At 31.9% G+C, this 144,179-nt stretch overlaps 1 protein-coding gene across 1 annotated transcript; it reads right to left on the bottom strand.

Annotated features, from left to right (window-relative positions):
- Positions 1-26,682: 26,682 nt before the first annotated feature.
- LOC124535316 (lachesin-like) lies at positions 26,683-137,126 on the bottom strand. The gene is made up of 9 exons (XM_047111502.1): positions 136,792-137,126; positions 99,837-99,919; positions 97,886-98,007; positions 87,522-87,707; positions 86,171-86,360; positions 31,706-31,837; positions 31,365-31,484; positions 29,068-29,247; positions 26,683-28,351 (listed from the first exon to the last, which is right to left on the bottom strand). Exons 2-9 carry the CDS (start codon positions 99,898-99,900, stop codon positions 28,167-28,169), a joined length of 1,179 nt encoding a protein of 392 aa, XP_046967458.1. The 5' UTR covers positions 99,901-99,919; positions 136,792-137,126; the 3' UTR covers positions 26,683-28,166.
- Positions 137,127-144,179: the final 7,053 nt, after the last annotated feature.

The raw sequence follows: 144,179 nt of genomic DNA, 5'->3' as shown, positions 1-144,179 counted from the left end.
TAATTGAATAAGACGATTGCTATCACCAGAAAAGAATTTAATAATAACGGTATGAGTGCGACGTGTAGTATGTTTTGCATGGCTTTTAAACGTGCGAAGAGAAAATTCCGACAGCGCTTCGTTTTATAAAACAACTAATAACAGCGCTTTACTTTTTTTTTTCTTTCGATCTTGTTAAATCTAAAATATAAGACATACACTGATTTGTACTACTCTCAATTAGATAATTAAACAAATTTGGCGAGCTTGTTAGTTAAAATATTTTAAGCTATAAGAATTTCGATGCTATTATTTTTCACCGTTTTTGTATAAGGACATATTTTTTGGTAATTTTGTTTAATAAAATAAACAGTAACAGTTATATTAATTTTCCCATTGTACTTAAAATAAATATAAACTCAATTTAAATAGGCTTTTACAAGTATTTTTGTATCGTCATTTAACAAACTACATTAAGTGTACTAACTGTATAATATTAATTTATAACATACTTTTATGTAAATAAAATATTATATCTTCATTTTACATTGACATGACCTCATAATATGTTGAAATAAGCACACCAAATACACGATATATTTAAAATGTATATGTACCGGCTAATTCAACGTCTTTAAATATTTATAATAATGATACCTACCTACATATACAGAAAATTAGTTATATTTGATACGTGACCCACAATTTTCCTGTAAAGCTGTGAAAGAAAGTGGAAATACAAATAGTTTATTAAAATAAAATATTAAAATTATATATTTAGACATACAATCCAGTATAATTTTTAATATTAGTTTGTTAAAACTATGTGTAACGGGAGCCACGCTATTGACTGTATTTTATAGCTTTACACGAGCTAAAGTGCTCCATAAATTGTATATTATTACATTTTAGTAATGTATACTCAAATATTAAGTAATGTATTTATATAGGTGTATGGTTATTTGAGAGTATAAAGTAATATTGTAGTTACTATGCTACCTATATTTATTATTAAATTGACGCAAGACATGCTATACTAAATAATTTGAATGTTTTGTTATTTCGTATGGTATGCCCTTAGACTTAAATGTAAGTGAACTATTATATTTTATTAAATATTATTGAGTAGTTTAGTAGCCTTACGTATTCTGTAGTAGCTTGTACAGCTGAATATCGTGAGGTCTTGTGTTCGTATTCATTAAGTAAAGACAAGTTGTTTTAAATAGGTGGGAAATTAATTATTGTTAAATTTCATCCCTATCAAGAGGTAGTTCGGACACAAACTATTTCCAGATGTATCAGATTTTTTATCAGCACTTTTTAGGTAGAATATCATTACCCACCATGGAAAATTGTCAATGTTTACCAAAATCTTTTTCTTTTAACCTTTTTACCTTACAAATATATTGGGACAAAAAAACTGTTTAGATCGCTTGGCGCCACAAAGTCATTTGCTGGTGCCAATAAGCGGTGCACATCTCTCATTGCGGAGCGGGATAACCGCCATGATACGAGAGCTCCTCAAAGGTAGAGTCACGGGAGTGTGCGCAAGCGATCGCGTGATGCTCTTGAGGAGCCGGAGTAGGTACCGCTGGTTTTTTAGTGGGAGGCGCACAGGTGTTCCCAGCACCGGTGAGTCACCTATGCACCTAACTTTTCGTGGATGAAACATGTTAAAGAGTTTGTTCAGCTAAAAAAACACAATACAACAAATTGAATCAAAAAATTGTGACTATATTAATAACAAATTTAAGAAAATTATGTTAGCAAGAATAATAAAAAAATATATTTACAATCTATTACTAATAACACGTTTTATTTTATTTAAAATTTATAAATATAGTCTGTAGTAATGTGTTATCTATTATATGTAGATACGTGAACGATAAGTCACATTCGAGCGTTTTCAATCATGGCATGTCGGCAACGTCTATTACTGAACATTTCGCACGTTGGTTTCCATGAAAGCTTTATATTTAGAGTCTAGCAAAGCCTTCAATTTGACGGATATCTTTGGCAACGTTTTAGTTACACTTCGAAATTAGAATTTTACAAGAGAAAATTTAATATTAAAATACCATGTAGTTATATAAATGTTTTAATAGTATTTTTGTGATTATTAAATGTATTATAATAATAATATGAGACAACATCACATACATTACTCTGATCCCAATGTAGCAGCATTTAGTAGCTAAAGCACATGTGTTATGAAAAATCAGAAGTAACGACGGTATCACAAACACCCAGACCCAAAACAACATAGAAAACTAATTATAATCTACATTGACTCGGCCGGGAATCAAACCTGGGACCTCAGAGTGGCGTACCCATGAAAACCGGTCTACACACTACTCGACCACGGAGGTTGTCAAATAAATATAAACCCCCTGATAGTTATTTTTACAAAATAACTATCAGGGGGTGCTCAGGGGTCGATACTGATGGCAAAAATGCAATCAGTAAAATTTTTGTCTGTCTGTCTGTCTGTCCATATAACTGTAATAGAGACAAAAACTACTCGACGGATTTTAACGAAACTTGGTACAATTATTTTTTATACTCCTGAGCTGGTTATAGTATACTTTTCATCACGCCAAAATCCATAGGAGCAGAGCACTGAAGGTAAATGTCTGAAAAACGGGAAAGTTACCCCATATTTTGAGCTTTCGTCGCATGTTTAGCCTTAATGGTTAAAGCTACACAGAAATCATGTATTACGGAAATGTTCTCCTTAAAATTATACAAAAAATATCCCATGACAGCCTATGTCTATCTTTTATGTTTGACTCACAATAACACGTGTCACTCCCAATAGCTTAGTAGTTCGAAGCTGTCTGATTATATTTGTCTATTCCTACGTTTATAACACTCTCAATCATCCCACATTACAAAAGGTAATAGTATTAACTATTCCATAAAAAAATCATAGAAATCGGTATAGAAACACCAAAGTTATACATAAAATACGCTAATAATAAAGCTATCGCACGTGAGTACTAAATCTATACTATTATATAAATCTCTAAAGTCTGTCTGTACACTTATTTTTGTCGTAATTCGTCATGTGTTCTTTGACTGACTTAATTTTTATCATTTTTGAAATTTTTGTGTGTCTCTATCATTATAAAAATTGGCATACAGGAAAAACATGTACTTGCGCAAATCATTGGCTATAAATACATACAAAAGTATATATAGATTGCCAAAAGGATGTGTTTGCATGTGTGTCATCGATAAACTCTGAAACTATCTGATCGATCATTATGAAAATTGGTATGTTTATCTATTGTTTTATGGAGAAAATAATTATTTCATCCGTATCATTAAAAATAACCAACAGATGGCCCTTACGTGTATCACGATACATTTATATTCCGATCAATCGATAATTATAAAATATGAAATAAAAAATGAAAATCTATTCAAAAAGCATAACAACTAACTTAATTTCCGTCATATGACAATAAACATAAAATAATCACAACAATAATAATTGTAATTTTAAAATGAGACAATTATTATAAATTACATATATGAGAAGAAGTGATTAGCTGTTTTGATTATAAGAAAGTAAACAATAATCATAATCGGTAAGCATACTCATAACTCCAATAACAATGAATTTTTAGTATAAAATGTAAACGTAAGACATATAACCAAAAAAAAAACAACTTATTTATATAAATAGAAACAATATATGCGTAACGTCATCCAAAAGAGCTACGGACACAACACACCAACAAGAAATACGTTTAGAAACAAATAGAATCCGAATTTCTACTTTAAGAGCTGCCAAAACAGTTAGTCAACGAAATGATCACGTTCCAGATCTTCGAACAAGCATCTTTATCAAGAGATACTGTTAAACCTGACAAGCCCAATTACTGGATGATGAATGATTGATGATTGAAAAAAGACTAAGTCAAGAACTAGAACCAATCTCAATAAATCAGCCTTCAATTACTATATAGGTTATGATAACAAGATGAATCCCGATGTGATAATTGGTTCAATGAATATAGTATGCCCATATTGTCACACTAAATAAACTGCTGGTATATGCTACTCCACTGGTAAAATGTATTTACCACAACTGGTTGAACCACCAGAACCTCTTCTTACCTACGTTACGGGAACTATTAAGGAGTCTAAATATTTCTTTCAGTATATTAGAAATTACAATTCATGCTTTTAAATGACATATTTTGGAGTAACAAATATTGTATTGAATATTGTTTTGAAGTAACAATACAATCATTTCGCGTCTACGTTTAAAGTGTATCATATGATTGGTTCACTTCTTCCAGTATCTAAATAAAATCCCCAATTTCTGGACATTTATTTCACGGACAACGTAGAAAAAGATTGATCTTTGATGCATGTTCAGTACCACAACTAATCGAGAAATCATCGCTAAATTTAGGATTATACCTAAAACTTCTCTAGATAGTGAAACAACAAATGATTCAAAGTAATTATCAATGCAGATAGAACGCAGAGTATAGAAGGCGTATTAAAGCTTCCATAGCTCCTGAAGTCACAGCTGTAATTGTCGGTACAGAAATTACAAAACGAGGTATTGTTATCACTAAGCGACACAAAAACAATCAAGGTGTCGCTGAAAAATATCAATCGTATGACAATTATTACGATTATCCAATTATGATTATACGAGCAGAAGATGGATATCATCTCGGACTGTATCAAAATAATCTCACGAATGGCTTTGTGACATCGAAGAGTTTTATTTTGATGCGTATCGTATAATTAGAGATAATCAATCTAACCATATTCTGAAGTATCGTCAACTGTTTCGACAATTCATTGTTGAAATGTACGCTATGGTCGCGAACGAAGGATTAAGCTACATTCGATGCAACCAATGAAAACTTCGAGCCAAAGGGTATGAGTTTACGAGATTCATACAGATGACAAGGTTGTAAATGTTATATCATCGATATTTGATAGAACCGGATAATAGAGGAGCGTTTTTGGTGTGACACAAACTTTCCTAGACTATAGAAATTGAATTAAAATGTTCATCTTTATATCGAGATTACACCAACAAAAACATTCTCAAAAATCATATCTGTTTCCGGATTCAAAAAAAAGAAGATAAATAAGTTTATAGGTGTTATGACCAATCTGCAGCCTATCGAGAACATCATTGACGAATATTAAATGAAATAATTTTAAGTATTTGATTAGATCTCGCATATTTCTTGATTTTTTTTACATTGTATCGGTAATTAATTACAAAATGAAAAATGAAAAAAATATTTTTCTACGACTAATGCCCAGCGAAGCGGGCGGGTATAGCTAGTATTCAAATAAAACCGCATCGATTTCGATTTAGCTCTTAAATTGTGAAAATGTAAGCAATAAACTAAGGTATTCATTTAGATATATTATTATTCGACTAAATAATATTGTTATATAACTATTTTGATTGATAGCAGTGCGAATTTAATTCCAAGCAATTAATTAATTACGACTAATATGAGCAAATCAAGCAATATACGTAATTACGGATACGGAGCTTCGTCAAGTTACTGTCTTTAACTTAAATTATGTATTAAATTCATAATAACATTTATATACATGTAATAAGTAATTTCAGCAACAATTTGCAATGTTGTGAATAGAAAAAAAATCAATATCATATGATATTTTAGAAGAAGAAAATACTTTGGCATTATCTTTGATAATATTTCTGTGACGAAATTCGAAATTCTTTTTTATAATATAGGTTGGCGGACGAGCATATAGGCCACCTGATGGTAAGTGGTCACCATCACCCATAGATAATGAAGCTGTAAGAAATATTAAATATTCCTTACATCGTGAATTTGCCACCAACCCTGGAAACTAAGATGTTACGTCCCTTGTGCCTGTAGTTACACTGGCTCACTCGTCCTTCAAACCGGAAAACAACACTACTGAGTACTGTTATTTGGCGGTAGAATAACTGTTGAGTGGGTGGTACCAACCCAGACGGGCTTGCACAAAGCCGTATCACCAAGTAATACCAAGTATAATAGTATTATATTTATAAATAAAAATTTTAACAAAAAGAAAAACCGACTTCAAACAAAACACTATTTTAAAACAACCAAATATAGCAATAATTATAACTACATTATATAATCATAAATCGACTTTTAAGTAGTCTAATATTTTTCATTTCATTTTACTTAGGAGGACTCTAAAAAATATGTTGAATACGCAATTATTTTTATTACTTTTTAGTGCATACTCATTTGTTTTAAAATAGTGTTTTGTTTGAAGTCGGTTTTTCTTTTTGTTAAAATTTTTATTTATTTTTTGATTTTAAGTGAAGCTGATGTTGAGTAAATATTTTTTCTTAATATATATAGATTAAGCGTTCCATTTATATGAGTCAGAAAATACTTCGAGGACAATTTCAAAGGAAACTTGCATAAACTACAAGGATCCCTCGAAAGAGCTGTAATCGACCTCAGTAAAAAACTTTGAAAAAGGGCTGATATTTGTCGTACATCATATGACATAACATCACATACACAAAATTTGATTAAAGATAGTAGGAAATGCTGCCCCATATCGCAACCTAACTGTGAGCCGTGTAGGAGTTCCATCACTACATAGTATAAAACAAAGTCGGTTTCTCTGTCCCTATATCTTTAAATCTACGCAACCGATTTTGATGCGGTTTTTTTTAATAGATAGTGTGATTCCAGTGGAAGGTTTGTATAAATAATACATGAACAATATAGTAAAGAAACACTGATAAGTTTAGAAGTTTGCAATGTGATGTCGTAAATAAACAAAAACTGTAGTATATTTAGTATCAGTATTGCACCGGTGCGAAGCCGGGGTGGGTAGCTAGTTCATTATAATATTCAACTATGATAATTACATAAACATAACCACATTACGGAAGGTGACTTAAATATCCAAAAAAGCTATAAATAAAGGTTTCGACCGAGTATCGCTAACGTGTTCCTCAGAATTGTTCCGTTCCCTTCCGTTCCGTTACTTTGTCATGAATCCTATGCTCAGAACCTTACCAAACTTTCACCAAAAACTACCCTTTAAGAATATATTTCATAATAAAAAAAGAATCATCAGAATTGGTTAACGTGATTTTGAGTTATTCACCTATTTGTCGCGCATATACATAATGCAAATTTAAGACTTATGTCGTTTTCATACGGATACCATCATCGGAAAAAAATAAAATTAAAATAGGACCCCACGGGAAGCACTACCTTTCAAACAAAAAAAAAATATCAAAATCAGTCGACCCAGTGAAAAGTTATGAGGTAACAAACATAAAAAAAAAATACAGACGAATTGATAGCCTCCTCCTTTTTGAAGTCGGTTGAAAATAAAGATATACCAATTGAGAACTGTTTATAGTGTGCAATATAGATTAGCTATTAGCAAATTGCATGGAATGTGTAAATCAACGGTTTGTTTATGTTTATTGTTTCTTCGATTGATATAAACCATAGTTTTTAGAATATCTTCAAAATAAACATCTCTATAACCGTGTGTAAAGTAACTGGCCTTGTTTCCAATGATTATAAATAAAACAACTGAAATGTATTTATAAAAAAACAAAAAAGTTACGGATCGATGGGACTTGGATTTTAAAGCCGAGTCGGAATAAAAAATATTATCTAATGCGCAGTCATTATCGTAAATCAACAAATGTTATGCTGTTTTATTATTATTATGAAGAAAATTTTACTTCTGCTAAATGTTTTATACCGATTTCACGCTGAAGACGCAAAGTTAGAGCATATATGTAACAAGACGTGAGTGTTGAAAAATCAAACAGTTGTTATAATATGCGAACAAAACTGTTCACGTGTCATTTTACTTGAAATGGTCGTATTCAAAGGACGTAAAAGTAAACGTGCATGCATTTCCGTGGTTTATTGGTGGGGGCAGGTGTCGCCTCCATTATCAAATACATCGAACGATCGCCACTTATCGTTCCGCTGTCACTTTAACCGATTTATTGCTGATCCATTTGACCCGAAAGAGTATTGAACATTTTATATTGCTTTATGAAATTGCCCTCTTTGGATTAATACCGAGTTTACACGGTTAGATATTACTCCGCGAACTTCTCTTGTTTAAAATGAAATTTAAAACGAATTTGAATTAACAAAATCTGAGGATTCGATTAGAATAGACTCAGAATTCGTAACCAAGATGGCGGAAAGGGGTGGATTTATGACGCTATTAATAATAATTCACTGACATTTTACAATCGCGTCTTAAACAAAACACGTCAAGCTAAAACGCGCTAACAAAATAAGCGAGAAGCAAAATTTCTTATGTACCTACGCGAAAAAGTTATAACTGTTACTATTTTAGTCGTCTTAAATTTATTTGAAAAATTGTTCAAATGGTTGGAATTGGTTAAAAGTTATTAAAAGCATTACATTAGCTAGCTAATATTGATTATTGTGAACCTATTGCAAGATTATATATGATTTTGTTTTTTTAATGTCTAAGGCACAGATATGTCAATTTGTTAGTTAAATATCACTGTACAGGCAAAACAACTCTGTTCAATATAAAGTAATGCTTTATTTCTCATTGAGCATGATAAGAAAATACTTCAAGGAGGTCCAACGAACGAAACTTTTTTATTTAAAGCTTTTTAGTTTATTAAAATGCTTGGAAGGAATCATTTCATTCCGCAAGTATTATCTCTCGACTTTGCTCTAAGTTTATTTTTTTTTATTTCTCGAGAGAAAAGTTTGTTATACTCGAAAGAAACGGTGAGTCAAGTTTATTTTTTAACATGCAGCTTATGAAGACATACAGTAATGATTAATAGACGCACAAACACACTCACACACACACACACACACTCACACACACAGACACTCACACATACAAGCACAAACAATTTAATTTAATTTTTTGATAATAACAAAGTTTTTAATTTATATGTTCAGATAATATTGTACACTCATTTACAAAAACGGTTCTGTAGCAGTTTTAGTTTTTACATTTCTATGCAGAATAATTTGAGTACCAATTTCGTATATTATTATCTCTATATTTCAACAAGTTTCTAAATACTGATTTAAATATTGTGTGTGTATATCTGTTTTTTTATACAAGAAAGTAATATAAAAAATATTTATATAATTAAGTACAAACCGATCATATAGAAATGAAGCGATCAAAATCAACTAAGCTTTTAGAAGTCGCTGTGAAAATAATTTAGTTAGTAAAGTAAGCTACTTATAAATGTTTGGAGTAGTATTATTGTAACAAATGTATTTATCTTGTGTATTTATTCCATAACACCTACAAAACAATAGCGTAAAGAAATACAAAGTGTAAATAATATTTTTTATTCTTACTTGTCAGCTTAGCGCAAAGTCGTTGGAAAATAAAACGTACACATTCTAAGAAGTGTGAATAGCTATTTAAACTGTAGAGTTTGCTCTTGCCAACAGCAACAGTATGAAAATTTGTAATTCGAATCTTACATTTATAAACTACACGCGTCTCGGCATACCTTTGTATGCTACTTTAAACTTCACCGTTTGGTAGAAGTTCTTCAACTTGGGAGTTCGAATTCGTACAAGTTTCATCAACGTGTTATATATTATAATGTTCATGAATTAAACTGAGATTTTATATGCATGGTGTTTAATAATATTGACGTATTGGTTGTAGTTTACGTTTTGAAAATTACAACAACAGCCTGTAAATTCCCACTGCTGGGCTAAAGGCCTCCTCTCTCTTTGAGGAGAAGGTTTGGAATATATTCCACCACGCTGTTCCAATGCGGGTTGGTGGAATGCACATGTGGCAGAATTTCTATGAAATTTGTCACATGCAGGTTTCCTCACGATGTTTTCCTTCACCGCTGAGCACGAGATGAATTATAAAGACAAATTAAGCACATGAAACAGCGGTGCTTGCCTGGTTTTGAACCCGCAATCATCGGTTAAGATGCACGGGTTCTAACCGCTGGGCCATCTCGACTCGACTCGTTTTGAAAATATACTGAATTAATTACGATAGTTGCAAGTGCGGCGTGTTTTGGAAACGTTATGATCCTAATTCCTATTATATTTATATTACATTATATATAGATATTATTTATTACCGGATAATTTCCAAAAATCATACTTGAAATAAAATAGTTTATATTATCAACAACACACATTGTAATTTGAAACTCGTAACTAATAACAGTTTTTTAGAGAATGTAATTTCTGTCAGAATTATAGTAATGAGACCTTTTTTAATGTTAATTTTAATTACGTTTCTCATAACTTTTATTTTTTTCTTCACTTGACCTTTTATTTATATTTTCAAAGAGGTAGAATACATATTAATCAATATATAAATAAAACATCTAGTATATAAATAAAAACTTTTAATTCCATGACGTTTTTACGCACATATCACAATTATTGTATTAACCTAAAAGTCTGCAGAATTCGTGGCTGTTATTATAACCAAATACTTAATGAGTAATAATTTCAGACTGTTTTAAACAAGGTTATTGCTATGTGATGGAGTAAATATTAAATTTTCGTTCTAAGATTTGAGCCAAATATGAAAGAGGGTTGGATCAAACATTCACAAACCTTCGATTAAACTAAAAAACAGGGGTTACATTTACGCAATAAACCGGGAAATAATATTGGTCAATCAATCAATCAAAATATACTTTATTCAAGTGGGCTTTTTTAAGCACTTTTGAATTGTCATATAACAATTAAGTGAAGCTACCACCGGTTCGGAAAGTAGATTCTACCGAGAAGAACCGGCAAGAAACTCAGTAGTTACTCTTTTTCAACATTTAAATTTATTGGTACAAATATTGTCGTGATTTTATTCAATAGTCTTAGCTTTGTAAATTGTAATTAGCAATAATTGAAGAAAGGTACTTTTATAAATAACGAAGTTACCCGTAGTTACTGCAATGTATCTATTTGTATTTTCATTTTGTATGCAACTAAAAAAAAACAACTCAAATGAATAAACATGAATATATAAATATTTTTAATTTCAGCTCATATTATAAAGTCTAATATTAAAAAGGTCTAAGATCTTATCAAATCCTAAGAAGTAATAGAAAAGTTATGAGAAAAATATTTAGAAGAGCAATATCAAGGTGAACGCCTGACGCGCCATTTTCAGTTAGAAAGGGTCGTCATATTGCTTCTCAGCTGACATAAAACCCAAACGACATGCGTTATTGTGGTTTATTGCGGAGGCAGGTGTCGCCTACATTATCAAATACACACTGCACACTCGCTGACAATAATACATCGATAAGTCACGTTTAATATATTTTTAACGTTCGTAATATTTCATTTCAAATTGCTATTGCTCGTCCATTGGTTGAAATTTGCCTGTCATTCATTGTTAAGAAAATGTAAGGTACTATTGGAATGTTAGACAAAATGAGGCTCAGCTGAACGATGCCTTGGTCATTATTACAATAATGAAAAAAAGCAAATGTCTTAAAAAGTGCCAATGAATTTTAACTTTGTCATGACGTAAACTGTGAAGTTTTGAGTCTTTTTTTTAAATTATTATATCGTATTTATTAAGTGGTCAATACATACAATTATATGAAAAATATTATCTTTCTGTGCTCGTTGTCTGTGCTTTCCAATATGTCAAATTTCACACTACACCATCCGCGTAATTTGCTTAAGAATGGGTAAGGAGTCTTTTTTCACATATGAATTTAAAGATATCTTTATTCATTTAGAATATTTAATTCATTTTAATATGTTGTTTATAACTCATGTTATATGAACTGGGTGTTAATCTATATTTCACGAGAAAGTCCTCATTAAAATAATTTCTCATATTCTTATTGAAGATTATTTTCGCTGTATAAAGCATAATAATTGAATTCGATATTGAAGAATAATTGTGTAATTAATTTTAGGAAAAATTGATTCTGTATAATTGTTGTGTTAATCATAAAATAAATCATTTTTCAATGCCATTCAATTTTTAAATTCCTCTTTATACGAAAGTAGGTATTTTTAGTGTACTGGTTTGAAGTTACCCTGAAGATTTGTTTTTCCTTATTTCTCTTGTTTGCTTCTACCGTCGAACAACTAGACTATGTGGTACCTACACAACTACATCATACAAATCTCACCCATTCCCATAAAGCATTTTGCTTCGTTATTTCTCATGCACAAGGAGCATAATGTCCTTCCTGTTTGTGTATTTTATGAGCAATCACATCCAGATATTTTCAAAGTAAGATTGATTAAGTGCTTATTTCTGCACATTTTATACCATCAGGTGTTACTGATGGTAAATCACATGCATTTACTACTATTATTATAATGTATTTGGATGCTACTATACTCATTTCAACGTTATAATTGTTTAACTAAAATATTGTGTTAAAAACTTTAATAAATCAAACAGTATATTTCATTTTCAGAAAGGAGACATAAATTTAATGATATTTTATAAACATATCCAAGTAACTTAATATGTTATAAAGTAGCTTTATGTTTACGGTTATCTTGTAAAACAACATACAATTAATAAAAATAGTTTATATTTAACGCTACAGATATTTTAAATTAGAGATAAACTATTTTGTAGCGAATTACCATTGAAATAATAAAAAGTTTTTATATCAATTACGCTAGTATCATACAAGTAAAATGAAAACAGTATGAAGTAGGTAACGAAGAAACACAGAAAGATTGTGGTATAGGTCATAAAGGCAAAGAGGGCGTTGGTATTGTACTAACATTACTTTTTATTGTATTAAATTTGGTGAAAGCAGTCGTTTTGTTCAATTACATCTTGAACACGGCGAAATATAAGAGCGTGATGTGAAATTCGGGAAAAAGCTACGAAAGATTTATTTATCATTTTTAATAATTTATCTCACTTGGTGTTAGGGCTTTGTGCAAGCCCGTCTGGGTTGGTACCACCCACTCATCAGTTATTCTACCGCCAAATAACAGTACTCAGTATTGTTGTGTTCCGGTCTGAAGGGTGAGTGAGCCAGTGTAACTACAGGCACAAGGGACATAACATCTTAGTTTCCAAGGTTGGTGGCACATTGACGATGTAAGGAATAGTTAATATTTCTTAGAGCGTCATTGTCTATGGGTGAAGGTGACCACTTACCATCAGGTGGCCCTTCTTTCTTATTTTAGTTTTGATGGAGATTATATATATTGCGCATCATATATATTTGTATTGTCATTAATTTTTTTTTAAATTCAATTATAAAAATCATCGAATACAGCATAAGTAATTATTAAAATAACTGCATCTTACTAAATGCGTAGTATGCATACACAGTTCATAAATTAATATAATATTTTTTTCTTAATTTTTTGGTCTGTCTGTTTGTTCCGGCTAATCTCTGGAACTTTTTTGTTAAATTCAAACGTGTACGACGTGTGGTCACAGCTATGTATATATAATATATAATTACGTGGTTGACTTTGGTGGATGGATGTTACCTATAAATATGCCGTGCGGATAACTCACACCCTCTGTGCCTGCTGTAATTACGGAGAAAAGAATAATAGGTCCGTTCAACAGCAGATTTAGTAGGCGACGGAGGGAATTGGTCATTATTTGCGTATAGATTATTTAGAATAAACATTATTTATAAAAAAGGCGAAAGATCTCTTAGTAGGGTAGAAAAAAATATTTGCAAAAACGCCATAGACTCCCTTAGTATTTTGTTACATAATATTCCAATGTAAACATAAAATATCAAGTGACAATAATAGTATATCAGAGTGTGCTTCGCATTATTCATTCCATTACTTCCAATTGTTCTTAATTTTTTTTTTGGAAGTTCTAAGTAATAAAATATGATGTAGATTATTATTTATATTTAATTGGGATTTTCCGGTAGCAATTACAAAAATAAAATCAATGTAATTCCAATGGGAAAAAATATAAGATTGTTTAAATGCATTACTCACCATTTGCACAAAAAAAATCGTAGCTTTTTGTCTACTTAGCAGATATTGTTCCACCATTGTCTATGAAAAATAAGACATATGAATCAGGACAGCAGCTGTAATTGAAAAAAAAAATGTTCGTATAAATAAGCAGCTCTTATGTTTAGAGGCAAATGAAGTAACATATATCAAATTAAAAAAAACAATCGTTAAGTATACCCATACTCTGTTCATACTTGTTATTTGAAAGGTGAATTATCAACGGTTACCTCTAAATGTTTTATTTTATAATTTTCTTGCATAGATATTTAAGATATTTGCTTCGGAGAAATGATATTATGTAAGAGTTATTAATCTCAAATGCGAAGATATGTAAGTGACCTAAAAATTAAGTCTACGGTGCAGTAAATATGTCCGCGATACATACATTTATTTGCCAATAAGTTATAGGCCGTGTTCTTAAAATTACACTAGCGATCTCATTATTTAAACTCGAAGACAATTATAAAAAATATTATTGCTGACGTCCCTTAGATTTGGTTAATTTTACGAAACGTATATGTTTATATTATTAGAAGAATATTCTAGAATCGTCGTAGATAATCAAGCGGTAAATTATCTTCACTTATACATACATGATATACTCAGGGAATCTTAACCACTTAGATAAATTTCTGTCGGCTATCCTCGATATGGACCAAGATCTTATTTTTGCCTTCGTATCCTGAGATATGCTCTACTCATAGCTGTGCGTACATTAGTAAGAGGCCACCTCTCTGGGAGCTGACCTTTGTCGCTTCCGCAGAGCGGGATCGGACCGTCTAACCTTGCTCCGCTGTCTCCATCCGGACTACGACGGCCTCCCGGAAAGGCTACGGTCATTCACGCAAGTTTTGTCTCTTGTAACTTTAAAGTATCTTATAACCTCAAATTTTAGAATTATAGGGAGATTTTGAAAATACTAGCATATCGTAATTTCAGTCTGGATTTAAATAAAACAGATCACTTAAAATTAAATCACTAAAATGTAATGTATTAAAGTTATAAAGAGCTTCTCTTAACGTTGAATTAAGTGAAATTGAATAACACTGTAGAAGAGATTGAGTGATTTTCTCAATTTTCTATATAGAAACGCATGATCGGGTAAAGTAAGCTTATTTAAATCTCTTTATATCAGAAGAGGGCGATTTACTTCGTGAGATAGGATCGTATAAAACAGTCACGTATTTTTAGTGTCAGTGGCTTCGACGCTTCTCGGTTTAACAATATCATAACCAACCTGGCGAAACCGTCGCTCGCATCGGAACGAAAAGTACAATAAAAATGACAAGGGCGTGAACGTTTCGTACGTAGATTTATGTGTTGCAACCAATTTTAGCCTAGCTATAAAAGGTAGGAGTTATAAAAACTTATACATATTCATATGTCCTTTTGAAGCTGTATAGAAAATGAATTGTTATGTTCGGATGTGGTGTTCATTTTATGCTGCTTGATGAACTTCTTTTTTAAAATAGATTTGTATTGATAAGGCCAAAAAATTGTAATGTTGACTGTTGTTATAAGCTTTTAAATTAGTCGTTTAGAACTATATTATATTTTAATGGTTTATGTATCTAATAAGTACTGTTACGTCTAGGTATCGTACTAAAATTCCATTAGTAGTTCGCATACTCGTTATACCTCAGCCTAAAGTGTAAAGTACTGGGATCAAACTTGGAGGCCCGCGTAATACATCTCGCAATTTCCCTTCCTGGAATCCATTCGCTATCTTATTCGAGCTAAATAATATTAATAAGAAAGCGTAAACGTAAAGGACTAAAATTTGGATAGTAACTTTTTACTTAAAGGTGTATTTACCATCCAAGACACGTGTCGACCTTGAGCCCTGAGGGCTGCCTCGCGCTACACATGCCAATCGGCGATATATCGGCTGTCGGTTTTTGATAATGTGCAAAAATTCCTACACATGCGTGATTCGCGTATTTCGCAAATGTAGGATACGTTCATTCGCCTCGGGACTCATTCGAATCGAAATCAATCTTTCTTGTTCACATTTCCGAGTAATTTAATAAATTTATAGCGAATCTATAGTTATACTCTGAAAAATGTCACCGAAGGTATCGAAAGCGTGTTTTAGTCAAAATCTTTGTTTATACTGTATATTATATACATATATTTCGACTTAGCCAACCATCCTGGCTTCACAAGGGCAGTATACGGGTTCACGCGGGTAGACATAAAATATTTTTATCCTAATATTTCAACCAGTTAAAGCAATGCGAGCCAGTTAAAGTACCACTTAGCATGTTTATTTTATTTTAAAAAAAAGCTAATTGTTACAAAACCTCTTTTATACGACTCGTCCATTAATGAAAACCCTTTAAAAATCGTTCGTTACTTTTTAAGTTTATTACTTTCAGACGGTCAAATGAGGGTATTTCTTGCACATTCAAGTAACACTTTAATTGCAATATGATTACAATGTTTAACAATGATATGTTAAATCTAATTTGGAAACATAAAAATAAATATGAAATGGAAACATTCCAGAAATCACAGACAGAGTGTTTAGCATAAAATTATATGTAACATATTCTTTAGCTACAATTTTTTTTTAATATAACAAAACAAGACGCGGATATAATAGCAACGTGACGTAAGCAATATAAAACAATCGTGTTTAGAACGAGTGATATCGCGTCTCTCTTTAGCAATATCATAACCATCCTGCCGCCATTGGGAAAGGCGGCAATGTAGCTTATTGAATTCCTACGTGAAAAGGGTTCGGGATTCGTGAATGCCTGTTTCACTGTTTAAACAGCCAATGCAATCCAATGGGTTATTGACTCGGAGTCCGCTATCTATGTTCAACATATTCTCATTTATTAATCACTGGTTTAATAATTAATTCCAATTTTAATCTTTATTCGATTTCGATTTATTCAATATTTGAAATTGGAAGGAAAATGAAAAATATGAAATGTCTTTCTTGCTTTCGCTGGTAATAGGCATGTTGTAGTTTTCATTCGAAATGAAACATAAAATATATAATAGAAGAAACACCTCGTCTTTTGACATTCATGACGTCACTGGTGACGGGTGGGCTGGTTCATTTCTCGCAGAGTTAAAATTGAAACTCAACAGAAAAATTGATCTATCATTCATGCGATTATATTTTATATACTTTTTTATCTGTAACCGAAAAATAAGTGTTCATAAAATGAGTAAAACATCGATTCTCGCGTCGTCAAAATTAGTACTGCTTTTAAGGTTTTGACCAGGATCAGTTCTGGTTTTAATGTGGTTTTTCACTAATTAAGATAATTTCTTTAGGTTGATTTTTTGAATTGATTCATTTATTATTAGTTGTTGAAGTCATATTGATCAATTTAACGCATGTAAGTAATAGGATTATTATATTTCAAAATAAATTCCAACTATACAATAAGTACAGTTAACAAGTTTATTAGGAAAATAGTTTAGCTTATTTTAGAATAATATATGTATGTTTGTATCGCGATATTTAAAATGTTGTCATAGGTTTAAGTCCTATTTTCTCCGGGAACATCCGAGTAAGAACTGAAGTATTTAATTGTGAAAAAGGCTTTTTTCAATTGTTTCTGGGAATTTTTTATTCAACATTATTTTATCTACCATTGCATTCATCAAGATTATTTTAATTGGAATATCAATCATGAAATAAAAGAACATCAATAAGTGCTTGAAATGTAGAAGTTAAAAAAAATAAACAAAGTTTGTAAATATTATACAAACAATGATAATTTCAACTTGAAAACTAAAATGTTTGTTTTACTAGAGTATATATTTTCTAGAGCTAAAAACAATTGAATACTGGCGAGAAAATAAGAAAAAAAAATTGAATGAAACAAAATACGAATTCGGAACAACATTTTCGAGCAAGAGTGTTGAAAATTACGAGCTCAAAGATAATGAAGATAATTTTAGGAGTCATAAGTTGAAGACTTGTCTATCCTTTGTCATTCAGAAAATGTTTGGCTTTTTAATTATTCTGTCTATGTCACTTGAAGTGAATGCTTTAATTGCAAGCGTAATTAAGTAGGATGCCATGTGTTAAGGTTATATTTGTTCAAAGATAGTTTAAATAAACAGTGTGAAAAATATAATTTCAGCGTAGAAGGTTTTCACTTACTTATCACACATTTTGCCAACAGCAATAGTTTGTAGTGTAGTGTTCTGTGTATAAGGGTGAATGAACTTGTGTTATTACAAACACGAGAGATATCATGTTAGTTGCCATGGTTGGAGGCTTATTGAACATATCCTTACAGTGCTAAGGGAATACTTAGTATCAGGTTGTTCATTTGCGTCTCCGCCTTCATTTTTAAATAGCGAACACAAGTATATGATATGGATTGCTTCTATATAAAAGTTAATAAATTACGTGTATAATTAATCGCCAATTTTAAAATATAGAAATTTATTTTTTTCATTATATGCTAATATCATCCCGGAATGAGAAAGTCAGTACTCGCAGTACGTACCTAAAACCATTGTTGATATTGCGCTGGATCTGTCAGATTGCTGTCCCATCAAACTTTTAGTGTGAATATATTTTCTCAGACACATACCTATGTTTGTGAACGTACTTGTGAACTGTAATATATTTTTGTTTGTGTGTTACCAACTTTATTATAATTCGGTCAGGAAGACATAAAGTAATTATATATTTGATATTTAAATATAACATATGACATAAGACATAAAAAGTCATAGTAGTCTTAAGTAGTTTTTATATAATCGAAATAAAATGGTTTGTAAAAAAGCGTGGAACTAATATCTGTTGACTTCCACGCAGGATATATAAATTTAAATAATTGTATTTAACTAACATGCCTTTATATTTTTAAATGTTAAAAAAGAGTAACTACTGAGTTTCTTGCCGGTTCTTCTCGGTAGAATCTACTTTCCGAACCGGTGGTAGCTTCACTTGGTTGTAAAATGACGATTCAAAAGTGCTTGTAAAAGCCTACTTGAATAAAGTTTATTTTTATTTGATTTGATTTGTAATGTAACTAAGTTTGGAGGAAATAAATAACTCAAGTATTTTTGATACTTTATATATAGTACTGAAAATTATTTCTGAATTTTTGATCAAATAGTAAGATAATTTTATCATATCAATAAAAAAATATAATTTCACCTCACATCGTACATTATAGAGTGAGACCCGCAGCGATCCAATATTTTCGTTGTCCATCGATGTCAGTCGTTGTACAGGGATAGATTGATCACCGTCTGATGTCCCTAGATCCCTGTAACTCCACGATACGCTTCTATAACGTTATACTTTATTTACTAAAAGAAATAGCAATGTTTGAAAGCAATTTCCTATATATATCTGTGAAGTTATCTCTACATTTAATAGTGAGCAAAATATCACATAAATAATTTTGTTACACTTTTGTAGTAATAAAAACTTTTTACAATCGTAATGATACCGAATTATATAATTTAATTACGTAATAGTTTTAAACAATTTTAATATAAGATAAATATGATAAATATTGAATACTGTATCTTAATATCGTCTATAGCAATTAATCAATCAAAATAAACTTTATTCAAGTAGGCTTTTACAAGCACTTTTGAATCGTCATTTTACAATTAAGTGAAGCTACCACCGGTTCGGAAAGTAGATTCTACCAAGAAGAACCGGCAAGAAACTCAGTAGTTACTCTTTTTTAACACTTAAACATTACAAAGTCATGTTAATTAAATACAATTATTTAAATTAATATATCCTGCTTGGATGTCAACAGGTAGCTTTTTTTACATAAAGATTTGATTACTAGAGAAGCTTCACATTTACAATGATAGTTCAACTTGCAAATGTATGCATATTGAAAATTAGAAACAATATATGCATTAAATATATCTCTCCCAATAACAGCGTTAGTCCATTTTCGATGTCTTTATGAAATATTCCCGCTTCTGCCGCAGTAAATCCTTTCGAGCGCTGACGTACCTGATGGCGAAACTGTCAGGAACGTTTTAAAGAATTACTGCCACATGACGGAGCTGTCCGTGCAGACGAAATACCGCAAATCACAATGTTCGCTATTGTTAGGTGGCTAATATTTTTATTACGATGAAATTGTATTCTTTTAATGTGTTTTTTTTTTGGAACGAAATGCTTTCATGCGACTTGCGTTATGCAATGACTTGGCAGATATCGTCATGAAGGCAAACAGCATTATGACCTCCCTTTCCTAGTGGTCTTTCCTTCTCTCTCATTCTCTCCGGTTCTTATCTTAAATGGATAAGGCTTTTCGTGGAAATATGAAATTTTTTGAATGTGCATTCATATTTTTCAAATGTTATTAATTTATTTTATAAATAATATACAGCGTAAGCAACTTTGTTCCAAACAGGGGTTTTAAGTCATATCCATCTTTTTTATTTTACTTACAAATCAAATCAAATCAAATCAATTTTATTCAAGTAAACTTCACAATGAAGCGTTTTTGAATCGTCAATAATCAAATACTACCACCGTTTCGGAAAGCAGCTTCTAGCGAGAAGAAACGGCAAGAAACTCGCATAGTTGCTCTTTTCAAATAAACACATTTACAATGCTGTTATTGACAGTAATTAGCGTCCTATGATAGAACCCGAGCCTAACTCCAGGCGTTTCTCCCTAAAAAGTACTCTTTTAATGAATAGTATGATTTATTTATTAATTTAGTCTGAATAATATTTTTAAATTTTGAAAATTGTAAATTGATTATATTTTCCGGTATCTTATTATATATGCGTATACATTTGCCCAAAAACGTTCTATTTACCGTATGCAAACGGAAACTGGGGGTTTATTCTTATTTCTTGTATTAATAGCATGTACATCAGCATTGATAGAATAATTTTTAATATTCTTTTGTATAAAGATTATATTATCATAAATATATTGTGAAATAGCCGTTAATACACCTATTTCTTTAAATTTCTCGCGTAATGATTATACTCTACAATATTGCTAAGTGTACATCAATACAATTAAAAAATATATAATCTTATAAATTACATCCAAGAGCTGTGATTATATTTTTTTAAATTTGGGTCTTTGGTTCATTCTTCAGTCTCTGCAAGAAAAACATCGAGAGGGAAACTCAAGGCGTCGGATGGATTTCTACCAAATATTTCAATCTACAGTAAATGGAATAAGTTTCATATATGTTCTACAAATATGTACTCTTCGGAGGCATTTGCTAAGTACTGCGAAATTAATGAAATCTATTATATTTTAAAACCAAATTTTATAGATACAAAAAGTACATAAATTTGCATTTCGGAGATAAGTATTCTTGACACGCTTAAACGTTATTCAAATGAGTATTTTCCATTTAAACGAAATATATTTTTATAAAAAGATTAAAGATGCGTCAAGATTTAAAGTGTCAATTTTACTTGGATTAAGATGTCGTTGCTCTAAGCGTGGGTACGTTTGGCAATGACATTATTAAACTTCAGCGCATCTCTCTCGGAGTGACGCTAAAAAACTACGTGACCAAATTGCACAATTGACATTTCTCCTCTGAAAAATCATCCAGTCCAAAAGCCGGGCCTTCAAGTGAATAAAATAAAAATTACGGTAGCTCTCCCTCGGGACACTTACCGCGTAAGTAACCTACATAAATTATATGAATAAAAGTTTTCACTTCTGTATTAATATTGCACGCACGTCACCCGAAACTTATTCCGATTCGGAATATCCTTAAAACCGGTGCGAAAATTGAAGTTTGATTTTTATTATTATTTTATTTCGATTGTATCAAAAAAAATTTCGTTAATTTAATTATCTGAATTACTTCTACTACTACTGCTTAAAACTTTTACGCGTATCAACTGTTAAAAGTTTGAATACAATCTGATAGACAATGTTAAAAGCGGATAAATGAGTATTATATTTATGTATAAAATATATTATGTCACAGATTTTACGCGACATTTTGATGTTATAAAGTTTTAACAAATTAATTTATTAATTAATTATTCAGTAAAAGCGCACACTATTCGTTGCATTATTTAATAAATTTTAATCGACCAGTTTTAAAGTCGCTCAGCGTGGTATGGAAAGGGCTATGCTTGGCGTTTCTCTGCGGGATCGCATCAGTAATGAGGCGATCAGCCAGAAAACCAAAGTCATCGACATAGCCCACCGGATTAATAAGCTGAAGTGGCAGTGGGCTGGCCATATTTGCCGCAGAACCGATAACCGTTGGGGAAAACGTGTTCTAGAGTGGAGACCGCGTCTCGGCAAACGTAGTGTAGGACGTCATCGGGCACAGTGGAGTGACGTAAGACGGCTGGCAGGAGCTGGATGCTAGTAGCCCAAGAACGATCTCAGTGGCGTGCAATTGGAGAGGCCTATGTCCAGCAGTGGACGGAAATGGGCTGATGGAGTGGAATCAACCAGTTGATATATGGAATCAACCAGTTGATTTATGTGGTAAATAATAGTGTACGATATAAAGTCACAAATTTCTAATCGATATCGAAATCATATCATCGATAATCGAAACATTCTTCTTTACTGTCACTTTCTTGCAATACTTTTTTGTTGCAATGGAAATTAAGGGTTCGATTTTTAAAAGTCGGAATTTTTGTAAAACATTATCTGTTTGAGAGTTGCACTCTGTGATGATTAGAAAATATATTCCACGACAAAAACGTTTCCGAGAAAAACTTTATACGTTGAATATTTTTTCGTGTGTCACGCCCTAATAAGATATTATATCGACGTCAAACTTTTATCCCCCAATGCGTAATAGAATGATGAACGCATAAGTAAATTTCTATTTCATACAGTATGGACCGTACCGTTTTTGGGGTGAAACATACCGTGGGGTATCAAATTGTATGCCGACGATATGACATATTCCCTCTTTTCAGCAGTTGCATATGCATGTTATTATGATAATTTCAAAAAACAATATTACCAATAAAATTCTGTACGTGACAGACTGTTAGTAATCGAGTATGACTACTAATGTTTTTATTTAGTCCACTCTATAAATCTTTGTTGGTTTTCACGAAATAGAGTTTTATTAAACATTTTTTTTTCTTTTAGTCATTATGTTGTCTACTATGGCTTAAAATCCGTGTCATATAAAGTTGAAATATCTAGGAAATCAAGCTATATTGCTTTATAGCGAGGGCTAAACGACGACATCGCTATTCTAAAAAGAGGAACATTCTTTAGTATGAGAAAACCTAATCTGGAACCTTATTATAATATGTAATTATTTCAATTAAAATGTTTTTTTTTTAAAGAAACGGATCTATTGAAAGTTTTGAACAAATTATGCAACAGACATTATTAAATAAATTTCATTTAACCAATTTAAATATATCATAACTAATTGTCATAATTACACACAAGTATTTTTTTTGTACTTATTATGGACTTTTATGGAGTCATTTTTAATTAACTGTTGTTATTATTTACTGTTAAATAACTTGAATAAGGATTTTATAGGTTACAATATGTAGTATCATTATCGTCGTTACCATAATTAGAGTGTAAATGAGAAGATAGAATGAGAAATTGATCCATAAAAAGTTTGTTTATTCACCCAAGTTGTATAGAAGCGCGGATTAATAATGAGACATCAATCGAAAACTTCACTGATTTGGTCTCATGATCCAGATTACGGATTCACCGAGCTGTTTTTATTTGAGCTTCTTTGTTATATTGAAATTCAGCTCAAATATTTTTTTAATAATGTAATGTGTACATTATTTGTATAATTCACTCGCAGTGTAAATGAAAAATAATAGGGAATGTACGTTTGTATCTAATGTATATTTTTATTGAATCGGTAAGCTGATATGCTAATGGGTGTACTGAAGACCTTAGTCTGTAACAGACGATAGGTCTGTAAACATTGGCTCTATCAAAAATATTAAGCCTATAGATCGTCAATGTGCACCAATCTTGGGAGATAATGTGTTGTTTTTAGTGCCTGTGGATATGGCTTACCAGCTCACCAAACCGGAATACGACAATAGGATAGTGATACCAGACAGACGGCATCGGACAAAGTCCCAACACCAACTTGCTGAATAGCTGGATGTTTTTATTATATAGAGGGCATGGAACCTTACTACTTTAAATACTAATTAGGAAATTAAATAAATACCAAAGCGCTTTTTTAAACTTATTATTTTCATAAGGTACGTTACGAAGTCAAAACTTCTTATGGCTCGGTTTCAAAAATGTACAAAAACAAGTCTCCCTTTTCTTTTATAAAGCTCGATTAATTCTTTAAAGAGGACGACTGGAATAAAGCGTTGACGCATTAATTCAAGTGCAACACGAAAAATGCATTAGTGGACGACGGCTATTCGTCATTGTCCTGCCTTTCTTTGGGACAACGCTAACCTACGGAATATTGGCGTGTACATTAAAAATCCATTGTGGTTAACATTTGTTACTGTTAGTTAAACTGTCAAACGTATTTACGTTCAGTTTAATGATTTTGATTCATTGATTCTTCTTTATATTGAACAATGTAACAAATCGCTTACATATTTCCATATAATAAATGTATACAATATAAACTAAACATGAACTAAATATATAATTAGAGGAACGTATATAAGTACTGTTCAGTTGTTATTAATGTGTGCGTGTGTTATGTTTGTGTTTGTTTCAGTTTGTGTGTATCCTTTAGTGTTTGTGAATTCGAATGTGTTGAGTTTAAATGTTTGTTTGGAATTATTAAACATACTCAATTGATTTAAGGTTTCAACATAAAACATATTTGTAAGTGTAGGAGCTATAGTAGATTTTCTTTTCCGTTATTTCAAGGCACCATTGGCAGGAAAACTTAGCCTTGATATACTGTAGGAGTTTTAATTTGAAGACCTCTTTCAAGAAATCGATACTTTATAGGATAAATTTTCTCTAAATCAAATATCATCTATACGATTTCGATCGGTAATATTTTATTATGTTGTTATTGTCAAATGGTTATTTTTAATAAAACTATTTTTCACACATTAAAATTGATAATCAAAATTAAAATAATTTATCAGAAAAGTAAAACATTCTTAGATAACTATATCTTTGCGGAAATAAACGTGAAGAAGACTCGGGGGAAGACTTCGGCATCGATAGGAGGTGTTTTGTATTGGAATACCCCAGTAGGAATTAGAGTCTTCAAAATGGTCAATCATCAGGACGTAACAATAGTTTACTTGGTGGTAGGGCTTTGTGCAAGCCCGTCTAGGTAGGTACCACCCACTCACCAGTTATTCTACCGCCAAATAACAGTACTCAGTATTGTTGTGTTCCGGTTTGAAGGGTGAGTGAGCCAGTGTAACTACAGGCACAAGGGACATAACATCTTAGTTCCCAAGGTTTGTGGCACATCGACGATGTAAGGAGTAGTTAATATTTCTTACATCTTCATTGTCTATGGGTGATGGTGACTTACCATCAGGTGACCCATATGGTCGTCCGCTAACCTATACCATAAAATAAAAATAAAAAAAAAGTATGCGCAAGCAACCTCGTGATGCCACTGAAGGCGGATTCGGTACCACTATATTTTTACTACGAATAATTAATAAACTTTGATAATACGAACAAAAAAAGTTAAAATTTTTTGATGTCGTTAAATATTCACTGCCAGTATTTACACTTTCGTGCCTTGAAAACCAAGGCTTAGCGCTCCCTTTAAGCTCTCTCCAGACCTGTCTGATGCTGTGTCCTTTTCCGTCGGATTATGAGAGTGCACCTGATTTTGCACTCAAACTTGTTCAACGAAAAATTTCCTAATAGTCTTCATTGAGAACGGCCAGCGGGGTCAAAATTTAGTGGATTGGTATAGTTTTTACTCCATTTTATTCGTAAGTATAATATTTTTGGTAAAAATATTGTTTTTTTACAAAGACTGACTTAATGCTTGACGATGATGTTTTTTAAACAAGTTACAGATTATATTAAAAATATTAAGATGCAATAATAAGTACCAAGATAGATTAAATTATAAAAAAATAAGGGTAAGAAATAAGCACTCAAATGGTTTTCCACATTTTATTTCAACTTTACACCAGTTTTTAAATTACACATTTATTGTCAAAGTCAACGTAACATACATACTTATTAGCACAAGAGTTCAAAGTTTGAAACAACCAGTAATATTATGAGGGTAAGATGTACAGTTTACGCAGCAGCCTTTTTTAATTATATATCGTGTATATGAAGTGAGCGTTACTTGAAATAACGACATTCTTTGCATATTTTATTCACACAAATTCTATAAATTTAATGTATTACCAGGACTAATAATATTTACATCTCTTTCTTATGTTTTGGGGTAAAAAGGATAGCAACATTATTACTCATGGTAAGCGATTAGAGTTACAAGTTTGTTTATGGAACACATATTATGTATATGAATTAAATACGTATTAAATATTACATATGACCACAAATGCATTAATCTTGTCCACATACAAAGTAGTTTAATACAAAATATTGTTTACAATGTAATCACCATCATTGTCAATTTCGAACGTCATATTATATTATTGAAGTTTATACTGTTATTCTACACACACAAATAAAAACATCATACAATGTGTACTTGTGTGTGTGTCTAATGTTTTATACAATAATTAAATAATTTATTAATTAATAATTATAAACCGATCAAATATTATTGAAAGATTATCACAAAAAATATTGGACATTCAAATGATTAAAACTTGTAGATTGTTGAACTCGCTTTATGATTTTAAGTTACGTTTAAAATATCTTGTTTTACTATACTATGATGCATATTTTCAAAAATATTTCAATCAGAAGAACAATTCGCGGTTTGAATAATAATTTTATATGTATCCATATTAAATTTTGTAGAGTGTCTCTCATTACGTAATTTGTAGGAAAACGAAGTTAATAAACTAATAATATACATTATGTGTATAACGTAACTTCATGTTGTGTCATTCCAAGTGAAATGCATTTTATATGTAGATATTATTTATACGATAATTTTATTACGCGGTGTGTTTCCACCTTAATTTTTTTTATTTATTATCTATATATTATTAAACAGTAGGCAAATTTTATGTTTTAATTTTATAATATCGATATTTTATAATATGAAGGTACGTCACTATGAATATTTTAATATTTGGATGGAAAATCTAAGTTATCTCTAAATTTATGATATACATCAATATTTACATAAAAGCTATATAATATATAACGTAATAATAAATAAAAGGAAGCACATAACTAATATTTTAAAATTGTATATAACTGTAAACAAATGTACTTATATTGTACGATAAAGGAATAATTTCTGTACAAGGAAATAGATTCTTAGTATAAAGGATGACTTATATTTAGTTTTATACTGGAATAAGTATCTTATTAATAGTCTAGTTTTAGTTATATTAGGACTAGACTCATAAGAATATTATAAATGTTACTCGTAATTGATAGAACAATGTATCAATAAATCAGAACTTTATTCTGACATTACATCCTTATATTGTTTCAAAAAAATATAATTCATTTAAAATATAATATATTCAAAATATCATCATTAAAACAAAATACCTATATGTACGTGTTCCAAAATATAATAAAGAAAGCTGCAACACTTTTCATATTACATTTTCTCGCTTTTAATGTTATGATAATTAAAAGTTAATAAAAGATGAACAGATCTGTGCGACTGAGTGAGGTGCAGACGATGCTGAGTCTGATTAACCTGTAAAACTATTGGTATAGCAGAACTGTGCTATAAACAGGTTATGGTGATGTTGTATTACCTAATTATAAGAATATAGCCTTACAGATAATCCCATTTTTAGTGAAATGTTTTCTGAAATTATGAGAAAAGTCAGATTAAATAATCTAATTAAATTCTGAACGCTCACTGAAACGCTAATTGCAAAATACTCTGCCACGGACGAATTACAATTAAATAAAAGTTAAATTATTTTATTTGACATAGATTAGAAACCTAAGTCAGAAGCACAGTTCTGGTACATCTTGATATTTTTTAATAAATTATACTAATAATTCGGTTACAATAGAATGACTGCAAACATTGAAATGTTATCTAAAGCCGAGTACACAATAATATTGATATCACTCGAGAAATCGTTAACATTCTTTATACTTGACTCATACATTTATTTTCACAAATTCCAATTGAATGATATGATTCAAAATTAAAAAGTATGTATATAACGAATAGTCGTCAAGAGGAGAGCGTACAGTTGCGGGGGGAGGTGTTTGAGGTATTGGTGCGCGTGAGATGCTGCAGGGCGCATGGCGGGCAGGTTCCGCGCTCGCTGCCACGCCGCGCCCGACACCATTGGCTCATCCGCGTATCCGTTCATGCTGAGCTGCAGTTCTGATAAAATAAATAGTAGACCCTCTGGTTGAATATCTTATTGATTGTTTTTACCCGTAAATTATAGGTAGAATATTTGTATTTTGTACGCAGTTGTAGATTTACATTAAATTTATTTTGCCTAATCACGATTCAAGAATCTTTCCAAAATTACTCGAATATAAATTGTGCGATTTTAATATATTGTTATTCTTTTAATACCACATCATTATTTAATAATTATTATTGACTTTATTTTATTCCCTGAACAAACATTTATTGTACGTAAAATGAAGATTTTTAATTGGAAAAAAATGTATATTATTCCAGGTTTAATATCCAAAAATAAGACAAACATGATATGTATGATTGTGAATGAATGCACTGTCCTCATTCTCGCTGTGAGCAGAAAAAGCAATAAATCGCCACCACACGGGCGATCGTCTGTCGTGTAGTGTATTTCCTGAGGATGCTCCGGTTTCGGAGCGAAATCTATGTCGAGTGCGTTGTATGTGATTTGTTCAACGATGAATTTTATTTCTAGCAATGATGACTTGTATACGAGGTAAAATAAATCTCAAAAGAAAGGATTTCAAGTGTCTCAACAAAATTCTGTTTCGAAATATTTTCTAAGAATATATATACAACGTTAAAACACGACAGAATTTTGATGAAGACATATTCGGTACCTTGCAAATGCATATAAATTCATGCGGTTCATAAAATATTCTACTCACTGTGTAGGCTAACTTGGCTCTCCATCTTTCCGAGCGCGTTGACAGAGGCGCACACATAAGTACCGAAATCGCCTGGCGCCAAAGACTTGATCGTTAGGTTCATCCATAAAGAATACTCGTTCACCGCTGCCTCCATGATGCGAAATTTCGGATTTTCTAGTAATTTGTCACTCACCAAAGCTGTAAACATTTAAATTTTTAAGGGCGTAATTTCATTTTATTTTAAAATATACACACGTTTACCTCATCTTGTTTGAAGATATTAATAAGAAATATAATAAAAAAATAAAAAGATTTTTTAATTCATTTTAAAAAGTACAAAAATTGTGCAATTAAATATATAAAAAAATGCATACTAATTAATTATTATATATTACTTAATTTGATTAAGTAGAAAATAACAAGTATGCTTGAATAAGCTAGATATACTAATAAAGGTTGGAAAAACCTTCCGCCGTATGGGGTTATACCACGTATGTATGTATATATGTTGCAATCGTGAATATAAAATTTCGTTAAATTAGATAATTTAATAACTTAGTCAGTTTAAACTATTTCCCATTTCATTAAAATATTTTAGTGGTTTGTCTTATCAGTTTTATAAATTGTATTAGTATTATATTTCCTACAATTGGGGAAAAATTATATTTTTAATACGAATAGTATTGTCATAGCAGAAGTTATTTGCCTTAGGTATAAAATAAATAATTTCTGAAAATTTGAACTTAATTTTACCAAAAAGGTTTTTTTGCATTTATTTAAAATTTTAATTTTACCAAAAACACTGGGTTTTTTAACAGCGAAAAAAAAATTCCTTTAATAAGTTTATACGTTTTTAATTTAGAATACGCTATCGTTGTTGGTATAATATTTATTGAAAAAGGAATATTATGTCTTTATTTATTAAATAAATAATTTGTTATGGTTTACCATCGTAAAAATTTTAAGGAATTATTTTTACATATAAAGTTCTTATTATACTTACATATTGTCGTTGCTCCTGCAGAAGTCGCTATGTGTTATTTCATATTTTTCGATTGCTGTGCCGTTTTAATCGTTATTTCAATATATGGAAATTCGATGTACGAATATCGCATAGTTAAATTTGTAAACTTTTAAACTATAGAAGTAATGACACAACTGTTTTTACAGTTCGTGGGCATTGGAATAACGATGTAACAATCGAAAAATATAAAAAAAAAAAAACTCATAGCGACTTTTGCAGGAGCAACGACAATATGTAAGTATAGTAAGAACTTTATATGTAAAAATAATTCCTTAACAATATGTACATTTTTTTTAAGCTGTGTAGTATTAATATTATAATTTAATTAGATCTCTCACTCCCATCTAATGTATCGACGATACAGGTAAGACGTCTTAAATGTGAATGTAGATATAAAAACAGTCATAGAACTGACCCTTTTAAATAGTACATCTATAATTATTAATTTGTTTATTTTAAACTTTTCTCTAAAAATGATCTTTGATTGAAATCTTACTTAATTAGAAATATTTGAATACAGTACATATATTTATTGATAAGTGTTTTTATGAAAAAAATATTTTACGTGTATCAATAACATTTTAAACATCAAATATAAACACGACTAGGTGTTCAAGTTTTCAATAGATTTAACGTTAATCTTACTTTAGTAATCTGTCTGCCTATTGTCTGGCGGTACTCCAAATTCACTATGGACGAATATTTAATAAAGCTATTACGTACTCCATGTGTTGCCCGAAGAAGAGAATATCATTAATTACATAGATTTTGCTTTGTTACGTGATTAATCGCCCTGTTCTTATGTAATCTTATGCCCTCGCTTTAAGTGAAAGCCATCTATTCTTGTTTATCTGATTTCTTCTCATTAATAAATCTCTGAATTGATACTAAATTTGTCATATATCCAGAAATATAGAATTGTACGAAATCAAAGTCAGCGTCAACAATTGCAACATAATTATTTTATTTTAAATAAAAGTTTTTTTTTTTTTTAGTTAAAGGCGTCATAGTAGCTAACACCAACATTGGTGACGTCTGGTAATTTCCAAATTTTTACGTCAAAAAGTCTTAGCCTGACACTGAGGCAGTTAAATGATTTTAGTTTATTAGATTCACTTTTGTTTTTATGACACATTTGACCATCTTCTCTTTGAGAAAACTCTAAAAACCGCGTCTAAAAAATTATAAAATGAACTGAAGTACCTGTTGATAATAAAGAGAAAACATAGAAAAACAAGTTTATTTTATATGTCGTAACGCAAATATCTAACCTCATCGATTGAATACTTACAGTCCTCACGGTACCAGGAGTTCATAGCTTTAGGAGAGGCTTCAATGTAACACTGAAGTTCCACATCACTTCCAAGAGGCGCACCGACTAATTGGTTTGTAACCTTTACCTGTGGAATAACTGTTGACAAAAAAATAAACTGTATTTATGTCCAAACAAACTTCTGTAGCAATTGAAATTTCTGCTAATAACATACAAATGTTATAATATAAACAGTACTATTTTAGTAGCGTTATATTGTATAGTATGTAATTAGCCTTATTAATAGTCTACGATGTTGCTTGCACGAATTTCGTAAATATATCGAAGCGGTGTAAAGTCTGCCATAATGGATGACTTACAATGCACTTGCACGTGATATCGGCGACTGACGGTGGGCGGCACCCCGTTGCTCGCAATGCAGTAATACGCGCCCATGTCTGTTCTTTGCACGTGAGACAGCTCAAGACTCTCTCCTTTGTGACTATCTTCCACTGTTGAAATAAATTAAAAAATATGAGATTTTTTTTTATTTGTCACTTTTATGTTATAGTACAACACAACTTAGATGTAGCATCGGCAAATTCAATAAAACCGACTCCTGCCGATTTATACAACCAATAGAAATAGCTCCCTATCGCGCAATTCGACGCCGTTCGTCTCTATAGATTCTCGCGTCAGTGACGTGTCAAATTAATGAATATATTAGGTCATATGATATTATAAGTTATTACGTTTGTGCAAAGATCATATTCACATAAGAAATAAATATTGATAATTTGGGATAGCGTAATTAATTCGGATGTGGTAGGTTTTACGAATTTTGCCGATGCTATATCTAAGTTGTGTCGTACTAAACATATTAGTCTTCAGCTAAAGTTAATTTATTGTAATGATCAATTTCGTTAGTCATGGTCACATTCCTTGAACCAGATAATCCTTTTTTAGCAATACATTTTCAAGGCCCTGTTTTAGCGCGTTACCGAAATAAAACTCTTTAGAATATTTTATATGGTTAATGGGACTTTCATTATTCAGAGTCATTTATCGATACATGAGAATACTCTCATGCTGTTTTTATTTTTATTGTTTAAATTCGTACTCCCGGGCTGACCCAATTAAGAGAAAATATTACTGAATACTGAGTAGGCACTTACTCTTCAATTGATGTAGGAAAACAAATTTCTGGTTGAAATTACTGTACGTTTATTTCTTATTTCTAATTACTGCGGGTATTTCAGAAAATAAATTCACTGGAAAATTAAAACGCTGTTTCTAAATGACGAAAGTAACGTATAAACTTTTGGGGAGATAGCTCTGTGCTCGTTTAAACCCGACAGTATTTAAGTAATCGACATTTTGTTTGTGTGGTGTTTTCACCGCTTCAATGCCGAAATACCGAGTCGCTGAGGCGTGAAAAAATATTCGGACTCAGGGATAGAGACGAAGCCACGACGTCTACTGTGGCTTTTTCCATTCAACAGAAATATAGTCCCTTTTGAAATCGCTTTCAGTATAATTCTTTTATTATGCTAACACGGTTCATTTAATACGGCATCGAGTGAATTTGTAGAACGCCGTGTTTTAAAAAAATGAACAAGAAGAACTGTTCAGAGACCAAGAAAGAACAAGACATTACAGACGATTGGTTTAGTATTACAATTATATTCCGTTATGAGCGCCCTAAAAGCCGATATTACAGTCTGTACGTAAGTAGTGATATTTTGATTTCGTGAATAAATGATTACATAAATTGTATTTCAATATTTGACGAGTATGACTCGTGAAATAGAGTGCGTATTTTGCTTGAAATTTAAATTAAAGTAGCGATCGATGCTAAAATTTGATCCGCAGTGGTAAACCGCTAACAAATAGTGTAGTACAGATAAACCAAATTTTAATGTAAATAACGTTGCAACATATGAACTGAAAGCGCTAGAAATGAATTACGCACTCCTGTTTTTAGATTCAAAATTAATCCATTAAAAGTTGAAATATTTTAAATGATATTATTGAGATGAATCGGCTTAGGTTTATACAATGAGTATGTTTTTATTTAAACTCAAATGAGTTGACTTAAACGAATAAATATTCGTCGTTATTTTTCGCAGTAATTACAGCACATTAAACATCACGTTAAATGCTATAATTACAACGAAACGATATATATTTCGAGGTATGAATAACGTGTATTAGGAGTTTACAAATTGGTATATTTCCGTAGCCGTTCCTGTAATTAAGATATTATAAAGGCGAAAGCGGACATTAACGAACTATATGTTTAACGAGATGGCAATCAGACATTATAAATTACTTGCAGTTAAAGCGTGGAACAGGACGTTTGTAGTCGAGTCGCTAACTAATGAACTCGACTGGACATACTGAAACAGACGATTGAGGGCTGGTCAAATAACGCTCTAATAATATTCCGTAGTGTTTAAACCATAGTCCTAACGCATAGTATTTCAGCATTACCTAATTCATTGTACTTTATGTAAAAACATATTTTAGTGAGCCGAGATGGTCCAGTAGTTAGAATGCGTATGATGGCGAATTAAAAGGCAGCAAGGCAATTTTCATGGGCTTTGTTTCTAATTTATCTTGAGCTCGGCGGGAAAGAAACTTCAGATTCAAATTAGCGTGGTGGAATATGCTCCTAACCTTCTCCTTAAAGGGAGAGAAGGAGGGAGAGCCTTAGCCCTTAGCTTAGAAAATTACAGTCTGTTATTATTACTTATTTTATACGTTGAATACGATACGTTACCCGAAAATTGCAGATTCAAATGTGGGTATTGGTGCTAATGAAAAACACCGTAATTGAAATCACGTGTTAAAATTTTGTCCTTGATCATTCGGCTATCATGGGATTCATTCTACTCTATATGATCTCATGCGTGGCGGTATGGAACACATCGTGTGAAAACCTGCATCTTTCCAGTGGAACCTGTCACATATTTATCAACGAACACAAGCAACGTTATAAGCTCCAAAGTTTATCCCTATAGAGAAAAGTATTCTTTTTTTCACTTTATATTTTACACAAAAATAGTAAAGTGCTAACTGATACTCGAAACATTTTAAACTACAATTGCGTTTTGCAAATAGAACGAGTCAAACAATAGTATTTAATTTAGTATATTTCAGGCTCACTCCACGAATTCGCTTTTGATTTACCAAATAATAAACTATTTATTGATTACCTATTGTTCACAAAAACGAACGGTTTCCCCGATTTCAGTAAGAATATTTAAATTTTGTCTGTTTTGCTGGCTGGTGGGGTTGTGCGCAAACCGGTCATTACCACCCACCCATTACACAAGCTACCGCCAAAAACAGCAGTACCACGTTGTTCCGATTTAAATGGTGGCAGGCACACAGGAAAAAAATAGTTACCAAGGAGGCGCATTGATCATATGAGATGTGATTAAAATTTGCTACTTTACCAATGTTTATTGTCAGTGGTGCCTTCTTACTATCATGTAAACCATTAGCAAATCTGTTTGTCATAAAAACAAAAATTGTTATTGTTAAAAGGCCGAGATTAGCCGATTACTTCGTGTTAAGCTATATTTACTGATAGAAATTCGCACTGGAAAAAGATATAAGCTTATTCTTGACGGTTATGTTAAATCAAAGGATATTACATCCTCTTCAGTAATTACACTAACTCACTCAAACTAGAATACATTCCTAGGAAGGGTTAACGTATATCCTCTAAACCGATTTCGAACACGGCCATTCTAAACTCAGAATAGCCTATTGCGCAGGGAATATTATAGTACATACTCCATTTTCTTACTGTCATAATCCCGTAGGACAGCAATCAAACACGACCAGAGATAGAACTAACTGCTTTTTTTTCAAAGCGCAGGACTGTTAACACGGATTATTTCCAAACTTCGGTCGGTTACTGAGAAAAAAATCCAATAACTATTTATTGGCTGAATCCGGAGATAGTAACGAGACGAAGACTGGAATAATTGATAAGTAGGTTGTACATATATTCTGCACACATATTTTTACCCGGACCCTTCTAAAAAGCGTCTCAATTGATGAAATTTGGCCCCATAAAGTAGTTTGAAATGGTCATAAATGACCAATACAGAGAGTCAGAGTTCTAGGGTCATTGGATAAAAAAATTGGTGACTCTAATGAATTCTAGAGATTGGATCGAAAATCCTTCAAAATGGTCACGAAATTTTGATCTTTATGTCGAAATATTCCTACTATGTATGTATGTTTGTTACTTTTTCAGGAAAAAATACTGAACGGATTTGAATGAAATTTTACAGTAACATGGTTATAAGTCAGAATAACACATAGGTTATACTTTATAATGATTTAATATAATTTGGTCAAAATATAACGATACATTTCAAGGATCCACGCGAAGCCAGGGCAGATCGTTTGTATACAATCAATAATGACTTTTCTGGTTAGCATTTCAAAATAATAATTTTCCAATATCAAGTCCAGTGGTATGTTACAGTTAAAGTGGGAATGCGGTGGTTTATAGAATATTCCATTTGAGATGTCTAAATTTAATTTACATTTACGGCATGTTCTCTCATAAGATCCAATTTCTTTGTTAGAATTCATCTGCTACTGACATTTTAATCCAAAAAAGGGGCCATTCCAGCCGACTATAAAGTCGTACGTGACTAAAATAAGACCATGCCGTTAGTCTGATTCGTGCATTTGGTGAATTTGATAAAATCCTGAATATGGACGCCACATAAAAATATAATTTAGAGTAAAGAAAACAACTTCATTATACTTTTTAACTATTTCTATTACAAAGCAGAGTTTCAATTTGCTCTTTTACGAGTCTTTTAAAAGTTAAAGCTTAAACGAAAAAAGTAATTAAGGTCGTTTCCTGCCGTGACATTAAATGAATCAAATCGTTAGAAGAAAATCCTTTATAAACTGCAATGTTCATTGTAAGATTACTTTAGAATACTTTAGAACTGAAAAGGACGTACGTATTCAATGTATTCATGTTTGTGACACTTATTCTATATTAATAATAATAAATATTTAATATCATTGAAGAGATTATTATTTGTGTAAATGATCCATTTGACAACAAAAGCCATTCCTGATGTACAACATATCATTTGTGTATATTCGTGTATATTAAATATAAGGTTGTGCATGATTGCTTAGATTTTATAATGGCATATACGAAATATTATTACAAAAAATAATTTCAACTATTGATAGTACATATGTATTTATTTTTGTGTTCCGGTTTGAAGGGTGAGTGAGCCAGTGTAACTACAAGCACAAGGGACATAACATCTTAGTTCCCAAGGTTAATGGCACATTAACGATGTAAGAATAGTTAATATTTCTTACAGCGTCATTGTCTATGGATGATGCTGACCACTTACCATCAGGTGACCCATATGCTCGTCCGACAACCTATACTATATACATAAAAAAAATTATATTCAATTGTTTTTTTTTTAATTCTCTCTGTTGATATGATACATACATACAATAACATTCCATCGACACAAGCGATCTATCCAGGCGTACTACATACACATCTTACCGCACCCCAACGTCACACTTTCATGAGATTATTCAAATATTTACAGTCTACGAGTACGAGTACAGCTACCTACATATCTACATTTAAAACTGTAAGTCAAATTAAATTGCAAAAAGTAAGGGCAAAAAATAAATTCATATCATTTTTATAATGGTTTCAATAAATAAATGAAAATATGATATGAAAATATGATAATAATGAAAAATAAAAAAATGTTATATCTTTAATAAATTAAATAAACTTATTTATTAAAGATAGACTTTTTTGGTATTCTGCAAAAAAAAAAAATTCTTCTATAGTAGTTGTAGCAGCAAAATTGTCCAAATAACAAATGAGTTAAAGAAATATTGTACTCTCAGAATTCAAATCAATCAATTATCTTTATTAACCGATTTCAAAAAGGAGGAGGTTATCAATTCGTCTGTATTTTTTTTCTCTCTATATAAATAATCTCGTGCTCTGCCTTAAAGATTACATCGTAAGGAAACCTACATATTCGATGAAAATCTGCCACATATCTGTTTATCAACTCGTATTGGAGCAGCTTAAATACTTAACGCTCATTGGACGCATTCTACGTCATACCGTCAACGGCCAATGACGTTTCAGGTTTAAATCGTTCTGAATTTGTTCCGCGTTTCAGAAATGAAATATAAATCAGTAAACTAACAATATTAAAATGATAATTATAACAAATATGGACTAATACGATTAGTTCTTTGTATGAAACTATTAATTTCCACAAGTGTTAAATACGTAATCAAACATGATATATTTTAATACTATGATCAGATAATATCAACAATATTATTATTATGATATGCTATTTGCTTGTTATAACCTAAAAACAGTTTATTCAATCGATATAGTTTGACGTGCTGTGAAATTATAATAAATGGATGTAATATCCCTCTGTTACAAAAAATATCACATTAACCAATAGTAATATTTTTATTACTAAACATTGGCTGAATTCCAAATATGAAAGTAAAATAAAGTAAATTTTTAATTTCGCAACCTGAACGTTTAACAACGCATAATATAGAGGCTTAGATAAGGTAAAGGTATTCGGTATGGTGGCTAGGAATGGTGGAGGTCGTTTTATTTTTAATAATATTATTTCAGGATTAGACCACAGCGTGTAATGGAAATAGTAGTTTATACATAATTGAAACTTTTTTATTGTTATTGGTGGGCGGTGCAAATGGAGCATCTGATGGTAAGTGGTACAGATATCGACATCGTTCGAAATTTTCGTCAATTGTTCAAAGCCAAAGTACGTTTAATCTTGGGAACTGAGATGTCCCTTGACCTTGTAGTTATTGGCTCACTACCCTTTCAAACCGTAAAACAACAATGTTAAATGTTGGCAGAAGAATATACGATGACTCAGTGACCTCACATGCTTGCACAAAGTCGTACCACCGAGTATGTCGAATTACTGCAAAGATTAGATTCAAGCCGAGTTACAAAGCTACAACATTGTTGGTAATGAAAAGAAAGATTTGTACGTGGTATATAGATAGATCTATAATAAACTACAGCGTTTTTTGCTGTTTTGTGTTGCCCGTCCACCCGTCCATCATTCTGTCATCGAGGCAAAACTTTCACACATTTGATGCACAGCGGAAAAACAAATACAAAGTTCCGCGGCTCGCAACGATACCGGCAAACGATGTTTTAATTATACCAAGCAAAAAATAGCTTTATGGCCTTTTTTTGAGGCGGGAAATAGTGTATATTTCTCTTTTAGTTATTCGTGGTTGCCAGAAAATTCCTTTCGATGTCAACGATTTTTTTAACCATTCAAATTTATAATGTTTAGGTAATAACGTTACTAGTGTAGAGTCTTGGGAGTGTAACGATGAATAGGTTATCACTAAACACAACACACAAAACTATATTTCATGGTTAGATAATACATACACTTAGAACAAATTATATGGTAAGCGTAAATATAGCCCACTGCTGAGATAACGGCCTTTTCCACCTTGATTCAATTCACCTTGGTAGACACATTAGTATCCCAAAGAATATATGCAAGTATGTTTATAATATCTGTTTATGAAACATCATCGTTGAGCGTTGAGCGCATTGTAGACACACATAAGGTACTTAAAAAATTGTTGCGAATTTAAACCCGCAGTCTTCAAATTTAATTCCTATCCAGATGGGCTTGCACAAAGCCCTACTACCACGTGGCAAATTAGATAATTAAAAAAACGTAATAACATATAATATACTTAAATAACATAATTTTCAATGCACAGAACATGCAGAGATCTTATTTACACTAATAGTAATAATTCATAAAATAGAATTCCACTTATCAAGTTTTTCGTCGAAGTAATAAACGGAGTAGCAAACGAATCTATTAAAGATAGTCCTATGATAAAAAATAGCCTTATCTATAAGGGTACTATTCAGTATTCCTATGAATATTACATTAAAAGACGAAGAAGGCCTCACGCATAAAATAAATTATAGCAGAAATTCAAGCGACAGGCGACCCAAGTGTTCGCGATCTTATCACGCCGGCATCGCGGTTATGACATTATTAAACTAGACCGAACGTATCCACTGACGCTAAAAAATACGTGATCATTTTACTCGATTTTTCCCCGTTGAAAAACAGCCCTCACAAATTTAAGACCCGCACTGACAGCCACGAATAAATTATGCTAATGAACGGTTTGAAAGTGCATCCGTTGATTCGGACGGTGGCGTGGCGCTTTTTCCGCAATTTACATACCCAATTACCGACATTCTATGACTGTGGTTGCATTGTTATTTTAAAGCGAGCAGTAACTTCTAAGGAATGATATAAACTATGCGTTTATTTTAATTTTACAGTTCAGCTACAGCGTATTGCAGTACGGAAGGGGTTGTTTGTAATTCAAGACATTATTAACTGTTTCGCTCAGTTCTTTGAGTCTTTTTGAATGGGTTAATTATAATTTTGGCATGTAAATTAGTAGTTAATTTAAGCTATACTATTTTGAAACTAATTATATATAATTTTATAATCTCATGTCGTCATTATTCAATGCATATATTGCATAAAAATTTGCGAAAATAGCAAGTCAAGTAAAGATACCTAAAAATTATGCTGTAAAAAAAACTTGCTATTATATTAGTTATCCTGAAACCTGTAATTACATAAGATTGTTTTGCTTAAACGTTTAAAAGGCGCTTATTATCATTTGAATCCAAAAAGAGCAATTTAAAGCAAAGATAATTATTCCCTTGTACAATTAGTTGCTATTAGATTGCTTATACTGAAACGTAATTATATAATACTAGTTGTCGCTCGTGGCTTCGCTCGCGTTTAAGAGATTTGGAGATTTAAAGTTCAAATTTGCTTCGTACTAAATTTCATGAAATCTGGTTAAGTAGTGAGAGAGCGGAACAAAAATTCCTACGTTCTTCCTCTGAGTTCAAGCTTGCTTCATACGAAATTTATTCAAAATGGGATAAGACGTTTGGTGACAACGGACAGACAAAGTTACCTTTACATTTATAATATTAGTGTAGATAGGTCTGTTTCATAATTATTTGCTTTTAGCGAACTGACTGTGAGACTTGAAATTTTATTATTTCTTGTTTTTAAATTCTCTTAACTTCGAAACCAGTTATTATTTACAAGCAAAACCATCTACACACAATTATATAATACAATAACAACTTCTCCCAAACGATAGTTTTATGTATATTTTTTAGTTTTTTCTTTCAGTTAAGAAACATAAAATACGATGGTATTATCATTCCATCATTAATATAGATTTACGTTCGCAATAATATTAGTGTAAAGCAGTAGTCGTATAGCCTTGCTAATCCTGAATTTTGATTACATAGAAACGAGATATATAGAGTTTCCTTGCAACGTGCCGTAACCTAAATGCATTTTACATGCTAAATCCATTAGGATTATGTTCATAAGTGTATACTCATGTCTGCGTCGGACCATGGAACTACATCATTTTTTGTTGGGAAAATATTCTACTCTGGAAAGTGATATACATTGATGATCCAGACGCTGTGCTGTGACTTTATATCTTGAATGAAGATAAATTATCTATTATGTGAGCCGCGATGACCCAGTGGTTCGAACACGTGAATGTACCTAGAGACTTCAGGTTCAAATCCTTTTAGAACCAAATGGTTTTCAAATTGATTTCCACATATTATAAGAAAATATGTTTCGACATAATTTGCTGTTTCAGGTGTTTCCACTACACCACGATTGAGTAGCGTGGTGGAATAAACCAAATGAAATTAAAATCAAAATATACTTTACTCAAATAGGTTTTTACAAGCAATTTTAAATAGTAAATGACTATTATCTATACTTATAATAAATCTGTAGAGAGGCCATTTCTGTACATGAAATTTATTTAAAAAAAAACTATCAAGGGATGATAAGGGATCGCTACTGGTGCCAAAAATGCAATCAGTAAAATTTTTGTCTGTCTGTCTGTCTGTCTGTCTGTCTGTATATTCGTTATAGAAACAAAAACTACTCGACGGATTTTAACGAAATTTGGCACAATTATTCTTTCTACTCCTGGGCAGGTTATAGTATACTTTTCATTACGCTACGATCAATAGGAGTAGAGCAGTGAAGGGAAATATTGGGAAAACGGGAGAAGTTACTCCATTTTTTAAGCTTCCGTCGCGTGTGCAGCCTTAATGGTTAAAGCTACATAGAAATCATGTACGACACAAATGTTCTTAAATTATTATATAAAAATAAATTCCTCGACAGCATATGTCTATCTTTCATAGTTGACTCACAATAACACGTGAAACTTCCGGAAGCTTAGCAATTCGGCGCTTTCTGACTATATTTGTCTACTCTTACGTTTACAATACTCTCACTCATCCCTAATTACAAAAGTTCACATTATTACCTATTCAATAAAAAAAAGAATCATGTAAATCGGTGTAGAAACACCAAAGTTATACATGAAATACGCTATAAGTCATCGCGCGTGAATACAGAATCATGCCATAAGGATTATTTTTGTGTATCGGTTGCCGCGTTCGACGCGCTACGCCGCGGGAGGTATAAAAAGGCGGCGGGTCCGCGCGCGAGCTTCATACAATATTTGGCTGTTGATGCGAATAGACGTTTAGAGTGTTCGACCTTATTGACAGACAATAATTGTTATTTACCAACCGTGCTTTTCAGTGCGACTTTTAGTCTAAGCATATTATTAGTTAAAATTTTATTTCTTTATAAGTGAAGTAGTAGTAGGTACGCATTTTAGTTATTGTGGTAGTGTTTAATTATATTAATAGTTTATTTTCGTAATTATCATATAATAATAATTATTACTATATAAGTATATCATATAATTATTACTATATATGTAAGTAGTGTTTAATTATATACCATATTTAGTTATTATATAATATTAATAGGTTTCGTAAGTGTAAGGTAGCTTTGGTTACTGTTGATTGAAAATACACAATGCCACCTAAAAAAAGACCATCTTTATCTCGAAATTCGAGAGATGCTAAGAGGATGAGAAATGCGCGTTCTCAAGAATCGGCAGAGGAAAGAGCACATCGGTTAAACTCTATGAGAGTTAGTGCCTCAACTTCTCGAGCCAATGAAAGCTCTTCAGAGAGAGAGATGCGATTAGCAGCTGACAGAGAGAGACGAACTACATCACGGGCGTCTCAAAGCTTTTCTCAACGAGAGCTGAGGCTTACCATTGACCGAGAACAACATGTGTTATCCCGAGCAGCTGAAACTGCTTCACAGCGAGAATTGCGTCTCACAGCTGACCGCGAACGACAAACTTTATCTCGCGAGTCTGAAACATTTACTGAAAGGGAATTACGTCTCACAGCTGACCGCGAACGGCATGCATTATCTCGCGAGTCAGAAACCTTCACTGAGAGGGAATTGCGTCTCACAGCTGACCGCGAACGTCATATATTGTCTCGCGAGTCAGAAACCTTCACTGAGAGGGAATTGCGTCTCACAGCTGACCGCGAACGTCATATATTGTCTCGCGAGTCAGAAACCTCCACTGAGAGGGAATTGCGTCTCACAGCTGACCGCGAACGTCATATTTTATCTCGAGAATCTGAAACTTTTACTCAATATGAAGACCGTTTGACAAATGATAGGGTGCACCACAATATTATTAGATCTCTCGAAGATGAACATGAGCATGAACAACGACTAGAGTCGGTACGCGAACATTACAATTCTTTGAGACAAGAACGATTAATAAGTTTGTCTAATGAAAGATTAAGAATCGAAAATATTCGGTCTCTTGAAACGGACGAACAGCGAGAGGCCCGTCTTACTGCAGACAGATTTCGACATAGTCTTAATAACTTAGATGTATACATAGAAGACCAACAACTAGAAATACGGTGGCATGGTCCGACAAATATAAAAGTGGGTTTGCTTATAACCTCACAATTGATTACAAATCATCTTCTGTAATAGGCGATATGAACGTGGTATGTTCTTTTTGTAATGCTTCAAAGTGGAGTAAGGAGTCGGCTGGTTTCTGTTGTTCTGGAGGCAAAATAAATTTGCCTTCATTCGAAGACCCACCGGAACCTTTGAAATCACTACTTTTGGGGGAACATGTGCAATCTAAACAGTTTTTAGACAACATTCGCACTTATAATAGTGCATTTCAGATGACATCCTTTGGTGCGCAACAAATCTCCGAAGGTCCTTTCATGCCTACTTTTAAGATACAAGGTCAAGTTTACCATTTGATAGGATCTCTTTTGCCTGAAGACCAACCTAAGTTTCTTCAAATATATTTTGTATCCGACTACGACGAACAGTCGAATATAAGAAATCAATATTTCCCGAATTTAAATGCTGAACTCATTTCACAACTTCAGAACATGTTGCATCAGGTTAATTCGTATGTATGCAGTTTTAAATCGGCATTAGAAGCTCTTCCTGGAGATCATGATAACAATTATAAAATTGTTATAAATGCCGATAGGCGTCCAACGCAGGAGAACCCTGGGCGTTACAATGCTCCATCCACGAATGAAGTTGCTGTGGTATTGGTCGACCAGGAATGTGATAGGCGTGTTATCGTTATCCGTTCTAGAGACAATCGTTTGCAACGTATTTACGAAACCCACAGAGCTTACGATAGTTTGCAATATCCTTTGATATATTGTCGAGGGGAAGATGGTTATAATTTTGCTTTATACCAAACTGATCCGCGTACAGGCGCACCTATTTATAATAAAAAGATTTCATGCCTTCAATTTTACTGTTACCACTTGCAAGTAAGACGGAATAGGTTTGTATACCTGCAACGTTTTCGTGGCTTATTCAATCAGTTTATTGTAGACATGTACGCAAAAATTGAAACCGAAAGATTAGTTTACATACGATCTAATCAAAGGCAGCTGCGCGCTGAAGAATACGTGCACCTTCGCGACGCCATGCAGCAAGATAATGATACGGTGAATATGGGCCGTTTAGTTATTTTGCCCTCTTCTTTTACTGGTGGTCCACGCTACATGCACGAACGTACTCAAGATGCTTTTTGTTACGTGAGAAAATATGGACGTCCCGACTTATTTATTACTGTAACTACCAATCCTAAGTGGGATGAAATCACTCGGGAGCTTCTTGAGGGTCAAGCACCGCATGACCGTCATGATATCATCGCAAGAGTTTTTCATTTAAAATTAAAATCAATGATAGATCTACTTACCAAAGATAACATTTTTGGAGAAGTATTATGTTACATGTATAGTGTTGAATGGCAAAAACGCGGCTTACCCCACGCACATATCCTGGTTTGGTTAAAAGATAAGGTTCGACCTAATGATGTAGACAGTTTAATCAGTGCTGAAATTCCAAGTCCGATTGCAGATCCTGAGTTATACGACATTGTTAAATCTCATATGATACATGGTCCATGTGGTGTATTTAACGGAAATTCTCCTTGCATGCAAGACGGTCGTTGCACTAAAAGATATCCAAAAGCCTTAGTGGATGAAACTGTAACAGGACATGATGGATACCCATTATATCGTCGCCGTTCAAGAGATACTGGTGGTTTCACTGTTGAAAAGCGAGTATCTGGACAACAGGTTATTTTAGACAATAGGTGGGTCGTTCCGTATTCTCCTGTGTTGTCCAGAGCATTTCAAGCTCACATAAATGTTGAAATGTGTAATAGTGTAGAGTCAATAAAATATATTTGTAAGTACATTAATAAGGGCAGTGACCAAGCTACATTTGCTTTGAGAAATGAACATGATGAAGTTACAAGATATCAGTCAGGCAGATATATAAGTTCTTCAGAATCTGTGTGGCGGATCTTAAGTTTCAACATTCATGAAAGATTTCCACCTGTGACTCATCTGGATGTTCATCTTGAAGGTGGTCAACGTATATATTTCAACGCCGAAAATGTCACAGAACGGTTAGAGAACCCTAGACAAACAACTTTATTAGCATTCTTTCGACTTTGCCAAACTGATGATTTTGCAAAATCTCTTTTATATTAGGAAGTACCATCGTATTATACCTACGATAAGCAACGAGGTGTCTTTAATCGAAGACGCCGTGGCAGGCCTGTAGATGGTGAGTCAGGTATTTTCAAAGAACATGTTCTTGGCAGAGTATACGCCGTTTATCCTAACAACGCTGAGTGTTTCTATTTGCGATTATTATTACATACTGTGCGAGGACCAACCTCATTTATAGATTTGAGAAAAGTAGACGATGTTGTTTTTCCCACTTATCATGCAGCTTGCCAAGCGGGTCATTTGCTAGAAAATGATCAGCATTGGGATGACGCTTTAGCAGAATCCTGTGTTAGTGATAATCCAAGACGGTTACGTAATTTATTTGTAACATTACTCACATTTTGTAATTTGTCAGATGCTGTACAATTATGGGAAAAATATAAAAACAAATTTTCAGAAGACTTTCTTAGAAATATATCTAACAACGATGAAGGCACAACTAATGATAATTTCCGTGATCTTGCCATAAATCAGTGCTTATTAGCTCTTCAGGATGAGTTAACAGCAGTTGGCGGTAAATCAGTATGTGAATAGGGTTTGCCAACACCAACCTCAGTCGGAGAAGTAACTAATAGGGAATATTCCGCAGAGATTAGCTACAACTTAATGGAACTGCTGACAACATTAGAAAACGGTATCCCAATAATGACTGCAGAACAACGTTCAGTTTATGATCGCGTGTGCAGAAGTGTCCAAAATAATTTGGGAACAATATGGTTTTTAGATGCACCTGGAGGAACTGGAAAGACCTTTTTGACTAAATTAATATTGGCTTATGTTCGAAATCAACGTAAAATAGCTCTTGCCGTAGCTTCATCCGGGATAGCTGCAACATTGCTACCAGGAGGTAAAACGGCTCACACAATGTTCAAAATACCAATTGATTTAGATTGCACGGAAAGTCCAACCTGTAGTATTTCAAGAAATAGTGACAAAGCTAAGGTATTACGCGAGTGTAATTTAATCATATGGGATGAATGTACGATGGCCCATCGAAAAGCAGTAGAAGCAGTAGATAGAACTTTAAGGGATATAAGACAAAATGATCGACCAATGGGCGGTATCACGGTTTTATTTTGTGGTGATTTCCGACAAACCTTACCGGTAATACCACGGGGAACCCGAGCTGATGAGGTTAGGGCTTGCCTGAAAAGCTTTTATTTGTGGCGTGATATACAGTCGGTGCATTTGACTATAAACATGCGAGTGAGAACTGGAGATAACCCGGATGATAGTCAATTTTCTGATACATTATTAAAGATTGGTGAAGGTACCTATCCACAACTACACCAAGGAAAACTTATTCTGACGCCTGAATTATGTTGTATAGTGCAATCTCAATCACATCTTATATCGTCAGTTTACGGTGACGTAACAAATATATTGAATAGGGACAATTCTTGGCTATGCGAAAGATCTATTTTAACTCCTCGCAATGATCAGGCAACTGAGATTAATAACAAAATACTGTCGAACATACAGGGGGAAAGCAAAGTTTATAGATCAATAAATAGAATGGTCGATGAACAAGAAACTATTAATTACCCGATAGAATTTTTAAATTCTTTAAATATGCCCGGACTTCCTTCTCACGAAATTTGTTTAAAAATTGGCATTCCGATTATTCTACTCCGAAATTTAAGACCACCAAAACTTTGCAATGGAACTCGACTAAAAGTAACCCAGTTGCAACAAAATATAATCGAGGATCAAATTTTAACAGGTTGCGGTGCAGGAGAAACCGTCTTTATTCCCAGAATACCCTTAATACCAAATAATTTTCCATTCCAATTTAAAAGGACGCAATTCCCAGTTTCGGTGTGTTATGCAATGACAATTAATAAGGCTCAAGGGCAGACTTTTCATGTTGCCGGAGTAGATCTCGGTGTCAGTTGTTTCTCTCATGGTCAGTTATACGTTGCTCTTTCCCGTGTTAGCAGTTCTAGAAATCTTTATGTTCACGTGCCGGACGGGTCAACTTTCAATATAGTTTACCCGGAAGCTTTGCGCTAAAGTATTTTGGTTCTATAGGTACTTAAGCCCCATGTGAACGTGATGAAAATAATATTACCAATACATTTTAATTTAATAACACACAAGGAGTTACACGTTGACGAAGTCACAGGCACAGCTATCTATACTTTTCTGCCGGAAGTCACTATTCCACGCGGACGAAGTCGCGGGCAAAAGCTAGTATAAAATGAAGTAGTAAGTGTAGACAGCATCGGTTTGGAAGAGAGAGAGAGAGAGAGAGAGAGAGAAGAACCGGCAGGAAACTCAGTAATTTCAACATTGAACAATACCAGATTTACTATTTCAGCGGCGGGATAATTGAATACTATTATGATATTTGTGTGCCATATATATCGCTTGTAGCGTAAAGTTAAAACTAAAATACAATTACACATTAAAATAAATTAACCAATTTAGATATATAAACCGAACATTTAATAGCATCTCGTATTAAAATTACATAATATACTATAAATAAATATTTGCGCTAACGTCATAGACAATTATAATGAAAATCAAACCCCAATTATTGAAATGTGAAATGAGTGCGTGAAATAAGGCTTTATCTACACATTTTACATGCAAAATGGTCATTGTATCATATTTTGAGTACAATTTTATGTATTCACATGATACCTGTAACAGCATACATGAAATTAGGTATATGTATGTATATTCAAAGTAAAATAAAGTACTACTTTTTCGCTTTACTATTAAAACTTGTTAGTTACCTTAATATTCAATTATTCCAAATTTAAACATATCTTATATTAAGTAACAGTCTATATAAGTCCCACTCGTGGGCTTAGGAGCTGCATTTTAGGAGCAAGTTATATAATTTCATTGCTCCAATGCAGGTTGGCAGAATCACATTTAAGACACACACAAGTTTCCTTACGATGTTTTCTTTCGCCGCCGATCATAAATTCACGAAATTTTTATGAACACAAATTAAGTGATGATGTGAAAAATAAGATGATTGCCCAGGTTGGATCCTGCTAACATCGATAAAGATAACTTTACAATTAAACTTATACTAATTTATTTAAAAAAATTACAATATAGATCCAGCCTAAATAAAAGAGGCGTACAAGTTTGGCGACCTTATCGCATCAGCGATCAAAGCGATCTCTTCCAGGCAACCCACGGTGTAGGTTAGGTTAGCTCATAAAATATGAGGTAGGTAGTGCTGTGACAATCAATAAAATAACATGAACCAAAACTACTATGAAATATCAATACATATAAAATACAAGTGAAGATTTGTATGTACCACTGAACCATAAAGGTCTCTCTCGTAATATTGACGTATTCAAGTTATGGAACACAACACAGAAAAACAAATATTTAGTCTAAACTCGAACTCACAAGATATATTTCTTTAAACCCATACGTCATAACCGGAAAGCCGTTATTTGTGTATATTTTCATCTCAATTTAATAATGCATATTTGAAACAGATGAGGCCCAGAAGAAAATATAGTAGCATGAACAAAAAATAAGCTGTATGTAACAAAAATGAATGGTATAACATCCTAAGTAGTATTTTACTTCCTGAAGTGAACATTTTCGTTTTTTAAGATTTCAAACCTTGGTAAAAAAGCATTAATTATTATAGGGTTTTGTTTGCATGTTTTGAAGACGACATAGGTTACTTAACACTTCACACAAAAACTCGGGCGAAGAGGTTGGTCGGGGACTAGTGTGCTCTGTAAAGTACAGTCTGAGTAAAAAAATTCAAAGAAAAATCAAAATCAAAATAATCTTTATTCAAGTGGGCTTTTACAAGCACTTTTGAATCGTCAATTAACAATTAAGTGAAGCTACCACCGGTTCGGAAAGTAGATTCTACTGAGAAGAACCGGCAAGAAACTCAGTAGTTACTCTTTTTCAACATTTAAAAAATACAAAGTCATGTTAGTTAATACAATTATTTAAATTAATATATGATGCGTGGAAGTCAACAGGTATTAATTCCACGCTTTTTTATCATCTACAAAATCTTGTATCGAGTAATACGCCTTTTAATTAATTCCTTTATCAAGTTGTAAGCTCTTAGTACCTTTTGAAACAGAAACACTAAACATACAACTGCATGTTTTACTAAACTTACACAGTGCATTTGGCTCGACGTGACTTATTCGCTGGGTGCGAAGTATAAGGTAGGGGAACCACGAAACGATCGCAGCGCGCATCATGGCCAAAAAAGGAACTTTCTGTGGCAGACGCTGTCACTTTTTACTAGCGAGATTTACGTTTTTAGTAAATAAACATGAGTCACATTTGGCGCTCGTAATATGACGGCTAGAATCAATCTGTAAAAAAATAATTATTTCTTTACCACCTACTAGTGGTGTAATATATTACGTACTACATCAAAAATTGCAAAAACAGTAAACAACTGCTTTCATTCAAGGATGTTTTATATGGCGTTGATGTCACTGAAGTTTGTCGAATAACATGTGCTTCAATGGTGTGGATCATAGCATCTTTAATTTCTTTCACATCTTGCACACGTTGAACTAAAACTAATTGTTTTCCTTTCAATGTTGTTTGTGGTTGGAAAATGATGTCGTGTGTGATTGGTCGGAATCCAGATTTATGATTAGTTTGGCCATGTTTAACTAAAAATACATAAAATGATGGATTCTTGAGAGCACAAGCACTCATAAATAATCGTCTGCTATTTACATGAAACACGTTATTCGATGAAATTTGCTTATTTCTTTACTTAATTCTCATGACGACAGCCATGAAAAATCCGTAATGTACTAAGAGAAATCTATTGATTGTGCCATTTTAGACGAAAAATAAAAACGACTTACCTTATATAGATTTAGAATTTTAGAAATAAATGTAAATTAGAATATTGAATTAAAATTGTTCGTTTGTAAATAACTCGTCGTAATGACAGCCGGGCATTTGACATTTCGGAGGCCACCGTATTTGCAACCGCTAGTCGGCGCTGTCATCGCGCACCCAGCGAATAACGACATTATGACGCAATTTGTCATTCTCAATCGGTAAAGCAGATTATTGCCCATACTGAGCACACGAAAACAGATCTTAAGGTGACGAACCTTTTCTTACCCTTACTGTACATTCGATACGATTCGACTTCGAAAGGATTTTGCGGATTCTCAATTTTAAGTATGCACCTATCTCTTTTTCTGTTGACTCTTAGAAAGATATATTAAAGGTAAGCCGGAAATATAGGTGATTTTGATTTTTTTTTATTTCGCATACAATTTTTATACGACTGTAGATGTATATGAATCGAATAACAAATCTTCAGCAAGGGAAAAATGTATAAAACGTACAATGTATTCAATTTATGTTAAGCATGTAACTTTTGTATGCAATCATAAAATGACATTAAAATAACGACGAACATAACGAATAAAATCAATAGCGTTTCATAAAATAATTAATTGTGTTAATGTTTTTATTGAAACAAGTGCTTATTATAATGACCTTAATTATTCACGTAAAGAAAGATGTTGGTGATTAAATTATTTATTACTTATAGCATTAGTTTCATTTTTTGTTATATATTTAGTAAATTATATTAAAATAAAACTAAATAAAAATATTATTTTAATGTTCATAAACCTTGATGCTGATAGTACCTTCAATATATTTGGAAATATTACTACTTGTATCACAAAACATGTATTTCTAATTAAGTAGGCGTATAGAAATAAATTGCTAATCTTTCATGTGTATAGCTAAATCCAGTTCAAATATAAAAATAAAATATTATATGTTCTTGAAAATATAACGAAAACTATATTTAGGGTCTGTTTTTGATCGTAAACATAAATGAATAAAATGTTCTCGATGGAAAATAACCATGATAAAAAGCCTTTGTCCTTGGAAACCACATCTGTTGCATGTAAATCATAAATTGAACATATAATGGTGTCTTATCTTAATTCAGTAGCAGTGGTGTCATTGATATGAGATAATATTACGACAGCGTTTTTTATTAATTGTCATATTGTAGTTAATACAAAATCACATTCTGCAGAACAACTTAAATAGTATTGGTAGTCTAAAAATAATAGAATATTAATAATCGCTGATAGACAGAAAAAAGATCGCGTACCGAAAGGGCCTTGTAAATTTGTAATTTTGCAGGCTTATCAGCGCTTATTTAAGCCTTAATTATTTATTTAGATATGTAGTAAATGTGATTACAATTTTAATAAGCTCATCATTGGCCTTTTCATCTATTACAGATGATTTAAGACAGTGTGTGATTATAATGGACACTTTCGTTGGTGGCTATGCAAACCGATTCTGGAACGGCAAGACCGGCCGCATCTGGAACAGGCGTATAACGCGACGGATGCGCCTGCTGGCATGTTATCACTGTTTGGCTCTTTTGGTGGCGAGTTTTTCGAACCACGCTGTGTCGTGTAGCTGGACCCCTTGTGCAATCCGAAGCTTCCATCGATCCCTGTCTTCCGCGAGTTTCTCCCATTCCCTATGCTCGATACCAAAGGAAGTGAGATCTCGCTTGACACAATCTTTAAAGCGTAGCAACGGACGTCCTACATTTCTCTTGGCATTCGCTACAGCGCCCAGCAAGACCTTTCTAGGTAGTCTAGAAGCATCCATACGGTGCACATGTCCCACCCAGCGCAAACGACGTTGTTTGAGGAGGGCGCTGAGACTAGGAAGTTGTGCTTTCGTTAGGATTGCTTCATTTGTGATCCTGTCCTTCCACGTAACTCCCAAGATATTGCGCACACAACGCATGTGAAAAGCATTAAGCCTGTACTCTTGTTTTGCATACGATGTCCAGGTCTCTGCTCCGTACAAGAGTATGCTCAAGATACACGCTTGGTACATGAGAATTTTAGTTCGGACAGTAAGGTGGTTGTTGTCCCATACTCTTGTTCTAAGCTTCCCAAACATGGTCGCCGCTTTACCGATGCGTATATCGATCTCCGCACTAAGCGACAGATTGCTCGTTACGGTCGAACCGAGGTAGCAAAACTTACTCACTACGTCCAAGGGAACGCCATGCAGCAGTATGACTGGTTTTTCAGCAAATCCTTGGGCGAAAATAAGAGTCTTCTTCGCATTGATGGACATTGAAAATAGATTGCACGCATGAGAGAATTTATCCATCATGGTTTGAAGTTCATAAGAAGACGTGGCAATGAAGGCGGCATCATCGGCAAAAAGAACTATCCGCGAACATATTTACCCGATTGCGCTTTGACTTTAAGAGAGCAATATTGAAGAGTTTCCCATCAATCCGTGTGTGCAGATGCACACCCTGCTGTTTGTCACCAAAGGCTACTTTTAAAAGCAATGAAAAGAAAATGCCAAACAGAGTAGGTGCCAGTACGCAACCCTGTCGCACGCCTCTGCGCATATCAAATGGTTCCGACATTTTTCCGTCAAAAACGGCAGATCCTTTCGTTTCTTCGTGGAATCATCTAATGAGTTTGAGCAGCTTTGGAGGACACCCAACTATTTCGAGTAACTCAAACAGTCCCTCTCTGCTCACGGTATCGAAAGCCTTATTTAAGTCTACAAAGGCTATGATGAGCGGCGTCTGCTGCTCCCTGCACTTCTCCTGGATCTGACGTAATGTAAAAATCATATCGGTGGTTGATCGCCCGGCCCGGAACCCACATTGAGCCTCAGGATAAACGCGATTGGCAAGACATTGTAGTTTACTAAGAATCACTCGACCTATCAGTTTACCAACGACGCTCAGAAGGGATATGCCGCGATATGAGTTGCAATCACCGCGGTCACCTTTCCCTTTGTAAAGGGTGATGATATTAGCGTCACGCATATCCTGAGGTACCGTCCCCTCAGCCCAGCACTTTATTAAGAGAGTATGCATAAGCGGAGCAATAAAATCTAATTTAAGCAGCTCAGGGTAGATGTAATCTCGTCCAGGACTTTTGCCACATTTTAGTTGTTTCATGGCGGTTTGAAACTGCTCTACTGTAGGGTCATCATCTAGCTTGTACCAGGTGGGTAGTTTTGGAATTAAAATTTTAATTTGTGGCTCAATACTAATTGGCTGCGAGTAGAGTCCAGTGTAATGTTCGACCCATCTTTGCATTTGTCGATTACTGTCACTGATGACAGTACCATCAAGTTCTTTTAGTAGAGCAATCTTTTTAGGAACAGGACCGAGTGCTGTTTTTTAATTCCACCGTAAACACCGCTGAAATCACCTGAGTCTGCACATCGCTGAATAAATGAAGAGAGATCACGCCAGTATCTGTTCGCATAGAAGCGTGAGCTGCGCTGTAGTACTGACTTGGCCTCCGTAAGTACTTTAAGAGCAAGTCGTTTTGAGTCGAGCAATGGTTCTATGTGCTCAATATTTTGTGAAAACCAGTCCTCAGTATTCGTTCTTCGTTACCCGAAAGCTTTGCCTGCAGACTCCGTAAGAATTTCTTTGACACGATCCTATTCCTCCTGCAGTGGTGCGTTCTGGTCCTAAGACAAGGTCTTTGAGCATACTCCAACATAACTCCTTAAAGGATTCAACTTTTTTGCCAATCCTGATCTGAGTTAAATCAATTTTCTTGTTTCCAGGAGTTCTAGACGAAAAGATTCTTTTGCGAACCATTGCTGTTTTTGACACTACAAGAGAGTGGTCTGTGTCACAGTCAGCGCTCTGATATGTACGTGTATGAAGAACAAAGCGAATGTCTTTCCTTCGCGTTAGGATCAGATCCAGTTGATGCCAGTGACCCGAACGTGGATGCTTCCATGAAACTTTATGCATAAATTTGCCTTTGAAGTATGTGTTGGTAACACATATTTTGTGATTTGAACAAAACTCCAGCAATCGCTGTCCATTCTCGTTCATTTTACCGACACCATGGTTACCAAGGCAATCTGGCCAAGCGACGTTATCTTGACCGACTCTGGCATTAAAGTCTCCCAGGATGTAAAGGTGATCACTAGCAGGCACCGCAACAATGGTTTGTGTGAGTTGATCATAAAACCGATCTTTGACTTCCGATGTTGTGCTTAAAGTTGGTGCATATGCGCAGATCAAGGTAACGAAGCCACAGTTACTCAAGAGGCGAAGAACCATTATGCGCTCTGATATTCCTTGTGGTGTTTGTATCGATGAGAGTAAGTTGTTGCGCAAAGCAAAACCCACGCCATGCTCGCGGTGTTCTTGCTGATCCTTGCCTACCCAGAAAAAAGTATAATTATTTTCTTTTATAAATCCGTTGTCAGAAAGCCTCGTTTCTTGCAGGGCCGAAATTGAGATGTTGAGTCTCGCCAATTCAGCATCAATTACAGAAGTTTTGCGCAGATCTTGTGCACAGCCTGTGCCTCCGCAGGTATCCGGAAGGCCTGTCCTCATTGTGCGGACATTCCATGTTGCTAAGCGCATGGAGAAGTGTGTTTGTTTTTTATGGGTTTTATCTTTCTTCTGTTTTTGTGCAGGTGAATAATTTACAGCAAAGACTATCTAGGTTTTAGCTAGTATTTCCTACACCCATTGGAAATAGGTCAATGCTGAGACGGACCAATACCTTATTGGCTGGGGGCTGCCCAGCTAAAGCGGGCGGTAATTGGTCAATGGACCTACGATGGGCCCTCCCACTGTCAAGAATGACCCCTAGCGCCCACGCTTACGCATATTAACGTAGACTTATAACTAGTAACTGCCATTCTTCGCGTTAGTTTCACCGCTGTTGGACTGCGATGGCGGAGTGTCCTCTCCACAGATGTTCACTGTCAAGCCTGGGATACTATTTAGGAAATGTAGGTTTTCCCACCTTCCTGCATTTCCCTCTCGACCTCGCCAGCTAAGCCCACAGGAGTGAGAAGTCACTACGTGTGGAGCTGGTTTGGTTGCAGGAACTAGCTCGTGCCTAACGGAGATTCCAATCCGGGTTTATTTCGAGTTTTCCTTCTCTGACGACGGCTTTTGCACGTTCCTTTTTAAAAAAAAAAACTGCAAAATACGGCCAACATCCAGTACCGCAGTCGCCTCTTTCGACACCTGGTACTTGAGGGTGGCACTATTCTCCTCCGCCGATGCCACACGGCAAAATAATAAGCTATAAAATATGAATTTATAATAGAAAATAATTCAAAAAGTCAAGGATGACAACGATTGTATATTTTAATTAGTGACGAACAAGAATATATCGTAGCATCCCATCGAGAACCACCTGAAACTTGCAATGGAGTTACGTATCTGATTCAACCATAAAGAATTATTCTAAAGACAAGAATAAATGAATTTAGCCAAATAATCCGTTATCGCTAGGCCCAATTAAATTGTATTTAATAATAATGAAGACCATTATTCATTAACCGTCGTTGTTAAGAAGGTTCTATTGTGTAATCTGATTATAACACAAATGAACCATCGCTAAAGTGATGTGTTATCTTGACAGACATCACATTCTCAGTTTATAATATTAAATTTGATCGTATAACATAAGGTAACATTATACATTATACAATATTACATTCCTGTCACGTCGAACGTATACAGGCTTATCAAAATGTATACCTTAATGTCATATGATACGTCAAATTTACCCCTGTCAGCTATTTGAAATATTTAGTCAAACAGTACATGTTTATAAAGCATCGCTTTATTTTTAGACATATACGATATTAATAGTATTATTCTTATAAATTAGTATAAAAAATATATTTTAAGTAGAATATAATGGAGTCTGAATGAATTCGATTTTTTAATAAGTTTTGTTTAACGTTATTTTCTTGGAACATCGCTCTTAATAAATTTATACTATTTCTGATTGCCTATTACAACTGTAACGATAAATGTTTTGTTGATTAATATAATTAATCTATTTGTTTAAGTAAATAAGGTTGAACGTAATTTTTTTTAAAGTCAATGGTAATATAAGAATATTTTTACTGAAATTAAATATTTTATTCTTATCAGAGACTATTCGATTCTTATCATTTGCTAAGTGTTAACCATTAGCTTTAGATTAAGGGGTGCAAATAAAATTCGATAAAACTGAAATGTAAAAAAAGATATTTTTGGATGATTTTATATATTTGGTAGGACTTGTGCAAGCAGGAATGGGTATTTGGTAACTATCACAATTTTTACCATCAAACATATATTTAGTTTAGGTGTTTTGAACAGTGAGTGTAACTAGAGGCACAAGGGACATAACGGTATGATTTATAATGATAGAAGTGTATTGGCGATGTAAGGAATGTTCTTAGATTATTTATGAATCTAGATAGAGTGTCGCACTACAAAACAACTTCACTATCTTATTTACAGCTTGACACTCGTCATACGTCATACTGTGGCCTCTTGTCAGTGTCTGACATTATGACAAAACTGGTGAATATTCAAAGGAATTGTTAATATTTCTGCGGTGAGCTGATGTAAATATATATAACTAAAATATATTTTTAGTGTCACGTTTTAAAACAGGCTATTGCGTATAAATCTGTTATTTATAGATAAGTGTTAGTGTCCTTAAATCTATACTTCTATACTAATGTTATAAATGTAAAAATACCTTAGTCTGTTTGTCGCTCTTTAACTATTAAATCACTGAACTCTATTCGATGATAACCAAATCCCGAAAACGCGAGCAAAGCTGAGCGAAAACTATTACTTGATAAACTACAGTAAATAAAAAAAAACTAGTTACGAAATCGTAAAGAAAATATTTTTGCAACAACTTCGGGTCCAGATTTGCATTAAATGACGAATAACTTATTGCCGGCTTCGAAGCGGATATTTTAGTTAATTCGTAAACTTCATACTATTCCCTTCGCTGGCAACGAGTTAAGACGTTAATTAAAACACTTTGCTAACTTTAAGTACTGAATTTCTAAAAGTACGGCAATCAGCTTAATGGCTCAATCAAAGATCAAAACAGCCCCATCGCGTTAAATGTATATTATACAAGATTTACTCTCACTCTTTACTACCACTCGTATTTGTTTTGAGAAATTTGAAAATTATTTTCTTCTTAGTTATTCTAGATCCACAAGTCTATATCAAGCTGCTAAATATAAACTGACATGCGTAGAGCGTTGTCCAAAATGGCCTAGTGGTAAGGTTACTCACCAATGGCGTCTTAACATTATGCGGTTTCAAACTATTAAATTATGAAGATTATTCGCTCAATATATCATTATAATTCATTTCCTGCTATGTATAGTGTGGAAACATACTTGAGTTGAATTAATTTTTACAACATGTGCCTACCAACCCATGATAAGGCAGTTTAGTAGAATCAACTTCAATGCAACCACGGGACATTCCAATGTTTAATACAAAATATTTTTGCTAGTATCGACAAGAGAAAATCTAGTGAGTAAACTGGTCTGAAATAAATGCGGAAAATAAAATAAATCCGCTCCAGCGGGAATTGAAGCTGCAACCAATGGCTTTAAAAGCAAATGATTATAATAGCTTTTGCAGATGATCACCGACGAAAACAATTTACTGTGTAAAATAAAATACTTCATTAATGACTAAATGAAATTGTAACGATAGCTTAATTTGTATGTAATCTGATAATATTTCATAAAAGCAATTAATTTTAAATAACTTATTATTTTTTTAATTCTTAGTAAGTTTTTTTTACGTTTATTCTGCCTTTTTAAGAGGGTCATTCGTGTGTAGGGCAGACCATTTTAATAAGAATTTAACGCTCTATGAGCAGTCTGTACGCCATTATTACTGAAACCACTATTCTCTATTTGTAGTAGGTGAAGCTTACAGCGCGGGTCAAACGTAGTGAAGTGCTGTGAAACTTATCGATAATTAATTAAGTGTTTAAGAGTTCGCTCAAAAGTTACGCTTCTTAATTCTTGATAAATTTTAAGAGCTCACTTAATTTGTTGCCATGTTAAATTTAATATTAATTAACTTATAATTATACTAAATATTTTTAACATAAATCTATATAGGCGAAAAAATTAGAGAAACATCCACTACATCTACTGTAAAATTTTATTGAAGGATGACAATGTACTAAAAAACCAAATTATTTAAAATAAGTCCCTTTTATGCCATCGACTCTGTCTTATAATTATTTTTAAATTGGCCTTTTAAGAAAAAATTAAACTTCTATCAAAAAACCATTAATAAATTAATATTAAAGATAGAAAAGCGTGGTCTTTTTATTGATTTCTAAGCAGAATATTTATGTAGGTATATGTATATAAAAATAATTGTTCTTCATTGACACACTCTGTAAAAAGACTGTGGGGTCGTGCTTTTCGAACAGTTAGCTTTAAATTTAATTTAATATTGTAACATGACGATTCAAAAGTGATTGTATGTTACTTTAATGAACAAAATTTTTATTTGATTGTATCTTGTAGAGCACATTCGATATGTTCCATAATATACAACAGCATATAGGATACGTATCACTTTTATACCGACCAACCGAAAACCACAATTAATCATTAAAAAAACCATTTAAACATTATAAAAAATGTTCAATATAAAAAAGCACTAGGTAATGTTAACTAGGATTAAAAAAGGAAATTAACCCAAGAAATATTATTTATTAATTTTTCACCAATCAAACTTCCAGCGACAATATTAAATATGTATATTTAATATTGTGTATGACGCTTTGTTTCAAGTTTGTTATAAAAAATAATCATCCTAAAAATCAAACTTACCCACGGCTGTTCATGCTCTTGTGAATAACTATAACTAAAACAAAATAAAACCTCACACGTTCCCCTCACTATCATTCTACGCTTCAGCTCCTTTTAATAAATAGCAATATTTCTCTTTTGAGCGTTATATAAGCCGGTGTCGACTAGCTTCTACATTACCTCCACAATTATTGCAATTACTTTGTCCAGACCTTTGATATTGCTTGAAGACGTGTATTACATACAAAACATTTTATGTGCTATTTTTATGACACGGTAACTGCATTGTACTTTTATTTTTTGTATTATTTTGACATCAAGTACTGGAAATACATGAATTTTAACATTACGATCGAAATTGAGGAATATTCTTAATTGTTTAAAGAAAATTAACAAGCATCAAGCATTTCGAAGAATTTCAAATGGAAATAAATATTGAAACGGTACAAATTTGTAAAATAATTTTGTAGTGGCAATTAGCATTGTTCTAGAATATATTGTTATGTGGAAATATGAAAATGAAATTGTATGTACAAAATATCTTAAGTTAAAAATCTTGTAAAATTTATTATATATTTAACCTAACCTATAAACGAATCTTAGTTCAATGACCTTTATTTTAATAGTTTAATTATTGTTCGCATCACAACATTATTTTGTGATGAAAGAAAACGTTGAGAAGAAACTTGCATACTAGTTTCTATCAACCGCAATTTTCCTGAACAAAAAAGAAAAAGTTGAACTCAACAATGGAACTACAAACTTTATTTGATAGAAATAATTTGTACACCTTTTAGCCGTTAAGTTTATTGTGAATTATAAATACTTCTATTTGATTCAAAAAATTAAATGTATATTATTCATAAATAATAATATTAGTCGCTAATTGGTGTAATCTATTCATTTGCATGAGTTAATAAAATAATCGTCTCAACAAACAATTGACAGACGACACATGCCGTAAGCATATTACTCGCTCGTTTGTGATGCGATTGTGAATATTTTCTTGTGGTATATACATATAATACGCATATAAGTCGAGTATATGTAACCGTAAGATTGCAAAATTCGTAAGATTTTTTTATTTTTTATTTAAAATACAACATCCACAGGCTTGGGAAACGTGGCCCACACTGATATTTTTTTTTTTTAAATAATATACGTAATCTATAATAAATAATATATAATAAAAATAATATATAAACTATAATAAATAATATATAAATAAAAATATATAGCAATGTATGTGTAATTCGAATTGCTACAATCCAGCGGGTCCTGGTCCGCGTTTGATCAGAGCAATTCACTTCAGAGAGAGCACGGCGTCGGCGACTCTGATGTCGCGTTTATGTATAGATGTCTTGAGGCTGTGCTCTAGGATGGTCCTTTCTGAAGCACCCGCCGCTCGGCCGATGAATCTGCCGATAGCGTCATCACCATCGTCCGTGTAGTAGACACAGGTGTTAGTGTGTCTAGTAATTGCCACAACTGCGTGAGGAACACTTTCGTGAATACGGAGCCTCACATTTTTCGACTGGACTATAATAACGTCGCCGTAGGTCTGTCCCTGAGATTCGTGGATGGTCATGACGCCTGATCCTTCTCCTTTTCCATATCCCTGGTCCATCAGGAGTTTCTTTTCCTCCTGCGTATGGACCAGATATAGGGTTTCGGTTTGGTCGGATGGTATGTTGGCGTCAGTGAATCTTTTCATTTTGAGGGAGTGGATTATAGAGCTTGCAGAGTAGATGGTACGGTAGACCTCACAAATGGCGTATGCGACGTCCAGGGGGTTTCGGTGCGTACAGGATAACTCGCGGGTGATGTTTGTTGTCAGGCTTGGCCGGCAGTACCTCATTTCGAACAGATTTTCTCTGTCGATATAAGGCAACTGGTTGATGTCTCCGATAAGGACCACCTCACTAGCTCCAGTCAGCTGTGCCAAAATTACTATGGCTCCGAAGTGGTTCATGAGGGAAAAAATTCGTTAGATTACAATCTGTCTCGTCAGATTGTAAACTGTCGAAATATTGTGAACTGTGAAATATGATTACAATTTAACGTATTATTTTAGGATAATTATTCGAACATAGTTATTACACCACTCCATACTCTAGCATCATGGTGGAATAATTATGTTCCTAACCTTCTCATAAAAAGGAGAAGAGACCTGTAACCAACAGTGTGAAATTTACAGGCTGTTATTATTATTATTATTATTTATACTATATCGGTCGTATTTTTTAAATTCTTTGTTGACCCGATTACGCTATGCCAGACTTCGACTGAGTAACTTTTCTTCTATGCCCATTATGAAACGATTTGGACAGTTCATTTTGTATGATATTATATCATAGTTTCAATTTTAAATGACATCTTAAAAGTATATCAATACTTATACTTATACTTTTAAGATGTCATTTAAAATTGAATATAAAATCTTGAACCTTAAAGAAAATTTGTTTTTATTTACTTGAGTTTAAATTACTTGATCTATTTAATTAGGAACGGATTATATTTGTGGCCCATTTTAAAAGATGTACGCAACATAATATAATACAAAATCAACATAATGTAATAATGATTTGCCACTTTAATAAAAATACTTTAAATATACTACATATTTAATGGATTTACTATTTAAAAAAAAAAGATTAGATCGTTATCGTCTAAGTTGATGTTATTGAAATAAAGACTAGATAACTCTGTGAACATGCAAAATTTTAAGTATTCTTATATAATACATTAATGATATATTATTTTTAACGGTGTTTAATCAAATGTCAAGGTAATTGCATCAATAATTTAATGGTTTTATTAAATTTTGTCTATACTTAATTCAATATGAAGCTAGAGATTTCAACAACACTTAAAATTTATTTAAAAAAAACGTACATAACGTATTACTTATTTCAAATATCGAATAACCGTATAAAGGAACTGTGAAATTAAATTTTGCGATGGAAGATAATATAAAACGGTACTGATTTTGATACTATCGTTTTAAAGTACACTTATTATTGAATAGAATAATGTCGTGTTATATTATAGTACAGCAGTGCTATTCTCTAAGAACTCACTTCGTATCTCACCCCTGATATATTAAATCTTACGATTGATTGTTACTTTCATGCGTCAATCACGTACCTAATTGTTAAGTTTTAGTGATTATCCGTCAAAGTCATATTTAACTTTCAGACGTGTTATGATTTTTGGGGTCTGTTTTGTGTTTATATTAGAAGAATAAATGTGTGAATTATGATATGAGGAACAAAAGACTCAAAGAGGAAATATTACAAAGATGAATGATTAAAAAAACGCTGCGTCTGTGGCTCCAAAAAAATGGGTTATGGACAAGAAAATGATAACAATGACGATGATAATGATAATTGACGTTTTTGATAAAAAAAAAGAATCTTTATTTTATTTATCCAAATCCCGTGGTAGTCTTATACTTTGACGTGTAACGTATCGTATTTCAGAAACGACATCGCTTGTTCTGTTAACGCTGATTGGTTTTATACTGTGTTTTATTGTTCGTATACATATATGCATTTAATTATATATACTTTTTGTACCTTGTGTACACAAATTAACAAACATTTATATATAGACCATGATGTACGAATATCTCCTATCTAACTTAGATGTAATTTTAAAGGAGGCGAAAAAAATATTTTATTAATCAATTGGTTTTTAATCAATTGTTGTCTGTGTGTTTGTATTTATTTAATCAATTTGTAGTTTTATTTTAATACCAATCACTTCTATGTTTTGCCAGTGCACGCGAAGTGTCCATATTATGTTAGTAAGCAAAACTATAAAAGTTAAATATTTGACTAATACTACTATTAGTAATTTATATGCATTTGCTTTTCATAAGTTAAGATTGTAATCTCAAAATAGCTATAAGGATTCGCGTAAGTAAAACGTCTAGATACATACACTTAACATATTAAAAGCTAGTTGTTTTAAGGTTAATGAGCTCAGACAATTCCTAAGAGTGTTTCTATTAATTAAATCGGACGATCTAGTGAAAATTCGTGTTTTACGCCGACAAAGTAATGTGTAAAGTTTCATTGCTGGCTTTTATCTAATTTATTTTTATGGTTTTATGAGGCGGTTTATGAGGTATACTAACCCTTTGCAATGGATTAAAATCACGCGTAGAGAATTTGACTTTATTGTAACATTGTATTTATATGGAAATATATTAAAATTGTTATTATTTACAATATTAAAAAATATTCATAACAATTTATAAAACATTATATACAAATCTTCACAGACATGTCACCCGTGCCTTTGGTGTAAGTTTATATTAATTTTATTTTGATGTGCCCTTATATTTTTTATTTACAAGTAGCATTATATTCGACATAAGGAGTATGGATTTGAATATACCGTTGAATTACTTAATTACATAATCGTCATATTTTATTCATGTCTATCTTCTGGGTTCAATTTGAAAGACAGTTATAAATAAGATTTACAAGCAAAGGCTAAAAACGCTTAGCGAAATATTTTAAATATATTAAAAATAATATAATTTCAACAATTCACTCAAAACAAACCGAATTTCCTCTTCAAAGGTATGACCGACCTAATTTCTGAAGGAATAATTCGAACCGTAAACCGTTCTACGATCTTCTTCGTTAGCAATTGTTAAGAGCAATTTAATTTTAAAAATTGAAAATACCAAGGCATTGTACTACCATTCCTAGTCTCGAGAAAACTATATTGCGTTTTTTTATTAAAAATACGGAGTGTTCCAACGAGGGGTAAACGAGCACTAAAACGTTATGGTTACTGCGGTGACGTTCGCACCGTTACCTAACTTATAAAATTGGTTATATCCCACAATGACCATTCTTGGCTATTATATATATATTATCTTAAATAACGATTCCGTAGTTTGATTTATTTAAAATAAAACACCTTTAGAGCGTTCTAAATTTGAAACTCTAGCTGAAGTAAGAGACCGTAATTAATATCTGAGGAATTTGAGTTACTTCCATCATGATAATCAAAGAGTTTGTGTAAATCACCCGAAATGTATAAGTTGTTGCTCGTTTTCCTATAATGCAAATTCATTTTTTTAACAATTCATTTAAGGCGAACAGTTGTAACTATATCGCTCATCTGTATGACAATAAAAAAAAAACAATTTTATATAAGTTGAATAAGATTAAATGAAAAATTGGAAATCCTTATAAGTACATTTTATACAGCGAAATATTAAAAAGGCATGTATTTACTATATACATATATACGAATAATATCGCTACACAAAAAAAGGACGAATTGATAATCTCCTCCTTTTTGAAGTCGGTTGAAAACATTACCCTACGTAGTACCTTATATAACTTATCTTATGATAAGTTGATTGAAAAAGAATCGTTATTAAAAGATAAGAAACGGCCTAAACAAGAGAAAAACTTCAATATTATCTTCTCAGTCAAAGAAAAGCTAGAACGTGCATTTTAGATGCCGCAATGGCTCAGCAATAAAAACAATGGAAAAGTTTATTCGCTTGTGTTTAATTAAAGGTACAAATTTAATCCGAGTTCAAATAAAAGCGCGGTATTCAAACGCAAAACAAACAAGCAATTTACAATTTACGTATACATCGCGAAACACCGCATTTACATTAAGGCAACCAATGATATCCGTTGCTTCTGTTACGTGAAATTTCCATTTGGTATGTGGCAGTTTGCAGAGCGAAATTATTAGGCAATTGTTTGTTTAGCGGTTCGGCTATAGCCTAAACAACATCGTTATATGTGCATCGGCGTGATAATGAGTTCTATGTGCATACTGTATGGGAATGTTGATGGGAATGCTAATATGGCACCTGCGGGAGGAATGAGGGCATAAATAGCTGCAAACTTAAACTTGATTTTACTCTATCGAAATGTCAAAAAGAACAATACTTTTGGTTATTCTAGGCAACATTAAACATTTTTGAAAATATATCTCAGCTAATGTAAAAGTACCAAAAAAGAGCTTCGGGCTCACTTGGGCTTTTGATTTACAAGTCCATTTGAGTCATCACCCACTTCGAATGCATTCTACCAGAAGCAACAACACTTAGTGCTCCGATTTGAAGGGTGCGTAAACGTGCACAACTATAGGACAAAGGACTTAGTATTTTAGTTTTCAAGATTAATTAACAATTAACAATTTTAGTTGGCTTTCTAAGGGTTATTTATATAATATATAATGAGCTGAGATGGCCCGGTAGCTAGAACACGTGCATCTTAACCGATGATTGCGTATTCAAACCCAGGCAAGCACCACTGTATATATGTGCTTAATTTATGTTTATAATTCATCTCGTGCTCAGCGGTGAAGGAAAACATCGTGAGGAAACCTGCATGTGTCTAATTTCATCGAAATTCTGCCACATATGCATTCCACCAACCCGCATTGGAATAGCGTGGTGGAATATGTTCCAAACCTCTCCTTAATGAAAGAGGAAGCCTTATTCCAGCAGCGGAAAATTTACAGACTGTTACTTTACTTTTTTTTATATAATATTGATTTTTTAGTTTAGGCTAGCTGATGGTAAAAGGTAACCACAATTTATAGATTTTGGCGCCGTAAGAAATTATCGCCATTCCTTACATCGCGAATGCTCCACTAAATATTACATTGTTAAGTCTATTGTTACAGTGACTCACTGACCCTTTAAACCGGAATACGACAAAAGGTACTTAGTAGTGCTGTCTGGGGGTGTAGGAGGGATTGTCTGATAAGTATCTTCCCCGGCGGACCCGCACAACAAAAACGAAGTAAAAAGTGTTCCGTATCAAATTTAAATAAATCATTGTGTAAGTATGAATTATTTTATTTTCAATATTAAATTTTAATTTTCATACTCCTTACAGGAATTAACTCTAAACATCTAAGGTAAAAACTTTACAAACTTTCGAATATTTTAAAATGAAGAACATTTTTAAATTTTTCGGCAGAGTTGGTTTTGGAAAATCCAATTTTATACCATTGTGTTTGTAGTACAACGATCGTCAAACCCTCTCAATTTAAAAAAGTTAAAAATTTTCCTCGAAGATGATGAAAAGATAAAATTGGTATTAAGTCGATATTTTTATTTTCCTCGTACACGAAAAACAATAACCGAGGGGATAAAAAGGGGATGATACAGAGACATGTTAATGATCTCGCGTTTTTCAATACGACAGATTTCAATATTATATTATAGACATCTGTTCTCCATGGATATTTAGTATACTATATTCTAAAAATACCCATGCTTAAATTTTATATGTATTCACTTTAAATACACAATATCTTTAATACGAAAGAGGTTTTAATTTTGAAATTCTTTTGCCATTATATATATTAAAAAAAAATTGTCATTTAATTTTTACGTCTCGTATCGTCTTCGCACGACGTAAAGTGATATTCAATCTGATCTGTAACTAGTAAAAAAGTTACAGATAACAGATAAACTTTAAAAATTATAAAAATATTTTTCTATTTTTTTTAATAACCTAAAATAGCCACAGGCAGTCTTTACTTTAACACAAAAATTGTCTGAGTTACTCGTAAAATGAAATATCATTAGCAACTTTTCGTAAACCGCATTGCCCTTACAATATCAACGGAGACTTCGCCATTACTCGCGCTGCCCGTGCTGCCGTAACTTTAGGTTCAATCTTAAAGAAACAAACAAAAATTCATAAAAATTCAGTGGAGAGAGCGCAGTTGTCCTTTTGGTCCCCCCCTGAACGGCCCGACGTAAAAGAGTCTGACAGAAACTTGTTCGTGGAAGTCGATTTAAGTTACGAAGAGTGATAAATTACATTTCATGAAATAATGTTTAGAAAATAAGAGATATATTTTTATTACCGTCCTAGTTGAGAAATTATATTACCTCTCCTTATATGCTTTATATTGGATTTGAAAAACAACGAGATGAAATTTGTAGTTATCAAAAAGAATAGCTCTTTTGTTATCAGGATAATTTTATGTACTTGCAATTTTTTATTTTACTTTTTAATATTATGAAGAAAACTTTATATGCACAATATATATATTATACATATATACAGCGTGTACCTAATTAGTTTAGTTTTTTTTTGAAGAGGAAAATTTCAATGATCAATGATTTTAAAACATTTGCAGGAAACTACTTCAAGTTGAATACTTATTTATAATTCGAGCATATCGAAATATTAGCAGAAGTCTTAGTAATTTTTAACAGCATTTTATTCATACAATTTTGACACAAAATAATAATAAAAATATTTTTCTAATAAATGACTGCAGTTAAGTTTCAAGTTTGTTATAAAATTGCATTTAATCGACAGCTTTGATAATATAATCTAAGTATAAAAATTTTTAGTTAATAATATGTAATACTGTAAACAAACATCATACGCACGATGTAACCGGTACTATTATGATTGCAAAATATTCTTAAACAAATATTTAAATAGGATCTGAGAGTGTACAATCGAATCGCGGTGATCATTATTTACAAATTTAACAAAGTATTACGCAAATAAAACCCAACGATGACTACAAAGTCCGCAAATTATTCGAATCATTTCAAAGGAATCCTACTAAAAGGAACGAAGAGTAACTCAAAGCTTTTATATCTCGTTTAGAGCCGCCTTATTGTCTTCAACGATATATGTATTAAAGCTTGCTTTCTCTTGCGTAAATAAAATCCATTGGAGAGAAAAGTGCTTAGGACCAAGTGCAAGGGAGGCAGGCGATGGGCTAGGTGTAATGCCTCATGCGAGTGTCGGGGACAATGCAAAGTAGATTGAATTGAAAAAAGACATTCACGCTTTCGGGAAAAGGGAAACTCGAAATAAAGGGTTAACAATACAAACACTCCATTGGATATCCTCGTAATCATAAATAAGGTTTTAGGTTTTATAAGGCCTGTCTGATACAAATGACTATTTTGTAAAATGCTTTGATTAAAAAAAAAATTAAAATTGTTATAAAATCAATTAATCAATATTATTAACATATCATAAATCCGTTAACTGATGTGTAACATATTTTCTCAACTTTATGGATAAAGATAATACAATAATTACATATTGAGAATTTATCATTGGTAAAAATAAGTTTTATTCCATTCTTAAATAATATACTTAACATTTGAAGATGTACGATACAAAAGTAGTACCAACGTACGCCCGCAGATGCTCACTTCGTACTGTGTTCTCACTATTCGTCCCGTAAGTGCCATAAATATTTATGTAAAAGTACTCAAACAACAGTGATGAAAGCGTACCACGAAAAACAGTCACTAACTTCCTTTATTATTTACCGTTATATGTTCGTGTGACACTTCGTATATTCTTAATGTGATTTGACACATACCTTAACCTTAACTTACCTTTTCCAAATAATTTTGAAGTGTTTTTTGAATAACTTATATGAATAATGATCGATATATTTAAAAATACTAAAGTAACATCGTAAATGCCTCTACGGCTAAGTATTGCAATCAAGGGTTTGTTAGTTTAAATTTCAGGTTTTCTAATTACAGTATATTCAAATTGAATATACGTTTATGAAAGAATAGTGAGCTAATAATAGGTAAAGGTGATGAAATAGAGAGCGAACAATTATTTTTGTGCACAGAGTCCTAGATATCCCGCGCATTGGAATATCAAGGTGATTTCAGAGTAAATATATCTCATACTATATAAGGTTATCAGGAAGTTAAATTTTTAGAGGTGAAATCAAATATTTCATTGAATTATAGATATTGTTATAGTTGTCCGAATATTCAGCATATTTCGTTCAATAGCATTGAAATTTTCTAAAGGTATTTAAAACTGAGCACTCATTTATATTATATTCGCTTATTTTTTTCTGCTTCAAAGAGCTCGATTGGTTGATGTTTATGGCTACTGTTCCGGTACTAATAATAGCAGCGACTAGTTATACAGTCCGTGATCTCCCTCAATTAAGATACTAGAATGGTAGACTTGAAGGTATTAAAATATACCTGGGATATTTAGATGCTCTATTAAGCATAGACATTTATATTATTTCTGTTATCGGCAATATCATATAGTCATACTACAGATAATAATATATTTACATTAAAAATATATATAATAACAACTAGCGCGCACTGGTAACTTTTGTCACGGTGACTGTTTCGTCACCCTTGTCGAGTCCATGAATATGTATGGAGGTGCGCGCATGTTGCGACGTGACATTTGTGTCTGCATCTGTACATATTCACGGACTTGACAAGAGTGACGAAAAAGTCACCGTGACAAAAGTTACCAGTGCGCGCTAGTTCTAAGTGTTCTGTTGCGTATGAGATTACAATTCCAGATTAACATCGTGTATTATATAAGGAACCGTTACAGGTTGAAAGATTGTATTAAAAAAACACTATAATTTTTCTTTATCAGTTATCTGTACTCACATCAATAAATGAAAAAATAGTACAGTGTGTGTATGTCCTGTGTTTGTGTTGCTCTTTCAAGGCCTAAACAGCGAACGAAAAACGGATTTGATTTATACGAAACAAGCTTGAGATACATGGAAGGATTTCATCAATTTTTTTATGCTCCTTTTTTGTCTGATACGTTCAAAACCGCAGACGATAGTAAATTATTAATAAAGAAAATAAAAAAAGTAAAGTAAAGTAACAGCCTGTAAATTTCCCACTGCTGGGATAAGGACTCTTCTTCCATTAAGGAGAGGGTTTGGAACATATTCCACAACGCTGTTCCAATGCAGGTTGGTAGAATGTACGTGTAGCAGAATTTCGATGAAATTAGACACACAGGTTTCCTCACAATGGTTTCCTTCACCGCCGAGAACGAGATGAATGATAAATTAAGCACATATATGTATATAGTGGTGCTTGCCTGGGTTTGAGCCCGCAATCATCGGTTAAGATGTACGCGCTCTAACCACTGGGCCATCTCAGCTGTTATTAATAAAAATATTGTTTATACATAAATAGGGAGATTGTTACCTTTCCGGTGGTGTGGGTATAAAGAAATACTATTAGGTTATAAAATTTTTAATGCATAGTAACATAGTATTATAAACAACCAATTACTTAATTTACTAGTTACTTATGTTACTTCTTATAATGACTATTATATAAAATTATGCCAGCTAGACTCAGCGTGGGTCACTTGGGATAAAAGGCAAGCTTGAAAATTCAATGTAATTCAATGCAATTCAATATAAGGTTGAAAATTAGGCGCCACTGACGATTAAATTAGTTGTTGGTTTGAAAGAATACACCGTTCGCCAGACCGGTGTAAACGAAATTTATAATATAATTGAAAGGGGGTACATCACCAAAGTTTCCAGCTACACGTGGATACCGACAACGGCTCAGGGAACAGGCCTGCCGTCCTTGGAGTTGCACCAGCCGCTATCTGGGCACACTCAACCAGGAACCTGGAGCTGTTCACTCTTAATATTTCCATTCAAGAAGTCCACGTGGTGGGTAAATCCGATTAAAAAAAAAAACCTCCTGTAATACGAAATATACAGGTTCAATAAGTTAAGCAAATAAGCAAATGATAAATACCTTTAACGAGAGATGTAAGCACGAATTTACCTTCTGGAGGTTCAAAGTCCTGCTTACACAAATTGACGATCTCAACTCCGGAGAACCATTTCAAAGGGTCACTGGAAACCACAATTTACACATGACTACGACTTTTCGAATTGCAAACCAATGCATTTAATCAAAAACAAGAATTAAAGACTTACAATTTCTTACGAGTCGGTAAACATGATATAAAGTTCTGTCAAACTTCAAAACTTCATTGTTAATATAAATTCTGAAAAGATAACTGCTATTAAAGCACTGAATACTAAACAACCACAAATTAAGAAACTCAATTATTAAGACAACTCACCGATATATTCAGTATATCGAATTAGAATTTGGATTCGGTGTTAAGCCGATAGTTCCAAAATTCAAAAAGAACGAAATCGAAAGTTCACGAACTTTTGAAAGGTTAGCGAGTGTGACCAGTATCACTACCAAAATACCCTTAATGAAAAAGGAATTATATCCATAATTAAATCAAGGAAATAATTATGGAATAATTATTAAAATTAAGAAAAGCCAAATATGAGGCAAAGTAAATTTATCATAACTAGGCTCCGACGCCTACATCGAAGAACTAACCTTTAAACTGGAAGACAGCTAATAAATTAATCTGAAACGATGTGAAATGGCCTCTAATAAAATTCAACAAACGAATTCGATGATTAAAATCTTATTTTAATAATTGTTTTAATGCACCTTTAAAATAAATGTAATTTATTTTATTAATTAAAATTTTAGAAAATGCCAAGTTGAAGCGGTATACTAGCAACACCGACATAAATTAAGTGGGAAATGGGTCAATGGCACGGAATTTAGCGAATTGACACTTTTTTGACGTTTTATATAATTATAAAAAAAAGTTAAAATTATGAAAATAATTTTTAATGTAACAGTACCTCCCCTCCCGGAAGAATTTTGCGAGGGTAAAAGAGAAAAATTCGAGCTGGCCCTCCAGCTCAGAACCTCAAACAACACAAATAATTAATTTAAATCACATTTCAAATGTGAAATATAAAATGACAAAAAAAGTGGAAAATCCAACTTAAGAAAAGTGAGTGTGTAGTAGACTCACCACAACTCATTTATTCGGCTACAACCAAATAAAACAAACCGAGCTCCCACGATATGTGCAGGATAAACTCCACCAGAGCTTAAACTCAACAAAAGCTTCGCTGCATGCATAACCAGACGCATGAACAAAACTAATATCTGCTCTAACACAGATAAGATAAAAATAATGCTTCTCATAAGCAATCTTAAAAAAAATTACTAGTAGTCTATGCCACTAAATAGAGAATATAATTAACCTCTATAAAATAGTATCACGACACCAAAATTCGCGAAAATAATATGACTAATTAACTATTCGAACCCACGAGAAGTTAACAGTCTTAACCTTAACACACTATACAAAAAAATATACCAACCAACAGACATAACAAACCTTAATAAAACCAACCGTCAGGACTGATGGTACTCACACATAAGACTCTCCACTGACCAGACGAACAACAACACTTGTTAGGTAATATGGGATGGGAAAGGAATATTAGGAAACCAAACAGATACCACGCCAACACATAAGTGGACACTGGAAGGTGACAAAATGTCAAGGAATAGTATTAAGGCTTATTTTTACAGAGTCACAAACCGCTCTGAGTCGTAAGGCTTATTTTTACAGAGTTACAATCCGCTCTGAGTATTAAGGCTTATTTAAGGAGTTACCAACCGCTCCATAAGGATTTTAGGGCGAGGAAAAGGAATAAAAGGATGCCAAACAGATACAACATCACCACAAAGTTGATACTGGACGGTCACCAAACGTGAAGGAATAGTTTTAAGGCTTATTTTTACAGAGTTACAATCCGCTCTGAGTCGTAAGGCTTATTTTTACAGAGTTACAATCCGCTCTGAGTCGTAAGGCTTATTTAAGGAGTTACCAACCGCTCCATAAGGATTTAAGGGTGAGGAAAAGGAATAAAAGGATGCCAAACAGATACAACACTATCACAAAGTTGATACTGGACGGTCACCAAACGTGAAGGAATAGTTTTAAGGCTTATTTTTACAGAGTCACAAACCGCTCTGAGTCGTAAGGCTTATTTTTACAGAGTTACAATCCGCTCTGAGTATTAGGGCTTATTTAAGGAGTTACCAACCGCTCCATAAGGATAATAGGATGAGGAAAAGGGATAAAAGGATGCCTAACGAACACAAACGAAACCTAAAGACACTGCTAATAATAAACCAACTGTCAGGACTGATGTTTCATACCAATTAACTCAGCTGTCCAGACGTTCACACTTTGCAATACCTAACGACACTATCATACCTTAATAAACCAACTGTCAGGACTGATGTTACACCCCTCTCCTCTCTGCTGTCCGGACGTACACACATTGCAATACCTAACGACACTAGCATACCTTAATAAACCAACTATCAGGACTGATGTTACATACCAATAAACTCAGCTGTCCGGACGTTCACACTTTGCTATACCTAACGACACTATCATACCATAATAAACCAACTGTCAGGACTGATGTTTCATACCTCTCTCCTCTCTGCTGTCCGGACGTTCAAGAGACAAGCAATATTAACGTTGCTTAATGGGTGCCGTAGCACCCGAATCGATCGAATGTGTTATAACATCCGTCCGACCTAAGCCCTTCCTTTCGAAGGAAACCCCTCAAACTTACCAAACACCTCCTTCGCAATTACGCTTTGCGAAGAAGATAAATCCTCAAGGGGATGTAAGGGGATGTAAGAACTTCACTCCCGAAACTACATTCGTTTCGGATGAATCAAAGCTTACATCAAAAAAAATAAGTTTGGTGCTAAACCAAACCTACGCCAAAAATTAACCCCAAAAATTAAGGGTGTTGTCACACTAGGGACAACATAAAATTTGATTACTTTAGTCTTAGACTTCAGCGTAATCGGTAAAAATAAATAACCTGACACACGGGATCGTGCATCATTAGCCGTAGCTATATAAAAAATATCAGATGTGTCATACATCTGAACACCCTGACCGACAAAATATTGACCCAAATTAGACCCTAAGATAGATATAGATGAACCGGAATCTAATAAACCACAAAACTGTTCATCAAAAATAGAAACCGACAAATAAGGACGAATGTCATCCGGAGGACGCTGCATAGCCGCTACACTATGAGTAAAGAAAAGTGAGATTCGTTTTAAATACTTCCGCCAATCGTCAGGATCAAAGTTAGCGGAACGACTTGACGGAAGGCTTATCCGTTTTAAGGATCAGCTGATTTACAATTAAGACAGGACTTAACGGTGATGCCCTTAGTACCACAACGAAAACAGACTATATCCTTAGACTTACAAGTACCCAAATCATGTCCCTTAACCCTACAACGAAAACAAAACAAACCAGGTTTACTCTTGCCGCGTATCATCTCGACTTTAAAAGATTTACTATATTTGAAACCTAAATCGGGAGCTAAAGTATCAGCATCAATCTTTGGTGGATCCCTAAAATCTTTTACTTGTTTAAAAGTAAATTCTAAAATTTTACACTTATCCCGAAGTTGCTGCAAGTTATCAATATTCTCCAGCGCTAGCGCTTGCGTAAAACACGGACGTAGGTTTTTACGTATAATCTTTAATTTATCCCTTTCTGGCAGTGAATATGAAAGTCTCGAAAAATAATTAATCATGACCGCAATAAAAATTAAACAAGATTCTGACTGACCCTGCGTTCGACGACGAATCTCAGATAACAGCTGCTCATCATAGTCCAAAGGTGAAAAATCTTCAATCAACCTCTTCTTTAAAGTCTGCCAGTCTGCGACTTCCGAACGAACACTGCGGTACCATGTTAAAACTTCATCCGAAAAAAGTTCAACAGCTGACTGAAATAAAATGTCATCAGAAATACCTCGAGCTAGACAAAGTTCTTCAAGCCTAAGAATAAAGAAACGGACACATGATTTGCCGTTAAATTTTAAATTTAAACGAGCAATAGACTTATCAGACGAACAAGAAATATTAGAAATAGGCAAAGGATTAACCAAAGCAGGTGAATGATCAGTAGATTGATCGTTAGCAGCTTCTTCAAAAGTTTTCCTAAAAGATTGAAACAAACTATCCACTTTCGAAAGACAATCCTTAAGTTTCACATTCAATTCTTCCTTTATATAAAATAAATTAACATCCACTTCAATCCTACTAAATCGATGGAAAAGGTGATGTGCTATAGCTCTTAACCGGTTAAAACTTTTAAATTGAGGCTTAGATGACAAGGTGAGTAAGACTTCATCCAGTTTAGAATCAATAATTTCAAACTCGCTGGCTGGATCCAAAGATGTTTCTAAAATCTCATCAGCAGGAATCGAATTCACTAAGTCCCGAATCTGAATCCTCAACTCTTCAACTGAACCTTTAGGTTTAGCATCCCTTATCTCAACTTCATAAATAAGTTCATCCTTCCTAAGTAAGTGATAAGCTATAGGCCTTTCCATGATGTAAAAAAAAATATTTCCCAAAAAAAAAAATATTCTAAGTGTAAGCTATGAATGTGACAACTGGTTTTATATAGATATAAAACAAAATTAAAAAAACTATTTGAAAAAAAGTTCAGTAAAAAAAATTGTATTGAACCAGTATAAAAAATTTGCAGAACCCTAAAAGTTGTAATACTAAAGAACCACACAAACAATATGAATAAGGTTCAAAAACAAATAAATTTAAATCAAAGTTCATATAGAACTAAATGTGCAAAAGTCCAAAGGGCAAGTAGAATTAATTGTCATATTAAATGCTGATAATAAAAAGTTAAGTCGAGCTGGCTTCACAATATAATAATATGTAAGTCACTTAATACTAAACCTGTTTAAAATATAATTGCATCAATAATTTAAATTAATCTTCTTAAAGTAATAATTATTATATAATTAAAGTAATATCACAGTATGATAATTTACTTAAAATTTACTACCAATGCAATATGAAATGTTGTAAAGTTAATTTGAAACACATAATAAAGGACATAATTATTAAAATAGTACTTGTTAAATCTTTATAATAGGTTTTATACAATAACAATATTAAACATTGATTTTCAAACGCCTTATTTCAATATAGCAAATACAGACATACTGACTATCCCAAGTCACGCCCCACGTTGGGCGCCACTGTTACCTTTCCGGTGGTGTGGGTATAAAGAAATACTATTAGGTTATAAAATTTTTAATGCATAGTAACATAGTATTATAAACAACCAATTACTTAATTTACTAGTTACTTATGTTACTTCTTATAATGACTATTATATAAAATTATGCCAGCTAGACTCAGCGTGGGTCACTTGGGATAAAAGGCAAGCTTGAAAATTCAATGTAATTCAATGCAATTCAATATAAGGTTGAAAATTAGGCGCCACTGACGATTAAATTAGTTGTTGGTTTGAAAGAATACACCGTTCGCCAGACCGGTGTAAACGAAATTTATAATATAATTGAAAGGGGGTACATCACCAAAGTTTCCAGCTACACGTGGATACCGACAACGGCTCAGGGAACAGGCCTGCCGTCCTTGGAGTTGCACCAGCCGCTATCTGGGCACACTCAACCAGGAACCTGGAGCTGTTCACTCTTAATATTTCCATTCAAGAAGTCCACGTGGTGGGTAAATCCGATTAAAAAAAAAAACCTCCTGTAATACGAAATATACAGGTTCAATAAGTTAAGCAAATAAGCAAATGATAAATACCTTTAACGAGAGATGTAAGCACGAATTTACCTTCTGGAGGTTCAAAGTCCTGCTTACACAAATTGACGATCTCAACTCCGGAGAACCATTTCAAAGGGTCACTGGAAACCACAATTTACACATGACTACGACTTTTCGAATTGCAAACCAATGCATTTAATCAAAAACAAGAATTAAAGACTTACAATTTCTTACGAGTCGGTAAACATGATATAAAGTTCTGTCAAACTTCAAAACTTCATTGTTAATATAAATTCTGAAAAGATAACTGCTATTAAAGCACTGAATACTAAACAACCACAAATTAAGAAACTCAATTATTAAGACAACTCACCGATATATTCAGTATATCGAATTAGAATTTGGATTCGGTGTTAAGCCGATAGTTCCAAAATTCAAAAAGAACGAAATCGAAAGTTCACGAACTTTTGAAAGGTTAGCGAGTGTGACCAGTATCACTACCAAAATACCCTTAATGAAAAAGGAATTATATCCATAATTAAATCAAGGAAATAATTATGGAATAATTATTAAAATTAAGAAAAGCCAAATATGAGGCAAAGTAAATTTATCATAACTAGGCTCCGACGCCTACATCGAAGAACTAACCTTTAAACTGGAAGACAGCTAATAAATTAATCTGAAACGATGTGAAATGGCCTCTAATAAAATTCAACAAACGAATTCGATGATTAAAATCTTATTTTAATAATTGTTTTAATGCACCTTTAAAATAAATGTAATTTATTTTATTAATTAAAATTTTAGAAAATGCCAAGTTGAAGCGGTATACTAGCAACACCGACATAAATTAAGTGGGAAATGGGTCAATGGCACGGAATTTAGCGAATTGACACTTTTTTGACGTTTTATATAATTATAAAAAAAAGTTAAAATTATGAAAATAATTTTTAATGTAACAAGATTTTTAATTTGTCCATAAAATAACTGTAAACCCGATATATGTATCTGAAATTGTTCAACAGTTATTACTAATATTACGAATATATAGGGGCTAATCGCCAGAACTAACGGTCTAAACCCTAAAAGGTTGTAATGTAGTAAATGAAAACTTTGAAAACGTAACATGTAGGAAAAGGTCTGGTGACCTTTCTGACGTTCATTAGGTATCATGATTTAATTTTTTAACAAACATTTCATAACAATTATCTAAACGCAAATTCTGTGAAAAGTACTTTATTATGCGTGTAGGAAGCGATTATCTGTCTTAAAAGTTTGTTTTGACTGACGAACGAAACAGCTATCGCTAACGAGAAAATATTCATTAGCTCGCAGCGACGATGTTAATAAACGTGTTAAAATCAAAATGCAAATGACGTCATTTGAATCATTTTTATAAAATTAAAATACTAATCTTGTTAGACACGCTTAAGTGAAAATAAAACTTCTTAATTAATAGTAAATATAAGTACAAGTTTACGCGATAAAAGTGGCAGGGTTGCTAGAAAAATGAATATAGTTTCAAAGTGAAGTTTGTAACTTCCACTGTTGAGGGATTAGTTCTCTTGGAAGAGTAATCTTCTTAACGGAGATTAATTTGTATTCAGGTCATGATAATTGAAGCAATAATAATTTTAACATGAAATAAATAAAATTATTTGGGAATAAATTATTTATTCCGCCAGCCCATTCATTATTATTTAACTGTAGACTAAACAATATGATCTTATTTTTACTAAACAGCCGGTAGAAATCATGATCGACCTTCTGTTATAATAATGAATAGGTATAAATAAGAAATAAGTATAGCCTTTAAAACTTTATTGAATTATACAATAAACAAAAAATCTAAAATATATTCATAAAAATAGTTTGTTCATATCCAAATCGTTGTACTAGAATAAAATCGTGAGGTATATAATAAGAAGTTAGTATAGCTTTTAAAACTTTTTTAATTTAAAGAATTATAATTTTAAAATTTTAAAAATATAGTTATAAATATAGCATGTGCTTAACCAAATCGCTGTACTAGAATAAAATCGCGAGTTCTTCTTAGCGTGTAGCGTAAAGCGCAATTTAGGATAGTCGGTCGCGAGGTGCGTTGAACAAGCGAAGCGTACGAGATATCCCATTTTCCCTCTCAACGTTACAAACGTCAGGGACTTTTGCATCTTACGTATTGAAAGTACAAATTTTAATGTTACTTTTTCATAGCGTAATAAATTAACAATCAACTAGAACATACATTTGAAATCATTTTTTTGTTAGCTTCATGTAGGTTGTAGGCAATTACCCCGGGATTCCCCCCCCTAGGAATTGGAGGTCTGCATTGGCGGGTTGACCGTCAGGGCGTCATATTAGCATACGAAAGTGATCCTGTGGCACCCCTGAAAAGACGGAGAGGGTACCGCTGGTTTTTTAGTGGGTATTCCGGTGTACCGGCTCAGGCGAGCCCCACATACCAACTTCACGAAGGAAGCGCGTAATGGGTTTTTCCAGCGAGAAAAGAATGCTATAGGCAAATGCTAGATTACAGCTGATACTTTGAATTTTTCAGTTTACTTATGCAATTTCTAAGTTATATTAATGGAACAATAAAAAAAATCTATAATCAAAGACCTAAATAATAATCTTTTAGGAAATATACAGTCGCATGAGTTCTTTAAATCTAGACCACAATTCCTTTCCCCTTGTTAGCAGATTACATAATCTAAGTTGTTTGTGATATGACCACAAAAGTGCTAACTACATACACTAAGTATATTTACAAAACTCTGCGTGGATGTGTGTTTGTAATGCATTCATTGCATGCATTTTGTAATACTTCGTTGGTATTATAGGTCGTATCACAAGCTTAAGGCAAATTAATTTATATTCCACAATAACTACTTAAAAACAATTACATGCTGATATGGAAAACAAGCGATGTTTTCGATTGCTCTATTTATTTATTAATTACTTGATTGATATATAAGGTACATGAACGACAAATTTATAATGATTAATTTGTATGAATATATAATTTATAGGTATGAACAATATTTACAGGAAGAAATATTCAATCATTGTTACATTTTTTTTACTTTTATTAATAAATTGTAGCGTGATGTAGTACATTTTCGAAGTGATGTCAGTTTATATCTTTATTAGTTGTCACCCACGGCTTTGCATGCTTTTTAGAGTATCGGTTTTCATATGTTAGGCAAAAAAGTAGCCTATGTCCTTCCATGGTTCAAATGTGCTTCACACCAAATTTCATTAAATTCGGTTGAGCGGTTGGGTAGTGAAAGCGCAACAAACAGACAGTATAGATAAAAATGATATTCAAGTATCTAGATATGTTTTTGTATTTAAATAATGATCACCTTGTTGTCTATTGACTCGAGAATAAGGGTTTAATCGACAACAGTTTTTCATAAAAATTAGCCTTTTTCCTTAAAGTTCAGGCTTACTTCATATCAAATTTAGTTTATTTTTATGGTATAGGTTGACGAACGAGCATATGGGCCACCTGATGGTAAGTGATCACCATTATCCATAGACAATGACACTGTAAGAAATATATAACTATTCCTTAAATTGTCAATGCACCACCAACCATGGGAACTAAGATATTATGTCCCTTGTGCCTGTAGTTACACTGACTCACTCATCCTTCAAACCGGAACACAACAATACTGAGTACTGTTGTTTGGCGGTAGAATAACTGATGAGTCGGTGGTAACGACCCAGACGGGCTTGCACAAAGCCCTACCACCAAGTATTGTAAGTGATTTTTCCATGAAAGAGCAAAAAGGAAAAACAGAGTTTCTTTCTCTTTTTTACACATAATTAGTATAGATTATATTTTAATAAGTCAAATATTGAATGATGGTCTTTCATGTGAAATTCATTGAATAAAGCATTTAAAATAAAACGCTTTCACTGTGAGCAACAAGGGAAAAAGGCGGAACGTGTTGACAACTTGACATAAATACCTTCCATTCTTTATGCGGTTTCTGCAGACAATATGTTTTCTATTTCGTTATGGTATACGAAGCAGATTCATTTAAGTACAGTACCAGCTTATCGGTGTCACTTTGGCAAAGAACTAGGCTATTTCAACTATGTATGAACACAATTACAAATATGTCTATGTATATGTAAACTTTTTATCATATTTATGAAGATTTTATTACGACCATTTTTCATCACAAAGCATGAAGCGCATTACTACAACAACAAGAGCCTGTTAATTTCCCACTGCTGATCTAAGGCCTCTTCTTTATTTGAGGAAAAGGCTTGGAACATGTTCCACCACGCTGTTCCAATGCCGGTTGGTGTGGAATGCCAATGTGGCAGAATTTTTATGAAATTAGATACACACAAGTTTCCTCACGGTGTTTTTCTTCACCACCGACTACGGGATGAATTATAAATACAAATTAAGTACATGAGTATTCAGTGGTGCTAGTCTGGGTTTGAACCCGCAATTATCGGTTAAAATGCACGCATTCTTACCACTGGGCCATCCAGGCTCCATTACTAGAAGAATAAATAATTGGGTCACACAATTTCATCCACGTAAACAATCTCGAGGAAGCTAACCAACTGGAAGCGGAAGATTTTGGAAAATAATTAAGTTTGTGCTCAAATATAGATAAAGTCTTTCTTTCCGCACTGTCACAATCTGACGGAATGATAATCTGACATGATCGGAGAGTTTAGGTGGTCTCCAAGGCATTAATATGTAAACACTCATAGCTTCTCAAAATAGGAATTATTGTCTGATAAACAGGTACAGCAAATTGAAATATGTACAAAGGATGATTTTTGAATATTTTCATTGTCCACATAACACTAGGACGCTTGTGTTAATTCCTCTTGGAAGTTTAAAAGTGAGCATTTGCTGAATAACTATTTTCAAAATATTCAGTAATAAAGGGGTTGAATTGAAAATTCCAGTCCAAAACTGAGTAACTAGTATAACAATGGAACTGAACGTTTAAATTTATGAGCTGCAACGTGATTTTTAAAAGGCAAGTAGTTATTGTTATTGAAATTGTACAAATGAAAATATTGCCGGGAGTCGTGTTTACTATGTTATTATTATTTTTTGGCTAGGTACATGGTTACATGAAAACATCACTCGGAATTCGATGTACATAAATAACTGATTAATTATTTATTCAGAAGCGAAATGAACATTTTTTGTTTTTCATTTCTATTTACATAATATTTCATAGATCAGTTCATATAGATTTTCTAGTGTCGGTAAAAATGTATAATAAGATGTTAAGATAATCACTCTCTTCGTAATCATAATAAATAAACTTCATGGAAAGTTGAAATAGTTGTGAGATAATTGAACGTAAGGTCTCACTGTTAAGTAAAAGGAACGCAATTCTGTTATTTATTTATTGAACGTAACAAAGAATGATATCGCTTTAAAATAAAACAAATGAAATGTGGAATTAAAAGAACTTAAGGGACATCAATTTCTCCGGACAATTTTCAAATTAATAACAACGTACGTATATACTAAAATCCATTTTATAAGTTTCAAATGTCATTTTCAAACAATTCGAACTGTAAACAAGGCAGGAACAATCCGTAATATTTTTCAACCTATAAGTTAGCGGGAGTTGCGCCGTCATTGTGTAACGGAACAAATTGTTACTGGCTCCTTTTGTTACGAATTTCTCTACGTTTGATACTTTTGCATTCACAGGTGATAGAACATTAACGATCGAAAATATAATATCTGTGTATTGAAAGAAAGTAGAAATATTGTGTTAAGGAAATGTAATTTTATATAATCTTACTTTACTTTTTCAAGGAATATTGTTTATTCGAATTGAATGATAACTCAAAGTGATAAAATTATAAGCTGAATTAAAATAAGGAATTATGCTACCTATTCGAATCTCTCGTCAGCGAATCGTGCTAAAAAACGAACCTGAAAATTTATATTAATAATAATACTTCCTTACCAAGATTTTAACCTGGATTAAATATAGTCGTTCTTACATGCTAAGCTTTCTCGAAGCTCGTTTCGTGTTTTGGCGATTAAAACGAAATTTTTAGAAAGGCGGTACAATATTTATACTTTAAATTATGTATTTTACTCGAAATTTAATTAAAATTATTTTACTTTATACCTAACAGAAATAAAAAGAACATATAAAAAGATTTCTCCCAATATACTCAAAAAAGTAAAAATATACTAGACTAAATAAAGGTACAAACAATAAACTGTAACAATTTACTTTAGAAAAATACAAAAAATGCATAAGGCGTGGTCGTAGTATTCTTATTCATTATTTCGTAAATTCAGATATGACGTGTTTCATCACATAGAAGTTCTCATTAACTTCAAGGCTTTGGATAAGATCGAGTGCAAAATGAGAGTGCGTTAGCAAATATTTATCATATCTTGAACTCGGTAATGATTATTTGTTTTGAGGTTTACAACATAATAATCCACGTGTTCCGTCTAATGATACATTCATGTTATAATAGAAAAATAAAGTTATATTTTATTTTGAACCATCTACGCCCGTGACGTTGTACGCATTTGAATATAATAAAAAAAAATTGTAGCCTAAGTTACTCCCTATTATATCAGTTATCTGCCAGTGAAAATCGGTCCTGCCGTTCCAGCGATTAGCCGGAACAAACAGACGGACAGACATATGCATTGAGTACTCCAATTTTATTATATGTTAAGAAAATTATTATAAAACAGAGCGTCCAAGCCGCGTCTGTCTTTGTGCAAGGGATAAAAATACCGACAGATTTTAAATTTAATTCAATGTACTTGCCACCAATGTACGGAGACGATAATATAATTTCGAGGTGGCTCAATGGTTACAATGCATGAACCTTATACGATGATTGCGGGATCAAACAAGCATTCCGGGCAAGCACTACTGAATTATTAGAGTATCTCGTACTTAATGGTTAAGAAAAGTTTCGTGAGAAAACCTACATGTGTCTAATTTCAATGAAATTTCTTGTGAAACATGTGTATTCCCAAACCCGCTTTGGAAGAGCCTGTATCCTGGTGGAATGATGGCTCCTAACTTTCTCCTCAAAGGGAGAGGATGCCTTAGCCCAGCAGTGGGATATTTAGAGGATAATACTTAAGATGTTAAAAACAAACTCTTGCTGACTGGGAGTAAGATAGAAAGAGTTCAAAAAACTCACTACGATGTAAACCTCTTATGAAGAACCCTTAATCAACTCGTGCGAAGACTGGACTAAGAAGCTAGTTATTAAGATAAAACTTTATTAAAAGCAACGTTCACTAATTAGCTTAGTAAGTTGAAATAAATCTTAAATATCATAAGCTCATAAGAAGTATCTTAAAAATCTTTAAGCAACGTAGTAGGAACAAAATACAGCCATAAACGATAACAACCTTCCACAAATGTGAACTATAGGTACGGCGAACGGTGTAATGAAATGAGTTCGCTGGAGTTAGAACTTTTACATTTCAATTAGATTCCGCTTACGGTTGAAATACTCGCAATTTTAATTTTTGCAGCGGAACGTTAATACTTATCACCGTTAATATGTATTCTTTATTAAAAAAAAAAAAACTAGATAGTTGTTTATAAAAGATAGGTTTTATACTATTTTAAATTATTACGAGTTACATTTTCGTTTGTGAGAAATACCTAAAACTGTTCAACTGTGCTCGTAAAATTCTTGTTAATAACAGTAGATACCAATATACACTACTGAGATCAGATGGCCCAGTGGTTAGAACGCGTGCATCTTAACCGATGAGTTCGGGTTCAAACCCAGGCAACAACAGCAACAACCACTATTTATATATATATATATATATATGTGCTTAATTTGTGTTTATAAATCATCTCGTGCTCGGCGGTGAAGGAAAACATCGTGAGGAAACCTGCACGTGTCTAATTTCATCGAAATTCCGCCACATGTGTATTCCACTGGCCCGCATTGGAACAGCGTGGTGGAATATTTTCCAAAACCCTCTCCTTAATGGGAGAGGAGGCGTTAGCCCTGCAGTGGGAAATTCGCGAGCGAATACGCAGAGCTGTTACTTTACCAATATACAGATGGCCAGGAAGTCAGATTATGTGAATTGTAATGCAAGATTTATAATTCATGGATTAGGTACTCGACGGTGAAGGAAAACTTGGTGAGAGATTGCATGAATCCACATCGGAGTAGCTTTTTGAAGACGCTCTAAGCCTCTCCTCGTAAGTAAAAAGAACGAGAGCAAATCTTAGTCCAACAATAAAACATTGACTGTCTTTTGCTTCGAATATTTTTATTTTATATGATTGAAAGACGTTACAAAATAAATAGTGATCTAAAATATTTAATTATTTTAATCATAGCAATATTTGTTTTTTTTTTTTTTTTCATAGCGTACGTATGATAGAGCTGTATGAATTTTAACGATTCTTTACATTACGCTATAAGCCTTGGGAACTGAGTTGTTATGTCCCTTTTGCCTGTAGTTATACTGGCTCACTCATCTATTATAATTTGTTTTGTTACAGCTTGAATGAGCTCTGAGAATATATCCTACAGCGTAGAGACTCATTTTAAATATTATTATTAAACGTGCTGTAATTATATGTAAACAATTTTTTTTATAATTCATATTGTGACCCGCCACAGATTCGCACGGATACCATACTGATAGTAAATACACTACATAATTTGGATATTTACGACAATATATTAGTTACTTCTAAAATTATCAGTGTTTGTGAACTATATTGTTCATATTTTATATTCAAAAATCTTCCTCTCGAAACATTCTATGTATTAAAAAAACTGCATCAACATTTGTTGCGTATCTAAGCGTACTTCGGGACAGACAGCGGTAAGTGACTTTGTTTTATACTATGTAACGATAAATAAATCTTTAAGCTTGTTACATAGCTTCACGGTAGAATATATACTAGTGGGTGTAACCTTCCTAGACGAAAGTTTACACAGTAGAATATAGTCTATTTGGCAGATAATATAGGTTAGGATCATATCTAGGTATGATGCTATGAAACTACATAAAAATATTACACGTGAATTTATTTTAGTAATGGTATATACACTATGATGATGAGATGCCGTTTCCGAATTCTACAAAGCATTTCTCGACGCTTGCTGAATGTAACTTTGATCGCACGAGCAATTCTAAAATTGTTAAGGTAAGTATTATGTGTTTTCAAATGCAAAATACTGTATAACGCATACTTATTATTAATAATACATATATTATTTATTTATTTATTTGATATCTTAATAGTGTTAGTTTTTGATTTTTAAAATGTTTTCATTTTCAGTTTAAACTTGCTGTATTGATAAAAGCTTCAAAGCCTTCAAACACGCTGCTTCACTTAAAGTTCGGGTCGTGTCAGATACACGCTTCCTCTTAGTGTTGTCCTTCATCGTCGAGCTAAATTTGAATTTACTTTACAAATTTAACATTCAAAAATTTTTCAATTTTTTTAGGCTAATTTTGTATTTATTTCCACAGCTTTATGATTCATGTGAATTGATCACATGAAAAATAAACTATATTGTAGTGTATCGATAAAAATTTCAGAATGGCAAATAAAAGTGCACTTTCCATTCTCTCAATCTGATAATCCATTAACACTGCAGACTTCTAAATTTCATGACACAAATAGTAATAACGCAGTCCGAGCTGGGTTATTACTTCAGGAACTCGGGATCAGTTTTCAAACTAACCACGATATCGACTACAATGAATACGCAATTAAGTACTTTGTATAAAATTAACTTTACCTTTCTTTTCTCTGCCCCCATCGTGTCTGAAGACAATCGGCCTGTTGTTCTCCCTACGCCACAAGACGGTAGGTGGTGGAACGCCGATGGCGCTGCAAATCAAACGAATGATGCCTCCTTCTCTTGCTGAGCTGCCTTCTGTCACAGAGTCTACTATGTCCGGAGGTATTACTACGGATAAGTGACCCATCTGTGAGAAAACAATTATTTATTTATTAACTTGTAATTTTTTTTTAAAACGTAATAGTTAATATTGTCAACACTTAGTATTTAAAAGAGACTGCTTACTTATATAGGTCGGGATATCTTTAAAATAAATTTTAATTGAAATATCTTCGTGATCTCGGGCGTATAATTATTATTAAGGCTTAATATTGTGTCCATACAGATCAATCGGGAAACCTTCAATGATTCCTTGATTGATTCTATAAACTGTCAATTCCAGGTCACAAACGGTTGGATCACAAAGCCAGAGCAATTACGTTTGAACCCTTTAATATTTCTATTAGTACTCTATTGTTATATAAATTAATAATCAACTGAATATTTTGTGGAAGGTACATGGGACAATCATGATGTAATAATATTGTATGGATTTTTCGTAAAAATGTTATTACAAGCAAAATAATAATTCTTTTGCATTAACACTATACTAACTAAATCAGCTCATCATTATTCACGTGTTTCTATTGTATTTATTTGTGAGTATGTATTATATAGCACTGCAAGAAAAATTTGAAGTTATTGTTTCTTGATTGTAACATTACTGGTTTCTTGTAAGAAGTGATTGTACCGATAACAGTGGTATTTATTTTATTTCTATTGAACATAAAGCTTTGAAGTCACAATATATGCTATAAACTTCTCTAGGCAAGGTGTTCGCTTCTATAATAAATTTCCTTAAAAAAGTTAGAATTACCAATTAAGGAATTAAAATCACAGTTAAGAATACTTCGATTCACAAAAATGTATAATGAAAGACAAATTACTTGATAATAATCGATTATATAGGTTGTAAAAAAGTACAGAATTAGAGTATTCGTTGATGTCCGTGCAAGATAAGTTTAATTAGATATCGTATTGTATTTTTTTTTCTTTTGCGGCTTTTATTTGTGCCAAAAGGACACAGATTATTTCGCCAAAGACACGTGCGAATATTGTTATCTTAATAGTCTTTGCAACTGATTGTTCGAAAATACTAAGTAATTTTTATGTTTCTTGTATTTAATATTTAAAGATACCACATTTAATGGAATCCTGTAAAATGAAGATTTAAAAATGTTCGAATGAGCCCACTACTAAGTATATTTCGATTTGAATTGATTTGATTTGAAAAATAAAACATACCAACCTGACTTTTCATAGGGTCCGTATTGACTTGGCACATGTAGGTGCCGGAGTCGTTTGCTTGGACGTTACTGACGTGGAGTTTCCATGTGTTGTGGTTATTGTAAGTGACAGACAGGCGTGGATTTAGTGCCACCATGTTCGTGTGAATTGCGAGGATGGCTTTCGAGTCTGATTTAATCCACGCTACCTGGAAATAAAGTGACGCTTAATTGACACGTATAACACTAGTAAACAAATAAAATTATAACATTTGTCATCAAATCAAACTTGAATATTGTTGTTTTAATTATTGTGGTGTAGGTATAATTTGTTACATATATAATTAATCGTTTATATATATAATTGAAACCCATTTTGGCTGAAAAAAAATTATTGAGATATATTATCAAAAACGATGATATCATTCACCACAAATCCCTTCAGAAATTTTAAACACAAGCTGTGTTTAAAATTTCTATGCATGTTCAATTATCAATTGAACATACATCAAGCAGTCGGTCTGCGCATATTTGAACCCACGACCACAGCTAGAGTTTAACTCATGCTTTTTCAGATCAACTTTCAAAGATATAAAGAAATCAATTATCATTTTGAAAATCGAGATAATTAAATTGAAGACTCCTTTTGTTGTTCTGTTGATTCTAATTTAAGAATGCAATTAGAATCAGTGTCGGCAAAACAAACCATCTGGGATTGCATACGAGCGTGAAATTTCATTTAATGTCTGGGATTAATGTCATAAATTGCTCGCAATTTCCTCGGCGCTTCTCCAAGTTTTAAATCGTTTGTATTGTTCAGCGCAAGAGGCTGAAAACTTAATGTGACTTAAACTCTATGGCGAGCAGTAAAAGTGAGGGTGTGACATATAAAATTGTATCGTGTTTTACTGAGGAATGTACGGGCGTCTCATCCAGCCGCTTCCACCTATTTTTCATGTGACATCTCCCTTTGTTGCGGTTGGAAAATAAATTAGTAACAATTTCATTGTTTGTAGGAATTATTTCAGTCTAGCGCTGATGCTAACATTGCTAGCAGTGTTTTCGTGAAAGTTATTATGAACGTGTTAACTTTATATATTGTAGATGCATTCTTTTGTTTTTTTAGTTATAATCCTCTTTAAATTTTAATGACATCATTTGTTTATAACTTTCAGATGTGAATGTACTTAAATATCTATTTTGTATATACTTTTTTGGAAGCAGTATGTAGAAAATCATGTGATCTTATTATTTTTTATTTTACAAAATAATAAATGTATGTATTTTTATAAATACATGGTGCTTTTAACGTTTTAAAATAATTTTATAGTATATAAAAGTTTCTTTATTTAGCCAAACAAACAACAACTTCAACTATGCGCATTTTCCTTCAGGCTAAGCACATTTTCTTAGATACGCTGAAGGCATTTTATATTTGGTTCATTCATGATGCAAAATAGTATTGCTAGAGATCACAAAACTTTTACTACTTTCATTAGTTGAAAGAAAGCGGAGTCTGTTTCAACATAATGCTTTTAAATCTTCGTTTTACGGTATGCTTTTAAAGAATTACATCGAGGAAGCTTGGTAGAATAATATCGACTTGTATATTATTGCTTATTTTGAATCGTGTTATCTCATATTTATTAATCGACTTACTAGTCATTGCAGTCCGTCCTGGCTTCGCACAGGTGGATATAAGTTTTTTTTTTATATTTTTAATTATATATTTCTTTTGATTGTCGTTCTAATTCAACTTATTTACGCAAAAACCTTAATAAATTATTTACCTAAACCTTACTCATAGATCCTTCTGTCTATTAATGATGTAGTGATAAAAGTAATGATGACAAGAAATCAAATATATTTTGACATTACACGAATTAAATATTACTGTATTGATATTACCGCCACCGTTTAACGGACACCATTATATGCATACTATCCAAAATTACATAAGAACTTGTTTCTTAAACAGCTCTTTTCACAGTCACGAGTAAACAAAATAAAATGAAGTATTATATCGTTTTTGTTTATACTTTCAAGGTACAAACGTTTCAATTGCAAGCGGTACAAAGATATAATTTAGAGTTAGAGACGAACATTTGCGCCATTTGTTCGCTTAGTATTTTCCGCTGCGACTCCGGCCTTTAGCATTGTTTCCATGAAATGAGACGCGACTAATGTTTCAACAATAAGAGCTGGGATGTCGATAAAGGAAGAAACGAATGAGAAATTAAGAAATAAACTTTAACTCCTTGACCAAAATAAAGTCTCTTATAATCCATATCTTTAATCAAAGAATAGCGTTGTTCCAAGTCGGTATATACTGTGCTAATGTGAAGCGATGTGAGCGATGAATGTGTTTTTTTTTTAAATCGTTATATATTTTGTTTATGCAATAAAAAGTTTTTATGCACTTCGCTGATTTTACTGTAACTTATTAATTCTGTAGTAGGCTGCTTTTGTGATTATATTATTTTTAAGATAAATTTGTGATATTAAGACTTTGGTGGAAGGAACCCTACGTGATGGTGGCGCGAGAGCTGCGTGCAGTACTGGACAGTATTTGGACATTGCAACGTGACTTTATTATTATGTTATAAATAATTCTAAAATGAAATTAGCCTAACTTACTCCATAGTACGTCAGATATCTAAAGTAAAAGTCCCATCAAAATTGATTCAGCTGTTCCAGAGATTAGCCGGAACTAACAGACAGACAGACAGAAAAACAGACAAATTTAAAAATTTATTTTTTTTTGTAGATGTTTCGTGTATACACGCGAGTAGATATTTATGCATTTATTAAAGCCGCTCTTTATTTTAAAATGACAAATAGACAATCCAATTTTATGATATATATAGATTTCCTTAGGATATACAGATATCGTCACCTGGACAATTATCATATCATATTTTAGTCGCCTCAGTAATATGTGTTTTCAATTGAACTTGCGGATTTATAAAATTTTCCGGAACAGGAATTGCAAAATTTTGTACATTAAGTATGCTAAATTATAATATACTAATTAGCTCAACATAGTTGTGATAAAAATTACTACGCGGGCCATTTCTGTGGCGAACGCCGGAAAAACTACACTAAAACAAACTAAAACCACATGAGTAAATATTCCGAACAGGGGAACAGCTTTCAGTGGTTAGTAGGGTTAGCAAAAAAGAAATACCATCAAATGATTTTATTTTGTAGGAGTATATTAAATATATGAGATAAAAATGACGATATCCTAACTATGGTATCTAAACCTAATCCAACTTTGTACCGTTGCTTTTGACACTTGGATGAAAATGTCTGTTATGATCCTATCAATTTACAACAGGAGACGCGCTAGTCGAATTATATCATTTTTAAGAAAAAGTAAGTAAAATCATAATTTTGATACAAAGAAACAACTTCTATGTAACAAGGACGTTCGTCTTATCGCACAAAACATCCTTATCGGACAACTGTTTTGCCCTCGTAGAGCAAGTGTGAATCTGGCGGTGAACGGTTAAACAGACAACTGCGCTGTATCTGTGTCTCCAATGTTTGCGGCTTGGGATGTGTTCGAATGTTTACTCATGTCAAAGTTTTACTTCTGATTGCTGATTTTAAAATATTGGAATGATGTTCTTTTTTGGGCTCGCTGGAAAAACTGCATAATACGTTTTAAAAAAATAAATAAATATGGGACAACATCAAATACTACTCTGACTCCATTGTAAGTTGCTAAAGCACTTGTACTACAAACGATAAGACCCAAGACAACATAGAAAACTAATAAGCTTTTTCTACATCGACTCGGCCGGAGATGGACAGGGACTTTGGAGTGGCGTACCCATGAAAACCGCGGTACTCGACCACTGAGGTCGTTTTCTAAATTTTGGACCTGCTTGATCTTGTGAACAATGAATACTCATTATTCGCTCCCGTGAATATGTTATACATAATGTATATAATATGAAATAGCGAACCATCTCTTACGCATACCACTGCCAGACTTCGGTGATGGTTTTTTCCTCATTCTTCTTTGGCGGAGTGACTAAGTTAAGGCACTCTCCTATCGCGTGACCTCCTTCCGGGACATGACATTCTCGTATGTAGCGACCAACTCCACCTAGCACTTCAAGCGTATTTTGTGACATATTTTGCAGCGAAAGCTTTCCGCCGTTTAGCGCTACTAGGAAATGTCTCTATGGCACATACACAGCAAGAGATCATATGGTTTCCTAAACTATTAATCCGAAAGTGTTCAACCTTTATCCTTGAGTTTGACTCTTCCAAAAGGTTTCTGCAATTGTCTCATAAAAGCAGAGCGGGTGGCGCACGATTTCTATCGGATAAACATTTAAAGAAGCATTGCAACGCGTGGCGGGCATTAGCTAATGTTTTAAGCAATTTTGTTTTTATTTTAACATTTACATAACAATAATGAGATAAATACTGACTTTTTAGTTATCCCTTAACACATTAAATACACAAAACGTGACGTGTGAGTAGACAAAATGAGTATAATGTAATTTTTAATCAATGTCGATATAATAACTTAGTTGGAAATACTTACATTTAATTTTACCAACTAGCAAAACATCCGGCTTTGCATGGTTACAATGCTAATAATGAACTCCAGAATGGCTGGACTACTGCACAATGTTCACAGTTTTCCAGACATTATTTACTATATCGTGCATGTATGTATATGCATATATGTATATATAAACTAAGATATAGATAAGATAAAGATCTAAGCATACATAGGGACAGACAGCGGTAAGCGCCTTTGTTTTATACTACGTAACGATGATGATGTAGAATATAATTTTGTTTATTGAGAAAATTATAATGTTAACTTCGATATGATACACAGATTTAAATTTGATGTCGCAAGTACTTTACATTCATTCAGCTGATATTTAAATTATTCTATTTTCCGTGCCTGATCGTGGTTTTATTCGTTACGTCTGCGGTCTCGCTGCAGAACGCCAAAGCCGAGTGTAGTTTAGAATTCCTAGTTTTAAGTGCACGTTTAATATAATTGTCATTAATTACACGAGTTTTATAGCATTCATAAAAATACATTTTATTAATACTTGATTACAGATAATAATATATTTTTCTTAAATCTCTTTAGCTCGTGATGCTCGTGTCTTAGAAGTCAGAGCCAAATTATACCCTTAGCTCATTATACTATACTGAATGTAAAAAAATCTTTATGTAAATATATATATAAGGTTACTTTAAATAAAACCGAAAGACTCCCCGTGTTCGAGTCATACGTACAGATTTTATTTTATTTGTAATCATTTTCTTGGGAGGAATGCGCTTAATATCATTTTTATTTCATACTATCTATTTGTTCTAGGACGCCATTACGAAGGAGACGTTAAATTGTACCATGAGAGAGATTAATTACACCACATTAATAAGTTTATGACTCTGTCCCGGTGAAAAAGCTTACAATTTACGTGACACGCTATAAACTTTATTCCTTAGAAAAGTAAATTAAATTTTTGATTACATATTGTTTAGTTTCTATGAAAATCAAGACGTAAAATCTTTTTCTGCTGTTCGTTTTACCAATTTGCAGAGACACTGAGATATCAAGCATTTTTTACTACATTTGTATTTATTCTCAGCTTTTTGATAAATAAAATAGCTCCTTTTTTTATTAAAATGAATTAAAATTGTATGAAATTCAAGTGTCTCTATAAAATTAGCTCACTTAAAAATGAGTTGCAAGAATTAGTCGACAGCAGGTTACATAGGATCTCGAGATAAGATTACCTTTCCATGCTATTTACACTTCAAAGCAAAATTATTATTATTCAGAAATAGTTAAAATAACACTGGTATGATGATTTAAGCCAGTAGCGACATCTATTGACAAATATTTTTGAATAAAGACAGGTATTTGGCACACATGAATTTATTATAAGTTTTATATTTCTATTCTGTGACTTGACAATAGTCTATACTATTAGTATTATAAATATAATATATTGTAGAAGGCTCAAATCTCAGGATATACCAGATCCATTTGAAAAATATTTTTGCGTTTCTTAATCAATGTATTAAGAATTTTTACAGTCAGTATAACTTTACACTACGACTCACAAGGCATAAAAAAAACGTTAAATATGAAGCAAGGGTGCTTAATTTGTCTTTATAATTCATCTCGTGCGGTGAAGGAAAACATCGTGGGGAAACCTGCATGTGACAAATTTCATAGAAATTCTGCCACATGTGTATTCCACCAACCCAACTCCTCAAAGGGAGAGGAGGCCTTTAGCCCAGCAATGGGAATTTACAGGCTGTTGTTGTTGTTGTTGTTGTTGAAGCCAGGGTAAAATCGCTAGTAGTAAAAGAAGAGCAACCTTTGTATATTATACTTTATACATTTATTCCTTTAAACTTTCACATGTAGGTAAATTCGTATGTATAAAAAAAGAGAAATTTATAATTCCGTTTATCCGCCTTAAAATAATAAATGTTCTATCGTACTCTGCTCTTTGATAATATTTGACTGTACGCTTAAAACAATAGTAAATTATCAAGTAAGGAAATTAAAATAACAGACCTATATGATATAACTAGCTGCGGATTTATCCGTAGTTATTTGAGTTTGTATCTAACAGTCTTATTGTTACTGAAATAAAACAAAGTGTTATTGGTGAATACTTGTTTCATTAGATTCAGATATTATCTATTACCAACAAACAAATCTTTATTCATAATATTATTATGTGCGACTTCGCCCGCTCGGTCCACGCCAAAATACTTTTAATTATTATTATCCTTATTATAAATACCATTGACTTCAATAACATTGGACTTTTTTAAAAATTACTATCCTCTGTTTAAATCCCAAAAGGTGAGTGGTCCTCCAGATCATATGTTTATATGTATATACATAGCATACATTTTAAATTTCATCAAACTTCCAATCCCTGTTTTACTCCTTTAGGGTGGAATTTCATAGTAAAATGTCCACACACAATAAGGAATCTGCCTCCCAAATTTCCAGTTTGTAGGTGTTATAGTTTCTGAGTTTGTGTGATTAATCAGTAAGTGGTATTTCGCTTTTATATATGCATATTTATAATTGTATGTAATGTACGTACAATTTAATAATACAAAGCCAATAATATGGGTGCAGTTATATTACTTATTTAATTAATATATCAAATTACCAATATTTGTAATTAATAAATGTATTAATATTAAATGATAATGTCATTTTCAATAATTTATTTTCATTAATTCTTATAAAATTCAGCTCAATTTTCCCATAATTACAAGCGAAAATAAAATTAAAAATTCTTTTATTGGGAGTTGCGTTACTAAAAGGGAACGATTCCCAGTCGATTCGTGAGCGTCCCCGCTATCTATGGATACTAATTGACAATTATTTACTTAATTAATGGCGCAAAACAAAAGCAGCCAGCGAGGCGAGGAGTCGACCGCCACGCCGCATCGTATCATGTTGAAATATCCTACTGAATCGGCGTAATTCATTTTTTAATTTAAAGTTTTTATTTTATCTCATCATGAAGTAAATTATGCACTGTTTTATAACTGTAATTTGGTTTCACTAGAAATAAACAAATTGTATTTGAGAAAAGTTAATTATAACATTGTTAAAATTTCGTAAATTTGTTTAATATTTAACAACAATTACATTACAACAACAATCATAAAGCCAGTTTACCAGGATATCTGGTAACTAAAATTATTATAATGAACACTGAATAAATATCATAAGTTTACTAATTTTATTCAAATTACCAAAAACAAACAAAAACTACATAAAATTTTAAATTTCATATTATTTCAATTAAATTATATATGATACTAGCTTTACCCGCCCGCTTCGCTGGGCATTACATTAAAAGCCTGTCTAAAATTTCCCACTGCTGGTCTAATGCCTCTTCTCCTTTTGAGAAGAAAGTTTTCGATTTTCATGACAATCGGTTGAACAGTATAGTCTTTTTGTTGCAGCGCCACCTGGTGGCGAGTTACTTCGATGGAGATAGCATAATCACTTCCTATTTCAAAAAGCACATAAGCATAACAGTTTTCCTAATGATCGGTCAAATAGTTTCTGAGTCTATAGATGGCAGACATACAAACACATCCTTTTTTAAATATATAAATAGCCTATCATTTGCGCAATCACGTGTTCTTACCGTATATCAATTTTTGTAAAGATCGGTTCAGCCGTTCTCGAGTTATAGCGGGAAATACAGACAGACCGACAGACAAAAATTTCAAAAATGGTAAAACTGATATCAGTCAATCATAAAATGAATACCTGTGAAGAAATTAGACGAAAAAATGAAGTGTACAGAAAGACTCTAGAGATTTATATAGTAGTAAAGAGTATAGATTTATGATTGAATGTCACGAATTAATTTCCAGTTAATACTATGAATGACTTTTTTTGTTTGAGCTCTATGGTTTACATTGAACCCGGTAGATGTCATCAACCGTACGCTGTCAACAGGCGCACGGGGGCAGCTTGTGTATATATGTATATTTTTGTAATAAAACTTCATTATATGCGACAAGAGTAAAATATGTGATTTTGACTTTAAGCATACAATAAGTGAAACATACGTTGCACGGTTTTGTTTAGTTTTTGTTTTATTCGAACTTCACTTCAGCATCAGCAGCCTATAAATTTTCCTCCACTGGGTTAAGGCCTCCTCTCCCTTTGAGCAGAAGCTTTGAAGTCTAATTTAGGTTAAGATCACATGCATCCATGATAACATCGATCTTTGGTTGGATTTTTATATTGTATTTGTTTTTGAGATCAGAATAGAATAATCTAGGTAGCTAAGCTCATTCAAGCGAAGAGTATCAGAGGACGCCCGAACTAAAAATAATTTATTAATCTTCTTTATCTGTCAAGCTATTATGACATTTTAAGAATCGATATTCTTAAAAATGAAAAAAATCCATTAAAAAAATCGCTATACTGTATAAACTTGATTAAATGAGTAATTTATTTGTATTACTATACGAATATATACACTAAAATTTGTCAAGAAATTAAAAAGTATTAAAACCTTCCTTTTTATGGTTTTTACATCTAAAAGGAATTGGGATCAATAAAAGCTTTCCAACTTGGGACATTTCGGTGCTTGAGCACAGAAATATATCCATGAGGAAACCAAAACTATTTTGATTTCTTTTGACTTACACAATCTTTCTTATTTTCAACCGACTTCAAAAGGAGGAGATAATCAATTTGTCTTTATTTTTTACTAGCTTTTGCCCGCGACTTCGTTCGCGTGGACTTCAGGTTCGTCCCGTCTAGTCTAGTAATCGCTTAAAATCGCTTCGTAAATAAGTCATTATTTCTCGTACAAAGTAAAGGATAAAAAATGGTTATTGTGGGTTATTCCTAAGAGATAAACATATACCATCACGGACTTTTTTGTAGACCTTTTTAAGTTGTACAATACTGTAGTACATCGTTTTGATCTATCTTGTAGGATTCAGTCAGCGTTTGCAATGTAAGCGCAAAAAATGTGTTTTTTTACGACCTCACATTAGAAACCTCAAAAATTGTAGCCTATGTGTTATTCTGATGTATAAGCTATATTGTGGTAAAGTTTCATTCAAATCCATTCAGTAGTTTTTACGTGAAAGAGTAACAAACATCCATACATAGAAACTTTCGCCTTTATAATAGTAGTAGGATATGAATGTAGATAATAATCAATCAAATGATCCCTTTACACGGTCTTTGTTAATTATATAACAGACAGGGTCCCAGATTGTATCTAAGTTTATGTGTACTATTAAGTCCTCTGGAATTCAACTTGATGATAGACACCTGTTGAATTGACATTGATTCAAAGGTATCAATGTAATCCTCTTTCCAAATGGAAAGGGACCGGTATTGACACATTGGTCCCATCATCTACCAGGAAAATTATGATAAATGCCTGGAACAACAGTAAAAATACGGAAGCAAACAAACGCAACAAATTTTTGTCTCTCGTTCTAAACTATACTTTTGTTTCATTTTTAAAAATACACCCAAATTTAATATTTTATTTATATAATGCACTATTTGTGCATTATATTTACGCTACATTTTACACGGTCATTTTTTATAAAGTACATTTAAATTTTATTTTCTGTCTGGAATGCAAACAAGTCTATAGGCATAGGCATAAAATCGTCCAATTTTTCGCTGTCATGTGATCCACGTTATACTGACGTCGCCAGTATGTACGATAAAAAATAAATAAATCCTAATTTAACTATGATGCTTCGACATATATATTTTTATATAATTAACGAAAAATCTGTTATGATCATCTTTACTTATATATTATCTCGTGAATATGTTCAAGTGAAAAGTGAAAAGGCTTACCCTATAATGGGAGAGGTGATTGACAACACAGGTGAAGTGGACGTCTCTGCCTTGAGTGACAGTGTGGTTTTCGAGAGCCTGTAAAAATTCGGGTTCCACTTCTGCTTGAATCGGCATTTCTCCTAAAAAAAATAATCATTAGAAAAAAGTATTTATCAAAATAATACATACATATATACTAATAATAAATTATATGATAATTTTCGTACAACGCGAACAAGAACGCGGGCAACAAATATTTTAATATACATATATTGAGTTACTTGTATTTAGTTGCTATACAAAAATGAGGGAAAGGGAGGAATGTATAGGTATATTTATATATTATACTATTCAATCAGAAAGTGAAAGTCCCGTCAAAATTGGCCTAGCCGTTTTAAAGATTATAAGGTACAAACAGACAGATCGACAGACACATAAAAATTGCAAAGAATATTGGTTTGGTTTATGTACCGTGTATATATTATGCATTTAGCAAAAAGTGTTTTTTTTTTAATTATAACAAACAGACACTGCAATTTAATTATATGTATAGGTTATTTTTCTTCGTGTAAAATTGTATGCGTCATAATTTTTCATTTTGTTTGTTGTCGTAAGAAAGACTGAATTGAAATTGAAAATATTATTTAGAAAAAAAATTAAAACTCAATAATTTCTTGTACAAGCTTGATTTGGTGTTTTTTTTTTTCATTTTCTATCAGCAGTACAAAATGAAATGGCTAAAGGAAACCAGCGGAGCGAAATCTGAAAGATTTTCTTATAAATTAATATTCAATTTTACTCAGCAAATCCCGAGACTTAACTTGTCGATGTCGGGAATTGTAAAATGATTAGTCGAATATTCAGTTTAACTTCACAAGTGGAATTCTGAAAATGTCTAAGAAATTCCGCTACCCTATTTCATATTTAATCTATACATACAATAAAACTGGGAAGGAGCAGCGTCGGCGAATTGTATTCTTGGTAATGTTTTTTAATAAAATAAATGTAAAAATATCGTGTAATAATTTTATGTCGTGTAAATGTATTCATCGTGTAAAATAAGGGATACATTTTATCCCAAATAACTTTCATACTATCACGCATACACGCTTATCTCTTGGTGTCCACAAAATTTTATTAATCTATCCTATATGGACAGGCAGTACTGAAAACAACTAAATCATTATAATGCTTTTATTATCATCTCGAGTAATCTCATTTGGTATTAAGATGTAAGCGTCAGCTGCAGTAGCAATGCCATGCTTTATATCTTATTTTATTTTTATGACGTTATGAAGTAACTAAAACGATGCTTGATAAGAGCCAAGATGATCGAGGGTCCAAACCCAGGCAAGTGCCGCTGAATTTTCATGTGCTTAATTTGTGTTTATAATGTAATGTTAACGTAAAAAAATCGATGCAATTTAATTACCCCTAGTTGACTATTTCCATTATACTTAATATTATTTAAATATTCCTCGATGTTTTAAATTGAATACATTTAGGTTTTTTTTTTTTTATTATTGAACTACTTTGTTCATTTATTCAATGATTTTAAAAATTAAGTAGCTTAAAAGATTTACCAAAATAGTATCTCTGCCTCTCGTCTCGAAATAGATTGTACGAAAAATTATATTTAACATATTTGACAGTTCTCTTTTCACATTTTAATAATTTAATAAAAAATATATAGTTTCTGAATTTCGTGGAATACGATTTTTTATCAGGATAAAAATACTACATCCTCTAAATGCACGTGGCCGAATTTCAATACGCCCAGACGGAACATCGATGTATGTACTGTACACACAAAAAATGATTTAATTTACATTTTAAAAAAAAGGCAAAATCCGGAAACATTTTTGCCATTTTAATTCAGAAGTAGACCAACCAAAATTCCAGAATACGATGAGAAATTTTCACTAGATGAAGTGTAAGTAATAGAGAAATAACTTAAGATAAATAGTACCTGTGACGAATACACTCAGAAACGTCATCAGCCAGCAGGCCGCTTTTGTCGACGGTGAAAGCATGTGTTTGTCGATGATATATCTGGAACAAAAATGAAAAATACAACTTCATTTTCTTAAACTAATGATTAAATTCTAGTTGAAAATTTTCCCGGCAGCTGAAGAAGACAAATGGTTGAGACATTAACGCTACACTTTAGCAGGTAAATAATTTTCACGGCACTCTTATTCGTATTTAATTTTATCCATATAATAAGTTAAGGTTTTCTTTTTTATTATACTACTACCTCAACGGTCCAGTCGCTAATTTGTAAGGTCTGAGCTCCCGAAGTCCTAGGTTTTAAAGGGATATTAAAATGTTATTTGGTTTTCCGTCGAGAAGATCTGTATCATTTTCGGTTGAGTAAGATTATCCCATCGGATTATGAGAGGAAAGCACTTTTTTTTTATTTTCGAATTTACTTTCCTTTATATATCGTAGTTTGTAGATCAACTTTATGCTAAAACAGGGTTTTATATTTAAATAAGGGGCAAGTTTTAAAGTATTGGCAATAGGATAAATAATTTGACTTATATTTAAAGGGGTTCACACTCTGGTCTAAGTGGAGAGGTACGTGGGATTCAACGACTTTGGAAGCGTTGAAATAATCACTAATAAACCAGCGGTATCAAGTCCGTCTCTCCAAAAGGCATCCTGAGTTCGCTTGTGCATACTACCATTCTACCACGACTGTGAGCCCACCTATGTAGGGTCCGGTCTAAGCAAAATGGTCATGCGTTACAGATAACCAAGTGCTCCTACTCCTGGCAACCTTTAAGGGAGAAGATGAGCTATGTGTCCATACTGCCAACGAGTTATCTCTGGTCTTCTTCAACGAATCGGATCAGAGGCGCTGTCCTCATGTACTCGCTAAGCGGCCTCTTATTACCCATACAACATGGATGAATATACGATCTCAAATATTCGAACTCTCTCGTCTCGATCGTGCTATTAAGATAATCTCCGTTGACTATCGCTATCAGGGATATCTCTGACACCACACATAGTGTATGGTGTCAGAGACATCCCTGTCGCACCATGAATGTTGACAAAATTTTTATTTATTTAGGTTGTCAGGTGCAAAGAGAAAGACGCAGGCCTTTAAACTGTTTCTACTCTTCCAACATTATTGCTAATTAATCTGAGCAATATCTAAAATATCATATAATCGAAAGAAACATTTCAGAATTATAAATGCAATAAAACTATACCTAATTTAAATATAATTAAACAAACTTGTAGAGAGGAAACTCCGGTTGTTACCTAAAAGTGCTCGGTTAATTTGGTGTAACGCTTTTGTTTTGCACGTAGCACTCATTTACGCTGCTTTTTATTTAAACAAGAAAACGTTAGGCAAATATAACTTTGAGCAATTATTGTGGAATTTGAATATCTTATGCTTTTTATTTGTAATATAGAAATAAATTATTATTAAAAAAATGTTTACCGCAACTTCCGTTTCATTAAATAACATATTATTAATATGCAAACATTTATTTTTATTTAATTTTTGTATGAACTTTATATGTTTTATTTTGTTCGATTTTGTCGCAGAACCAAGTTACTGGTAAGTTAAGATGAGAAGAATTACTAATATGATAAATCTTTGACTTCGTTATTTTGGATGTTATGGATTAAATGTCAACTATAATATTTAAAAAAAATATACTTTATTCATGTAGAACTTTAATGGTATTCATATTGTTTATTGTATATGTAAATGATTTGACTTATATTCCAATAAAGTACTTATTATTGTTTTAATATCTCTAATAAAAAAGGTACTTTGTAAATTTTATTCAGTTATATTTTGTTAGAAAATAATAAATAACGAATAAGGTAAAACTCAAACAGTCGCCAATCAGATCCGATACACAAATAATATGATTAATTCAGCAAATCCGGCTTACACAACTCGATTACGTGTATAATTAGAGGCTATAGAAAATCAATCAATGCGCCACAAATCGTCGGCCGTCTGTAGTTTCATTCGATCCCTATGGAAATGGTGGGTTCCTTAGAACATAATACACAAAAATGATAGAAAAAGAATATTGTAAGCGTATTTAGATGTGGAATATGTTACAAAGCCGTCTCCTTATTAGGAGAGGAGGCCTTAGCCCGGCAGTAGAAAATTTACAGACTGTTACTGTTGTTGTTACTGTTTTATTTAGATGTTAAGATTTATTAATAGCCTTATAAGATACCTTTTTTGACTTACAAGTTGAATTTGTATTACAGTGTTAAGATATAATTTGTGATATGACTTTTATATTCATCAGTATTAAAACATCATCTGTTTTATACTTACAAATTCGAAAAATATACTTAACCTCTAAAGAACCGCCGAAAAGAACTCAATCGCTGTCAATATTTGCAGATATTGAAATGTACGTATAAAATATTTTACACAATAGTTAAGGTGGTATAACATATGTATATCTCGAGAAATTTTCCCATGTTTCCAAACTTTAAATCAATGAAAATATTGTTACTAAATTTACGTTAATAAAACTTTTTAAACGTGTGATAAGTTTATTAATACTGATGACATTACCAAAACTTTATGTTCTATGGTGAAATCGGCTAAGAAATAAATATCTCTAGCGGGAACACCCCTAGAAAACTAATTGCAGCCCTATCCGTATTGATGGCACAAACGAACGGGGATCAATGTAAATTATCCAAGCTGATCCACAGAATGCCATTACCGTATATCACTATAACGTTTTATTTGTTAAATTCTGAATCTATTACAAATCTATATCCTACTAGCTAGTAACTTCAACTTTACACGAGTAATTAAAGTTTAATCCCTAGCTTTATTTTAATTATGAAGTAATAAATGGTACGTATATCTATGTCTTTTTTGTTACATTTTATTTCTTAAATTCTTTGATTTTGTTTTGTGTAATGCTGCATAATGTGTTTATTTTTTTTACTTTTAGCTTCAGCATTTCGTAAAGAAGTTAAAATCATGTCGATTGATTTTAATTCATTAAAACCGGATGACTTATTTGTTGGGTCGTAAGTGAAAGATCGTCATATTAGAAAGATCGCCTAAGCGTAATCAAACGATTACGTAAGCTCTTCAACTATCTGTGTAGTTTTGAGGAACTTAACCAACAGTGAAAGCATTCTAGAGGATGCTCAGGAAGAAATCTGACAAATAAATTCCATATTTACACATTCCTTCGACCATAAGTAAATGAGTGATACGATGTACAATATAATTATAATAGTATGCGAATATCCATTATTTGAAAAGGGAATTGCCAAATATTTACTGACGTCTGTTTATTTGCATTCTGATGTGGAACGAACTAAATATTGAATTGTTGATAATTTTTATGAACATGGTCTAAATGTTGAAAACAATCGGAGCATAAATGAAATGCATTTTGATGTTTGACAATAATTCCATAATACCATTCACGAAAAGTAAACAGATAACATAATAAAATGAACGGAAATGGAATAGTGTGAATGATAATAGTCGAAATGAAATATTATTTCGCTTAAAACTTTGTCAATGTGTTTGTGCACACAACCAATATGTGTATGCGTGTGTGCGTGTTTGTATTTTTTATTTATTTAAATACATATGTCATTTCTATACATTTTAATCACTCTACAAACGATTCGTTAATCTGTATGTAACTTTGTCTCATATATCATCAGTAATCGATATGTGACTATGTATGCCACACTAACGATGTGCTTTCCATAGTTTAATTATTCCTTCTATTTTCAATTTTTCTCTATATGGTTATTATGTACTTTAAAAAGAAACAAATAGAATATATGTCTTATCCTTATAGCACAATACTTAAATATTACATGAGAAAACACTACCAAATAAATACAAAATACATATTAATTTGGATAATAATATAATATGTATAAAATAAATTTAATATAAATAAATTAACATGTATCATAGTGGATCCGTTAAAATTTCAATTAACTACAATTGCTTCTTAATTGATATTGTTCAATAATGATATCGTTAATTAATAATAATTTGTTTAAATGCGGATTTATTGAATGTTAATCTTTATTAAGTGAAGCACAAGTTGATTTTTGTTATTAACACCTCATTTTAAATGTAAAAGTAAATTATTTACCGTTGAGGTACAGACAGCAGAAAAATATATTTTATTTTATGCTATCCGTGTTTTAATATGATAAGTAAAGTAGATTTGTTAAATTAATTTTCGATATTGGAAGCGATTTGTTAATTTATAAATTAATTGTTACCTTATTTAATTTGAATAGTTATGTAAGTAACTAAGTATAATACTGTACTAAATTTAATATTTTGTACGATTAAGACTATTATTAGATCTATTTTAACTTTCTCTCAAATGTATTCAGTGGTTTTCGCGCCTTCGCAAAAACAATAACAAAAAGTCCAAGAATATTATTTAAAAAAATTGATTACTTACTTATAAAAGTAACAGTTTTATTGAAAAATATGTAATATATCACGATAAAAGACATTATTAAATAAATCAATAAAAAATCTGTTTTGAATACACTACTTAAGTAAACTTAATATAATTGGTAATTAAGTCTAATATCAAGCTTTTGGTCTTAATAAGATTTCGCTTAAGATAAGGAAATTGTACACAACGCAAATCCAATCATATGGCCACAAGCCACGCGTGATAACGCGATAATTATTGCGTGAGATTATTATCTCTACGTATCTATTGCGTTGCATGACAACTGAGCTAGAAATAAAAGAATGAAATAATAGAATTTCGAAAAAAGATAAATATATTGCTCAATAATCGTAAAGTAAAGTAACAATCTGTTAATTTCCTGCTTACGTTTAATAATGTTTTTATTAAGACAAATAAATACGTTTAAAACAATCAAATGTGGGATCGTTCTCGCCTCTATTCCACGTGGTCATGATTTCGTTAAGTAGCTTTTCTTATGTAATTGTATAAGGCATCAATTACAATGAAAAATTAAGTCAATTATTTGAATATTTTGTAGCTAGTAATATCATTTTTGATTTTTTTTCCAGGGATCTTGGTGAGACTGCAATATAACCCATAGATTAGTCCACCGCTAATCTATAAATGACATCGTTGAGGCGTCTAAATCAAATAAAGAACGGATAACGTTAATTTGGTGGTAACATATCCCAAATAAAAGTATTGGTAGGAGTGTTGGCGTCAGACCAATGTTTTTATCCTATTACTACTTCCCACGTAGGTCAAATAAATGAAGATTATGACTAAGATTTTTATTTCCTTTTTTATGTCAAAGGTAGGTGGAGCAAATGGGCCATCTGATAATTTGCCTCCAACGCCCAATGACATTGGCACTTTAAGAAATGCAACATTCCAATGCGCTACCAACCTGGGGAGCTAAGATCTCTTGTCTACATTTGCACTGAATCACTCAACCCGAAAAACAATAATGCTGAATACTGCAGTTTGTGGGTAGAATATCCGATGAATGGTTGGTACCAGACGGGCTTGCACAAAACCCTAACGATTCGTTATATTTGTGTATTGATTGTGATTGTATAATGAGAGGCTGATAAAATTCTTCGTGTTTCGTTTGTCCTTTGATTACATTTTTGTTAAAACTTTTACAATCGTAGCTATTTTGAAATGTCTGGGGTAATACATTTTAAAGAATCGTGTTTTTGAATTCCTTGTTTATTCAAATTTCCTATTTGTCTTAAAATTATTATTTTCAATGCTCAGCTATATTGTTGTACGTTTAAAATCTATCAACATTTTAACAAATATATGGAACACAAATGTAACTGAACTACGTATCTAAAGTAGCATCTTATATGAAAATTTGCGAACATAAAGCTGACTCTAATGGAGGTATAGGGATAACGCTGTGTATTTTAGTGTTGATCCTGATGAATGTATGGAGTTATTGAAAAGCAAGATACATTGTGATACATTATTAATTTATGGTACATGTGCCTCACTGGGTATTACTTATTGAATTATAGTCTATTTTAGTAAATGCTTTTTTCGACACAACGAATAATATGTCCGGTGGTAAAATTTGCTCAAATATAAATATTTGACTTTTTAGATAGGACGCATACTCATGACAATTGTCCAAAGTGTTACTCACACTCTCGCATTTACATTTGTGTGTACACGCAGGTCACAGATCAGGAGATACAGGACGCATAGTATAAAATTATAATAATAGAAACAGCCTGTAAGTTTCGTACTGCTGAGGTTAGAGGCCTCCTCTCCCTTTGAGGAGAAGCATATCCCACAACACTGGAACGATGGACGCATAAGATGAGGATTAACTTTAATGAATCAGAGTAAGATCTTCTTGTAATTATGTAATTTATGGCTGAAAATGTCAAAGTGAAATCACATTTGAAAAGTCTTTGTTTATCAAATTAAGTTAATATTTATAGAATCAAAAACAAAAAAAGTTATGCTTACATATTATTAAAATCATTCACAGATATTTCTAATCGAAACTCAATAAGAAATATCGAAAATATTAAAACAATTTGGAATTATTTCATAGAAATTATTTTTATTAATAAGTATGAAATCTTTAACAAACCAATTAAAGTTGTTATAAGAATTATTTCTTTTGCTTACTACAAAGACTAATAAATTGTTGCCGAGAATACCTTAATAAATCCAGTTCGAGTCAGAATCTGTAGCCATAAATTGTCAAATAAATCGAGCAACAAGGCCCCAGCTATTGTCGTTTGCTCGACATCAAGTCATAATTCGAAGGTCGGTAGATTATCGCTTGTTCTCGTTGTTCATACGTTACTAACAATAAGGTACTTCTGAAATTATAACGAGGAATAATGTATTGTCGCAAAATAATTAAATTAAGTCAAAATTAATGTAATATTTTTTTAATATTATGAAAACTCTGGTTTTGTTTGCTTTTCCAAGTTCATCCAAAAATATTTACCATTTTCAGTGATGGTACGGCTATGTGCAAACTCGCCTAGGTAGGTATCATTTACTCATCATGTTGACAGTTGTGACCACGTAACATCAGGTGACTCATTCACCTATCTATTCCATAATTTATTGATAAATATAAAATTTTAATACGCTACAGTACAGCTTTGGAGAGATTATGAAATTGTATTCACTAAAATCCATGCCATCCCCGTCAGGTGATCACAGGATCATTTATTATAATTACCTGATAACCAAATAAAGCCCACGGCCTTCCACGGTAAAATTCGTCACAGCAGTACTATAGAAGAGTCATTTCATTGTATACAAAAGTTACGTGTAATTTCTGTTCTCTAAATTGATTACTCATTGTAACCAATTTTGGACACGGCTAACATTCTAAAGGGAGGCTAGCCTTAACGCGGGACATAATTATTTTAGTGATAAGTATACTATTATCCCCCTATTCTATTATCCGACACAATCAAAATGACCAACGATACTGTAAATACTGCTGTTAATTTGGCTGTATCATGGAGCCCATGCTCCGAAAAAGATATATATACGGTAGAACTTAATATTCTGGGATGGCCCCAGAACTTCTGAGCCTATAAGAGGTCTGGTCTAAGCCAGTATTTCTTGTCTGGTTGACAACTGATCTTATCAATAAAACATTATAGAAATAAGAGTAAAAAAAAATCCCACAACTGTGCAACCTGAATAATTTATTCCTTAAATTAAAAAATAAAATTCTAAGGATGAAGGATTTATATTTATAATTCATCTCATGCTCAGCGATTAAATATAACAAATTAACGTGCAGCAAATCAAAAAATATATTTAATCTTAAACGAAATATAGTTGAAACGTGATTCTATGCGTAATCACCGAAATGTCTTTAGAACGAAACCAATATTAATGAAATTCGTTAAGGGTATTTTGAAATCCTAAAAAAGACAAAGAAACTCTACCACGTAGCCATTTATAATAAACGATGTTAACCGTCTTAGATTTACAAGGGTACAGTTAAACTTCTTGCCAGAGTAATACTACATCGTCTCGCAAGTTCTACGTACTCTTCTTAAGCCTTAATTTATGCATATTTCATAAGTGCAATTAATTAGGAAAATTATACAGAACAGACGGTAATTATAGAAGATACATTTTTCCTAATTCTGTTTAGCCTGTAACGTTCGTGGAAATCTTTGACAGAAAACCTGAGAGGTCAAGCCGGTTTTTAAGCTTCTAATCTCCCGCATTGACACTCTGCTATGGTGAGCAGAGGGGTGAGGTAATTCTAAAAACATACCATCTGAACTGTGCTGTACTATGTCTACTGGCTATATTTCTCCACAGGGTAAAGGAGAAAATGCTTTTGGTATTTTTTGTATATGTTATTACGATACGAAATTAAAGTATGTATGTAAGATAATTTCTTAATCTTATCGATTTGTATGGCATGGGACTTATTATTTGTATAATTATTTTAGTAAGTATTGTTACAAAGCTCTCGCCATACTTATCATTATGCTATATATTGGAGCATTAAGAGAAGAAGAATAAGAAGAGGTACAGAGGCCAACAATAAATTCTACAAAATATGAAATTAATCATAAAAATGCGTGCGTAGTAATATTCATAAAAAACATGCATTTATGTATTATGAATACACGTTACATTTATACTTTTGCAGTAAACCAACTAATCCTATATTTTATGTTAGCACATTTTTGGATTCATTATTCATTGTAGAAATGTTAATAGTTTTTCGATAACTCACCGCAAACGCGTTTGGAACGTTAATTTTTATTTCGCCTACGTTTATCATGATAAATTTTAGCGGCAAAATTTTTGTTTAATTTTTTAAACGTAAAGTAACATTTCATTATTAAAAAGCTGTAAATTCTCGCATGATTAAAACTGAGTTGGATTATTCTTGGGTTTATTTCTTCTCAAATTTTTGGGAAAAAAAATCGAGTTATTTCACCACGTTGGTTTAATGCGGGTAAAACACAAATTGCAATATTTTAAACATATGACATGGTTTCGAATCTGCAATATTCCGTTATAAATAAATTGTTCTAACTACTGAGCCTTTCTCCTTCTCATCCTAGCAGTACAATAATTCAATATGTAATGTGACTTATACAGAAATAGATGCATAGGTTTGCGTCCTTTCATCTCGGAAAAATGCGTAATCCTCGGGGACACAAATACTGCATAAGGAAATATCTCAACAACATTTTTATATCTGACATTTCACCTAAACACTATATAATACGGATTCTATAACCTTACGGAGTAGAATGAAAACTTTTAAAATAATCGCTTAATAGCTGTACGAATAAAAAAATATTACAATAGATAGAATTTATCGATTTTATAATTGCCCTATCGTGTTGTATTTAATTAACCGTAAAGGACATTAGTCGTTAGACATTTGCTATTATAGTCAATTATCAAACGCTAGCATTTGTTACTTGTAGTTGTAGTAACTACTACGCACGTTAGCCTATCACGAAGAATGTATCTTTCCTTAAAGTTGGAACTGCAGTTTGGACAAACAGAGTTAATTCAGAATTTATAATATATAAAAGTCTTCTACATGAAAACAAACAAAGAATATTTAAATACCGATTTAAATAGTCTAACAATGTTTTGTCAATTAATCTCAAACGAATTTAACGACGTACACGCAACAAAATTAAGCAAATAATATCGGTTGATAGTAAATGAAATCTACAACAATATATAAGAACATACAACAAACAACAACAACAACAGCCTGTAAATTACCACTGCTGGGCTAAATGCCTCCTCTCCCTTTGGGACATATTCTGTTCCATCGTGGGTTGGTGGAATGCACATGTGGCAGTATTTCTATGAAATTTGTCACATGCAGGTTTCCTCACGATGTTTTCCTTCACCACACGAGCACGAGATGAATTATAAAGACAAATTAAGTACATGAAACAGCGGTGCTTGCCTGGGTTTGCGCGCAATCATCGGTAAAGATGCAGGCGTTCTAACCACTGGGCCATCTCGACTCATAATTAGTATATGTACATAATTTACCGAGATATTAATAAAAAACGATTGCCTCTTGACTTTTAAATATTGACACAAAGTTAAGTAATAATATGACTGACGGTTATTTTAACAAGATTACTAGATTAACGCTTTTGTTTGAATCATAAATTTATCTATACTTATCATAAAATTGGAGTGTCTGTTTGTTATATTAAAGTAGCCTTTTTTTACTCAACGCATACGTATGTATAAACGTTACATATACCAAAATAACATTTTTTAATTTTTTTGTTTGTCTGTCTGTTTATTCCGGCTAATGTCTGAAGCAGCTAGACCGATTTTGACGGGACTTTCACTGGCAGATAACTGATATAATACGTACAAAGCCGCGGACACAGCTAGTATCCAATAAATATTGACGCATACTTACACAAAAGTTCAGTATACAATACTTCCAACATATGTGTTATAACTAGTGATCCACTTATAATACGGTTTTAAAATGTGGTACTTCTGTTACCAATAAATAATTTATTCATAATCTTTTATAATTTTAGTAAGTACTAATAATTCTTACAGCTAAATTTATACTAGATTAAACTTTATTTTATAGTATATAAATATAACAGTCAAATATTCTATGCCAGTAGAGAATAAAGGCATAAATATAGTCCCCAAAGGTCAGAACCATTCATGGTATCCGTCGACATGCCATCCGCCTTCATTAGTCATAACAACATTTTCCATGTGTCACAAACATCCTACTATAAATGATAAATTAGTTTTGACTAACTGACACCTGTTTAATGAACTTTAAGTTATAGTATTTAAGGATATTTTTATTAATTGCCGTATATCCCAGTATATTAAAGTCGAGATGGCCCAGTGGTTAGAACGCGTGCATCTTAACCGATGATTGCGGATTCAAACCCAGGCAAGCACTGCTGATTCATGTGCTTAATTTGTCTTTATAATTTTTCTCGTGCTCAGCGGTGAAGGAAAACATCGTGAGGAAACTTGCATGTGACAAATTTCATAGAAATTCTGCCACATGTGTATTCCACCAACCCTCATTGGAACAGCGTGGTGGAATATGTTCCAAACCTTCTCCTCAAAGGGGAGAGGAGGCCTTTAGCCCAGCAGTGGGAATTTACAGGCTGTTGTGTTGTTGTTGTATATCCCAGTAGTTGAAACGCAGTTACAATGCAACTCAAGAATACATACATTTATAAAACTATTACTCTTCTAAGTATTAAATTTTTATATCCCGAGAAAATTTTCATTTTATCTCAAGACCAAGTAATTCTTTCCGTAAGCAGTCACTTCATCATGAACTTCCTGACGCAAGATTATTACAAAACTTTCTTAATGTTTGTAATAATTTGAGATTGAAAAAAATTGAAAAATATTACGTATATAAAATTTGAAAAATATACCGATCAGCTTAATTCAATGTTGCAATTAATTAATGTGACCAAAATGATACATTTATGATAAACAAATTATTATAAATACCAAAAATCGTTTAATAAAACGTGGTGCGTTACACAATACGACTTAATCTACCTCAATGGCACATCAATTATCCTTGTTTCCCATATAATCAAATATGCAATTACCGAATGTAATTAGTATTTAATGTGAGGTTTAGACTGTGGCGGGATTCCCATAATTAATGAACATTTGGGTTGCAAATCAGTGGCCACGTTCGCAGAGTTGACTGTCGGGAAATGTGGAAAAGAATAAAGATAAGATTTCTAACAGAATTATCTACCTTCGCTTTTTCAACGAATTTTATATACATTTCTATAAAAGTTAAAAGCGTTTTTAAATATTCAACTAGTTGATGGTAAGTGGTAAGTGAACCAGTAAAATTACACGGTAAGACGTAATATAAAATATTGTAGTATATTTCTTATCATCTATATATTTTATGCTACCGCGTCTAGTCATTTTAACTGATTCTAAATTTATGTAATTGAGAACAAATAAAAAACATAAGGTACCCAAAATTTGCCTGAGCCCTTCCTACGTGGGTATAGTCCGTGGTGGACAGTTATAATTAAATAAAATTCAATTGAATTATTACTTATAAGTATATATACAAAGTAAAAGTTCTATGTTAAAAAAAAGCACTATAAAAAATATAGTATAAATATTTCATTGTTGCAACACTACGTTCGAAAATTAAAACATAAACACGATATTTAAACGTTTGTTTCTTAAATGTCTTATAAATTTGTCAAAATATTTCGAATAACATTTCAAAGTGGAAACGTAAAATGAATTCGAAATATTTAAAGAGACTGCTACAATTTGTCTAAAATTAACAAATCAACAAGGAAATTACGACACCTCGACGGGGCGACTTAATTAACCGACAAACAAACAAGATAAATGAACTGTCAGATACTAATGCGCTCGCTGTAAGAATTCAAATATACGATTTTTGTTATATATTTTTTACGAATGAAAATTAATGTTTTACTCGGCTAAGGTACAAATTGTTTTTGTTAATTGTACATTGTTTATATGCAGTGCTAACATGGGAAACTATTAATGGATTTTAATCAAATCTTATAAAGTATGTCACATCTTGGTTAAGCAAATAAGTACTTTTTTTATTCTAGAATGTTCTCGAAAAATCTGAGTGCTTGCATCTCTCGGTGACGAATGGAAGTTTTGGGACGTGACGAGGCCTCCAAATAATCATCTTAATACAGAGAAGCAATATATACACAAATAGTTAAGTACAAAATATCAAGCAAGTATTTGTGCGAATATATGTATACGTATATGTGTATGTGTGTGTGCGTGTGTATGTGTGTGTATGTGTGTAGCGTATATGCGTATGTATTTAGACTGTAAATATTTTGTCAAGCCAATTTCCTTACTTCACAAGTTGTCTTAAAAAGATCCCTCCATAGATTAACTGTTTTTTAATCATATCAAAATCTTACATATATCTTCCATACATATGGACATACATACGTTTTTGTTGGGAATGACCAACTATATTTTGAACAATATATAAGCGTTAAATTTTAAGCGGAAACTAGTAATGTTCTAACAGTTTTGGCCTTCCTGCCGTAGGAAGGCTGACTCAATTTATTTCCACGTAACTACCACAGAACAGTAAAACCACTACGCCGATGTAGTTAGATAAACTGTTGTTAAACGTAGCTCGAAACTAAAAAAAACTCAAACACTCAAGTACATTGTTTAGTGTTCAAACGTAAATATTAATTAAATTTTCGATTAAAACCAATAACATCGAAGTGAGTTTTGGTTAAATAGTAATGACTAAAGTCTTGTTAATAGATTATATTTTATCATATCTTTATAACTGTAATACAAACAAAAAATTAAAAAAAAGTGTTACTATAGTATAGTGCTTGCGTTTGCTAGGACTTGCGTTTCGTAAAATTAAGTGTATTTATTTTACGAAACGCAAGCCTACGCTCAATCAAACAATACCATATCACTGTCTAAGTGTAGTAAAGTTAAGTAAAGTAGCAGCCTGTAAATTTTCCACTGCTGGGACAAGGCTTCCTCTTCCATTAAGGCGAGGGTTTGGAACATATTCTATCACGCTGTTCCAATGCGGGTTAGTGGAATGCACATGTGGCAGAATTTCGATGAAATTAGAAACATGCATCCTCACAATGTTTTCCTTTACCGCCGAGATCAAGATGAATTATAAACACAAATAAAGCACATATATATAGTGGTGCTAGCCTGGGTTTGAACCCACAATCATCGGTTAAGATTCACGCGTTCTAACCACTAGGCCATCTCAGCTCATCATCATCTGTCGGGACTTATACATTACATATATCTATGTTTATTTTTAAACCCGAACGATTATTCAAATATAATAAGCATATAATATTGGAGAAAACATAAAAGCAATCCTATAGTTGTCATGAAATATTATGTGATCCGTTTAATTATTGCGCAAAATACGTAAAATCGAACCTAATTACGTGTATATTAAAATTTACCGCGTCATTATATTATAATAGCTTAATCTCATTGAAACTGCAATGCAATGGAATTATATTTCATTTAATTATATATTTTTTATTTTTAGTAATGCTGTTTTATAGTCTAGTCTGTTTACAAGAAATCGAGAAGTCACACATTCACGCAATGCGAAAACATTTTTTAAAACACCTATTTCTTTTTATTTTAAAGCATATTCTTAAGTTTCTGAGTTATTATTTTTTTTGTGAGTGGGAGTAAAATTTGATAGCGAGGAAAAGAAAAAAGAAATACTATTTCTTTTTTAATCGTATGTATTATAATTTCATACCATTGATTAAATAACACTGGCTTAGACATCTAACTGAAACATTACAATACAAAGTATTCCCGTTTGACGGTAAAAGCATAATATGATGAATGGGTGGTATCTACCACCAATATGTATTTTGTATTGTAAATTTACATCAATATTCCTGTTGTGTCATCCATTATCTGGCGTAATGTATCTGGATATGCCAGATGTATTTACGTCATCACTTTTGTATGTTTAAATAGAAGATACATATTGAGGCCGTTATATATTCTGTAATTATTATTTGCTGTTACGATTCTGAATGTTGTCGCTTTGGATTTTCTTCAGGAGCGCTATATTTGCTCACTGCTAAATCCTTATGTAAGCACGTTAAGCTGATTTTAGTGAATTTCGTCAACTTTATCTTCCTTTTATTCGTATATTATTTATATGTGAAATTTAAGAGATATATGATTATTTATAAAAGATAGTACTTTATATTTAAAATATAATCACAAGAACGATTTATTTAAACCCTACTAAAATAAAATATTTGAAAATAATGATCTTAACTTTTATATTTTAGTGTATTCCCAGGACATAGCATTTATTCTGAGTTAAGTTACCATAGGTTGAAAGACAATTGACGAAACAAAAAAAGATGTATCTCTACATTAAAAATACGGATAAAGTTTCAAGTAAAGCATCTCGTTATAACTAAACATATTCCACATTCACATCATTCCGTATGAAATAACATGTAAAAAAAATATATTAAAACCGCCCATCTCACGATAGGTGACGATGAAAAAGTCTCTTTTATTCGTTGTGTCATTTCTATCACCATCACGTCTTTTTTTGTTCGACGCCACAACTGCAACTGTGGGCTAAGGCTTAATTTCTACCTGTTATATTACGCTATATGTTGCGAATCTATGCGATATGCTAAATGTATTCAAGTGTGTTCCAAATTCAATCTATCACTCGATGAAATACATTAGAACATTAAATTTAAAATATCGTATAGATAGAAAAAAAAAGAATTATTTTTAATAGAATAGTTTTGTACAGGTTCAGAGTGGATTCCACCAAATAGTAAAACTGTTTTCAGATGTGTTAGAATTAGTCTATTACATGCTTTACATTATGCAGGTGATTGATTGAAAATAGCCTGTCCTTTTCCTATTACTGATATAAGATAACAAAAATTTAATAAACAAATAATTATTTCATCTTAAGGGTTAGTAACGAAAGTTCTATCGCTGTTTTATGTCAACTTGTCTGTTCAAAGTATTTCAAGCACAATCAGGGTAAAATATAAATTCAACGAACACCTAAAATTAAATCCATTAAAACTTTTTACACTTTCTTTGTTATAAAACGCTCTAAAAAAACTTAATTGGTATGAGCATTTCTGTTATATGTAATTAATTATTAATTATTCGTTTAGCTGTCGAAACGCTTGACCCTTGGAGTAGTGGTGCAAAAATCATCAAAAATATAACCTCGCCTCCACTTGTGAAAGGAAAATACAGACGAATTGATAACCTCCTCCTTTTGGAAGTCGGTTGAAAATGAATTAATGTTATTAATTATATTAATAAATAAATTTTACAATTATTAAATAGTTCTGTATAGTATATTCCCATAGAATAATCAACCTAATGTTCACCTTACAATAGCGACTACCGTAGTCGCTTTTTACACAAACGTTTCCCCTTTACATTCACGGCTACCGAACGCAAAGCGGCTTTTCAGTGTTACTTTATCGGATTCTATTCAATTTTATTCTATTTGATATATTACTTGAGAATATGTACATTTCAATGTAAGCGGAATGCGGTTCAAGGGTTTTGATATTAATCGAAATTATAGCCTTGGTTTTTGAAAAAAAAAATACATGGCAGTAATCTATTATTTCCACGGATTTTTATAACTTATTTTAAAAAATATATTAACAGATATGACTTGTATTAAGGTATTACAAAATAAAAGTAGATAAACATCGTATACCATTCAGACGTCTTCCTTTCCAGAAGTCGTTTCCATACATGACGTAAAAATATCTTGTATAGTTCACCTATGTATTTCCTTTGAGAAAAAGAGTAAGTATCGACTGCCTAACTCGTTATCGGTAGACATCCCAAGCCGGTGTTAGCTTTACATTTCATACAATCCTGTCATATTAGGATTCAGAAGTTCTTATAAAAAAATATTTGATAAAATCAATATTTTGATTGCTTTAGAGTTAAAATAATTTATATTGGTAATAACTTAATAGTACTATACAAAAGTAGGTAACTGTAAGTTAGGTTGCCTCAAAATCGTGTCACATCCATGGTTGCTAAGATTTTAAAAGTTTAAGTGAAATTTAATTTTAAAACTAATTTCTTATACGCAGCTTACAGTAAAGTGAACTGGCATAAATCGTCACGTGAAGGAATGCGCTATGCAAGGCTACCTCTCTTGTTCCACTGACCGACTGACTCTTTTTAATATTGACACTTTCAAAAAATAATGTTTATACAAAAAATACTATAAATACTTTGTCGGATCACAAATAAAAGCTAAATTGATTTCTTTAGTATATTAGAAGCAAAGTTCAGTTAATAGTATTTCAACTTACGTAGGTACCCTTTGTTCCCTACTTTATGCAATTTGTAGGTACTCCTAATAACTTAAGAGTATTATTGTACTAGAGCTAATATGAAACCTGAATAACTAAACTTTAAGTAAGTTGCAACAAACGTTATTCTGATCCTTAAATGATGTAATAAAGTTTTAAGTTTTAAGATAAAATATTATATATTTTATCAATTCAATTTTTAAATCAGATCAGATTTTTTCAGATCAATTCCACATTGATGTAAAATAAAATACTTCAAATTTTTTCTTCATGCTACGCCATATAATATTTTATATTTTATTTTAATTTCATTCAAAAAAATGCCTTATTTTAATAATGTCTCATTTAAATCTTATTCAGGCTGTAAATGAAAAGTTACAATACAATTTGTAAAAATAAAGATTTGCTCATTTCAGTAATGGGTTATTAAAATCCAAAGGTGATTTTATAACCTCATTTTATGTAGATGTTATTCAAATTAATGCTATTAGTAATTATTGCCTATTTTAATTAACCGAAGACATCACTGTTATTAAGATACGATTTAATACATATATAGGATATACACAGGGTTACATACTATACGTAAAAAACACAAGGTCAAATTAAATCTGATAAATGAATAATTATTTAATCCAAAAGAAATAAGACTATTGACAAGTCAAGCATGAATTTAATGTTCCTGTGCTTACAATATCGTTGAGCGAATCAAGAATCGTCAAAAAAGAAACTAAGAAGCATTTGATAATTTTAGGCAGCACACATATTTCTTGACATGACATAATTGCCAGCTGTACTGTCCCAATAGTGGGCACTAACACGTTGCTTTTTACTTTTATATAGTTGTGAGGTACGCTTTGAAAAGCAGTGATCTGGATTTGTTTCGAACGTCCAAAATGCAGAGCAAAAAGCGCTGTTTGTAAAAATAAAAATTTGTCACCGTTGTATACGAAAATATTGTACCTCTAATATTTAGGTATTTGAACAAATACACGCTGGTATATTTTATTTTCATTTTTATTTCTATTCGATATAAATATTAAGACATATTTTTTTTATAATAAAATAATTTAGGAAAGTGAGATAACACAGAGGAAAAAATGTATGTATAATTCATGCGGATTATACAAAACAAAGTTTTGAATCGGAATGTTTTTTATGGTCAGGAAAAGGTATTCATAAAAACTTTTTTTTTAATACAAAGCTTAAAAATTGAGCAAAGGTTAATTTGCAAGTCATATTGAATCCTTATACATTAAAATAAGGCATATAAAAAGTCTATGTTTATAAATTTATTCACATAGGAACGGACATTTTATACTAATTAGCAATAACTCCATTTGAAAGTTGTGCCTGTGGATATTTTGATGAAACCCTAAAAAAGGAAATTTATATCCGACGTGGGTAATTTCATTTATACATATTTAAAAGACTTATAATAATATTGTAAACACTGCTTAGTACCCGTTTTACTGCACTATTTAGAATAAATAATTTATGTATAAACGAGCAATCAGGTTATATTTATTACAAAATATATTTCCTCGGTTCACTGAGTGATGATTAATCTCCTCTTCGATTGCCAACGCACTACGAAGTTACGAAACTAAAAATCTATGAGTATGTTGTACACTTACTAAACAAATTTTAACACAACAATTAATATAGGATAAGTTGAAGGTACCAGATGCGCTTTCACGAAATATTGTAAACAGGGAAATTACTTATTTATTATCATAATAACTCATAAATTTGGATATAATCTCATTGAATTTGACAGTTCTATTTGAATACCCGACGCTAAGCATTGGTGTAAAATCGTGAAGCCTTCTTTTCCTTTACTATATCCAACGTGAATATTAAACAATTTTTGTTCACATTCCGTAAAACAAATCTAAATCCATTCCTCTCAGAGCCGCTCGTTGTGGCGTTTATTTGAATTTCCCCATTTCTATTTCAGACCGTAAAGGCTCCGGGAGCACCGCATATCAGTATCGCAACATAAATATTCTGTATCTATCGATTATAACATTTATAACATCTCCTAAAAAAAGTTGAAACGATTTTTTAAACGTAAATATTAGTTGGACAGTTTTAAATTTAATAGGAAAAGCTAGGAACTTCTGTAACTCTCTATTTACTAGCTAACTAACTGTCTTACGACCTCCTCTAATTTTTAAGGAATTGGTTTGAAACATAACACAAACTATACAGATATACCAACAAGCTAGTGCACCGGTTGGTGGAATATGGATACCCATGTACTATAATTTCATCCATGCAGGTTTCCTCGCTTTTTTTGGTACATGATTGGTTACCATATTTTATGTTTCGATATTATCACTTATATTATAATATTTCGACCAAACAGCAATAAATAATCATACTGTCGTAAGTTCCAATATAGAATAAAACAATTCAAAGAACTATTTATTTGGTTATAGTTTCTTGGTAGTGAAACAATGTGCAAGGTTGGGTAGATCCACTCGTCAACCTTTATATATTTTACATATATTCTACCTTTCTACTACTACACAGAAATATTTAGTATTTTTGTGTTCCAGTTTGAAGGTTAGTGATTAGTGTTATTATAGGCACAATTGTTATAATAACTTAGTTCGTTCAACTTTGTCCGTCCGCCTACCTAAGCACACACAAAAATATTTACTTTCTGTAACTGTAACTATTATTTTGTGGCAACCACAACTAAGCCTCTTACTGTAACGACTTATTTGTATAGCACTATTCCGAAAACTCTGATATAATTGATGAGAAACAAACATTGTCTTGTCGCTTCGTAAAAAAATAAGGTTCGCTTCAACGAATACCATTTAAATAAATCAAACTGAATACGATAAATTGAGTAGTGAGTTCTTAAAACATTCTTTCCGTATTTAAATCCAACAAAAGCATGATGTGACCAATTAATAAGTTACAAATGAACAAAATTATCTCGATTAATAATTGTGAATAAATTACGTTTTTAATTTAACCTTTAAAGCTACTCAAATTTGAAGTAAACTTAACGATACACTCATTATTTAAAAGGAATGTGCGTGTTTCACAAGTATTTGCTTTGTGAACGAGTTTATAAGTAGATACAAACTTGTGAGGGTACGCTTGACATGCCATTCCGTTCTGAGCTAACTGATACGTTCAAAACTAATTGATATTGGAGAAGATATATATCTAAGTTTGGAGTAAAAACTCTTTGAACGCATATAACACAAAACTGTTTTTTAATGTTATATTTAGATGGACGGGCAAACGTACCAGGCAGTACCTGGTACCACACCAGGTAGTACCAGGTTCCCAAATCAGGATATGGGAATTAAGATACGCTACTGATTGTTGTAGTTGTTGTATTGTGTTGTTGCTCACTGGCTCTGTCTTGCTCTGTACGAACACGGTACAAAGTTTTGCCGGTCGGTGGTAGAATATCAGTGGTGATACCTAGCGGTCTACGTATAACTAGGCAAGGCACAGTAAACGTTTTCAATATATTAATAAATAAAATATCCATAGTATATTAAAAGTAAATTTCGCATAAAAAAAACATTGTTTGAAGTTATTGTTCGATTGTGTGTCTGTAAGCCACTGTTTTTATTCTGCGAAATACAAAACATAGTAATTTAAATATTATATTTCCGTATACATATTTATTTTGATATTCGTTTAGTGTTTCTGAAATCCACTTTTTAATCTATCTGTATTTACTTGGGTAGACCACTTTACAAATTACTTTTCCATCATGCTTTATAAATATACATTATGTATATTTTATATCTCATAAATTAGATTACAGGAATCAACATTCAACAGTAATAAATATCACATGTAAGTGTTCTCTGGTTCAATAAGATAAGATCAAGAATTTTCAGTATATTGAAAAGTATATTTTTCTTTATATATAAAATATATGCATGGCGGATTTAAATCATACTTTAATTACAAATACACTATAATTCAATAAGGATAACTCTAATACGGCTCCCTTTTTTAAACCAATACATTTTAAAGTCTATAAATAGAAACTATTAATTACTATTAATAGATTAACTTTAACCACCCACGCGATTTAATTCACATACTAAATAATCATGCAAGTAGAATTAATTTCACGGTAATAATTTATGCAGAGATTCAACTAGATAGGAGTCAGTGGTTCTCTTTACAAAAAAAACTAGTACCATCTTTAACGTAACGGCAAATTTGGTACGTGCCCAGGGCCCCCTAGTCTTACGGGGCCCCGAATGGGATATACTGTACTTTTGGTAATTATTCTGACAGTGAGGCGGAGTAGTTAATAGTGTTTTCCTGATATAAGTTTTTTATATTTATTTTTTCTTAATTTTTACTTGTTATTTTCTTTTTTTTATTATCAGAAAACGCAACAATTAAAGCAAAATTAAAACGTTTCAACGTGAAAAATTCAGTACATAATTTATGTTTTATTTGCACCTTGTCGTTAAAATATTAACATAAAAATTAATGTGTGCAAACATTCACAATAATTTTATTCATTTTCTTATATAAATTTAACTTATACTCATTAACGAGATAATATCTTTTATATTGCACAATAATTTAATATCATAAAAAAGTCGTTCACGTACCTTTTTATTTATAACACAATTAATTATTCAAATAATACGTACGAGTATGTCCACCCACGCATCTCACAAAAATTATATACTAACCTTTTTCTGTGAGGCTCAAATAGGTTTTCATTAACGTAATGCCTATTGACTTAACCCTCAACTCGGGTTCCGTAGGCGGTCAATTTAATCCAGACGAACATGTAAACAGAAATGTCGTGGATGCTCAGTCGGGTCGCAAGTTGATGCGTCACGCAATATCAAAATGATTGATGAGAGGACAGCCGCTTGAATCCCGTGTGACCACAGCTTTGTGCCATTTGATACACTACGCTCGGATTAGTTTGTTAACGACAGGGCACATGTGTAAAGGAAAATATATGTTTTCAAAACTGTGGGATATAATCAAAACACCAATGCAGTTAGTGCGTTACTAAAAAAAATATATTAATACAATGCCGTACATTTCCTACCCTTTGTAGATAAACAGTTCTACTAACTAACAATTTCGTGCAGATTTATTAAACTTTAGAAATAAAATATTTTGGGGTCAAATCTGAAACACATTTTAGAAAAAATGGACAAGAAAAGAGCAATACAAAGAATCATACTTGCTTTTGCAGGTAAAAACATATAGGTATAGCTCCCGTATCAATCTCAAAAAGATTGATAGGAAAAGCACTGTCAATTCGTTAAAATTCTTGTAGGTATTTCGTACAATTCTGATGTTTTGCTGATTGCTGGCTTAAGGCCGGATATGCACTTAATTTTCATATCCTTGTGTTTACTCTTAACATCGATGTTTAAGCATTACTTTTTGAGAAAACTTGAGTATTTAGAATCCGGCAATCTGGCTATAAAATGGAATTGAAGTAGAACCCTGGAATAGGCTGCAAACCTTCACCTCGATAAGAAAGGCGGTTTTAAAACAACAGTGGGACATTTACAGTCAACAGAACATCAATGTTTAACAGCTGTGCTAAAGAATTTTATTCCGATAGTAAGTTTTTTTTTTTTTAACAATAGTAATGCCCCAAATCAATAACGGAATTACTAATATTCCTATTTACCTTATTTACGTTTATCACGTGTTAGGAGTGGTTACGACATAGTCAAAGGGGTCAGGAACGATCCTACGATTACACATCGCTATGACCTGTTACCTGTTACGCTATTGATGCTGTATTACATATATATTTTCAATATTAAATGTAAACTATACTTTACTGAAGTAATTTAGTAGTTTAGTCAGAATTCTTGCGACTTTGAAAATCATTTTAAAGGTACCACCAGTTCGGAATGTCGGTTCTACCAAGAAAGTCATATCATAGATCAATATATTGACCCTACGGTCAAGTACATAGATTATTATTATTAAATAAAATAAACGCTAAACATTTGGAATATATTTCAAGATAACTTCTGTATATATCATTTTCAAAAGATTTACTTCGCTTATATTTACGTTGAAAAAGAACGATAAATTTTCGCGATCTTTCTTCCACCTATTAACTAACGCGAAGTGTATTTATCAAAATAACTAATTATTCAAGTGAAGGAGAAGTCTTTTTTCCTTTCATTACGTGAAGTCTAATAATATTTTCTTGGAAAATTATATCTACGTTTATTTTATTTTACCCGTTAGCATTTTATACTTTAAGCTAGCACTTTAAAATTTATTCTGTTCCAAAGTGGACTTTATAGAAATCGTAATTTTTTTATAGATTACATAGTGCCACAATATGATCCCCAATATGATATAGGTAATCGCCAATGCGGCACCTCGGAACTTGTAGAGCTATATTTCTAGTGGTTGTAGTGACATTGGCTAACTTACCGTTCAAACCGGAACACAACAATACTAAGTATATAGCTTACACAAAACAATTACTGCAATAAAAAGAAGAACTAAAAATTATTAAGTTTTATTCATACTTTATAATTCTGCTTGATGAATCATTATTCAAACCAGAATCAATCGAAATTTTGATATTTGTTCGTAGAATACACTTTAATAAATCTGCACAAAATACCCGGGAAAAAACTTTAGTTTTAAAATTACCACCAAAAAAAACTTACTTACCAACAATTGTTAAAAATTATTAAATAACGTAGAAGGTATTGGATGCATCTTGTTTTAATCAGTTGGAAAGAGAAAGATTTTCCATTATTTTGATAAAGAGCTTATGTTACGAAAAAGTTTTTAATACATTAACGAATAATAATACGAATTGATGACAAGAATAGGCTTAGGCCTCTATGTACGGAATGTTGTGACACAGTAGCAATGGTAATATTATAGTATAACCTATATTCATATTATTAATACAAAAGTAACTATCCTGTCTGTTGTTCTTTTATGGTCGAACTTCTGTCGAACTGAAGTTCGAACTGAAGTCGATGAGACTTGGTAGGAAGTAAACTTAAATTCCATGGAAAGACATTCGGTTTTTATATCCTAAAACTGACAAGCAACCTCTAAAATGCGAGCGAAACCGCAAGCGAATGACAATATGCTAATATAACTTGTGATTATCAGTGCCAGCATGGTTTTAAGCATACGAAGCGTAATTTATTACAATTTGCTTTTTACTCTAAATAATAATATTGCTTTAACGATACCGACATATTTGTTATTAAATTAATATCATTCAATTGTTTTATATAAATCGAATCGATTTTATCACGCGAACCGAATTACCTTTAGAACAATAGTTTTAAGGACTCGAATAAGTCACATCATACATAAATGAATAGCATTAAAACCCCCGAATATTATACTACAATAAACAAGCTAAGAAAGGCGAAACTGTCACCAAACCATAGCACTGAATAAATGAAACGAGACAATACGATGCAATACAATTGCAATGAAAAGACGCGGTCCGTGTGTTCTAGTTCTGAACAAGAGGAATGGGAACTCGCAGGTGCATACAACAATACATTGGAAGCAACAATGTATGCTATTGCCACGCGATTGCGCCACGCCACTCGACAGGAGTGACTAAAATTTTGGCACGACTAAGATTGTTCCGTTTTTTAATCACTATCTTTTCTAGTATTAAAAAAACTTAAGGAAAAATTCGTAGATTAATACTAACCATTTTACCGTTTTTATAATCTATTGAATATAATTGTAAATTAATAATTGTGTTGTTAAAGTTCTTCAAATAATTTATGTTAAAAAAATAATGTCAATAGAAATTTTTTTTTTAATTCATCAACTTTAAACAAGTTTATGTTCATTTTGTTCACATATAACATTTAATTAAATGCTCAAGGTAATTATACGGTATTATTTGTTGTTAAGAAACATATACAAACTCCACCTTAAAGTGATTTAAGATGTTCCAACAAAGTTCAGGCGCGACCTTTCTAATCCATCATAAGTATACTATTAGAGGAGATTTTTATAGACACATTGAGATAGATGAAAATATATAAAATAACATTAAACGTATCGATTCATATATTTTAAGATATAAGTTAATTATTAACGGGAGTTTTGTTCAAATTACTTATGAAGTACATTTTATTTTATCATTGTTCGAATTTCTTAGATACTCGTACGATACGATTCGTACGAGTAAATAACTATACTAAACCTAAATCATAAAGATTGTAGGATAAATCCAAAGATTAAATGTTATTAAATACATTTAATTAAATTTTCATTTATTATCTACTTGAATGTTTATTTAATCTTCTTCTATGAAAAGGACTGATGACTATCTAGATTGCGTTGTCAAGCAGTATCTCATATCATAGATAATTGTCAATGTAAATGACTAGATGAAAATGATTTCTAAGCCCATTTAGCGGTTTGTGATAATGTTGAATAACTGTGTTTCTGTTTTGTGTTTGTGATGAGAATTAAATTATTAATAAATATTTACTTCGAGGTATTATCTGTTATCAGTGTAGATTGATATATATGTATTTTTAATAGCAATAGCTCGTAGCGTTCTTTGCCGGTTATTTTTAACATACATTTCATTGATTCGGTGTTAATACAAGAGATATAACAATTTAGTTTTCAAGGTGAGCTATAAGTCGACATGGTAAGGGATGATTAGTATTTCCTTGAATGGTATTATTTATTTCGATACTTAAAATAAATAAAAAGCCATATGTTTTATTATTTATTATCGCATACGTTTCAGAAACAGTTCCATTATTAACCGAAATAGTCTGTTTATTTAGTACATCAATATAAACAAACTGTTGGAAATATAAACCAAATAAGTACGGAAATTTATATTTAACGGTGAAAAGTTGCTTAACTTTTGAAGTAGCGAATATGAAAAGTAAAATATTATCAGCGTTTTTTTTTTTTAATTTCGTACGTATTTTGCATAAACGGTATGTAAAATAACTTCGCGTAGCCGTGGGTGCAACATTTTAACAGGAAATTTCTACATTAACCCGGAGTGAGTGTGCAATAAATAAACCTTTATATATTGAGTACAGTGTTTTTCACGTGAATTCGGTGCTTAAATTACTTAAATATACTCACTCTATAGAAATTACTCGGCTAGTACACGAAAACTTACTTATTGGTTGGAGTTTTTCTCTGAAATAGTTAATATACTTAGTCTTTATACGAATCCTTATTTTTATTTTTTCTAACGTTAAAAGGAAAGTTAGACGTACGAATAGATGACGTCATCAGAGCCAAAATCTTTTTTTCATTATAGGTCTTAAGAATTAACACTCATTGATTTAAAAAATATACGTTTTGTAAGCGATATCTCGAAGAGAATTTCGTTGTTTTTAAGTATAAATGTATTAGTTTATAATTGAAATATTATGTATTTGACATGTCTAGAAAGCGATTGCTTAATACCAAAGTGTCGCCTCTCTTAAAAGTTTTATAATATCTGATAGCCACGATTGTTTCCGACGTTTGTTAGACATTCGACTATACAATAATATGATCAAAGTCAACAGTTTTACCAAACATTAAAACGACATCATTAAAAATAAATTTGCGTATGTAATATATGTATGTAATATTATTTATTGCGTATGTATGTAATATAAAAATACTTTGAGAAAGTATCTAATTTCTACTTTTTTCGAAGTCGGTCGAAAATAAGTGATGATCAAAATTGGGATTTCAAATTTTTCCCGACATCTACAAGATCAACTCAAACTATGTTAACATAATGACAACATTAATTGTATATAATGTGACAGATTGACCTCTCGGAATAACGTACCTTTACAATATTCCTACCTAGAAATAACAGTACAATGACGAAATTAGCTCACATCAAAACATTGCTGTTTGAATGAATTGAATAGTTTTAATAAGAAGTGAAATCTACCATAAGCCATTTCGTACTTGTACTCTAAAGAATCAAATAGAAAAATTTAAATAACGAGTACTTATAATCTTTATCATATATTTGCCTAAAATAAACTATACTATACCGTTTATTTATTTGATACATGACTAACAACAGATAATGTATCCGAGTCCATACAAATCGTTTAAAAAGTTCCGACTATTCGAAGCATAAAAGTTCACAACAAAAGTTAAAATAGCACTATCCATATAAGCAAATGTCGATGATTTAATTCGGCGATAGCGGGAACGTTATGTCCAATTCAATCCCAATGTGAATTTAGTCCCAGTCATAGCGGTCGGACCAACAATGCAAACTCTGAAGTTCCTAACTTTGTCCCCTCCTCCCGCCACCCCGTCCCCAAGGACCTAGTCCGGCGTCAGTATGTGGCTGAATTTCGGAGAAGTCCAATTTAGCCCTATTTATGCAACACCCGAGGTCCCCTGCGTTTACTGAACTGACACTGTATTAAGTTTAATGATCCTGAGCATCTTGATTGATTCTGAGATTGTTTCGATTTCAATTCGCTCTGAATTTAATCTTGATTTGTACGTGACATGCCTGGGTAAACACAGGGGTGTAGATATTGGAAGTTAAAAATGATTCTAATTAATTGAATTAAACATAAATATTTTTACATATTAAAATAATTTATTTTTTATTTAGTTACCAAGATTAATTACTCTAAAGTACTGCTTGCTGCATACTCTCTTCTGACTGTTCTAATTATTAATTTATATAATATAAACATAAACAGATCTAATATTATAGTTATCACTAACTCTAAATTAAAAAGTTCTGTTGTTTTTTTTAAGTTATTTTGGCCTATATTTATACTAACGACAGGATAGTTCTTATTTATGATAAGCATAATTAATAAAATAAGAGCCTTTTTTATCTCTGGCCAAACTATTTGTTACATATTAATACAATCTATTATTTAACACCCAAGCGTATTTTATAAATATATTATTTTCACCTCAATATTTTTTTCTTTTTTATCATCATCATCTCATCCGGAATATGTCCAGTGATTTCCCGCGTCCTTCACCAGATTTCCTGCCAGAGTTTCACTTTTTTAATGTTTGGTAGTTTATAAAGCATATATAAATAATTAAGACTCGCACGAGTTTTATATCTCCTTAAATCTATGGGAGCAATTTTCTTATCGGAGTGGAAAATGGAAATCGATTTTCTGAATAATCCATATATTTATACTGAGTAGCGAAGCAGGGCGGTCTGAGATCGGCTTAAATCTTTGCCTTGGGTTTATTTCGTCTCGTTTCTATGCTATCTTTGTTACAGAAAATATAAATGAGTACAAAATATTTCGGGCAAATTTGTTTCATATACATGTCACTTTTATTTAAAAGAAATAAAAATAATAATATAATTTTAAAAATAACTTGTCTTTTTTTAAATTCTATAAATTATTAAGGCAAAAATAAAACGTATTTATTTTATCCGTATTTGACTTACCTACTTGATATATCTATTTTTAAATTGAAACCAAGTCAGCAGCAACTCTGAATTAAAAATATCAAAAAATAAAATCAGAAATATTTGTTTTTATATTGAGACAATTCATTTTTTTACAAGATATTGTGGTTATGTTTCTGTAGAATAACACCTAGATGAACATGCCAAAAATTCTACCATGCGATCGATGGTTTTGATAGGTTTTATAATAGTGAGCTGGCTAGTAGGCTGAGATGGGGTTAGAACGCGTGCACCTTAACGGATGATGGCGGGTTCAAACCCAGGCAAGCACAACTATATATATGTGCTTAATTTGTGTTTATAATTAATCTCGTGCTCGGCGGTGAAGGAAAACATCGTGAGGAAACCCGCATGTCTGATTTCACCAAAATTCTGCCACATGTGCATTCCACCAACCCGCGTTGGAACAGCGTGGTGGAATATGTTCCAAAACCTCTCCTTAACGGAAGAGGAGGCCTTATCTCAGCAGTAGGAAATGTACAGGCTGTTACTTTACTTTACTTTTACTTTATAATATGTACTCTACTACTTTAACATAAAAGCAAAGCGTCGACCAACTCATGCAGGTACCCTTGCAACATTTTCCTTCTCTAAGCAAGATTTGAATTATAAATACAAATGAAGCACATGAAAACTTAGCGCTTGCTCGGATTTAAAGCCACACTCTGTTCAAATTCACCTATTCTGTACCGTTTCGTTCAGAGGGTAGATCACATAGATACATCGAACAGGTGACTTAATAATTGATTTATTAAAAAAAATCCATTAATATAAACAACCTTTGAATTTTCTTTTAATTGAATTTCGATGAAAAATATTATATTTTAAAAAGAAATATATTGATTATTATTAGAGTAGGCAAAATAGATACTGCTTCTATGTTTCTGCACACACTTGTGCACTTTCATGTCTCATTATTTTTACTTTTATATAGTTACATTGATGTGTAGTATTTTTTGAGAAAGGTGTAAAAATAAATTGTTAAGAAAGACATAAATTATCAATTAATCTTAGTTATATTATATACTAATAATATAGACTGATACATGATTGTGTAAGTTAAAACATACTACCCGGGACATGTTATTTGGGATACCACAGCTATTTCTATTCGTATTCAAAATATGTATTTAATAAATTTGACAAAAAAAGATGCGCTGAGTTACTTACGCCTGTTCTTCTCAGGTAACGGTGTTTTCATTTCCGACAATCCGAATACAAGATAAATTATATTAAAATTAAAAAGCATTAAGTAGTAACAACTGCGTTTCCGGTTCTCCAGAATAGATAGTTCGAAATAGATTTACCGAAAAATAAGAGAATTCTAAATTGAATTCAAAACTTTACCATATCGTAATGATTCAAAAGTGTTTTTAGGATCCTACTACAATTAAGAATATTAATTTTGATTTAGATTGAATTATATGTAGCTGTTCCTTCGTTATCACTTTAGTAAGGGTAGCGATGAATATAATCATTTAAACATCATTATTGTGATAAGAATGCGTATTGTGTAAGAAATTATAACGCCTGTGAATAGTTTACTGTTCACCCATTAGTTATATTTCCTTAGTCTATTTTTATAAAATAAAATATATTCATTCCGAAAAATATAACAGAACCAATAGGCTATAGTCAGAATGTTTTGTTTTACATTGTTTTAGGTTTCAAATTGAGTAAAATGATACGAACATGTGCTTGAACGTTTCAATTTTTAACATTTGGCAGAAAACCAATAAACTCGAACGAAAAAAATTTTTTTTTTAAATATAACGTATTTTATTTTACATTCTAAAAATACTTTCTAAACTTTTTTATTGAAATAAAATAGCTAAGTAAGTCATTGGATGATATATGATATACGCTTAGAACTAGAACTATTTATTATTTTTATACATCGATAATTGCGGACTATCGAAATCAAGATGTTCTTTTAATTCACTGGCTCACTCGCCATTCGATCTAGAGCATTACTTAAAATTTATATTAAAATTCTAAATTATGTTGTACATAAAAATTCATAACCGGTCTTAGATAAAGCCTACTGTGGAATCTGCAAGAAACACTCTTGTTTTACATTGTTCCTGCTTCTAACAAATATTCTAGCTCTAAAGAGGTTCGTTTCTATAGTGTTGAGGTGCTTTCAAGAATTTTCGATTGTCATCCAGCAGGTTTGAACTTTATCTAGAGCTGATTGCGACTCTTTCTGAAGTATCGTCGGATTTTTCCTTTACTTTACTTGTTATCTCGACTGCAGAAACTTATTTCAACATGAGAAATATAACTCTTCTTAACTTCGTGAAATTGCACTGCAGATCTGCGTTATTGATTGCAGTAATTTTTATAAATAATATACGAAACGTTTAGGAACATTTAAATTCATATAAATCGTTATGATATCTATCATATGGACAATATTATCTATCTTATTAATTATTATTAAAACTAAGCCGTTTAACATATACATATATCATTAAAAATAGCAAAAAACAATTTAATGGAAAAAGTAACAGTTATTCCTGTTACTGATACATGATATTATGCAATAAGCTAATTTTAATAACCAAAGAAACCAAAAGCATTATAAGTATTTCTATCATTTAAATCCTTAATAGGTATATAGTATTTATACGCAAACTTTGCATTCGTGCCCACATATTGAATTTTTATTTTGACGTTAAATCCGCGAAATATCGACTTTTAAATCTCTTAACAGTTTGCTCGCTTCGAAAATTTTCAGACCGTTGAAATGAAAATCTCAAAAATTCGGCAATAACGTAAGACACGTTATAAAATAATTAAAAAAAACATGTTTGGAATGATCCACTTAAATATACGTATATAGATTGCATATAAACGAGTAATAACTTTATAAGCAATTTGGTTGCGAAGGTTGGCTTCGCTCAGAGTAAAAAAACGTTTTCAACGTGACAGGTTTGCTTAATTTCGAACGCTATGCGGTTTTATTTATTTGCCTTAATATTCTAAAATGAATAATTTAGTAAACATAAAGATTGGAAGGCACCAATTTCTTTAAGACTTAATTTCTTATAATCCTATGATGAAGATTGCTCTTAATCTGAAATCAGTATGACTTATAGATAAGTCTGTGTGTTTTTTAATTATTATTAGTCACTGTACATACCACCATTCAAATAAAAAATGGAGATTGCAATGTTTGGAAAATGTAAAAATAGATAAAAAGGTAATACATCACATTGTTCGTTATCTAAATTTATAATAAAACTTCCACACACTGTAATAAAACAAAATTCATGTTAAGCCAATCTGATTTATATGACAACCAATATTGCACAAGTTCTGATAACACATTGTCGTCACAGAAAATTTACTACGTACATAACTAAGCACGAGCGTAAATGCATACTCTTTGTTCATTCAAACAAAGGCATTCTTGTTCTGTACAGTGTGAACATCATCAAAAGTTCCATGCATATTAGACTCTATACGCATACAAATAAGAGCTACTAATATTTATCTTATTTGTTGCCCTGTATACAATAGCTCAAATGCACGTGCAAATGACATTTTTACTACCAACTATGTTTTCGTTTTGAAGTGAGCTGAATAGCACTCGACTATTTTTACTGAGCTTATTTTTTTCATATCTATTAAACATTTCATAATGGATATCCATTTAAACTGTAGTATAAATACTACACTTTAGATTTTCGATGTTTTTACACTTTAAAATTTAATTGGTCCAACCAACTTGTTGAAATGGGTGATTTTGTAAATCATTTCAGTTTTAATTAATGAAGATCTACGAGAGTAGACTTCACTAATAAGTGGTCACGTGTGTTCATGGGGTCTGATCTTAGGCTAAGGCTATACCGATGTTCAGTGTGCCTCCATTTGTAAGACGAAGCATAACATGTTCCTTGCTTCTGTAATTACTCGAGTTCAGTCATCCTTTATATTGGAACACCACAATATAAAGCGTTTCATTTAAAGTAGAAAATGTGAAAGCTGGTTTTCTAACAAAAAAAATTGAATCAGTATTTGAAAATCATTAATTACAATAGCGCTCAGCGATTTTTCAATTACACGTTAAATAAATTGTAAAATTGCTCATTTAAGGCCCAAACGGGTAAACAAAGAGAGCTGACCCTGTTATTATCATTATTTGCTTTTTAGTGCTGTTTGTTCTTATATAAGAACGTTTTTTTTTATATTTTAAAATAATATTTTATGTGCATAGAGGTTTTAGATAAGAAGTTTTCGATCCGTGCCAAAACTCGCTTTGATTTTGAGTATAAGTATACCATTTTTATATGTTCACATCATTTTTTCATTCATTCCTTCCGGATCTAAAGGTTTACCGTACATGTAATAACATATTTTCATTAAAATTAAGATGTAATAAAACAGAGTAATTAAAAAATCAAGTATACCATAGCTCTAGTTTGTTATATTTCAATAACATTTTATGTAACAAAATGTAATCTTGTATTTTCTTTCTCAGGATTTTTTTCATAATGATTCTCTCTCCCATAAGATCTCAATGAAGTTATAAAAATACACTGGTAATTTTTTTTAAATCAAGTATTTGCTTTGCTTTTATACTATTAGGATAGTTTGAATGAGAAAGAATAGTATTATTTGTGTATCAAACATTTTATGAATAAAAAATTTTAAGTACAAAATTGACGATATATTCGCGTATTTACGTGAACTTTGGTATAATTCTATCACTGTCTTCTCCTATCTATCGTTCTATCAATTGGTATAATTTTAATAGTGCTTGAATAAAACAATAATAAATACAAAGTCTTTCTGAATTTTTTTTAACGTTGAGTTACCGACATTTTTTTTGGGATTGTATGGAATGTCCTTATAACGGATGTCAAAAGCGTACATTTTGTTTATTTTATGAATTATGTATACTTATATTCATAACAATTATTGAGATATTAAACTGGATGACAATAAAGGTATATATACTTGTCAAGATATAATTGCACTGGATAGGCCAGTTAAGTATGTGAAAATTGTACAATTTACATATAAATGTCATACTAAGTTGGGGTTAGCTAGTATTACCATAATTACTGTACGCTACGGTAATCTACAAACGTTGATAAGCTATGTTTACCAACATTATTTAAGCCGTGTTTATTTCGACTTCTCAAAACTATTTTATCTTATTATATATGTATATATATATTTGTACCGGTTGCTTCATTATCATGGATTGTTTAACTATTAATTAGATGTTTGATTCATCTCAAAGAACTACGCAGGACAACTCAAATGTACATTATTTTTTTTTGTTTTTATCGTAACTAAATACTTAACATGCTACAAGTAGCGCCATCTAGTTTAAGTTATGTATACCTTTCGTTTAAAAAAAAAAATCTGTTTCAAACTACTACCCATGCGTTTTATTAGAGTGCATGTTTCACGTCGAAATGCAGTTGCACTCCATATTTCCTTACTCACCTAATCCGAAGTGACCTAACATGGTTGGAAATTATATAAAGCGGTTTTACGTGGGTGGCAAAGCAATGGATTGTATACACTTCTAATCTTTAGACATCGGACTCGTTACTGAAAATATTCCGAAGGAAAAAACCAATACCTTTTGTTTATACGACTTGTAGTTTAAATCAAGGATCTCGGGATATGCGGCCATATATAACTTCTTTTTTAATGCGGAGAAAATCTATGCGGCCATATCTAGTCACTATATAAACTAAGCAGTCACTGTTGTCACTTTGTTGTTAAAAAGAATTTCGGAAACGTCGTATATATTACCAATTAATTCTTATTATTTCAAAATTTTAAAATTGTGTATGATTGAATAAATCCTATTTTTAACAAAGAAATACTCTAACATGCCAAAACCGATATTACTATGGACAAAGAATTATAAATAATGATTTACGATACAATATGTAACTATTCATGATATAGATACGAAACAAAGATGTATCGACCGATCCGTCTGTTAATGCATCACCAACTAGGATGATATATCCCTCTTACCTGTATATACACTGGCTCACTCGCCCTTCAAGTCGGAATACAACTCTATAATATCTGACGAGTGGGTAACAACTACCCAGGTGCGCTTGCACAGTTCTACCTAGCTGTATATTTATAAATTAGTTACACTTTTAAGCATGTAGTATAATATAATATGCAGTGTAAACGCATTATCATGCTTTACTTAACAATAATCGGGTAAAAATGCTTGAAAGTAATAACAGTTCTAATAGAACCGATGTCATCTTCAAAGCCAATACCGGCTGTAACCAGTTTTATTTATCGTACCAATTGAAACTGAAATCGGTCAGCGTCTAAGGGTTTGAAAGAACTTTTTTAATTGTAGACCGTTTTGATAACAGATAAAACACATGAAAACTTTAATATAATATAACACTAATATAGATGCAAGTTTTTAACTTTAACATAAATAAAAAACAATAAACAAAAAATATTATAGTATAAAAGTTCATCTTTTATTATTAATTTCTATTACTTAAAAAATATTTTAATTTATTAAATTGCCAGAAAAGTTAAAACAGAAACAATTTTCTTTTATTTATGGTGCATATATAGCTCATATCATAAATGATTGAGCATTATTAAATTATGATTGTTATTAATAATGTATCATTTAATTTATTCCATTACCGCTATAGCTATCTAAAGCTATAATCGTAATTTATTATGACATATGTATATATATTAGAAATGATATATTAATATCATTAATATCATAATATGATATATTGATGAAAGTTGGTATAAAGCAAACTTAAACTCCAAGAAAGGACAAGACATAGACTACTTTATTGCCTGACACATGACAAGCAACACCCTAAGCTCGGGCGAAGCCGCGGGTGACTACTAGTTTAAATATAATTTAATATATTATTATAGTGTTTATATAATTGGCTTACTGTAGATATCAATAATTTATAGTGATGTGACAAGAAATACAAATGACGTTTATGATACTACAGTTGGCAGTTACAAATATAGGAATTAAATTATAAAAATATTTCAAAGAGAACTCTGCAATTATTATGAAAAACTTATATTCCTCCATTTATAACATTTCTTATTAAATTATATCTTAATTGCCTTACAAAGGCTGCTTCATAAGTTATGCAGATTTATTATACGTAAAAAGCAGAAAACTTGCATTGTCCGCTCGCTCCAATTAATGAAACCAAATATTATTTTAAATAAAAAAATGAATTTTTAATTGTTTCGATTAAAAATATGATTAGTGAAACAAGTTAATTGTTTAGCAGATATATAGAAATTTAAATAAAATGTAATAGATAAATTGCTTAACAACTTTATCCCGTACCTTTAAATAGAGTAGGAAAAACTAAAATTAATGTTACAATTATTTTTTAAGTGTTCCTCAAAAGTTTTAGCATGACAACGTCTTGAGAAACCTTTTAGAAAATTAAATATTTTAAATAGAGAATATGTAGGTATATACAAAAATCGTAATTTAAAGTAACGCACTTAGTTTTACACGTGGAAAATGAGTGAACGTAGCGCTGCCACCGTGCTACGTGAGAGCTGTGCTACGGATGTCGTAAATCCTTATTTCATTACCTCCTGCAGAATTTCCTTCCCTCTCATTATTAAGGATTTCGCCCTCTTTCGTGTAATTTCTTTATGTAAATTTCCTTTCAAATTATCATATAACATTTGACGTCGTACTGAGTTAATATTTATAGCTATTTCTTTCCAAATTATATTATAGACTAGCTTTGGCCGCGACCTTCTACGCGTTTGAATTTAACAAAAAAAATATTATTGTAGCCCAAGTTACCCCTAATTATTTAAGTTATCTGCCAGTGAAAGTCCCGCCAAAATCGGTCCAGTAGTTCCAGAGATTAGCCGGAACAAACAGACAGACAGACAGATAAAGACGGACACATAAAAATTGTAAAAAAATATTACTTTGGTATATATATGTACCGTGTATACATACATAGGAATTGAGTAAAAAAAGAGCTATTTTAATATTACAAACAGACACTCCAATTTTATTATATGTATGGATATGATAAAATAGAGCTAGGTAGAGAGAAATATTATATTTTCCAACATTGCTAAAGTATCTTAATCCTTATAAAGTTCTTTACTTTTCGTAAGATACCATTGAGAATTAGTCTTTTAAACATAATGCGATTTTCAAATTATGTTCATTTTAGGTTTAGACATTGAAATACTGGTTAGTCACTAATAATGATTTTATTTTTCGGCTTATTCGACTATATCGATTTGGATTTCAGACATTACAATAGTGGCCCCCAGGGATGCATATAAAAATTTTGAACAAAGTATTTTCAAGCAATACATATTACAAATGAAACCTACAAAAACATATTAAGAAAAGTTTTTTTTTAAGTTAAAGAATATTTTTTATATTGATAAAAGAAGAATGTATATTTTTATTACACAATAAACTTGAGAAACAATTCTTCACTTTAAAAGTTTTGATAATAACTTTAATTTTTGTGTTAAGGAATAATATTTATAGTATTTATAATTTTGTATTCTTATAAACTATTAATTATTGATACGATAAAGCAAACTTACTTCCTCAATCGAACGAAGACAACAATAATAACAGCACGCCACAGTCATAAGTTTATAATAATTGTTTTTAAACATAAACACAAAATCATTATACCACGGTCTTAACTTTTACCGTTCAGTAACTTTCATTCCTTTGATTCATTCAAGTAAATAACCACGTGGGTGGATAATGCGCGGGAAATCGAGAGATCGAGCGCCAAAATTCACCGTGCCCGACACAACCATCCCTCTCCGTGCCTCACAATATACTGACAACTGTCACAGAACTCCCGGCCGGTGTTTCAGCCGATTTTACTACTAACGTTTTCCTCTCTTGCCCTATCTTGCTTTCACGAAAATGTATATACACAGGGTACGTACACATACGAAAAACAACTTAGTACGATTCTGTACATATTACGTTTTATTTCACTGTGTGCATCGACTGCACGTATGTGCGAATTATGTTAGGACACATCTTCACGATTGCTTACTATTGCACTGTTGCACACAAAAATAGTTAAATTTTTTTAAACATCGGAACCTCATTGCAACGTAATAAGGTATAAAATTCAAAAAATCGATTGAGTAGATACGTCCTGTTCGAAATTAATCATTTGAATATTTGCGCATGTCTGTTGTCAGTGTTTTATCTGTTGAACTACGAAAACTATTGTTGTCCTTATTTTTCTTTAAGTTTTCATGCAAAAGTTTTATTAAAACGCTGTTTGTAGCATTCGTGTAAAGATAGTTTTCTATCTATTACTGTTACAATGTCTTTAAAGATAAATTTCTACAATAATTAAAATCTTATTTTCAACAATTCAAATGAACCTGAAATCACCTCTTTGTCTGTTAATATTTCAGACATTAACATTATTTCAAACAAATTATACTTTTTCCTTGCCTATTTTAATTTAATTGTAAAAAATATTCAAATTATACTTACGATATTTCTTAACAACATTGCTTGTTAGTCGTAATTTAAATACACTGCAATTTCAATAGAGAAAATATTACGTTGACTTCAAAGAACTTCAAAGTAACCAACGAAATTATAGAAGCGCTTTTCGTTTCCGTTCGTATTAATTTATTATAAGACAAATCTTTTATCCGTTTGCTTGTGGGAATATTTAAGGAACATCGTTTTAAATACAGTCTTCTTGTTATCATTTATCGCCTTAATTTTAATTAAACTAAATAGTTTAGTTTTGTTATTATGACATGGACTAATCAGATAACAGATGACTTGACGAGAATAGTGAGTATTTATAACATTAGGTACATCAACAGCCTTGAAATTTCCCACAGCTGAGGGGGAAGGTGTGGAACACATTCCACCACGCTGCTCCAATGTGGGTTGGTGAATACAAATGTGACAGAATTTCGATGAAATTAGTCTTTTAGTGGTGCTTGTCTGGGTTTGAACCCGCAATCACGGGTTAAGATATATGCGGTCTAACCATTGTGCTTAAGGATTTTTAGTATTACATACAATAATTAGTGAGGTTAATTTTTGTGTTATCTATGAACACAAAAATTAACCTCACTAATTATTGTATGTTGTATCAAATAAAGGAATATAAAAATCATTTTAGCCTCCAAATGTAGCACATTAAATGTAATATGCATTTATGAAAACAAATATTCGGAATAAGAGAAGCCTTTTTAAAATTGTTAATGGAATATTTCAAAATATATATTATTACAATTTTTTAGATATATCATAATACTAGCCCGCTAGTTTATGTTATATTTGAGTTTATTTTTTGTTAATCAAAAGTGTGTTTTTTATTTAAAGTGTCTGTACGGATTTTTAATGGTCGAGCTACATTCTGAAATACTTGATTTTTGTTTACTGAATCACAATGGTAACGAATAAAATAGCAGCTATTGTAAAATACGAACTGCATAAAATAAAATAAAATTAAGAAAAGAAAATATAATTTCTATAAATAAATTAATATATACCATCCTTATTTAGGTCCTAAAAAATGTTAAAATTTCATTGATTATTATATATATATTAAGGATAGGATATTCCTTTGTCCATACAACTAGCTAGATTAAATAAAAAAACAAAAGCGCGCGAAACTGAATTAAACTGACATTAATATACATATATTTTTGGATACGGACTGTAAGGTCGATATTGGCACGATTTTGTAAAAAGTGTTTATTGTGTTTCATTTTGGACTTGTAAGTTTAACTGAGTACTTACTCAGTTTACATCAATATATATGATTTGATGGTTTATTTATGTGAATATAAATTCGAAGATAGAAATATTAGTTTGGTAGTAAATTAAGATTGTTTTAAGTATTTTAAATTCTTATCTTTTTTTAATCTAATTCACTTCTCTATTCTAAATATATTATCATATGACGGTAAAATTGTGACGCAGAGAATATAAAATTTTAGTGATTTCGAGTATAATTCCAAACACTTTGTTAAATCTGGCGGAATGTCAATGTTGAACGTAATCAATGGATCGCCATTAATATCTGTTTTATTTCAATCCTAATAAATAACATTTAAGACCAATTTGTAATATAACCTATTGATGCATGTACATCAACATATATTTGACAATTTCAGTAAATAAACCATAATTTAAACAAGAACTGAAACAAAACAAAGACAAGTAATTTAGTTGCTTCAGATATTAAACATAAGATAAGAGTATGGAGCACTCTTTCCAGCGTTTATACGGAGCTATGAATAACAATTTACTAAAGAGCCGAGAGCACAAACACTTGAGCGTGGAAGTTTGTTCCGAAGTACCCAAACTCCAGAACAATAGCCTCACGTGACGTTACGAAATCGGTATAACTCGTTCATAATAAACTTTCATTATGATATATTAATATCTGTGATAATTATATTAACATTAGTGATAAAATCTCTGTCCTTAAAATATACGGTTACATTAATTTGTTCAAATGTTGGGCCAATGATTGTCCAACAAAAGAAAAGATTTTGTTTGATCGAATTGGCCACATCAGCTCTAGAGGCACATTAAATAAGCTCAACGAGATCCAATAAATAGAATTACATCTGGTGTCTGTAGGTTCAAGCCTCGCTATTGGTGTTTGTTCGGATCCCGTTTTGCCCCAAATGTCGTATTCGGGGCAAAACGGGGCCTTATCTGATAAAAACTATGCAATTGTATGGCTTAAATCTTAATATTAGAAAATCAAACTCATCAGATATTCTATACCCAAATAGCAGTGCTCAGCATTGTTGAGTTCCAGTTTGAAGAGCGAAACACTGTAATTACAGGATATAATACCTTTGTTCCTTAGGTTGGTAGCGCATGGGTGATGCAAGGAATGGTTAATATTTCCTACAGCGCCATTGTCTATGAGCGATGGTGACCACTTACCATCAGATGACCCATTTTCTCGTCCGCCAAGCTATATCATAAAATAAATATAACAAAAATAAATGAATTAACAATGACTTTCCATTTTAACGTATCTTTCTTAACTCTTTGACATCAAATTCAAGTATTCAGTTGTTTGACACATCTTATGAAAGTTGTTATAACGTAAGTTTATATAGGAACGTTGAATTGGGCTTAATTTTACGAAATGTATACGTTTTAACTATTTTTCTTAACATTTGTTAAGAAAAATAGTTACTTATTTCACTTATTATTTATACAATACCATTTAAATATATAGTAATTTTGTATTGGACACTTTGATATCTTTATTAGTTGATATTAATTTAGTAAAAAAAAAGTTTAACTTTTATTATTATATTAATTGAAAATTAGTTTTATACATGTTAATTAACTTTCATTTAATACGGAATTTTGCAGAAGCCCGTAATGTTTCCACATAAAATTAACTTGTATAATTTAAACACGATAAACTTTTGAGTCTATTTCAACTTTATAAAAATAAAATGGACTTAACTCGTTGATTTCGTAGTCATTTTATAAGACTAAGTAAGACTCTGGGCTTAGGACATTTGTAGCTTCAGACCTTCTTGTTTTAAAAAGCATACAAAGGCGATCGGGCTTACGGTAGAGCATAATCTTCTTCTGGTAGTGTTGGATAACGGTCCTATTAGATTATTAAAGTATATTAACTCTTGCTCGGTAAACTGGTCCGTGACACAGCTGGTTTGTGACAAGACAGACAATATGTTAAAACAAATAAATATCTTATTCTATTCTTTTTTTGAAGTGATACAATAATATATTGGCTTTTTCTTTTCCGTAAAGGTATGCGTGACTCTTTAATTAATGTTCTATACATTACAATCGTCTTGTTTCACGAGAAAAAAGTCAACTCAAATTTAATAGTGAAAATAAATGTTCGTTAAGAACAAACTTTTTTTATTTATTTATTTATTCATGTACCAAAAACAAGTAACACAGAAACAAAAGAATAACAAAGAAACAAAGTGATACATAGGAAACCTTATCTCTATGAGAGATCTCTTCCAGCCACCCTGGAGTGTGAGTAATATTATGTCAAATTACAGATAAGGTAGGTACATCTTTAATTTTTAATTCATTCTAGAATTTTTTACCACGTATAAGATCTTTTCGTCCGTAAAATACTGTGTGCTCCTTATAAAAATCTAAAGATCTTCAAATCGTTTATATTATGTTTAAAGTCTAAGAGCAAGGATTGCCATGTCAGGGGAAACTTGTTCGAAGTTATCTTTCCGGCAAAGAGTTATGAAATGCTAACTTTAGGGTCCCGACAAAAATGCGTCGACAGTTTGCTCAACTCTGGCCTTCAACGTATTTTATAAATGTTAAATTTCTGGGAGAGATTCTCTCGAACCGACGACCAATTTTTTTCCCATTTCGTTTGTATGAACTTCACGAAAACAAAGTTAAAGTATAAGATGGCTGAAGACAAAGAAAATGAGATATACAAAAGTAACTTCGAAGCGATAAATTTCTTTGTATTATACTCCGATAGAAAAAGTTTACTTAATTATTATTAACCAACCAAAAGAAAATATAGTAAATCAATAAAGATTTTGAACACAATACATAGTCACTGTATTTATTTGTATTATACAAATAATGATCATGAATTATTAAGCAAAGTTTTTAATAAAATTAAAAAGATTATTACGTGTACCATTAAATATTTAATATCTTAAGTGGCGTTTTAGAACTTATAAAAAAAAACTAATAATTCCGAAGAGCGCGTCTCAAAGGATGTATTTTAAACCACATATATGTTATGTTTTTAATCTAGGCTTTATTAATAACAGAGAAACTGAGTTGCCGGTAAATATGCGCGCTAACCACACTCTATGTCAGGGCGTACGTTTAAACTATGCTAGTTTACTTTCATTATTTTATACCGCAATTATCCACGATTAGAGTATTTTATGATAATTCAGTTATAGAATAGCAATTTATTATTTTTTTAATAAACCATATATGATCTGCGTTTATGCTTAGCTAAGATTTGTAAATAAAAATGGGAATATAGTTAAACAAAGTTTTTCGTAATCTTAAGCAACTATCTCAGACATATGACTTATTTATAATAAATAGAAATAAAAAAAAATTGTCTATATTATATTATATTTCTTATAATAATTCCAAATATTTTTGCGACTAAATTAGAATAAAATAAAAAAATAAAATGAAAATTTAGTTGAATGAAAAATTAAAAATAGAACAGTTTAAATAAGTTAATGTCGATTTATGTTATTTATAAAACGGATGTAAAGACAGCATCTATGGTCCTCGAGTTCCCTGTGGTATTATGAGGAGTTATTTGCTCGCAGCTCGTTAGTATGACGACATTCTGCATGTAATGATATGCCGGGCTACTAAATCCCAACAGATTATTAGTTTACTAGATTATTAAGGTTATTTTATTCGCCCCCGAGATGCAGTAAATATAAACCGCGTTGAAAATAAAACCGTTAACAAGCCTGTATGTAAAAACACGATTTCGAATATTAAACATTTGTGGCTAAGCTTCGCTTTAATTTATTTAAAAATATAATGAATCTAAATTTTCAGGACGTACATTAAAACTCATTCAGTCGAACTGAGAGCGCCGTAATAATCCGCTTTTGTTTGCTCCTACATGGTTATTCCAAAATTCAATTTAAATATGATGGCGCGCAGAACAAACATGAGATCAGCAAAATTAAATGACGTGCGCCAATTGTCGGGGTTTCATGTAACTAGACGGAATCAAATATGCCAATCTTAAGCATTTTCAAGTATATGTTCCGTTTATATAAGCTTCAGACATAAAACGAGTAAAATGTTTTTGAATAACAAGATGAGAAATTTATATAGCTTCGTTGCCTCGACTGTTTTCTTGATCTAGTGACTAGATTTAAAACCGCATATACCGAGATCCTGGGCATAAACCTTAGGTTGGGTTGATGAAACGTAATTGGGTTTTACAATCTAAAAATGCTCACGTGCCTCTACCGAACTTTTTTGTGATCGTATCGGATTAGCCGTCCTTTTGGAAAAAAAAGAGTAAGAAAAAAGATTTACTTGATGGAAGGACTTTGTCCTTGTCCGTCTAGGTAGGTTCACTCACTCATCAGATATACTAAAGCCAAAGCAATAATCAGTATTATTGTGTTTCAGTTTGAAAGTTGAGTAAGTCAGTATAACTACAGGCACGGATAAGGGACAAAACATCTGAGTTCCCCAAGGTTAGTGGCACATTGGCAGTGTAAGGAATGGTGAATATTTCTTAAAGCGCATTTATCTATGGTCCGATAAAAAAGATTACATCTGTGTGTGCTTAAACAGCGTATAAATTTGTACGCTAATAATATATCCGGCGTAGTTGGTTGTCATGACTGAAATTATTCGGGAAAATATCGTCAATATCGCTAAGCAATTGGTACAAAACATTTGAGTTTTTTTGCAAAATTTATGGATTATATATATGCTTTATATGAAGCATAAGTTTGGACCTTTAAATTTGTGATAAATAAATTTTTCGCTTTATACCAAAATTGTAATTAGCTTCAAGCATTTTTCTTGACATGAGAGGAGCTCTTTACTACTTCCTAGATACGAGCTGATAAATATTAACGGGTTGTAATTTTTTAGTTAATCTATGATATTTAGGACATTTATAACATTTACGCTGTATGTTATTTCATGATGAAATATGCACTAAACTTACATAGCGAGAATATATTGCTACCGCTTCAGAAATCTACTAACAAATCTCAAGACGAGCGTTGCAAAACTGCTTCTTGCTGTTACGTAAATAAATCCCAAGTCACAAATGTAAATCTATATTTTATTTAAATTTATTAAACGATTAATGTCTTCAAATTTTGGTACCATTGTATTTCATAAATGTAAATTTAATAATACCTTCCTAAGCGCAACATGAAATAAACTCATTAATAATAAATTAATTAATTTAAACTTTATT

The sequence above is a fragment of the Vanessa cardui genome, chromosome 14 (genome assembly GCF_905220365.1).
Source record: "Vanessa cardui chromosome 14, ilVanCard2.1, whole genome shotgun sequence".
Taxonomy (NCBI): Eukaryota; Metazoa; Arthropoda; class Insecta; order Lepidoptera; family Nymphalidae; genus Vanessa; species Vanessa cardui.
This window is presented reverse-complemented; position numbering and strand designations above follow the sequence as displayed.

Bases quoted from the DNA above. Each gene is read 5' to 3' on its own strand.
- LOC124535316 (XM_047111502.1), bottom strand. From the start codon at position 99,900: ATGCTTTCACCGTCGACAAAAGCGGCCTGCTGGCTGATGACGTTTCTG. The intron at 87,708-97,885 runs GTAAGCCTTTTC...CTTTATTTCCAG, and splicing joins ATCACCTCTCCCATTATAGG to GTAGCGTGGATTAAATCAGA. The intron at 29,248-31,364 runs GTAAGTATTCAA...AAATGTTTACAG, and splicing joins CTCCTGGTACCGTGAGGACT to CTTTGGTGAGTGACAAATTA.